Source organism: Lithobates pipiens, unplaced genomic scaffold (assembly GCF_037356315.1).
Source record: "Lithobates pipiens isolate NorthernLeopardFrog02 unplaced genomic scaffold, aLitPip1_a1.2 Scaffold_19, whole genome shotgun sequence".
Classification (NCBI taxonomy): Eukaryota; Metazoa; Chordata; class Amphibia; order Anura; family Ranidae; genus Lithobates; species Lithobates pipiens.
The window spans coordinates 487739429-487883607 of NW_027507764.1; the positions used below are offsets into that span (position 1 = coordinate 487739429).

At 43.7% G+C, this 144179-nt stretch overlaps 1 protein-coding gene across 1 annotated transcript; it reads left to right on the plus strand.

The window, feature by feature from the left end:
• The first annotated feature begins 24417 nt into the window (after window positions 1-24417).
• On the plus strand, window positions 24418-79107 carry LOC143997387 (carbonic anhydrase 2-like). Its single transcript, XM_077492976.1, has 8 exons — window positions 24418-24652; window positions 25002-25194; window positions 26365-26562; window positions 66437-66555; window positions 69448-69540; window positions 73523-73585; window positions 75489-75644; window positions 78370-79107. The coding sequence occupies exons 2-8, from the start codon at window positions 25161-25163 to the stop codon at window positions 78487-78489; spliced, it is 783 nt and encodes a 260-aa protein (XP_077349102.1). The 5' UTR covers window positions 24418-24652; window positions 25002-25160; the 3' UTR covers window positions 78490-79107.
• Window positions 79108-144179: the final 65072 nt, after the last annotated feature.

The following is a 144179-nucleotide window of genomic DNA, read 5'->3' on the forward strand; positions in this document are numbered from 1 at the left end:
TTAGGGAGGGACTACGTTCAGGCTAGTAGCCAATAGCTTTGGTTTAGGAATTTGATCTGAGCATGCGTGGCACTTTATCTGATCGAAATTCTCTACACATGATCGGACAAAGTCCGATCGGATCATGTTGTCGGAAAATTTTATAGACAAGTTGGAAAATTTGGTCCGTTGGATATTCCGACGGAAACAGTCCGATGGAGACCACACACAGTCGGTCAATCCGACAATACAGTCCGATCGGACACATTCCGTCCGAATCTCCGACCGCGTGTACAAGGGCTAACTGATCTCTTGGTTAAGCTCTGGTGAAGTCCTTGCTGGAAGCAGATAGCAGACTTCTGCTTGGCAGTAGCAACAAAATAGATTCAGGAGTGAGCAAAGTCCCTTAGTAGTAGTATTAGTAGTAGTAGCAGGGCAAAGCTCAAGAGCTAAAGGTCCCGGGAGCCACACATCAGAGCAAGACCTGCTGTGTGTAAACAAGTGGCAGTCTCAGCCTGGACCCCCACCAGGCCATGCCCCCAATGCGATTTGATCCGCCAACTGTAACTTACTTATTGGCAAAGCTCCTAGGGTACAAGCCAGTTATGGCAGACTGCTCCTGGATTTTTGAGTCCAAACGTAGCAGAAACTGAGCAAAGTCCTATGCAGTAGCAACAGTTGGACAAGCTCATCAGAACACCAGCTAGTCTTCCCTTGTTCAGACACTCAACTGACTATATAGAACACCAGAAGGGGTTAGAAGCAGTCTGTGGATCTTTTAGGTCAGGGGTCTCCAAAGTATGGCCCGCCAGGCCATTTCTTCTGGCTGGCAGCTGGAGTTCTCAATCCTCCTGTCATTTGTGGAACCTGCACTGCATATTCAGCCCCAGCAATATGCAGCGCAGGACCTGCAATCCCTCCCGGCATCTCACTATGTTGGCTGTTGGGACCATGGGCAGCCAATGAAGTGCTTTAGTGCAGACCTGTTGCCACCTTCCTGCTCCCACCCCCTGCCTTGCTGTTAACCAGTAACCAGTGTGTAATACCAGCAGGGGGTGTCGGGAGGTGCAGCATGTCTGCACAGGCAGTGTAATGTCTGAGACATGCTGGTAAAGTACACATGTGGGGGGCTGAAGTGAAATGGTTACAAATATGTGGGGGGTGGGTTGAATTGCTCTAATGACACAAACATGGGGGGGGGGGGCTGATGGCTCTGATGAGGATACAAATTTGGGGGGGCTATTGCTATGATGGGGATACAAACACATGGGGGGTTATGGCTCTGATGGGGACACAAACATATGGGGGGCTGATAGGGACACAAACATGTGTGGAGTGGGATGATGGCTCTGATAAGGACACAAACTTGGTGGGGGGGGGCTTATGGCTCGGATGGGAACACAAATATGCAAGCGGGGGGGTGGGCTATGATGGGGTGATGGGACACAAATGTGCAGGGAGACTCTGATGAATGATGGGGACACAAAAATGTGGGGGGTTCTAGCGGGAACACCAATTTGTCGGGATACTCCAATGAGTGATGGGGACACAGATGTATTGGGAGACTGATGGGGACACAGATATATGTGGAGAGTGATGGGGACACAGATGTATGGGGAGGCTGATGAGGACACAGGCATATGGGGAAAATGATAAGGACACAGATATATGGGCCGACTGATGGGTACACAGATTTATGGGGAGACTGATGGGGACACAGATGTATGGGGAGGCTGATGGGGACACAGACATATGGGGAGACTGATGGGGACACAGATGAATTGGGAGACTGCTGGGGACACAGATGAATGGGGAGAGTGATGGGGACACAGATGTAGGGTGAGACTGATGGAGACACAGATGTTTGGAAGTTTAGCAATGCTGCATGATGCTCCAGCATTTAGGTGCCAGCAAAGGACACATGTGCACCATCCAGCCCCTCTGTCAGCAGTAAGTCAAATTGTATTCCATTCTTCTGCTGTGGATTTATTTAGAAATTATATTTCCGGCCCACGAATATGTGTAGAATATTGAAGTAAAAAGTCTGGAGACCCCGGCTTTAGGTTATCTGTACTCACAAAATGTCCTGAAACAGCTGGTAGTCTCCTTCCAACATCCAAGCAACACTTTATACCAATGATCCCAGACCAGATCTTCAATAGGCAGCCCCTTCAGCCAGCTCTCTGTAGAACCAGGGTCACTCACTCCCACTAACTTCAGGCCCTGAGGCCACATGGCAGCAGGTGCCAGGGGAGGCAGCAGCCTTTCCCCTAGGTGGTGCAATCCTCTCCAGGAAAGATCTCATGGGCAGTGCATTAAAAGAATAAATATCCTCTCCCAGCATCCTCTAGGGCCACCCTCCCTGGGATTGGCTGAAGCAGCATTAATATTCATGCTGTGTCCAAAACCTGTCTACGTTGCTTGGGTACAGAAACTAAAGACGGAACTAAACAGCAGCTGTACACATTGAGCAGGCTACACTAGGCGGCTGAGGCTTTCTGTTAAGCAGAGAGCCAAACTGAATTTACCTAGCAGTTTCTCTGTTAAGCAGAGAAACACAACTGTACTATTCATTTCTTACTGTACAAATCCTAGTACCTACCTAGGAGGGTGCTACACCTATGATCATCCACTCCACCTAGTGTACCATAATGATGTATTTCCTGAATTACCTCAATCAGGAAATACCACATTATGGCCAATAGATGGAGCTAATAATCATAGGAAATAAACACTCTAGGAAAAATATGCTGAGAATTCAGGATGACTGGGAGAATACTAGGGACATTTGTCCAGGAATTTGAAATAAATAAACCTCCTAGTTTCACTCAACCCTGAAGAACGAGAAAAATCTGTGAATACAGGGAGTCATGGTCCCCCCTGAGTATTGTGGCAGAGAGCACAATGTGTCAACAGTGTTTACAGGGCCCTTAAACCATATGCATACAAGCTGTCCGTTGTAGGTAGCTTTGCAGTGCTATATGTTGTTTTTTTTTGTGGTTAATTATAAATTTAAGATTTACTAAAGGAAAACTTTCTCACCTACTCCAATGAACCTGTTTTCACTTAAAACAACAGCGGCGTAATATAATAACACAAAATAAAAATAAGAAAGATGGGGCAAACACATTTTTTGGATTAATTTTAAAAATGTACACCAAAATGCTAATATTTTGATTCTCCCTGGTTGGTATGGCCCCTAATATGTGGACAGTATAATAGTGTTGTCTGGGCGAGTTGGCCATTGCTTATATACACACTTGTGATGGGTGACTAGGATGGCGGCAGGTTAGAGGAGTGTGTCATTGTGTGTCTAATGCTGTACTTAGCTCCCATCTGCCTTCTGTAATGTAGGTCATTATTATCTTCCTTATATGGCAGTATTAGATGTGTTATAGAATTCATGCCAGACGTCTATCTTTATGATCTGGGTATTGGGGATTTATGCTGTATTGTCATTATGGACTGTCCAATCATAAATTAGGCTGTAATGAAGATCGGGAGGCCTGCTGGATCCTGTGATGATATGGATGTGAAGATAAATCAGGAGATGTCCAAGTAATACATTTTCAATATGTTGTCTTGTTTAAGTTGGCAGTACAGAGATCACAGCTATGCAATGGTGGTCTTTACTTACATTGACCATACTAAGACAACATTGATATGTACCCTTAAAGGAAACCTGTTCTAAATACTAATACCTGTGTGTAAAGTATCCTGCTGCATGGCCTCCTAGATTTAGGTTTATATTAGTCTGATGGCAGCATGACATTTTCATACACAAGTATGTGTAATCTAATCACTAAAATCTCATATAAGCTTTAACATGAAAGTATTTGTAAACCTTCCATTAAAACATTACCTGGTGATCTTATCACGGAGGTCATTGTACAGGCACTTCTTGGTATAGGGTGACGATGCTCTGTCACTGTGCCTCAATTGTTCTTTGTTATCATCACATCACACGATTGCATAATGGAGAAAACAAGAGACGATGGCAATGTATAAGCGGTGCCAACAGGCAGTGTTGTCACTATAAGAAAGCCTGCCGTGACAAATGTTGTGCACCAGCTTCTGGGCCAAGTATATGTAGACAGATAGAAGTTACAAAGAGGCTGCAGGAGATTGTAAGCACTGGGATGCATCAAAGGCCGCGTACACACGGGCGGATTGTCTGCCCAACTTAGTCCTTAGTTTTCAGCGGACAGTCTGACGGACTAAGTCTTTCGGAATTTCCGTAATTTTGTCCGTCCAAACTTGGTTTTGTCCGTCCAAACTTGGTTTCAGCGGACAGTCCGCTCGTGTGTAGGCAAGTTGGACGGACTAAGTATGGCGCATGCTCAGAAAGGATTTACACGGCCGAAGGTTGCATTGCAGTGTATTGGACGTCGTATTTCTAGTCCCGTCGTACGTGCTGTATATGTCATCGCGCAAGCTTTCAGCGGACTGTCTGTTCATCGTATGTGGTCAAGTCCGTTCATTCAAAAGTTGAACGGACTGTCTGACGAACTTAGTTGGGCAGACAATCCGCCCGTGTGTACGCGGCCAAAGAATAAAAAAAGTAAAATTTGTATTTTAATGTAAAAAAAATGGCAGTTCTCTATAATGAATTAAAGGTTCTGAAGGCTGAAAGTTTTTTTTTTTTTTACCTTCATGCATTACATACATTCTGTGTGCAGCTTCCCCAATACTTACCTGAGCCCGACCTCGATCCAATGTTGTGCCTGAGAACAGCTGCTCTCCTGCTCCTCTCACTCCTTATTGGCTCAGACACAGCAGCAGGAGCCATTGGCCACAGCCAGTGAGGAGGGAGCAGGGGGTGGGGCTGAGCCCTGTTCTGTGTGTCTATGGACATGTACAGGTGCCCCCATAGCAAGCCCAGAGGAGCCCAGAGCGCTGGAGGAGGACCAGAGAAGAGGAGGAACAGGGCTGCTCTGTGCAAAACTACTGCACAGAGCTGGTAAGTTTAACATCTTTGCTATTTTAAAATAGATAGATAGATTTTATTTTATAATGCATTTTATTTTAAAATAAATTTGATCTTATTTTATAATAAATTGTTATTTTATTTAAGAAGGGTTGAAGGAGCATTACTTTTGAAAGCGTATAAAAGGGGGGAAGGTCCACTTTAAAGAATAACATTAATAAGGAATAGCAATGATAATAACAATAAAGTTCACTGACATATAAGTCAACTTTATAAGCTTTTAGGAATCAACAGATTATTTTAGAATTCTATGTTGTGCAAAAGTTAATTATACTTGGGCTCTCCCTTTAAACTAGTAGACCATATAGAAATGGCTTGTTAAAACTTTTCTCTATTGTTTTATAGCCAAGGTGGGGTCAAACGTAACCTAAACGGTTCAATGTAATTAATTCCTCTACAATGAAACCAAGTTTAAATTAAAGAACATTTTAATGTATAAAATAAATCCAAGTGACGTTGGACTGATATAAAACATAAAATGCTAAGAAATAAAGCCTGTTGTCATCTGGGAATTAAACAGTTCAGCTGAAAACACTCGTAATTGTCCTCATCGCCACACCTTCTGTGCAGGAGCTGCCTAAATATTGGCTCATCTACAGCTCCTGGTTGTGAACTTTATTCAGAATCAGTCTTTAATAATCAGAACCACCTTGTAAGTATATACAAGGGATTACATTGTAACCAGATACAACACAGGAGCTGAAATTTCAGTTACAACCAACTGACCTTTGAAATCTGTTCACCAGTCTATAGCAAAATATATTAAAATGTTTATCCATATTTTACCTTGGAAAAACAGTGATATTCTGTTTAGCAAAGTATAAAGGATAACACTACTGAACTCAGAATACTAGTTGTCTGGCTGTGATTGGCTTCAATACTAACCTGCAACAGGCATTCCTATTAGGAAATAAGAGTTACAGCAGAAATATATGATGTTAAATTGGAACTAAACCCATCGATTTAATTGCTTCCAAAAACAGTTGTATTCAGTGAGAACTGTCACACTTGTGCTGTCAACTTGTAGATGAGGTGCAGAGCGGTGCGAGAGAATAACACACTCAGTCCCAGTCCAATGAAAGAACTTGTATTGAAATAATGCATAAACAGTTTACACTAACCAGATGGGAAGACAGCCCAACCAGAAACACTCCCATTTCCAACACTTTGTAGAGAGCACAGTGCAGCCAAACTGTCAGCGTCTGTAGTGAAGAGAAGAATGAGGTCTGGCCATCTTGAGCCCAACAGGCAGGTGTCCAGAGAAGTGCTTTCCTTCCTCATCAGGAATTTTACCTACCACTACTATTGTCCCTACCAGGCGGGGTACCTGTTCCTACTCTACCAACTCGTAAATGGTTCTCAAACCTGGGAGCCAGAGCCTTAAACATTCTTTGCCTGGCCCAAGATGGCTTCCAGAGTCACATGGGGTGGCAGCATCCAATTGGATGCTTCCATAGTGACCCAGTGTCAGGAGCGTGTGTATTCCTGCTCCATCATAGCTGTTGGATCCAGCATCCTGGTTTTGGCTGTGGCATTCTCCTTGTCTGTCTGTCCACCTCCAGGGTGATTGATTGTGGCCAAACTCTGGGTGGAAGCTAGCCAATATTGCAGTCTCATGCTTGTGATAGAGTTTGTTAGAGTGTGTAATGCCTGATCAAGCTGCTTGTTTTCTGCCCTGCTCTGCCAGATTGTATTTCTCTGTGTATAACCTCAGATCAGATATTGACTATTCTCTAAACTCTGCCTACCTTTTACCTGGAATGTCACTGAAGCACTCTGCCTGTCTGCCGACCACAGGTATCTGTCCACTTTGCTCAGTTCGCGCTTGCCCTGGCAGGGTGGCCAATCACTATAGCATTGTTCATAAGTCCTGGGGGCAACTGAGTACCAGTAGGCCTGCTTGCTTTATGGGAAAGGGAGCTGCTATAGTTAATTACTTGCCGAATGGCACGGCTGGGCATAACGATGTTATGTAATGTCGCTTCTCCCTGTGTCCACTAGGGGCGCCTGCTGCTCACCCCCCAAGCTGATGCTAGTGCATGGCAGTCGCAATCACTGCCGGGCTCCCACGATCATTGGTGACACACTGAGAACCAGGATCTGTGTGTGTAAACACACGGTTTGCGGTTCTCTGAGGGGAGAAGAGACTGATCGTCTGTTCATACATCTCCCCTAGACAGTCCACTCCCCCCCTCAGTTAGAACACAGAGAGGGAACACAATTAACCCCTTGATCGCCCCTAGTGGTAATCTCTTCCCTGCCAGGGACATTTTTACAGTAATTAGTGCATTTTTATAGCACTGATCGCTGTATAAATGCCAGTGGTTCCAAAAATGTGTCAAAAGGGTCCGATGTGTCCACCTTAATGTCGCAGTCCCAATAAAAATTGCAGCTCGCTGCCATTACTAGTAAAAAAATATAATAATAAAAATGCTATCTATCCCCTATATTGTAGACGCTATAACTTTTGTGCAAACCAATCAATATACGCTTATTGCGATTTTTATTACCAAAAACATGTAGAAGAATACATATCGGCCTAAACTGAGAAAAAAATAGTTTTTTTTTTAAAAAAAGGGGATATTTATTATAGCAAAAAGTACAAAATATTGCGTCAAAATTGTCTTTCTTTTTTTTGTTTATAGCGCAAAAAATAAAAACCGCAGAGTCGATCAAATACCACCAAAAGAAAGCTCTATTTGTGGGGAAAAAAGGATATCAATTTTGTCCACTAACCGCAAGTATAAGGGAACCTTCCTTCCACTGACTACCAATCCAAGGGATCCTTCTTCCATTGATCACCAATGTAAAAAGGCCCCAAAACCCCCCACATCTAGGGGAGCAGGGGAGTGTAATTATCTGCTTCTGGTGTCAAATATGCTAAGTATGCAACATTTTGTATTCATTTATTATCTATAAATATTCTTATCTACAACTTACTTGCAGTGTTGCCAACATACCAGATTGAAATTTACTGACACCACACCCAAAATTTTCTGTCACAGTTAAAGAGGAAGTAAACCCGCCCAAAAAATTTCCATTTTACTAATCTTACTCTGATACTGTACATCAGCCTTCATTCTATTTATGTTATATCGCAAAACGAGCGCTGTAAATACCTTTTTTTCTCTTTTACAAAATATCCTCCTTCCGGGTATCTCCCGCGCCATTTCAAATTCGGGCTTTGACGTCCTTTCCGGACGTCATTTCCGCCCTTAGTTCGATTTCACTCCGGAAATCTCGCGCATGCGCCGTAGCGTCAATAGAAATCCTAACCAAGCCTCGATCTCGGTTGCCGTTACTAAGGCAACAAAGCATTCATTCCCCTGCGTGACGTCTTCAGTCACAAGGGGGAGTGTCAGGAAGAGCAGGGATAGGATTACAACGCGAGACTTCTCCTCTGCCGCAATGAGGAGAATGCCTCGTATTAAAAAAAGGCAGAGAGGCAGGAAGATGAAAGTCGGCAATACAGTATACGCCGCATTCGCACGACCACACAGCGCAAGCGCGGCTGACGTCACGGAAATGTAAACGGCGGTTTTTACGAAAATGTGACAAGTAAGTTCACTTTCTCAGGCAGCGATCAGCTGCCTGAGAAAAGTATTATCTAAGAAGCTAAACATGTTTAGGAGGGTTTACTTCCTCTTTAAGTTTTTACTGGCATTTTCAAAAGTTACAAAATTTTAAGTGCAAATTTCAGTATTTAGGCTACAAACAAGGATAATATGCAAATAGCAATATGATTTAAGGTAGATATTAAGACAAAAAACATTCTTTTTATTTTCCCGACATATTAAGTAAGCAGCTCAGGGACAGGATTTATGGGGCAAGCAATTACAATGGGAAGGCATACATACATGAAACTTTCTCTCACAGTGACACTGCCAGCAGTGTGCAGCAGCACAGATGATGAATCCTCACCAACATGACACGTCCCCTTCTGAGTCACAGTGACAGTCTCTCTCCACTCCAAGTGGTCCGTTCAGTCCACTTTAGTCCAAACAGCACTGACAGTCCTGCTCCTGTTTTCCTCTTATCCCGCAGATTCGCACACGAGGCTCTGGCCATTTCACTCAGGTCCCTTGCACCATGACATTACATGACATGCCAAGCTAGAGGCACTTGGATGATCTTGGGTGGCTCCAGACCAAAACTGAACATGCGCAGTTCCGAGCTGAGCGTCACAGACATTTTTTTACTTGCAACCTATTGCTGTCGCTGGCATTTACTGGCAGGAGAAAAGTGCCCATTTTTTACTGGCTGCCAGTAAAAATACTGAATACGGTTGGCATCACTGCTTACTTGTCACACTAATGTACCATAAGCTGTAGATATGATTATTTATTCCATGAGATCTTGAAATTATTTGTAGGGTTCCACTGCGATAAAAAGTTTGAGAAAGGCTGCTGTAAACAATCTAATGTACTTGGTATATCACCCATACAGTGTAGCATGACCGCGTAATTGTCATTGAAAGTGCGAGAGAGATGAAAGCTGAAAATTGGTCTGGGAAGGGGGCGAAAGTGCCCTGTATTGATGTGGTTAATGACCAGAATAAATGAGTATTCTGGCCAATAAAATGATTTCCCAAAATGTTGACGTGCCTGAACGTGTCTAAAAAAACACGGCTTTAGGAGCACTTTTAACGCTGCGTTTCATCTTCAGGAAAAAAGCATTAAGAAGAGCCTAGTGTGCATGGGGCATCAGAGAAGTCTCTCCTGCGCCTACCCAACAACTGAACTTTTATTTTTTCCATCAACTCCTCCCCACAAAGTTATTACCTTTTGTATCACTTGACCCTTCCTTTTATATTGTAAGCTTTAATGAGCAGGAGCCTCCCATACCTCCCAACTTTTTGAGATGGAAAGGAGGGATATCTATTAGTAAAAGTATGTAAGCATAGAACACACCCCCTGCCACCCCCTCTTGAAAGAGAATTAAACACAAAAAAAAAATGAATTAAACCCATCAGGGCTTTTTTTAACCAATACTATTCCTTTATACCGCCTTTTGAAATGTACAGATGCAGAAATTTAGAAACACTTATTGAAAGAAAAATAGTGCATTTTATATACAAATATATACACTCAGTGGCAGCCTGTCCATATGGGGCGCAGGGGCGCTGCCCCCCTAGACCCTGTGCCCAGCCCGTAATTTGCATGCATGGTGTCAGGCGCATGGATTCCAATGGGAGTTTTTTTTTTCAGCATGTGATTAGAGCCTGAGGCTCTAACTGGCTTAAAAAAAGGGTGGGCTCTGAGCACAGAGCACTGCAACGAGAGCACACCCAGTTTTATGATAATATCAAATTAATATTCGCTATTGTCTTCCTGATTCTCCTTCTGGCCAATCAGCAAGCAGTTTCTGTGACCCAATTAGGCTGGGAGTCTTAGGACTCCCTGCTCAATCGGTTCTCAGGACACACTTCCTGTTTGCCCAGGAGGAGAATCAATGGCCCGGCTCTTCATTCCCCCTGATCACAGGAAGGGGCCATCTCCAAACTGTGCTCACAAAGTTCAAAGCATGAAATTGTCCAAAATGTCTTGGTTTGCTGACACCTTAAACATTTCCTTTGCTGGAACTGAGGAGCCAAGCCCAACCCCTGAAAAAACAACCCCACACCATAATCCATTCTCCACCAAATGATTTGGACCAGTGCACAAAGCAAGGTCCATAAAGACATGGATGAGCGAGTTTGGGGTGGAGGAACTTGACTGGCCTGCTCAGAGTCCTGACCTCAACCCAATAGAACACCTTTGGGATGAATTAGAGCAGTGACTATGAGCCAGGCCTTCTCATACACATCAGTGCCTGACCTCACAAATGGGCTTCTTCTGTAAGAATGGTCAAATATTCTCATAGACACACTCCTAAACCTTGTGGACAGCCTTCCCAGAAGAGTTGAAATTGTTATAGCTGCAAAGGGTGGGCCAACTAAAAATTTAACCCTACAGACTAAAGCCTCGTACACTTGATTGGATTTTGCGCAGACAAAACCATGGACTTTTGTCCGAAGGGCTTTGGCCCCAAACTTTTCTTGTATACAAATGGCACACAATTGACGTACTATGTGGTTTTTCTTTTTTTTCAAATTTTTTATTTAATACAAGAAGACCAGGATACAGGGATCAGTACAACCAACAGTATAGATAACAGTACAACTGTAGGAAAACAAACGGCAACATATCTATACCAACTCAGACATAACGCTCGTCGTTAAGGTTTCACCACTAGGTAAGTCTAGAGTGTAGGGTCATTTAGACACATATAATTCCCACGGCCGACACCGTCTCCTCCAGGGAGATGTATGGCCTGTCTAGGTGCGGGGAGCAGCAACGCGTCTGTCCCTGTAAATGTGGTCCTTCCTTTTTTCTTTTTTTGTAATCTTAAATCTTAAATTCTCCCTACAGTGTTTCTCCTAGAGTTACTAAAGGACCGGAAGAGGTCCGCAGGGGAGGGGTGTAACATGGCAAGAGGGACAGGCCAGTAAAAGAGGGGGGGGGGAAAGGGGGGGGGGGGAGGGTGGGTAAGAAGGGTACAGTATCAATATCCTGAAAAGGTCGTCAGTCGGCTCTCCTGAGAGCCCGGCCTTCAGTGGAAAACCTGAAGGCATTCCATGCCTGCCACGTTTTAGAGTACGTTTCCTGTCGGTGCTGGCTGGTGAGGATCAAGTCCTCCAGTCGGCTGATGTCATCCACTTTGTGTAGCCATTGAGCGATAGTTGGCGGGTTCGGGGATTTCCAGTTAAGAGGTATGCACGTCTTAGCTGCATCCAGAAGGTGCCGTATCACGGATCTGCCATATTTCCGGGAAGGAATATCCGTCACATGAAAAAGAAAATAGGCTGGTGAAAACGGCACCTCTCTGTCAGTGAATGTCTGGGTAATACGCCACACCTCTCTCCAGAAATTGTGCAACCGGGGACAGGACCAGAATATATGCAGGAGGGTGCCCTCGTCTAAGTGGCACCTCCAGCATCTGTCTGAGGTCGTCGGGAAAATCTTATGTAAGAGAGCGGGAGTTCTATACCAGCGGGAGAGAATTTTAAAGTTTGTTTTCTGTTGCCTGGTGCATAGTGAGGACTTGTGGGTGAAATTAAGTATTTGTTGCTTCTGATTGTCCGTGAAGGTAACCGCTAGGTCACCTTCCCACTTAGCAAGATACGGGGGCTGGAAATCTTTTGGGGGTTCAATCAACATCGCATATGCTATAGACAATGCGTGGGCGAGGGTCCCGGTCTCTGTGCAGAGCTTCTCCAGGCTAGTAAGGGGTCTCTGTGAGTCATTGGGTGGTGGCGGCATGCTCTTGAGGAAATGGGATAGCTGGGAAGCCCGCAGGAAGTCTAGGTGGTATGGGCCCCCCGGGTCCGTCAGTTCCGCGTATGTCTTCCACCTACCCATTCGACTAAAATGGGATGCTTGGAAGAGACCTTGCCTACCAAGGTCCCGGAAACATTTGTCTCTAAGTCCTGGGGTGAAATTCGGATGGCCAATTACAGGTCGCACCGGCGCGTCAGGTGTCGACAGTTCCGGGTCAGTCAAAAGGAGTGAGCAAATCTTTGCAGTATTGCCTATCAGGGGGTGACATCTAAGCTCAATAGGTAAGTCTCCATAGCACCACGGACTGCCTGCCAATGATATTTCAAATTGGTCCTGTTCTAACTGCGTCCATAATTTGGTGTCTTTATGGCGACACCAGTCTAGGAGTCTACTGAGGTGGGCGGCATAATAGTACTTCCGAATCTCCGGGAGTGCTAAACCCCCCCCGATGTTTGGGGTTGGAAAGCATGTTCCTGGGTAGGCGTGGATGTTTGCCCGCCCACAAAAAGCGGGTGAAAAGTGAGTGAACCTGCCCAAAAAAGGCTCTGGGGATGTGGATCGGGAGGGCCTGGAATAGATAGAGAAATTTTGGCAGGATCGACATTTTAAGAATATTACACCGGCCTAGCCAGGAGTGCATACCACCCACCCAACTATCCAGAAGCTTCTGTATCGATTTCAGTAAGGGGGGAAAATTAAGTTTATAGAGATGCGATATGAAAGGGGGAATAAAGGTGCCCAGATATTTCAGGGCAGTATCTGACCATTTCAGCGTAAAAGAGTTCTTTAGACGTTGTAATCGTGCGTGTGGTATCCCCACGCCCATTGCTTCGGACTTCGAAAAATTAATCCGCAGGTTAGAAAGCTGGCCATAAACATGAAATTCCTGCATAAGGGTCTTAAGAGAAGTCTCAGGTTCTGCCAATGAGAACATAAGGTCATCGGCATATGCAGACACCTTATGCCTAGCCTCCTTGGTCCCTATTCCCTTAATTGCAACGTTATCACGGACATGGCACAAAAAGGGCTCCAAGGTCAGTGGGAACAGCAAGGGGGACAGGGGGCAACCCTGACGAGTACCATTCGCAATAGGGAACACATCAGAGAGTATCCCATTCACTCGTACCCTTGCTGATAGCATTTTGTCTCCGAGGCCAACATATTTTAGTGTAGCAAACATAAATGACCACTCAACCCGATCGAATGCCTTCTCGGCATCTGTGCCAAGGAACACACTTGGGGTCTGGGTCTTGGAAGCTATGTGGAGCAGGTTAAGGACTTTCGTAGTGTTGTCCCGTGCCTCTCTAGATGGAACAAAACCCACCTGATCCATGTGGATCAACTGAGGGAGATGTTATTGCAGCCTCGTGCCCAGAACCTTAGTAAAAAGTTTCAGGTCCGAGTTCAGGAGGGAGATCGGGCGATAGCTCCCGCATTGGGACAGATCCTTGCCCTCTTTGGGGATAACCGAGATATGCGCCTGCAGAGTGGTGTCATGAAGTCTGGTCTCCGTCCCCAGCCCATTAAAGAGATCCACTAGGGGGCCCCCCAGGGTTGGAAGCAGGGTTTTATAGTAGGCGAGGGTCAACCCGTCTGGGCCTGGCGCTTTACCCGGTTTCGCACACTTCAAGGCTTCCGTCAACGTAATGAGCCCCTCCAGGGTGTCACGCACCTCCGGAGGCAGGGATGGTATTTTGGAGTCGGCAAGATACTGTGAGACAACGGAGGGGGACGGTGGCGACCCGGACAGGTTGTACAGAGAGCTGTAATAGTTCTTGAACTCCTGGTAGATCTGTAGGGGTAGCGACCGTTTTTGTCCCGACGGGGCCACGACCTCTGAGACATAGGAGGCCAAACGTTGCGCTTTCAAGGTCTGAGCGAGATGTCGCCCGCATTTGTTGCCCAACTCGTACACCGTCCGCCTACATCTCTGTAGCGCAGCTTTAGCTCTATATTGAAGGAGGTCGTTGATTTGTGAGGGGAGAACGTCCAATTCCACGCTAAGGGCTCGCGACGGAGCTGTTTTATGCGTCTGTTCCGTGGCATGGAACTTCGCAAGTAGGGAGTCCAATTTTTCAGTCCTCTGTCTCTTCAGTCTGGCCCCGTGTTTTATAAGGACCCCCTTGATTACCGCCTTATGGGCTTCCCATACCACGCCCATGTCACTGCCTGAGGTGCTATTTGCGACAAAGTAATGACCTATTTCCTTGATCACGTCCGCCAGAACTACAGGGTCCTGTAGCAAACTCTCATTAAGGCGCCATTGTGTTTGAGGGTGCGTATGATTGTCTGACAAATTATACTGCATGCTGATCGGGGCGTGGTCAGACCACGTAATCGACCCGATGGAAGTGTGTGCCACTGCATGCAGCTGTCTGTGTGGTATCAGAAAGTAGTCCAGGCGTGAGTAAGTCTGGTGTGGTTTTGAAAAGAACGTGTAGTCACGTTCCCCCGGATGGAGAAGTCGCCAGACGTCTATAACTTGTGCCGAATGTAAAGATAGGCCTATACGTTTGCGCATGTCTCTCGTGGTAGTAGATGTACCGGAAGAGGTGTCTTCCAAAGGGTCGAGGGGGATGTTCAAGTCGCCCCCAACTATTAACTGGCCTTCCGCAAAACGCTGGAGGTGATCCAGACGTTTGCGAAGGAATACATCCTGATGGTCGTTCGGGGCATAAAGATTTGCTAGCGTGACCTTCCTACCCCCAATCATACCCTTTAAATACAGGAAGCGTCCCTCCTCATCAGCCTGGGAGTCTATCAATGTCCACGGCACCCTCGCCGAGATCAAGATCGTCACCCCTCTAGATTTGGCTGCAGTATATTTGGAGTGGCATGCCAAAGGAAAATGTCGACTTTTAAGTAATGGCAGACTACTGTCCCTGAAATGAGTTTCCTGAATAAACACCACGTCCGCTTTGGCACGTCGCATGTCGTGTATGAGAATCCTACGTTTTTCAGGTATATTGAGACCTTTCGTCTTGACTGAGAGTATGTGGATAGTATCCATCGCTATAAGCGAAAGAATACCAAGTCAGGGGATGTGAATGGGGGAGGGAGGGAGGGAAAAAGGAGAAATAAAAACAAAACAAGGGGGGGGATGGAAGTAGGTTATAATAATTGGGGAGTATCAGGGAAGGAGGGGGGGCGTAATTAAAATAAGCGAGGGGAATGGGGCCGTCACAAACCTAAGCGGCCAAGTGAACAAAACTAAAGTAGCCTAGTCGGCTGCAACGCTCTCCAGAACTACCTCTGGTAACTGAGCGAAAACCTAAGTGGGAGCTGGGGTGAACCAAATTGTAGAGGTGAACTCCCGGTCCTGTATGGTATCTCACCCCCGGCAACCAACAATCTCATGCTAAAAGAAATAAAAACAGACATAATAAACCGGCATAACAAGAAAAAGCAAAAAGTAAAGACATCAGGTTAGCATTGGCATATATTGGCCTATGCGTCAGCAAGTACAGCAAGGGGGGAGGGAAACTACCAAAGGCAGGGGGCCATACGGACCATGAGGGTCCGCCATGTGGAAGCGGAGGCCGCAGAGGGCCACCAGCACCCATCACCGAACACTAAGTCCAGCAGGATGCGCTTCGCCGCGGCCACCCGCCCCCCCAAACAACCCCCCAGGGTGCATGCTCCAGTGCTGAGGCATAGGTCAACATAAAGGAGAACCCCCCTCCCCAATACCTCCCGGTAATGTGCCCGAGCAGGCGCAAAAGGCCCTCAAAGGCTCTCTGGCAGACCCGTGGGTCCCCCCCCCCATGCATAAGAGGGAACAGGTCAACTCACAACCCGGTGCTCCCCCCCACAAACAACCAGCGCGCCATATACAGGCAGCAAGTCCCCCATAATAGAAATCCCATCTGCTTCTCCTGTACTGGGGTGCAAAAAGCTCCTGCAGATGGAGGACCAGCTGACAAACCTAAAAATGGTTGGTCCGTGGCGGTGAGTCTCAGTCCGACCACCCTCACCAGCCAAACATTAGTCAGGGCCGGCAATGTGTTCCTCCAGACCGCGGCTTGAGAAAGGAAAGGGGCCATATAGTCAGCGAAGCGCTTCCCAGCTCAGTACAAAATGGGTGACAATGGTGGCATCTGGGAATGGTCCACCTTTAACAGCACGGGGCAGACTGTGCTGGCCGGGGTCCCGGGGCGTAGGAAGCAGAGGGCACCGTCAAAAAATAAAAAACAAAAAAGACCTGTCCGGAAAGTGGCCCAAAAGTCCGTGACATCCGCCCACGCCAGAATGGTCACTGTGGGCCCCTGGGGGGGAATCCCACGGAACTAACGGGGGGTTTGACTGGCAAGGGGGGAGGTGGGGGGGGTGTCTACGAAAAGGCAAGTTGGCAAAGGAGGCAAGGGGGTACGTAAAACTATAGCAAAGTGTTCTCACCACCTATGCCAGTGCTGTTCCTGCCGTATGGAAGTGGGATGAATATCTGGAGAGGGTGGCCCAAGGCCTACTCACGTGGAGCGCCTCCTGAAGCTGATCGGTGCCGCCGACGTCCTCGTTGCTGGCGGGGGGGCTGGGGGCCCCGGTTAACCGATGCACCCGATCTACCCAGCTGCCGCGGAAGCAGCTGTAGCCAGTCCGGGATCGGGATAGGCTCTGTTCCCAGAAACCGAAAAAGAGCCGGCAGGTCGGCGGCCGCCTGTAGGGTGAAACTTCCAACGTCTTTGCGGAACATGACGGACAGGGGATACCCCCAGCGATATGTGCAACCGAGCTGTTTGGCCAGGTCAAGGAGTGGTCTAAGAAGGGCCCTCCATCGCAACGTAGAGCGGGACAGGTCCTGCAGAATACAGACGGTCGCGCCATTCACCTCCACATCACCGAGCTCCCAAGCACGTCTCAAGATGGATTCCTTCTGCGTGTAGCGGTGTAGTCTGCACACAATGTCTCGCGGTCTGTCCGGGTAGGCCGGTCTCGGGCCGAGGGCTCTGTGCGCCCTGTCCAAGGCCACCACCACATCCGAGTCCCCGAGCACCGCGCGGAAGATATCGCCAACCACTGCACTCACGTCCTCCGGGCCCGCTGTCTCCGGGAGCCCCCGGAGCCGCAGGTTGTTGCGGCGGCTCTGGTCTTCCAGGTCCTCCACGTGCAGTTGGAGGGAGATGGCGGCATCTCTGTGCTGGTCCCTCGACTGCTCCAGCGCGGTAACCCTGGCCTCCAAGGACGTCAGAGATGACTCCCCCGTGGACACTCGTTCCGCAATACTGGAGACCTCTCCCCGGACCTCCTGGATGTCCCTCCTGTGCGTTTCCTCCAAACGCAGAATCAGCGCCTCAATGGCAGACTGTGTTGGGAGGGCCTGGAGCACTATGTGGTTTTTCATCTCTTTAGCGCCATCCTTTGGGCAGAGGCATACCTAGGATCTCCAGTGCCCTTGGTGAGAATCTGTATTGGTGTGCCCCCCCCCCCTTCATTAAAGAGTTAGAATTTTAGTTGTTTGTTTTTTTACATCAATTTCTGTTAATTTTTAATTGTCTGCATATCCATTAAAGATAATGTTTAGGCTATACAGTCCCTTTTCAATGGTTTTGTTTTCTGAAAAAAGATATTGCATATAAACATAGTAGTCAGATGAGATTTAGGATAAACACGTGGTATCACATTCAGAAGAAATATAAAACCTTATAAACCTTAATAGGTTTTATATTTTTTCTAATATAACTCATTTTACATTTTTAAAGGTGCTAAATATAATAAAATATATGAATCTGTATACATATTATGCTTATGCATATTGTGCTTAGCTTGGCTATCTAAAGTTTCAATGTGACCTCATATCAGAAGAGGTCTCTGGTGTGCGCTGGGAAGGGACCAGAGCGATGTGCTTATTACAATACATCACACTATTCAACTTTTTATTTTTTTCATTTTGCAACTTTTTAAAATGCCACAAACTGACATATCATTCCTGTTTATGCACCGCTGTACACAGTGTTGTAGTACACCAAAAACAGTATAGTAATAAAGAACATCCTACTTGCTTTCACTTCAGTGGTGTGAACTGAACAGTGGCACACAAAGCAAATTGCCCCATTTATCCACTATACATCACAGCTCAACATAGGGTGGTGTGAATGGGCTTGGTTGGCACTATTGCTTGAGTGGGTGTCTCTCTACATGCTCTTGTGCATAGGACAGCCCATTCATTTTAATGCACTTCCCTACATGTGGAAAACATGGAAAAGAAGTCCCCGGCTCTTTTCTAAAAAACATGCTACATAGAACCGCATTCTGCTGCAGTACCATTCAGTTTAGGATGTGTGTTTGCAGATGCATAGGGGGTGCCACTGACAATTAGTGACACCCCCACTCAAGTGCAGTGCATTTCCCTGTGTGTTGGGAAAGCATGCAATTTTGTGGGCTTTCCCAGCACTCGTTCATGTCGATCTAGAATGAATGTTCTATGTAAACCAATAGGTTCCTGGGAATGTCCTGTGTTCTATACAATCAGCAGCACCATAAAACCTGCCACTGTTATTGACCCATCACCTGTTCATTTTCACCTGACAGGGTGTGAGTATTAGTGTCATGGTTGCCAAACAATCCAGAATAGGCTGTCGGTAAAAAAGAGAAAAAAAAACTGTAAAAAAAAATCTAAAAAATTGTATTTACCCAAATTAAATAAAAAGTGGAATGCTTTTAGATTGTAAGCTCTTCTGAGCAGGACTCTCCTAATCCTCTTGTATGTTATTGTATTATAACTGTATTGTCTCCCTTTTATTTTCTAAAGTGCTGCGTAAACTATTGGTGCTATATAAATTCTGTATAATAATAATAATAATAATAATAATAAATGTTCTAGTGCAGGGGTAGGCAAAGTTTTCAGCACAGTGTGCCCGAAAAATGTTTTCAAAGAAATTGAGAGTGTCGATTTTATAACAAAAAAATGTCAACTTCACATTCTCAATCACTAAAAGGATTTTTTATAAAGTAAATGCTGTAAACTACTTTAGTAGTGAGAAATTAACATCCTGCACTCTCACGCCTCCGATCAGCCCCAATTCATGCATCTCCACACCTCGGATCACTGTCCTCCCTACTCATCTGCCCCACCACTGTAACCCCCTGTACATCTGCCCCACCACTGTAATCCCCTGCTCATCTGCCCCACCACTGTAACCCCCTGTACATCTGCCCCATCACTGTAACCCCCTGTACATCTGCCCCACCACTGTAACCCCCTGTACATCTGCCCCACCACTGTAACCCCCTGCTCATCTGCCCCACCACTGTACCCCAAAACAGAGAAATACCATGCTAGATAAGAGCAAACTAAACTAAAAATAAAAATAAAGAGTTCCATCAAAATATCACAATGGTAAAAGTAAATTAAAAATTAAAATTAATTTCTGCGCTGCAAAAGATACATTTCATATAGTCAAATGATACAGTGATAATGTGATCAAATGATACAGTGTATAAATATTAAACTGTCCCAATTGAAATGAATCATGTTTTGCTCACTGAATTAAATATGGACACTTTTTTGTTTCATTTCAATTTTGAAATTTTTATATTTATAACTGTATCATTTGATCACATGTATCACTGTATCATTTGACTATATGAAATGTATCTTTTGCAGTGCAGCAATTTATTTTTAATCCACCACTGTACCCCCCTGCCCATCTGCCCCACCACTGTAACCCCCTGCTCATCTGCCCCACCACTTACCCCCCTGCTCATCTGCCCCACCACTGTAACCCCCCTGCTCATGCATTCCACGATGTACCTCCTTTCTCCTCTGCTCCACCGCTGGTCTTCAGCCCCACCTCTGTACCCCCCTGGTCCTCAGGCCCACTTCTGTACCCCCCTGGTCCTCAGCCCCACCTCTATACCCCCCTGGTCCTCAGGCCCCCTTCTGCACCACCCTGGTCCTCAGGCCCACCTCTGTACCCCCCTGGTCTTCAGCCCCACCTCTGTACCCCCCCTGGTATTCTGCCCCACCTCTGTACCCCCCTGGTCTTCTGCCCCACCACTGCAAAGCATGCTGGGACTTGTAGCCCTATCACAGGCTGTAATGCTCCTGCAGAGCATAGTGGGACTTTTAGTTCTATCATAGGCTGCAATGAAAGTGCAGAGCATGCTGACACTTGTAGTTCTATCGCAGGCTTCAAGAGAGGTGCAGAGCATGCTGGGGCATGTGGTTCTATCATAGGCTGCAAGAGAGGTGCACAGCATGATGTGACTTGTAGTTCTAGCCCAGTCACATGGGAATCTAGGCTACAATGAAAGTGCAGAGCACATGATGTGACTTGTAGTTCTAGCCCAGTCACATGGGAATCTAGGCTACAATGAAAGTGCAGAGCATTCATGCTGGGACCTGTAGCTCTATCACAGGCTGCAATAGAGGAGCAAGGCATGCTGAAACTTCTAGTCCTATCACAGGCTGCAATGGAGGTGCACAACATGCTGGGACCTGTAGTTATATCCCAGGCTGCATTGTATGTACAGGCTGTACATTGTTTTAGTTTCCTCCTTCCCAATCCAAGCCACTCTCCTTCCTGTCTATCTATAAAGCATTGAAAGGGTTGTACAGACCTGAAGTCAGCGCATGTACCTGCTTCCCCCTCATCTTGTGTGTATACAGAGCTGAATAAGAAGGGGGAGGTGGAGGAGACAGCTTTGTTTTACTGTTTGTGTGAGACATGCTACAGGGACGGGTGACATGCATCTGCATCTGAAGCGTGTGCGGTGATTTGAAGGCGGTGTGAGAACAAGTTAGAAGAGCAGTAAAACACTGTCAATATGCGCCCCCCCCCCCCTTGGCCTGCGCCAGTCTGGCCAGCCCCTTGGTATGCCCCTGCCTTTGGGCTCCTTCTGCTAATTTTGTGTTAGTAGAAGTTTGGTGAGTGTTGATTCGTGCTTTTCATTTTGCCCTTTTCAGTTTGCGCTTTTCAGTTAGTTTCTGAACGGCCGTTTGTCAACCAGACATGTTTCGGAATTGGAGGAGATAATGTGTTATTTATTATTGGCCTTGGAGTTATTGCTTTTATCAAAGTCCAGTCCAAGAACAGGAGGAGGAGGAGTTCTTGGACCAAAAATTTATTTCTTAAATATTCACGACCAATTATGTCTTATGCCTTTGCTGCAGGAGCTCCAGGAGAATAATTCAGATGATTTTCGGAATTATCTCCAGATGACGGACCCCTGCTTTCACCAACTCTTGGTACTGGTGAACCCCTATATTAAGAAGCAGGACACATGCATGAGGCTTTTATTTTATATTTTGGTTGAATAATAATGATTTGATTTGGTATATTTTTTATAATGTAAAATTGACAAGGGACACCAACATAGTTGTATCTTTGATCTTAAAAACTACAGGATAATGGTGTTGTGGTAACTTGCCCAAATAACAAATTAAAAAAGCATAATAATATTATTCTTGATATCATTAAAAAAAAAAAGCCTTTGAAAATTTGTTTGCAATAACTCCATCAGTATCACCAGCAAAGCAGCTTCATTATTATCCCATTAACCTCATGCCGACCAGCATCCCATTAACCGCATGACTCAGCTGCACAAATCGCTGTTATGCTACATCAGTAGCATAAACGGCCACTAGGGCGCCCCCGCTCACTCCCCGAGCCGGTGCGAGTGCCCAGCGGTCTCAATCGCCTCCAGGCTCCTGCAATCGCTCGGGGCACACGGAGAACCAGGAGCTGTGTGTGTAAACACACAGTTTGCAGTTCTCTGAGAAGGGAACTGACAGATCGTCTGTTCATACAGAGTATGAACAGCGATCTGTTAGTTTTCCTGCATAGTCCCATCAGCCCTTTCAGTTAGAACACTCCCTAGGATACATATTAACCCCTTCACTGCCCCCTAGTGTTAACCCCTTCACTGCCAGTGACATTTTTACAGTAATCAATGCAATTTTAATCGCACCGATCGCTAAATTAATGCCAATGGTCCCAAAAATGTGTCAAAATTGTCCGACGTGTCCTCCATAATGTCACAGTCACGATAAAAATTGCTGATCACCGCTATTACTAGTAAACAAAATGTCATAAAACTATCCCCTATTTTGTATAACTTTTGCGCAAACCAATCAATATACACTTATTGCAATTTTATTGGCCTAAACTGAGAAAAAAACATGTTTTTTATATATATATTTTTGGGGGATATTTATTATATCAAAAAGTGTTTTTTTCAAAATTGTCGCTCTGTTTTTGTTTATAGCGCAAAAAATAAAAATCACAGAGGTGATCAAATACCACCAAAAGAAAGCTCTATTTGTGGGAAAAAAAGGACATAGATTTTGTTTGGGAGCCACGTCGCACGACCACGCAATTGTCAGTTAAAACAATGCAGTGCCAAATCACAAAAAGTGGTCTGGTCTTTTGGCCAGCCAAATGGTCCAGGGCTTAAAGAAGAAGAGAATTGTGCGCTGCATTTCGAGATTTCATAATTTGCCATGTCACGAATGTTAATTCTCCATCACGAGCGCTAGATTACAAGACCGACCGCTGGACTTTGAACATGCAGTTTGGACTTTTGTCTGATGGAGTTATGTACACACGCTCGGAAAATCAGACAACAGACATTTGTCCATGGAAAATTTTAAAACCTGCTATCCAACATTTGTCTGTGGAAAATATGACAATTGTCCGATGGAGCATACAAGCGGTTGGATTTTCTGCCAACAGCCTGTCATCACACATTTCCCGTTGGAAAGTCGGATCGTGTGTACGAGGCTTTAGACTGGGATGCAATTAAAGTTCACATGCGTGTAAAGGCAGGCGTCCCAATACTTTTAGTAATATAATGTAGATCAGACCAAAATAAGGGGCAAATGAGGAGGAATGAGGGACTTATTCCCAAATCAGGGACAGTCCCTCGAAATCAGGGACAGGTGGGAGCCATGGATTCCTCTTGTATTGAATTGTATTGTACCTATACTGTCTGCTTTCATTTTGTAATGCACTGCACAAACTGTTGGCACTAAATAAATCCTGTATTATTATAATAATAATAATAATAATAATGAATGAATATTGTGACAAAAAAAAACAAAAAACAAAGACAACCGTGAAAAAAAATGACTATCTCATTTTAGTAAAGCGTTCTGTTATATCAGTCCAAGTGAATACACAGAACCTGTGATCAGAGCTTATTGAAACTAATGAGCTGTGTAAAGTGTAGCACCCATGAAGTGACTCTCTATAGATATAGATGTCGGGCTACATACAGATGACATCTCAGAACACAACCAGGGGCCGCTATTCTACAATTTTCCCAGCAGGGGGCAGAAGACGACCAGCGATGGAATGTAATCCCATCCTAATTAATAAAACAGATCACACAAACGCAGTTCCACGTCTCAGAATAGCAAGGTCAATGTATGATTTATGGCAATGTGTGAGATTTCGGATTATTTTTGGATCATGCCAAGCCAAGGGAGTAAAGGTAGGTGCATGGGAGAAGCTGGAGGTGGTTAGGAGCTGGGGGGTGAATTATTTTGTTGTCTGTGGTTGAGGGTTTCATGCAAGTGTCTGAATGATTTCCCAATCCTAATGTGATCCGATTTTACACGTTCTTGCAGTTACTGTGTGATGGAGAGAGGAGAGGAGGAGCGCAGGTTTACACAGTGGGTGAGACATGAGCTGTCAGATGCCATTGCTGTGTTAATTCTAGTGCTTATATGTAGCATGAATTTGTGTTGCTTCTAGGATGTCTTACAACTCGTTGCTTTTTGGATGCAATGCATAGGACACCTTGTAAACCCTGCTCACTGGATGCAATGCTTAGGATACTTTATTGCCCCCTCTTCTTTGGATGCAGTGCCTAGGACACCTCATACCCCCTGCTTTTTGGACAGTAATGCTTAGGATACTTTATAACCCCCTCTTATTTTGATGGAATGCTTAGGATGCCTTATAACCCCTTTCTTATTTTCATGGAATGCTTAGGATACCTTCTACCCCTCTGCTGATTCGATACAATGCTTAGGATACCTTACACCCCCTTTTCTTTCCTTGGATTCCTGCAAGTGTCCTTCAAAAACAGACTTCTATAGCTCTTGAAGCCCACAAGGTGACCCTTGAGATCCGCTGCAGATTTTCTTTTTTTTTTTTGGTGATCATACAAAGTTGGTTGAGTATTCAAGAAGACCACATTAAATTACAAGGGACATCATCATGATAAAACTACACTTGACCTTGAACATTCTATTTTATCTTGTGAAGAGGGGAAGAAGTGTTTCTGCATCTCCCATTGGAGTAGTCAGCTCTAGATGCATGGAGGACTGAACAGTGCCAAGGTGAATCAGACCAAAGGACCAAGTTTAGGATAATGTTTTGAATGGAGATTTGAATCTGGATCTCCCATCCTTCTCTAATGTATAGTAAGTACTCTGTGTGCAAGGTTTGGATTTGGAATTGCTGATAGTTTTCTTGCCTTGCAGTGTGCAAGTTGAAAGCATTATCCTTAGTGATTTAGCTCGGCCATTTGTAGTTTTATGTGTCACTGTTGACAGGGTAAACTTGCCAGGTCTGGAGGAAGCTCAGTTTGTTATGGGTGCACGTGAATGGCCTCGCTGACTTTGTGTGGCGTGCATGTGTACTCTGTATACAGAAGTTAAAGATCAAAAAATGGGAGGAGTGCAGAAGAAGGGACAGTCATTAGAGAATATCATCATCCTCACCCTAAGGGAGAAGAAGGGGTTATTTTTTGTTCTCTCCGCCCTTTAACAGGCTGATCTCTGAGAGCCAAACCCACCTGCTATGGTGTATGTGAGATGGAGCTGGTGGGACCCTATAAAAGCCCGCAAGAAGAAGCCTGGTGGCTGACACTGACTAACTGGCATCCAGAAGAAGAACTTGACCAGCAGGAGCAGCAGAGAGCCTTTGATCATGGCACACGCTTGGGGATATGGTCCTGACAATGGTGAGTGATGGGGACAGGTGGCCCCCCCTAGCCTTGACATCTACTTACAAGCCCTTCTTGAATGGTCTTAGTATGCTAACTGGTGTCACGGGCACTTATTTAAACTAAACTATTTATACATAAACTAAAACAATAAATAGCCCAAGAGCATTGGTGATTCCTGAAGAGATCACCCATGGCTCTATTTTTGAATGTTGTACCTTCAATATGGAATAGATGATAGTAGTATCAGTTTCTCAGGCAGCCTCCTCGACAGAAATAGAGTGCCCTGTTTTATTCATTATGCTGTATTGCCTTTTCATTAACTTGTAGAGTCCCCTCTGGACTGCAGCAATAAGAAATTAAACTAATTGCATCTGGAACTCTTTCAATGTAAAGATCAGTTTATATGACACTTAGGCTGGTAATTTGTTCTCCTACAAATAACAAGACACCAGACAGAATTTCTCATTACTTCCCTATATTGTAGCATTAAGTGGAAAATATTTATCTTTCACGTAGAGTATTTTTCCATGTTTTCTAAATATATAAATCACCATTAAACTAAAGAAAGAAAAAAAAAATGCAGTGTTTCATCATGCTTGACCTTGACATCTCATCACAGGCATAATTTGAAATTATTTTATAAATAAAAATTATTAACAAAATGTCCCATCTGCAGCATGATTCTGACCAATTTTGGAACATTAATTGGTATTAATACTTGTGATCTTAGGCTTTCCCATTGAGGATTTTTTTTTCCCATGCCACAAAGTGCAGCAATGTCCTTTGAGTGAGTTAATATTAGTGTGGACTGTCCGGTGTAAACTCTTACAAATACAATATTAACTAAAAAGGTACTGATTAAACTTTGAATCCTATTGCAACATGCTAACGTTTTCATTTAATTTTGACCTTGAAAAACCTTGTCAGTTTTTATAGTACATTCCTGATCTCTCATGTCCATTCAATCCCCCATGCCCTGACAGGCAGAGAACCATTTCTAGATAAATTGTATAAAATAAAGCTATTTAAAGTAGTATGATACAAATATGAGTTTATATTGTAAATCTTCCATTACCTGCTTTGCTTGGTTTGTACACTATGAAAGAATGACGAGTTTGAAGATCTGAACATGAAATAATATCATCGTAATTTACTTTTTTTCTTCCTTTTTTTTTTCCAATGTAGGACCCGACACTTGGCATCAGTCCTTCCCTATCGCTCTGGGTGATACCCAGTCCCCTATTGACATTGTCACAAGTGAAGCCAAACATGACCATTCACTTCATCCTTTGACCATTAACTATGATCCATCAACTGCCAAACTCATCATAAATAATGGCCATTCCTTCAACGTGGAGTTTGAGGATTCCGACGACAGATCAGGTCAGTTTTATTAGCATTTAATGGAAATGTTATGGATCATTGACCTTTCTTGAGATTATAATGGTTAGCAGGAAATTGTAATGATGGTAGTGCTGACGTTCTACATATGATAATTAGGTTTTTAGCATGTACTAAATCCACACAAATAAAGAGATTTATGTACCGCTAAGTTCCAGGTAGATTTGAAAATTTAACTTTCACTCAGTTATGTTTTATTACATAGAACTAGCATAATTATCATCATTTATATTAATCTTCTGCAATCCACTGCACTGCAGAACTCACAATAGGAGAAGAAGAGGCAGCACTCCGAGCCAGTCAGGGCTCTACAGCTTTACACATTCTTATGCCCTGTACACACGGTTGGACTTTCCGATGAAAAATGTGCGATCGGATCTTGTTGTCGGAAAATTCAATCGTGTGTGGGCTCCATCTGACTTTTTCCGGCGGAATTTCCGACACACAAAGTTTGAGAGCTGGATCTAAAAATATTCCGACAACCGATCGTTTAAATTCTGATCATGTGTAGACAATTCTGACGGACAAAGTGGCACACATACTCAGAATAAATTACGAGACAAAGCTATTGGCTATTGCCCTCTTTGTAGTCCCGTCTTACGTGTTCTACGTCACCGCGTTCTGAACGATCGGATTTTCTGACAACTTTGTGCGACTGTGTGTATGCAAGACAAGTTTGGCCAAAATCTGTTGGAAAAAATCCAAGGGATTTTGTCGTCGGAATGTCCAACTGTGTGTACAGGGCATTACAGTCAACTCTAGGAATATGCTGACTGCAAGAGAGAACAGAGTGATGACCTTATCAGTGTGCTGCATCTACTTCTTTGCCCATTCACAAAATCTAAAGAAGAAACATAATACTTACCTCCCCTTTGCTAAAGCTTTTAATCATGGGACAGGTGTTTTTTTTTTTTGTTTTTTTAATCAGCCAAAATCAAAATCAAAATCAAAATCAGCCATGTTGAAAAAGTTTGTACAGGTTTAACATGGAGTAGACATGTGCATGATCAAAACAATTGTTTAGTTTAGATTCATTTATTTTGTTAAATTCGGTTTGTTTCATTCAATTCGTATTAGGGATTCGTATTCGGAATTCGTTTTGTCTTTTTTTTTTTTTGAATTTTATTCAAACTTACTGTCTTATTTCAATTCAAAATGTTTAAATGTTCATCAATTTTGAATCTGTCCCTGCAGCGTCTTCTCCCCCATGCTCCAGGGTCCTGATGTCATCAAGACCAAAGCAGGGTCTATAGCCCTGCACTGGATGTGATGATACTGAAGGACAGTCCAATACCAAAGTGTGGGGGAGTATCATCTTCTTTGCAGTTGGGCTTTAAAGAAGAGCTCCATGGAAACAATTGTATTTTCCCATGAAGTAGGGCTATGCATCTAGGGGATTGTGGAACAGAGATATACTTACCTAATCTGCTGTCCACAAGACCGGTCCCTGCCATTTATGCCCCCGCATGCTAGTGGTCTTGTGAATGGACTGTTCCTGACGTCATCACAGCCATAGACTGGCTATGGACATGACGACGGCAGGAACAGTCCACAGATGGATGTGGGGGGTCCGGAGGATTGAAGGATTGGGCAAGTACATCTTTCCCTTCTACACAAAATGAGCAGCTATCCCATGTGGTGCAGGCAGAGCCCCACTGCATTGCAGAATAAAAAATTTTCATGGAGTTCTTACTTAATGATCTGATGTTCTGTGACCTGTGGCAAGCAATTAGATGTCAGTTTTCAGAGGCATGAAGTGATCAGACTATTGAAATCTATTCTCTGATAGGCTGCTGTGAACTATTACATACCGCTTGTTCATTGAACTATTATTGTTAAGCACCTCTTGCAGGCTCGCGTGATAAGTCAGTGAAAATACATTGCAAATAGCAATAACCTATAGCAGCAAATCAGATTTAATATTTCACTATCCTCATATCAAATTGAAAGGAATGGTTGCTAATACCATCAGTTGCTGCACTTGACTTAGAGTCATTGCACCTTGCACTACCCTAAAGGGTGAGTCCATAACAATCTGATAATTTGGTTAGTAGTCATTAGAGAGCTGAATCACCCACTGTGTTACCACATCTATCATGGATTCTGCCAGTATGATCTCTATGATCCCATTTACCTTGGCACAGTCCTGTCTTGAATGCCATGGTGTGTAGATGTGCCTGAGTAATATTGGCCCTTATACACACGGTCGGACATTCTGACAACAAAATCCGTCGGATTTTGTCCGACGGATTTTGTTCGAAACTGGTGTTGCATACACACGGTCGGACAAAGTTGTCAGAAAATCCGATCGTTCGTAACGTGATGACGTTATTTCGTTACAATGGGACTACGTTCAGGCTAGTAGCCAATAGCTTTGGTCTCGTAACTTGATCTGAGCATGCGTGGCACTTTGTCCGATCAGAATTCTCTACAAACTTTGTCCGATCGGATCATGTTGTCGGAAAATTTTATAGCCCAGTTCTAAAATTTTGTCGGTCGGATATTCCGACGGAAACAGTGCGATGGAGCCCACACACGGTCGGATTATCCGACAACGCGGTCCTGTCGGACATTTTCCTTCAGAATGTCCGACCATGTGTACAAGGGCTTAGAGAGACTTCTTGTCATCCCTGTTGGATTATGTTTTGGTTTTATGCTGGAAAGATTGCAGCTTGGATAGTGAGACTCCCCATGTGGCAGAAGAAAGAGCTAGACATTGAGGTGGAACATGCAAAGCAGGGAAATACTACCACAGCTAATAAAGTGGTTGTAAATCTCAGACATGAAATATTAAAAGAACTCACAGGGGGTGCAAACACCTGGTGCATTACCCAAGGTGTATTAAAGAAAACCAAACAGCCAAATGAATACTCACAAACGACAGAAGCAATTATATATGAGCTCCCACCCCCCCCCCAAAACGCGCCAGTTGACGACATTGCCAACTGCTCGGTCCTCCGTTGCCACGTTGATTGACCATCAAAGAGTGTCATGTGGAATTTCTTCTGTCGTTTGTGAGCATTTATTTGGATGTTTGGTTTCCTTTAATAAGCCTTGGGTAATGCACCAGGCGTTTGTGCCCCCTGTGAGTCGTTTTGCAGTTTCTAGTTGGATTCTCCTTTCTGAGGAGGGCTGCACCGCTGAAGAATTTGTCTTTGAGATTGTATAGATCATGCATCTGTTCCTGACTGGTGACTGGTCTTTTGAGCGCTAGAGAAATTGTTTGTTCAGACATGAAATATGAACAAAGCATATCTCTCTATAATGTGTACTTGTCTCTGTTCAACGTCCAACTCTGTCCAATGGTGTCACTTCTGTCTGTTGCCTGGTCCCTCCGCTATTTGCATGAGTAACTTCTGACAAGTTTTCCTGACACCAAGAGAAAAAAAGGTGACGGGGAGAGAGCTCCAGCACACAGCCTGTGATTAACAGCCTTAGCTCTGTTCTTGCTTGCTGTGTGGAGGAGGGTGCGTCCCTTCCATTCCCTTCAATCAGCTCTCAGAGTTCTCCTCACTGAGCTCTGCAGAGTGTAAGTTCAGCTCTCTGCCCCCTGCTTTATGAAAGCTCAGATAACCTGTATAAAGTCTGGACTTTGAATCCATGTAGAGAAGAGAGGGCTGCCGGTAAACAGGTACAACTTATGTAGGAGGATTTGTTTAATTTCTGCATAGAACCTGAGGCTAGTCACTTTACTGGGTATATGTAATAGTTTACAACCACTTTAAAAAAAAAATGCCACTGAGGAATTTGACTCTTTAGTGCCAGGGTCTCACACTGGCAGCTCTCCAGCTGTTTTCGGAACTACAAGTCCCATCATGCGTTTGCCTGTGGGAGTCATGCTTGTAACTGTCAACCTTGCAATGCCTCATGGCACTTGTAGTTCTGCAACAGCTGGAGGGCCGCCAGTTTGAGACCTGTGCTTTAGTGTCTAGCAAGTAGTAATATATTTGGGTGGACTGATGCATTAAAGAGCCTGACACCTTGCTGTATATGCAGCAAAAAAATAAAATAAAACATGCAGGGTCTGTGTTGTATCATCCATGTAAGCTATCCAGAAAATTGTGAATGATTCTTGCTCTGTACCTTCTATACCTGTCAAGTCCGGATCGTGAAGTTACAGGTGCACACCTTTTCAAGGTTACTGCTGGCTTATCTGTAATAGATATGGTGTGTACACAAAAGTCATTGAAATCTGTAGCCTGCTACCGTAATATTACCTGCAGTTTACACTACCTGTAGGGAAGCAAAACCTCGACACTGCAAATGACTTTCCATACTGCTTTGCCCTACAATGCAAGTTCTCACAGAGATAATTGTTAAAGCGTACCTGTCAAACATATTGTAGGGAGCTGTTTTAGGGTTTTTACTGATGATTTAATGAATACATGCCATTCATTTACTGTGTGTTTCTAGTACCCAGGGAATTTACAGTCTGAACAATGATTAAGCTAGATGCTCATAAAGTGTATTTGGACAGGAACTTCATTTGTGGGTGGATACAGTCACACTGAATCACATATTGACAATGGAGGCCTGGGCCAGTACTAATAAGGTGTGTTGGGCTGGTGGCCCTTTGTGGAGATACTTCACCATTTAGAAATGGACCAGAGTAGGACCCACAGTCAATAACGTCTGCTGAATGTTATAGATACCTGCCCTATTTTTTAAATCTGATAACAACTTCTGGTATAGGGAAGTCTTCCTGTGCCAGCCTCCTTCACAGCTCTGAGATGTCATGTGACTGAAGGACGAACGTAGTAAAGAAATCTGATGTTGGAAGATATAAAATGGTGTGTCACAATTAGGGATGAGTTTGGGTTTGGTTCAAGCCTTGTAGGAAGCTGTCAGTGCTGGGTCAGTCAGATAAAGGTGGGGATTCCTCACACCCTCAGCTGACTCATGGACATGTTGGGTCAACGACACTGATCAAATATGGTCATATTAGGTCAATAATATCGACTTAATATGGCCATTTAGGTCAGGGATGTCACGAGCATCCACACGCCTTTGTGCAGGTTCAGCTGAGGGGTGGTGAATCCCTTACTCACAAATGATAAGGGCTGCACTGACTGCTTTCTTCCAGGTTCATCCAACCATAGGTTCAGATTAAGTGCAAGCTCAACCCTAGTCGCAATAATTCCCACCAAGCATTGCATGGAACATTTTCTTTAGCCCACACAAATCTATCCCTAGGATTAAAGAGTTAGTTGTGTTTGCTCTCTAAGCCAAAGGTTCCCATTCCATCCCTCTCTTCTATCTGTCAGAGATCTCTGTATCGGTGTTGCTTGGGTCTGCCATCCTCACTCCCCTAATGTAAAATAAATAACGAGAGAATGATACCCCCGAACTTATGTGCACTTTTGTTTCCAAGTCGCCAGAGTAATGTAGCAATGTATGATTATAGTAATTCAGTGAGCATGCAGCCAGTGTCAATAGGCAAAAGTGTTAAAACCCTTGTCCCGGGGAGATTCCTCCTCCCAGCTTAAAAACAAGGTTATGAGAAATGTAACATTTTACGGTTGTCACCAGAACAGGAGTTGAAGTGAAACCTGTTTCTATGAAAACTGTCTAAAAGAGGGAATTTTCCTTACTTATTCACACTTGGTATTTCCAAAATGTGCAACAAAGCATACAGAAAACGTGCGTTTTGATGCACATTTTGGAAATGCACAGCAAATGCACGTTGTGCTTGCAGTGGCATTGATTGTTAGAAGCACCCTAAGCGTGGGTAGCAGGCACACATATGTCACACGTTTTGTCACACAGCACACATGCTACAAATTCAACAAAACTTGTACTGCAAAAACTTGCCATGCTGCACTCCAAAAAAGGTTTTGGTGCTTCTTTGGGGTGTTTGTCACGCAAAGAGCAGCCCATTTGACTGAAAAAACTCAAGCGGAAATGTGAGCTCCTGCCTATGCTCAGATGTGAACCCAGCCTTAGAGAGACTTCTTTTCACTTCCTGTGACAAAAATGACAGGTGCAGCTCAAGGCTCCACCAGGTCCTCCTGTAAACCACTAGGTGTGCCGACAAAGGCAGAGCTTGTCCCAGATCAAAACATCCAGTAGGGAAAGGAAGTCCTAAAAGTCGCACATCAAAGAAAGCCAAGTGTAACAGCCTCAGCCCAAGCGCCAACCAGATCACGCCCCCAAGGTGTTTCACTCCGCACCCGGAGCTTCCTGTTGTGTATCCTTGAGAGGAAGTTATTGGGATACTTTCCAAAAAAGAAAAATGGCAGCAGTTTTACTATTCCCTATTGTATTCAGAACTTTAAATATTTTGGCTAGAGATACTATCAGCCTATATAATAATTTTTATGGAAGGTTTTTTTTTTTTATACACTCTGATATATGCAAATTGTGCTGTTTGTATGTGTCTATTATATGTGTTGTGCATCTATCATTGTTCAGCAGAAGGGAGTGACAGGTAGGGCCTTTTCTGGCTACAGTGTCATTCTTGATAAGTTGGCTAAGGGTGAAGTTACTAAGTCTATGTAGTCTTTGTTATTATATATTTACCTTTGTCAGCTCGGTAGATTAGAGTCATGGACTCTTTGATGGACTGTTTTGGAAGGGTGTGTGAATAACAACTCAGGCATCATTTACATTGTCTAAAGTACATTAGGTTGAACTTGAAGATCATATCTTTTATCACTCCCGTTCACTACATAGCATTAGAGTTATTATATCTATGGATATCAGAAAATAGTTCTGCAGTACTTTTTTACAGTATGAGATGAAATTCAGTTTGTTGGATTCAAGAGAGGGAAGGACATTCCCAGCGGGCCTTACCAATGGGCATAACGTCTGTCTCTAGGATTGGAGCTGATAGAGTTTTATTCTCCAAGGTACACATAGTAAATACTGTGCTGCAGGTTATATCATTGATTGCCAGGGCATAGGACATAGCTAACCTTCCCTGGCCTCTGGAGAAAAATGTAGGCGCAATGCCTAACTCAAGATAGAACTCTTAAGCACTAGAAACCCTTTATATTATGTGTGAAAGTGCTAGATCTAATAAACATTTAATTTACAGGGTGGCAGCAGGCCAGAACCTTTGTACAGCTACTTTGGGCTGAAGTAGTGAAGCTGGACTCCCCAGCACACAAATTGAATTGTACTGTTCCTGGGAAACTCAGCCTCCTTCCTTTGATTAATTATTTCATTGGCATTATGTCACCTCCACTGCTAAGGATTTGTGTGCAGGGCCAGAGTTCAGGGCCATGAAACTAGTTGCAGCTTCCACCTGTACCGCCTCTATTGGTACATTACAAATGTAATTATATAACACTAGAGTGCTTGTTTGTTGAGACCAGATTAAATAGCAACAGCAAAATAAACTTGGAAACCAGCTAAAATGTGCCACACAATATGCTGGAATCATATGCTGATTGCTAAAATTCTATTCATGTCCATAACCAATTGTCCCCAAACCCTATGGGCCAGAAGCAGCCCTCTGCTCACCTTTAACTGGCCCTTGGGGCACTATTTTTCCCACTGACACTAACAATGGGACACTATTCCTCCTTTGACACCAAGCATGGGGCACTATTTATCTGCCTTGGCATGAAGTATTGGGCACTATTGCTCTCACTGACACCAACAATGGGGCACTATTTCTCCTACTGACACCAAGTATGGGGCATTGTTGCTCCCAATATCACCAACAATGGGGCACTATTCCTCCTACTGTCACCAGTGAGGGGACACTATTCCTCCCACTGACACCAATTATAGAGCACTATTCGTCCTACTGTCACCAACAGTGGGGCACTATTCCTCCTACTGTCACCAACAATGGGGCACTATTCCTCCTACTGTCACCAACAACGGGCCACTATCCCTTACCGACAATAACAATGGGGCAGTATTCCTCCTATCTTCACAACATTGGGGCACTTTTCCTTCCACCGACAACACCAATGGGGCACCATTCCTCCTACTGACATTAACAATGGGACAATATTCCTCCCACTGACACAAACAATGGGGGACATTGTTGCTCTTTCCACTGACAACAGGGTCATTTTTTTTTTTGTTTGAAGGTCAGTGAACAGGTACTTTGTTTACAAAGTTTGATATAGCAGTGATCATTGCAATTATTATTGGAGATTGTTTGATTGTCTTTCTTGCTTTAAGAAATATTTTCAGATAACAATTCTTACTTTTCATATATCTTAACATAAGTACAACAGAACTTTGAATCCCTATCCCAACCCAACTAACTCTTATCAAAATCCATCAGTAATAAGGAACTTCCATACCCATTTTTCCTTGATCTCCCTTTTGGCGACTAAACATTGAAAAACTCCTTCCAAGATACGTGGTCTGGGACTTAAGTTATGTTTCCTTCTGGCAGAGAAAAAAATAATGTAGTTAGATTGGTAAACGTGTATCTCAGAAAATCGCAGAGCTTTACACATCAGTGATAGACAAAACTGTATTTATAATAGAAACAGTATATTTCTGGCTGAACGCGATTTGTATGTGAAGCTTTTGTAATGCGGCTTTCATAACAGCTTGATAGTTCCCCAGATACATTCATGGCTCATAGTGGATGCAATAAAGCGAGCAGTAAATGATTGTGCTAATTGATTTCCCTACGGTGGAGAGGAATTTAAACCTGAGCAAGTGTAAAAAAAAGTGAGCGTATAGGAAACCCCCTTGTGTCAGATCACAGTGCCCCCCACACAAGCTTCTGGATGGTAAGCAATGGTACTGCAATGAAACCAACTATCAGAGTGTTTCATTGCAAAGCTTATTACAGTTAGTTATGTTCGCTGTACAGAGTATGCTCCTGCTGAGAGATTCATAAAAAACATGTCAAAAGAATAGTTTACCATGAGTGATGTTACCTATGTTAGTTAATGAGCGATCTTGCCAATGTAAAGTTTGTTTTATCTGAAATGTTCATTTTATGGGTCCATGTAGTTGTTTGTCAAGCACTGCCTTTTGCATTCAAATGCAACGCTGTTCAAATGTATGCGTTCAAATGTAGTTTGTAGCCAAAAGTTGCATTTGACCTTCTTTTAAGGGCATTTAAGCGCAATGCAAAGCAGGTCTAATGTAGAATTTTCCCTGTCTAATGAACTTTCATCCACGCTACACCATTTAAGTATATGGATTACTGCTTACCTGCATTTGACATGCTTGGAAACGCACAAGACATGATCTGCAATAGATCTCTTCAAGCCCAGCAAAGGTCAGATCTTAAGATGGTCATAGAGGGGCCAGAGGGTTGATTGAAGAAAAAAATGAACAGATTTCCCCATCCACACAAGCCAGGTGCTCTTGTAGAATACACTGATTGAATGAAATATCCCAACATCCCGTTCAACAAAAGTTGATTGTTAGATTGATCCATCTAGTAAATCCCTTTATGGGCAGCTTCACTGATATGAGAGGTCTTGGTGGGTGCTAATGGCTCATATTCAAGAAACAATGGGATAATTGGTTTAGTGATTCCCTTTTTTGATGGGCTTAGGACTTGATGACATCAGTTTGACATGAATTTGAGATCATTCACTATTCATTGAAAGGTTCATTAACCTGTAACAGGTGTCAGTGGGAGGAATAGTGTCCCCTCATTGGTGACAGTAGGAGGAATAGTGCCCCATTGTTGGTGATATTGGGAGCAACAATGCCCCAAACTTGGTGTCAGTAGGAGAAATAGTGCCCCATTGTTGGTGTCAGTGAGAGCAATAGTGCCCAATACTTCATGCCAAGGCAGATAAATAGTGCCCCATGCTTGGTGTCAAAGGAGGAATAGTGTCCCATTCTTCGACAGCCGTAGAAACATAGCACCCAGCCTAGGAAGTCTCTGGAAACCTCCATACTCAGCCAATGCAAAAAGGGAAAGGCTGGCACCATGAAAATCATATAAAACATTATTCTTTATTAATACAGGTGAAAAACAGTCATAAAAATCCAACGCATTTCTGCCATAAGTTAAGGCCTGAAAAATGAAACACAGTGTTTTATGGCTGTTTCTCACCTGTATTGATAAAGAATAATGTTTTAGCTGATTTTCATGGTGCCAGCCTTTCCCTTTTTTCATTTACTCGTAGTTGACCAGTTTCAAGCAGATTTTGAATTCTCATAGACCTGTATTAGAATGCAGAACCCGTTTGATGTGAACTAAATAGCCTGTTGGCACATGCCTTCAAACAAGTGTATCTGCTGGAACAAAATGTGAAAAAAAATATATATATCAGTGAAGTTTGTAAGTTTGTATTCATGGAAGACAACCTTCACTGCAGGTGTTAGAGAATCCAGAACAGAGAGAATATTGAGGCTGTTATTTCAGTTTTTCTTAAACTGCTAGTTCTTAGGTTGTCCTGCTGATTCAGAGCCTACAGGGCTTTCTGTGACACAGTCCTGGAATGAATATGCAGATATGGAGTTCTGACTTTATATTCTGCATGATTGTTCTGGGTCAAAGACTTAGAAAGCCCCTGAGCTAGAGTGGGAGGCTAGCAACTGCAGCTCCCCGTGTTTATCTATAGGTCCCCTTCGATAGTTGGATAGGTCCCCTTCGATAGGATGTGATGGTGAGAATTCACCAGAGCGAAGACTTTTTGCTTTGATAATTGGGGTATATATATGTTGTGAATTCTGTATACCTATTTGTTGGATACCTAAAAAATGACAGCTTCTTATCACTAATGTTGCTTGCTTGCCTTTCCATAATAGGCTCCTCGTGCGTCACCTACCTGTAAGATTTATTTCACATTGAAGTAGCTTCTTCAATAAATCAAAGCAATACTCATCCCTCTCTTTGTTTGCATTTCCCAGGTTGGCTAATTTGTCATAGGAACTATATTACATGATGGATTATGATGAGCATTGTGGATAGTGTGGCCAAACTATGTGGAAACTGTAAATGAGTAGCTAGGCTGTGATGTCTGCCAGGGGCGTGTGCGTTTTATAGTGATATTAGTGAATTATCTGGGTTAAACGGATAAGATATCAAAGTAAGGAGCGTGTATTTAATGAATTTAGCTAAAATGGAATTGAAAATTAATATTGTGTATAAAGCTATTAAATATCTGGCTTGGTCTGTGTAAGGCGCCATGTGTTTTGTAATCAGTTTGTATGCAACTGAATTATTTATTGCATGCACATTTAGATTAATGAATATGAAAGTAAAATCAAATAAAGAGTAAAGGCTGAACTTCAGGCAGATATGAAGAAGAATGAAAATATGTATTTTCTTTAAAAATAGTTAGTTGTGTTTTTCTAGAATGCTATCACCAACATAGTGTCTTGTTCTGTCATTGACTAGTCAGCAGGATGGCGTAAGAAGGTGACCGTGACACCACTCTATTCTTTCTGTCCCAGATAAAAAGCTGCCAGACTCCTGATAGAGATGTATTGATTACAAGTAGTTGGAGTGAATTACACATTAATTTGCAAACTAGAAAGCTTTCACATTTTATATTTCAACTGTATATTTAGTTTGCATTGAGCTATACATTTTCTGTAATGATAGAGTTGAAACGATGTGCTGAACTTATAAGAGTTGGTATAAATACTTTAGCTGGGTCTTGACACATTTTATTCAAGAAGCCACATAGATAAATGATTTAATTGTGCCGCAGTGCCAGTTATCTAAAGGTGAAGCTGCATTATGAATCCCTTCACACAGCGCCCCCTACAGTCCCATTACCCTGCACAACCTAAAGAACCTCCTAATACAGCACCTCCTTTGCACTTCATTGGGTTGTAGAATCCCGTGGTTCTAGTTTAGGTATTTGACTTTGACCTGTGGCGACTCATGCCCTCTTTTAGAGGGCAAGAGTTGAGATTCCTGATTTAATTACTAAAGCAGAACTAAAGGAAAAGCTTTTTTTTGCATTTTGGACAGAGTAAGGGAGTGTTATAACCTTTGTCAAGTTTTCTACCTGCTTAGTCTTATTATGCCGCGTACACACTGTCGGAATGTCAGCCAACAAAAGACCGATGAGAGCTTTCGTCGGAAAATGCGACCATGTGTATGCTCCATCGGAATTTGCTGGCCAAATTTCCAAATAAAAAAATGCAGCCGTCGCATCTAATGATTGGAAAGCTGCAATGTATTAAATTTTTTATGTTTAACACGATTTTAACCACCTCCAGCCTGCCGTATTGTTCATTTACAGGCTGGCAGCGGCTCTCACGTTCTGGGACAACGTCATATGTTGTCGCCACACTCTTGCCATATTTGTGCGCCTGCAGGGGGTCGGGGACGCACGGTGATCAGTAGTGACCTGTCCCTGGGATATGGCGCATCACTGATCCCGGTAAAGAGGCAATGACGAGGCTCTCTACCCATGTGATCAGCTGTGTACAATCACAGCTGAGGGAAATCATGGTTATCGGCATTCCTTTCCTCAAATTGCCAGCGTGTGAGGAGAGGAGAGCCAATCAGCAGCCTTTTATCTCACTGAGGAGATATGCATAGACAATCAGGGCACTGATTATCAGTGCAGCCCCAACAGTGCCTAGCAGTGATGCCAATCAATGCCCATCAGTGATACCAATCAGTGCCCATCAGTGCTGCCTTTAATGCCCATCAATGTCTGTTCATCAGTGCCACCCATCAGTGCCCATGAGTGCTGCCAATCAATGCCCATCAGTGCTGCCAATCAGGGCTCATAAGTGCCTATCCATGCTGCCTGTCAGTGACCATAAGTGGGCCTATCAGTGCCCATCAGTCCCCATTAGTGCTGCTTATCAATGCTCATCAGTGCCCATCAGTGCTGCATATTAGTACCTGCTCATCAGTGCCACCTCATTGCCCTTTAGTGCCGTCTCATCAGTGCACCCTCTGAGTGCCCATCAGTGAAGGAGAAAAATTACTTATTTACAACATTTTATAACAGAAACGATCTGTCTTTGTTTCATTTTTTTTTAGCAAAAAATAAAAAACCCAGTGGTGATTAAATACCACCTACAAAAGAAAGCTCCATGAGGTTGATTTACTAAAGGCAAATAGACTGTACACTTTGCAAAGTGCAGTTGCTCCAGAGTTTAGTAAATGAGGTAAAGCTTCACTTTGCAAAGAGTACCCAATCACATGGAAGGAAAATAAAAAAACAGAATTTTTGCTTGCACGTGATTGGATGATGGAAGGCAGCAGAGCTTCTGCTCATTTACTAAGCTCTGAAGCAATTACACTTTCAGAGTGCAATTTCACTTTGCAAAGTGCACAGTCTATTTGCCTTTAGTAAATCGACCTCTATCTGTCTCAAAAAAATTATAAAAATGTTGTTTGGGTACAGTGTTGAATGACTGCGCAATTGTCATTCACAGTGGGACAGAGCTGAAATCTGAAAATTAGCCTGGGCAGGGAGGGGTAAACGTGCCCGGTAGGCTGGAGGCAAGCACTTTGCTAGCTAGAGGTGTTGCAGGCAGTTCTTTTTGTTTTTCACTTGCTCATAATATTTTATTTTTGACAACTTTTCATGAAAGTTCACCTAGTGTTCTCATTTCCTAATGTATAGAAAAACAAAAATAAAATGGGTGCGTGGCTTCCACAGTTTAGCTCCCTCTGATTTCCTCCTCTTTTATATTTGCCTGTGACTTTTTCATAACAATGATGGCCTTGTCTGTGTTTATTTAACCATCCATTGTGTCTCTTTACATGTAGAACATTGTTAATCAGCTGTCAGAACTCGATTTGTCAAGTCACTAGGCTAGAACAAATGTCTGTGAATAATTCATAGAGCTTGATGTATGACATTTTGCTATTTTTTGCTGATGATATATTGTATCTTTTTTTTATTTCATTAGTTGCCTTGTTGATGCTCTGAGCATATCCGAGTGACGTCATGTACTGTACAACATACATTTCAGGGCTGTCTGCTTGTGATCATATGACAAAACCCTAATCCTTATTTTATTGGTTTTTTTTGGTTTGGTATTAGTTTTTATTGGTTATTGTTTTTTTTTTTATTTTTTTTTATTTGATTGACTTGGGCTGAGCAAACCGATTAAAGCAGAGATCTGCAATTAGCGGACCTCCAGCTGTTGCAAAACTACAAGTCCCATCATGCCTCTGTTGCTGGGTGTCATGCTTGTGGCTGACAGAGTCCTGCTATGCCTCTTGGGACTTGTAGTTCTGCAACAGCTGGAGGTCTGCTAATTGCATATTCTTGGATTAAAGGAAAGAAATAAAAAGAACGTAACTGCACTTTTGTAATTGAATGCCTGAATTAGAGTAATATTCTAGTATCAAGGAAATTGTGGGCATTCCTTCTGCCCTCATTTAGTGATAACTTGTAGGTGCTGAGCTTTTATATTTTTCTACTCAGAGAGTTAATTGGGGTTTATATGTTTTTATGGTTAGGGGAGCAGTGCACCCTCTAAAAACAAAATCAATGTTTTTTTGTTTGTTTTGTTTTTTAATGGTAGAAGGCCATTCATTCCTGATATTTTGTCTCAGAGTTATTTTAGAACCTTAGCAAAGCATCTTCAGTACTGCTGCTAGATTTACCCAAAGGCACCCAAAGGTTTGATGGCATTTGCATAATACACAGTGATTTGTCTAAGTGATTATTGAAGCTACTGAATAGTGCTCCTGGAAACGAGGGACTGCAAAGTTTTGCCTACTATTCGTTTGACTGGAGTCTTTGAATATGATTTTTATTTTATTTATTTATTTATTTTTTGTTTGATTTGATTTTGAATTTGATTGAAGTCTTTGAATTTGAGTGGAGTCTTTTAAGATGGTGGAATAGAACAAAAATTTAAAAAAAGGCAAAAGTGGACATCACAACCTAATAGAAGTAAATTGATTGCCTCCTGATTCACCAAAACTACAGGTGGTGTTCCTGGAAACTAAATTCAATATGAAAACTAGAATTATTTGAACTTAAGATGAGTCCACATCAAAAAAATAGGCTCCATATAGGAACAAGCTTTTTCCTATACGGAGCCTCTTTTTTGATGTGGACTCGTCTTGAATTTTAAGATGGTGGACAAGCGCATTTCTAGATAGCAGGGTTACATAGTAGGTCAGGTCGAACAAAAGCTGGTGACCACGTATTTTATAACAACAGGCTTCCATATTCCATTACTGACCCTTGATGTACAATTTACTTTGGAGAAACCCATTTCTGAAGGGCTTATTAGTAATTCCAGGTCTGTCATGTAAAAATGGCAAATAGTTACATAGTTACATACAGTGAGGTCGAAAAAAAACACACAAGTCCATCAAGTCCAACATATGTGTGTGATTATATGTCAGTATCACATTGTATATCCCTGTATGTTGCGGTCGTTCAGGTGCTTATCTAATCGTTTTTTGAAACTATTGATGCTCCCTGCTGAAACCACTGCCTGTGGAAGGGAATTCCACATCCTTGCCGCTCTTACGGTAAAGAACCCTCTACGTAGTTTGCATACTCTAGGTGCGGCTGGACCAGAGTCTTGTAGAGCGGGAGAATTATCGTTTTATCTCTGGAATTAATCACCTTTTTAATGCATGCCAATATTGTGTTTGCTTTGTTAGCAGCAGCTTGGCATTGCATGTCATTGCTGAGCCTGTTATCTACTAGGACCCCCAGGTCCTTTTCCATCCTAGATTGCCCCAGAGGTTCTAGCCGCCAGTGTATAGATTGCATTCATATTTTTGCAACCCAAATGCATTATTTTACATTTTTCTACAACCTCATTTACCATGTAGTTGCCCACCCCATTAATTTGTTCAGATCTTTTTGTAAGGTTTCCACCTCCTGCAGAGAAGTTATTGCCCTGCTTATCTTAGTATCATCCACAAATGCAGAGATTGAACTGTTTACCCCATCCTCCAGGTTGTTTATGAACAAATAAAACAGGATTGGTCCCAGCACAGAACCCAGGGGGGACCCCACTACCCACCCCTGACCATTCTGAGTACTCCCCATTTATCACTCTGAACTCGCCCTTGTAGCCAGTTTTCAGTCCATGTACTCACCCTATGGACCATGCCAACGGTTCTTATTTTGTACAGTAAACAATTGCACACAGATTTTTTATTTTCTTAAATGGTTCATAATACTTTATTGAATAATGAAGAGCTGACATGGCAGCATGCTTTGCTGAGATTATGGGCTAATCACATCAGTTTCAGACTGTCACCATTGACCTCCAGAAGAGCTAACAATCTAATGTCCTTTGTACAGCCATACAAGGCCTAAGGCCAGTCTTGAGTGGAAGGCAGTTAACTCACTGGTATGGTTTTGGGCAGTGGCAAAAAATGGAACACATAATATAATTTTACCTCAACTCAGCTTAACTGAAACTAGAAAATTGAATTATTGTTCCTTGGTACTATTATTGAACAGACTAATGGGATCTATAGAGAGACAGGGTTCTTGCTGCTTGTAATGGAAAATAATATTATAGATGTAGTATTACACCAATTAGACTATATTTATTGTGTTTGTTTAACTGTTTTCTTACTGCCTTATTGTTTGCATGATATTTAATATCAATTATTGTGATAGTTCTTATGTTTCCCAGTGGGGTATATTACAATCACTCATTGGTCGATGGTGTGGCTGACTTTGCATCTGTTGAGTTTCATTCAAGTGAGACCGTATAATAGTCACTCATCTAACCATTCTATGGTGCCTTCAAAGACTCAACAATTTGTTTGACCTTTTATTTGAGGACCGTGTACCAATTTCTCGATGTTCGTAGAATGTTTTGTTTCTGGATAACCCTTGAAAAATGCATGTGCAGACGACTATTTATGATTTTTATTTTTTTTTGGCAGGAGCAAATTCAATAATTAGAATTGTCTTCATTTCCGCTACATTCAGAAAAAACTTTCCATTCTTGTCCTTCAATTTTATTTTTTACTCACTCTGGTCAAAACTGATTTTGAAATGAACCCTTTAAAGAGGTAGTAAAATCTGTTACACTACTTGTACCTACAGGTAAGCTTAAGGCCGCGTACACACGCGGGGACTGTTCGCCCAACTTTGTCCGTCAAACAGTTTCAGCAAACAGTCCGCTCAAAATTAGCATGGACGGACTTGCCCACACACGACGAACGAACAGTTTGCTGAAACCGTGCGCGATGACGTGAACGGCACGTACGACGGGACGGAAAATACAACGTCCTATACACTGCATTATAACTTTCGGCGTGTAAATCCTTTCTGAGCATGCGCGGAACTTAGCTTGACGAACAAGCCTACACACGAGGGGACTGTTCGCTGAAACAAAGTTTCAGCGGACAGTTTTTCGGAATTTCCGAAAAACCTTGTTCAGCGGACTGTTCGCTGAAACTGTCCGCTGAAAGCCCACACACGAGCGGACTGTCCGCCGAAACACTGTTCAGCGGACAAAGTTGGGCGAACAGTCCCCGCGTGTGTACGCGGCCTAAGGCTTACCTGAATGTAGTGTGAATATCTCCTAAAATACAGAGTTTAGGAGATATTCAGAGTGCATGCAGTCGGTGGCATCATCAGCGCATGCGCTCTGAAGATCCGGCTTACAGTGCCAGACCTTCAGAGCCCGTGCCAGGAACGGTGGCTCCCGCGCACATACACATGAGTGATGGCATTGCGCCCCTGGCCACTCATGTAGCCAGAGGCCGCAAATCCGGAAAGAAGACAGGGAAAGATGTCAGCCCTCTCAGCGGTGACATTGTGGTGCTGGAGGGCTTCGTTCTAAGGCAAGTTTCTCATAATGTGCTAGTATACGTTGCATACTACCACAATATGCAATTGACCTGCAGGGAATTTTTTTTTCTTTCCCAGCGTCTGCGGGTTTACTACTGCTTTAACTCTTAATTGAACAAATGTTCTGAAAATTGCATCTTTCAAATGAAGTTCTACCGTTGTAAGGCTAGCTTTAGAGATCCCTAAGTGAGTGAGTGAGTTGTGTTAAAGGGTATCTTTGCTTTGGAATCTGGGTAGACTTCCTCTGCTGGTCTCTTTATAGTGACCTAGAAAAAGATTAGCATGATCCTTTTCCATGGACAGTCTCCACCTTTAGTTGTCCCTGGAAAACATATGTCCCTGACACAGTCCCTGGCTGCCAGCGTTGTAGCATAATGAAGCCGTTGGAGCCATTAGCACTTTTTTCCTAAGGCTCCATGCACACTGGACGTTAAAATAATGTTATAAAAACGCCAGGTGCTTTGCAGTGAGTCTTTCAAAGTTGTTTTTAAATTTTTTGCAATAGCGCCTATTAGCGTTTTGTAGTGTTAGCGTTTTTTTGTGCTTTTATTTATTTATTTATTTCCAATGGATCAAAAACATAAAAAAAAAAAAAAAATGCTGGTAAGCCACGTTTTGAGTGTTTATCAACGTTTATCAGCATTTGGCATTTTTTGTGGTCAGAAAAATTACTCCTGAACGTGATTTTATGGCGTTCAGAAAACAGCCCCATAAACTCCACTGCCGATAAACATTCATAAACGTCCATGTGTGCATGGACACATAGGATAACATAGAGGGGAGTTTATGGGCTGTAAAAAAAAAAAACACCCAAACTCCCAAAAACGGTCGTTTATGAGCTTCACTGTGCATGGAGCCTAATACCGTCAATACATTTCTCATAAATGTGCATGCATATTTTGGTGCCTCTGTCTTTACACCTTGAGACCCCTTTCACGCTGTGCCGCCCATAGCGTAGGCGGTAAGCGGGGTGCTTTTAACCCCCGCAATCGGCCGAGAAAGGGTTAAAACTGCCCACAATGCACTACAATGGCGCCGTTTTGCCAGTGGTGTAGCCACGCTGCCCCATTGATTTCAATGGGGAGCAGCGGTGGAGGAGCGGTAATCGCACCGTTCCTTCACTGCTCCAAAGAAGCTGCTGGCAGGACTTTTCCTAACGTCCTGCCAGTGCACCGCTCCAGACAATGGAGCAGCTGTTTGAAGGGGGATTGCAGGCACTATTTTTAATGCTATAGCGCCTGCAAAACGCCCTCGGTGTGAAAGGGGTCTGAATGTCTGCTCCTTGTTCCACATGTCGCAGGCCAATTGTCTGAAGAAATTAAAAATTAGGGTGTGCTTATATGGGTGTGGCTACAAAGGAGGTGTGTGTTATATAGGGTGTCCTTGGATTTCATTTTGAAAATCTGGTAACCTTTCCTAATGTTTGGCTTAGTACATTTTCAATTTAAAAAGTGACCAGTCTCTAACCCTTAGCAAATGATATTCATACCTCTATTAGAGCCCTTTCACACCGAGGGTGTTTTGCAGGCGCTATAGCATTAGAAATAGCGCCTGAAATCCGCCCTCAAACTGCTGCACCATTGTCTGTAGTGTGAAGGCCCCCTGTGCTTTCATACCGGAGCGGTGCGCTGGCAGGACGTCAGGAAAAGTCCTGCCAGCAGCTTCTTTGGAGTGGTGAAGGAGAGGTGTGATTACCGCTCCTCCACCGCTGCTCCCTATTGAAATCAATGGGGCAGCGCTGCAATACCGCTGGCAAACTGCCACTATTGCGGCGTATTGCGGGAGGTTTTAACCTTTTCTTGGCCACTAGTGGGGGGTAAAAGCGCCTCGCTAGTGGCTGAAATGTGCTGCAAATCCGACGGTAAAAAGAATAGCAGCGTTTTATCGCTGATGCTATGGGCGTGGCAGTGTGAAAGGGGTATATACACATCCAACCATCTACTATGCGCCCATTACTTATACAATATGACATCCAGGGTTGGTGAACAAACATGAATAGGAAGGTCCAAAAAACACTAGGGTGTGGAATCCATAGCAACCCAGAACAGCCAATCAGAATTCAGTTAGTAGTAATTATTAAATTAGTTTTGATTATTTGGAACAAGTATAACACTTTGTGCTCTTTAGATTTTGAAATAGGCCATACAGGGAGGCGTGTGCCTGGGTGGACAGAAGTACTCGGTGCTCTCTAACAATATCAGTGCATTATCCTGTTGCATAACCCGTTTAACCTCTATTTTGTCAGATGGCAAAAACATTGTTCTTCAAAGTCCTGCTGTAATATTAGGTAGATATTCATTAAGAATAATCCTGGCTGCTGCCTGCATTCTACATTGTCACTGTGAAGGAAGGACAATGAAAAGGATGGCTTATTTATCTGCCGTGGAATTCATTCCCTTGCTGCATCTGCTCCTATAAACTATCACTGTTATGCCTCTATAAGGTGAGCCATCAGTGATCACATTTAGTTAGTCAAGGACTCATTTTTAGTTAGTCATAGTTAAGTAATAACACTACTTGAATAAAAAAATAAAAAAATAAAAAAAAAACATTTTTAGTAGTATTAAACCAATTGCCTGTTCTCTGCAATTATATTGCAGCTTACAAATTCTTTAATGTGGTGGCTGCATTCATTTTCTTTTTTTATGCTTTCTTTTCTATTTTCATTGAGTAATCCAGCCAGTAGTAGTTTTGGGTTTAAAGTGATAGTAAACTTTCTTTTTTTAAAATAAAATAACAAACATGTCATACTTACCTGTTCTCTGCAATGCTTTGAACAGAGCAGGCTTAGCAGGCTTAGGTTTAGGAGTGTGTCTATAGGACGGTTTGACCATTTTTCCAGAAGTGTATTTGTGAGGTCAGGCACCGATGTTGGACGAGAAGACCTGGCTCGCAGTCTCTGCGCTAATTCATCCAAAAGGTGTTCTATCGTGTTGAAGTCAGGACTCTGTGCAGAACAGTCAAGTTCCCCCACCCCAAACTCACTCGTCTATGTCTTTATGGACATTGCTTTGTGCACTGGTGCGCAGTCATGTTGGAACAGGCAAGGGTCATCCCCAAACTGTTCCCACAAAGTTGAGAGCATAAAATTGTCCAAAATGTTCTTGATATGCTGATGCCTTAAGAGTTCCCTTCATTGGAACTAAGGGGCCAAGCCCAACCCCTGAAAAACAACTCCACATCATAATGCCCCCTCCACCAAATAATTTGGACCAGAGCACAAAGCAAGGTCCATAAAGACATGGATGAGCGAGTTTGGGGTGGAGGAACTTGACTGGCCTACACAGAGTCCTGACCTCAACCCGATAGAACACCTTTGGGATGAATTAGAGAAGAGACTGCAAGCCAGGCCTTCTCGCCCAACATCAGTGCCTGACCTCACAAATGCGCTTTTGGAAGAATGGTCAAACATTCCCATAGACACACTCCTAAACCTTGTTGACAGCCTTCCCAGAAGAGTTGAAGTTGTTATAGCTGCAAAGGGGGGGCCAACTCAATATTGAACCCTACCGACTAGGACTGGCCATACATTATACAATTTTCTTATTCAATTTTCTTTAGATTTACCTTCAACAATGTAGTGAAAGGGCCTGCCTGACTGCATACAAATTGAAAGGGTTTAGGTTTGACCTCATATTATATTTATATTATATAGAAAAGTTGAACAAGAAAATTGTATAGTGTGTGGCCAGCCTTAGACTGGGATGCCCAATTCCCATTCCCAATACTTTTGGTAATATAATGTATCTTTTAATGCATATGATGCATTAAGATAAAAAAAAAACCCTAAGACCCCTTTCCAACTGCACACTGGGGCTATGAGTAAGCGCTAATTTTACGGTGAGAAAAGTCCCGCTAGCAGCATCTTTGGAGCATTGAAGGAGCGATGTGTATACCGCTCCTTCACCACTCCTGCCCATTGAAATGAATGGGCAGCGCAGCTATATCGCCGGCATAGCGCTGCTGCAGCAGTGCTTTGCGGTGTTTTTTTTTTTTAACAGATAAAACTTTGCAGTGGTTTTAACCCTTTCTCGGGAGCTAGCGGGGGGTAAAAGCACCCCGCTAGCGGGCGAACAGCGGCGCAAAATTGGCGGTAAAATGCCTCTAAAAATAGTGGCACTTTACTGCTGACGCACACCACCGCCTCAGTGTGAAAGGCTTCATGTACACGGGACATTGTTCAACCTCTCCTGAAAGATTTAACTTAACAGCTAGAAACTGGCATCTAAAATGGGCGTTTACGTCTAGAAGCGTTTTTTAAAAAAAAAAATTTTTTTTTATTTGTTCAAAATAGGCAAAAATGAAAACCGCCTGTAAACGAAACGCGGCTAAAAACGAGTTACCGTCTTTAGCCACCTTTAGCCGCGTTTGAAATGCCTGGGTTCCAAAAAAAGCCTATAAACTCAACTGCCTAGAAAGGACTATAAATGACCCTGTGTACATGTACTGATAAGATAACATAGAGGAGAGTTCAGGGGCAGTTGAAAAGAACGCCCAACTGTTCCTAAACATCCATTTATCAACAGCAGTGTACATGAGGCCTTAGGCCCCTTTCACACAGGACAGATCCGTAATCAACCGATCCGTGAATATCCGTTTGCTCATCGGGGATCGCTCTGTTGATCCCCGCTGAGCCGGCGGATGACAGGGCCCTGTCAGATCTACGCTCTCCCCTATGGGGGGGATCAGATGAACATGGCCCGTCTGTCCGTGGTCATCCGATCCGCTCTGCAGATGCATAGAAATCTAGGATTTTCCTCCGTCTGCAGAATGGAACCATAGCGGAGACGGGCGATATCGGGTGTCAGTGGATGTTCATCCGCTGACATCCGCTATCCCATAAGAATGCATGTATGTCCATATTTCATCTGCAAACGGATGGATGAAATACGGACATACTATTCGCATGTGTGAAAGGGGCCTTAGGCTTTACACTTTAATATTGCTTTAATTATGTATTATTAAATAAAATCCTGCATTCATTTGTGCTGCGTATATCTGCTTGTAGATCAGCTTTAAACACAAATACAAAAAATATGGATTGCAGGCTGCACAGGAAAATTCGATTTTTCTTTATAAGAGCACTTGTCCGATAATTGAAAGTTCAAAGTGTATTATCCCTAAGCTACTTCGCAGATGAATAGTATCCTTGGAGAACCTTTGGTGGGCTCAAGAGTATGTTGTCAATACTAGAGTCTTAATTTTCATTCCGTGTGCAGAGAAACCATTGGAATACTAATTACCATAATGCTATTTATATATATTTTTTGTTCCTTATTTTTTTTTAAATGCCTTATTTTATCAAAAAAATAAAAAAAAAAAATAAATATGTAATTTAAAATTATAGATTTTAAAACTTAGATAGGCCATATTTGATTTTAGAAGAACATTATTTTCACCTGGTTTGTTTTGCATTACAAGGAACAATAGGTACAAGCTTGTACGTGACTGCCAGTATCGGAGAAAGCTTATTCAAACAATAAGGTGTTATCTGCTGGTACAGGCGGTGCTCTGACACACATAATAGTTCGGTTGTTGGGCTATCACCAGACAGACACATTTATGCCAAACCTATTTTAGAGCTTTACATAAGCTGGGGTAAAAAAATAAAAAATCATTTAACATTTAAAATAGATAATTTCCACTATAATAAAGCTGTCATAGAATATATGGTACATAATAAATCACAGCTACACACAGCTTAGGGGCAAGAAAATAAAATGACAAAGCATAGCATGTTATTTGTGGTTGCCAGTCATCTGTAGGCGAAGGCTTTTGGTCACAGCTTTTGCTTTAGATTATGGCTTTTACACCAAGGAGACATCTTTCTATATTTGGGTCTTCTTTTGACACCAACTTTTCCAAATACTAATGATATTTAATTATAGAAAACCATTATTAAAAGTGAGAGATTGCTTTAAATATGTAATTGACATGTATATTCACCCAGGGATGGGCATAAATGGGCAAATGTCTCACCATGCTAACAGACAGGGCCGCTGTTAGAAATCATGGGGCCCCATACAGCCTACCTGACGGGGCCCCATTGACCCCGCCCACAACCCATCCTGGCTCCGCCCATAACCCCACCCCTGCCTCCACGCTGTCAGGGCAGGAGGCAGGAGCAGGAACATTTAACATTTACAGCGCCCCACCAATCATAACTGCATCTGAATGGGAGAGATGTCAGTGTTTTGACATCTGTGCCCATTCAGTTTGTGTCTTCATACGGAGCTTTCAATCAGGTCTGCATGAAAAAGGACCTAATTGCAAAGCTTGGGTGAAAGGTTATGAAAGGAGAGTGGTTTGGGGGTGGTAAAAATGCAGCTTGGCTATGTATTTTTACTGTCCCTTCCCCCATCACATGTGTAAAAGTAGCATCTCACTATGTGCTCATGGTCATTATCATTATGATGATCAGAGCACAGCAGGTGCTGTGTGGCTCTGTCAGTGTAACATGACTGTGTGATGCTGACTTTGTTATGGCTGTGCTGAGTTATAGTCTGTAACACACAGTACAGTCATATATCAGGAAAGTCAGCACCACACAGTCATGTTACACTGACAGAGCCATACAGCACCTACTGTGCCCTGATCATCATAATGATAATAACCATGAGCACACAGAGTCTAGGGACTGCACATGCTACAATAGTGTGACCTGTCAGTGTGTGTGTGTGTGTGCAGGGGACTGCTTGCCTGTGCACCACTGCCATTGTGCAGATTACTCCTGCTGCTCTGTCTGTCTCAGCCGTCCCAGTGATAAGTCCCTCAAGCTGCAGCACTTACTGGATGAAGGGAGCCGTATAACAGTAATATCCATCCGCCGGAGAGGCATACAGTGAGCAGGAAGAACTTTAGTTTGTGCAGGTATACTGAGAACAGCATGCGGCACAGCATTGTATCCCTGCACCCGAAAATAGAAAAAAAGTCCCTCTTCTGCTTTCACCTCCTGGGCCCCTCTGGTAACCTGATGGGGCCCAGGAAATGAATATATATTCCTTATATATGTTAGTAATCAAGTGGGTGCAGGTTAATATAGTTATTTCGTTTTTTTTTTGTTTTTTTTTTTTAGCTAGAAGTTAAAAGCTGCTCGGGCCCCCCCTGCTGGCCAGGCCCGGTACAACAGGGCTGGTTGTACTGCCCTATCAGCGGCCCTGCTAACAGATATTACTTACCACGAGCAGCCAAAACCAACACTAGTATTTTGTGGTGCAGACAATGATACCCCGACCTCAGCTCCCCTTCATTATTCTTTTAAATAACCTTAAAGTGTAAAGAAACTTTCCAAATAGTACTTTTTGAAAGTTTCTCTATTTTTTGTACTTCCCTTGTCCCAGGGGCGTACCTAGACTATTTGGCACCCGGGGCGGATCCTATATCTGGCACCCCCCCAGGTGGGCAGTCGGCACACCGCACATTGACATAAAATTACGTCATGTGTAGCGCCTCCATGCTCTGTGGCCTGTGCTGCTGCCAGTGGCGTTACTAGAGCTGGTGTCACCTGGTGCAGTAAAACATGGTGTCACCCCCCCAAAAAATATATATTTTCCTGTTTTCTGAAAATGCGCCAAAGATGCAGACTTTTGGTGCATTTTTAGAAAATGCAGAAAAAAATATGCAACCTAAGAGAAATCTACAGCGCTGCATCCATAACTGCTGGTAAAATGTAGGAAGACCCCCTATACATTACATAGCCCGTACCTCTGGACCCCTTCACATTACACAGCCCCCACACCTCTGGACCCGTTTAGGGCCCTTTCACACTGGGGCAGAGGGTGCGTCGGCAGTAAAATGCCGATATTTTTAGCGGTGCTTTTCGGCCACTAGCGGGGTGCTTTTACCCCCCACTAGCAGCCGAGAAAGGGTTAAAACCACTGCAAAACGCTGCTGCAGCAGCGCTATGCCGGTGGTATAGCCGCGCTGCCCCATTGATTTCTATGGGCAGGAGTGGTGTATACATCATTCCAAAGATGCTGCTAGCAGGACTGCCCTGCCAGCGCACCGCTCCAGTGTGAAAGCCCTCGGGACTTTCACATTGGAGACGCAGAAGTGGCTCTTTCAGTGCGAAAGGGGTCTTACATTGCATAGCCCCCATTGACACCAATGCTGTGGGGGTAATTATAACATCCACTGACATCATTGCTTGGGGTTATTAACAAATGGGCTTATTTTACTCCTGCTCTGCCTTGCTGCAAAAAAAAAAAAAATTACGTTTACAGCCTATTATGCATCTGTAGATCAGAAATAAAATAAAATTATGGGAGCATAGGAACTACTAAAATAAATACTGTTAAAATTTGTGAGTGATATCTGATTTGAAATATTTAAAGGGGTTTTAAACCTTTGCGGTTTTTCCCCTTAATGCATCCTATGCATTAAGGTGAAAAAAAAAAAACACCTGGCAGTCACCGGCCCCCCAATCCCCCTTTTACTTACCTGAGCCCCTTCATCTGCTCGGCGGGGACGTGCTGTCCTCCTCTCCACGGAGTCCGGCTTTGATTGGATAGATTGATAGCAGCACAGCCATTGTCTCCCACTGCTGTCAATCAAATCCAATGATGTGGGTGCTGGGGAGCGGGGACAAGTCATAAACTTGGCGTATGTGGACGCCAAATGAATGAATCAGGAGTGAGTCAGTAAAATAACCCCCACGTGAGAGCGCTTCTCCTAGGGTGTTATCTAATTCAGGGAGGAGCCACGAGAGCCACTGAGGGACCCCAGAAGACGAGGTTCAGGGTCACTCTGTGCAACAAACCTTTAGTACCACTTTAAGAGCTCGTTTATACCAGAAGGTGGTGCAGGAAATCAATGTTACAATGTTCTGTATGCGCTTCCCACACTGCGTTCAAAACGCACTGGGTACGTGATCTCCTGCAGGTGTATATATATTTTTCTAAGGACACCTTTAACACAGATCACAATGGCAGTGCTTTTGCCTGCTCCAGATTTCATGGCACCATAGTATCATGCAATTTGGTGCAGTACGCTTTTGAAAAAGTAGTGTGTGCATTACATTTTTGTGCGATTCAATGTGATTTCATCCCAGTTAAATGAATGAGTTGAAAATTGCACCGCATGGAGTTGCACAGGAATCCAGAAGGCATTTCTAAAGCCGCATTGGAAAAACAACAAGCAAAATATGGAACAGCATGCAAGTAAAGTCCAATCAAAAAATGACACTCAGGTAAAAATTTATTGAAAATGATTGCACTCCAATCACTGAATCACCCTTTAAACTAAAAGCAGTGAGTTAGCACATTAGTCAGTGGTGGACACAGCAGCCTCCCCCCTTCCCCCTTATTAGACCAGGTCAGGGAGGCAGAAACAAACACCCCACCCCCTTCTCACAGCACAGCAGCTGAGGGAAGCGACCACCATGCCAACCCCCTTATCACAAGCTCACCTCGGAGGACACTGGCAGGGAGGGCAGCTGGCTCAGCCTCAAGTACACCAGGGCAGCAGCTAGCAAGGTCTGGAAAACACAGTGTGTGGTAGCAGCTGCGCCGCTCGGGTGGAGAATAGTAACAGGCCTGGTTGGAAAGAGGGCGCATGAGTTAGATTTCATCGTGGGGGTGTATAGAGAAACTTTTTCCAAAGCTACTTTTTGGCCTCTTGCACACGGTACAGGCATACCCCACTTTTAGGTACACAATAAGGTTTATTTACTAAAGCTGGAAAGTGCAAAATCAGGCTCACTTCGCAAGGAAACCAATGGGCTTCTAACCCTGGCTTGTTCAATTAAGCTTTGGTAATAAAACCTGGAAGCTCATTGGTTTCTATGCAGAAGTGAGAATGATTTTGCACTTTCCAGCTTTAGTAAATAGACCCCATTGTGTACTTAAAAGTGGGGTATGCCTGCACTGATGTTTGAGCATCTGCTTTTTTGGGCATAAATTTCAGGCATTTGTTATGCACATATTTATGCACGTTCATGCATTAGCACGCGCAATACATTCCTGGTTAAAACCGACCGCAAAATGCCACTGCAGCGACGCTTTGCCGCCGGTACGGTGGCGCTGGACATTGATTTCAATGGGCAGGGGCGCTTTAGGAGCGTTATATACACCGCTCCTGCAGCGCTGCAAAGAAGCATCTGTAAAGATGCTGCTTGCGGGACTTTTTGTGACGTCCTGCCAGCGCAGTGCCCCAGTGTGAAAGCACTCGGACGTTCATACTGGGATTGCAGCTGAGGCTTTTTTCAGGCGCTTTACAGGTTTACAGAATTTACAGGCTTTACAGAATATTTTTAGCACTAAAGCTCCCGAAAAATGCCTCCAGTGTAAAAGGAGTCTTAAAAAAATGTTTGGGGCAATAAGGGAGCAGTGTATACTCCACTCCTGCCCATTGAAATGAATGGGCACCACTGCCAAAGTGCCTGAAAAGTGCTACATGGGCGCATTTAACCCCTTTTTCGACCGCTAGCGGTGGTTAAAAATGCCCCACTAGTGGCTAAATAGCACCACTAAAACAACGGTAAAGCGACACTAAAACTAGCAGCGTTTTACCGTCAACACCCGCCCCAGTGTGAAATCAGTCTTAGCCCTTGTACACACGGTCGGAGATTCTGACGGAATGTGTCCGGTCGGACCATTTTGTCGGATACTCCGACTGTGTGTGGTCTGCATCGGACTGTTTCCGTCTGAGTACCCGACGGACCAACTTTTCCAACTTGCCGGTAAAATTTTCTGCCAAAATGCTCCGATCGGACATACTCCGATCATGTGTAGAGAATTCCAATCGGACAAAGTGCCACGCATGCTCAGATCAAATTCCTACACCAAAGCTATTGGCTACTAGCCTGAACGTAGTCCCGTCGTAACGAAATAACGTAATCACGTCGGATTTTCCGTCCGTGTGTATGCAACAGTTTCGGACAAAATCCGACGGATTTGGTTGTCAGAATCTCCAACCGTGTGTACAAGGGCTTACTCTCTCTGTAACCTAAAAGCTATCCTATTCTGTAACCATAAAACTACCCCTCCCTTTGACCCTAATGCTATTCCTCCCTGTAACCCCAACCCTTACATTAACTCTTCCTGAAATCCCAGGTCTAGCACTAATCTTTCCTGTAACCCTCCAAGTTACTCTACTTGTAATCCCTACTCTAACACTAATGCCCTGTACACACGGTCGGACATTCCGACCACAAAATCCGTCGGATTTTTTCCAACAGATTTTGTCTGAATCTTGTGTTGCATACACATGGTCGCACAAAATCCGCTCATTCCCAGTGAGATGACGTACAAAACGTACGATGGGTCTACGTAGAGGCCAGTAGCCAATAGCTTTCGTCCCCAAATTTATTCTGAGCATGCGTGGCACTTTGTGCGTCGGAATTCTATACACACCATCCGAAAAAGTCCAATTGGATTTTGTTGTCGGAAAATTTTAGGTCCTGCTCCCAAATTTTTTCAGACGGAAAAAGCCCACTAGAGCCCACACATGATCGGATTTTCCAACAACATAATCCGATCAGACTTTTCCCGTCTGAATTTCCGACCGTGTGTACAGGGCATAAGGCTGATCTCGTATGGACAACTCTGAGGCTAGCAATCCTGTCGCTGGCAATTTGTTGAAATCTCCAGCAGCAGAATTGATAAGAGGCTGCCTATTTGTTCCTAAGGCGTCGCTCCCTCTATATCTTAGTCAGCAAGATGTCAGTCCCAATGGTATTGACTGAGATTAGGCAGCATTTGGGCCAGTGACCGAGCGTCATCTTGCTGTATGGGGATACAGAGGGAGCAATTCCACAGGAGTAAACAGACAGCCTTTTTAGTGATTGTGCCCCTGGAAATCTATCATTGGCCCATTTAACATCTCCCTGTAAAGCGTGCTTTCCCGATTTCATCCATAGATTCTATTCCATAGTGGATGGACCACTCTCCTGCTGCTGGCTATTTTTTGCTGACATCTGGTACCCTAGGCTGCCAGAATACCTGAATAGTATTTGCAGCTGATTGGCTTGGATTAGTCACCGGCGCAAAAATTAAAAATAATAATAGTGAAATTTTAATAATAAAATTTGATGTGCTGCAGTTAAAAGGCCCTATACCATAGGTTAGGCAAAAAATGTATTCAAAGAAGTGTAACTGCACTGATCCAAAAAGTGCTATTGCAATATTACCACTGATACTGTGTTTAAACCTTGTGTACCAACCTTAACAGTAAATCTATAAACTATAAAGTACAACGTGACAATAAGTCAATATAAAGTTCAAAATATCATAAAGTGTAAACTATCACAACCTAGAACATAGGTATTTTATAATAATTCCCAAAGTCCACTTCCATTTATCATATATATTCAGTGTACATATTATGTGCTCCAATTTCCATCCGTGCTTTATAACAGGAACTTATCACCACTTCATGTGCCACCACCACCTTCCAAAATGGGCACTCACAAGAGCCGATGATGGATGATTAATTTTTATGTGATACCAACACTAGCATGGAGTAGGGATGAGCATACGTTCGACTCGAACGTCGGCTGTTCGCCCGTTCGGCGAGTTCCGAACGTTATGGGCCGTTCGTGCCAAATTCGCATCCTGCCTGTGGCCAATCATAGCTCAGGCTGTGTAGTACACGCCCCACACTATATAAGGCCACCAGCGCGGCGGCCTTGTGTAGTGTGTTGGTGTCTGTAGCAGTTAGTGAGTGTTCTGTGTACCTTCAACACAGTATACACCGATCGTTATCGGCCGATTTTTCGTTCTTGCTCTTCTGTAGTGGTTGTTGTCTGCGTGCCCTGACCGCAGTATACACCGCTATATTCACCTATATAGCTAGCGATATATCTATGTTTTATAATAGAGCTTGCAGTCAGTGTTAGGAGATTGTGCGTGCTGTCTGCATGCTCTGAACCCAGTATACACCGCTATATCCACCTATATAGCTAACTATCTTGCTCGTTTTAAATAGAGCTTGCAGTCAGTGTGAGGAGATTGTGCGTGTTGTCTGCGTGCTCTGAACCCAGTATACACCGCTATATCCACCTATATAGCTAACTATCTTGCTCGTTTTAAATAGAGCTTGCAGTCAGTGGTAGGAGCTTGTGTGTGCTGTCTGCGTGCTCTGAACCCAGTATACACTGCTATATCCACCTCTATAGCTAACTATCTTGCTCGTTTTAAATCGAGCCTTTCAGTCAGTGTGAGGAGATTGTGCGTGCTGTCTGCGTGCTCTGAACCCAGTATACACCGCTATATCCACCTATATAGCTAACTATCTTGCTCGTTTTAAATAGAGCTTGCTGTCAGCGGTAGGAGATTGTGCGTGCTGTCTGCGTGCTCTGAAAAAGACTGACGGCAAAACAAATTATACAGGGGTGATAACCCTTCCCTATGTTTTCCAAAAAGCTTAAAAATAGTTTTTTTGACTGGAGCTACACTTTAAAAATGTACCAGTTGAAAATTACAAACAGATTCAACTTAACACAACAAACCTACACAGTCCCTGTCTTGTTTGCACCGCCTGTATACTGCTGTTCTGAGTATATAGGGCCTGGGGGTCACACGTATTTCCTTTTTTTAATATGGGTACGGGGTTCCCCTTAATATGCGTACAAGACCCAAAGGGGCTGGTAATGGGCAGGGAGGGCTGCCCATGCCATTTTTCTCAATGATTTTCAACCATATTGCAGGAACCATATATAACATTAAAACCGCAAGCAGTTTTAAATGACGTTATTTACATTAAATGTCATTTTGTGCAGGGACTTTTCTAAACACGGGAAACACGTGGCACTTCACAGGCATACTACAGACACCTCCCAGGCACGATATTTAAAGGAATATTTCACTTTTTTTTTTTCACTTTAATCGTCATTAAAATCAGTGCTCCCGCTAAAACGGCCATTTTTAAAACTTTTTTTTGCATTGACTCATGTCCCCTGGGGCAGGAGCCAGGTCCCCAAACCCTTTTTAGGACAGTATCTTGCATATTAGCCATTAAAATTAGCACTTTTCATTTCGAACGTTCTAGTCCCATAGACTTCAATGGGGTTCTAACGTTCGTACGAATTTGGGGTCCGTTCGAAAGTTCTGGAGCGAACCGAACCGGGGGGTGTTCGGCTCATCCCTAGCAAGGAGATATGAGGGGCATCTAGTGGTTAACTAGCCATCAAAATGCATGGAAAGTAGTTTATTTGGCTTTCAATGGTATAGTTCACACCAGTGATTGCAGTGCCAGTGCTGTAAAACGCATTAAAACGCACTGGAATGCACCAAAACGCACCTAAATGCACCAAAAATGCACTGCAACACACTTGTCCTTATTTAAGGTTAAGACAAAAGAGGGGGGTAAAAAGCACTGGACTGTATCAAAAAGTACCAAAAAGCATCAAAAATTCACTGGAACGCATCAATCCGTACAAGCAGAAAAGCACCTGGAACGCATCCAGACTGCGTTTCTATGGTGTGAACTGGCCCTAAATAAGAACACGGGTGTTCCAGTGCGTTTTTGGTGCATTTAGGTGCGTTCCGATGAGTTTCTGATGCTTTTTTCAGCCTTTCCAGTACAGTCCAGTGCAGGAAAAATGCAACATGTTCTTTTTTTTCTGGAACTGGAACGCACTGGAACTGCAAGCACTGGTGTGAACTATGCCATTGGAAACCATATAAATTACTTTCTGTGCGTTTTTGATGCAGAAGAACTGGACTGCATGTGGTGTGAACTGGCCCTTACCGTTAAGGTTGGTATACAAGGTTAAAAACCATATCAGTGGTAATATTGCACTAGCACTTTTTGGATCAGTGCAGTTACACTTCTTTGAATGCAGTCACTGTTTGGCTGGCCTCTTTCTGCCAGGCTGTTTCTCAATGGTTTGAAGCCGGGTGGTGTCAGCAGGGTCTGACACGGTTTGAATTACCTGTGAATTTTTTTCCTTGCTTGTGATTGGGTACTATTTGCAAAGTGAAGCCCTACCACATTTACTCAGCTCTGGAGTAACTGCACTTTGCAAAGTGCACAGTCTATTTGCTTTTAGTAAATCAAGCCTCTTTGTACCGCTACATTCATCTCTGTGACGGGATTCTTTGCACCAAAACTAGTCTTCCTGTGCCACAAGATACCATCACGGGTTATAAAAGTAAAGGTCTACTGTTATGTCTCACCCATGACATCTCAATTTTTTGGCGAGACAATAAACCTGTGGCACAGCTGAACCTGGCATTGCAGTTCATACATGCATATTTAATGGTGTTTATTCTGCTAAGTCAACCTAGGCGGTAGCAAAACAGTAATCCTGCTATTATGCACCAGTGGTGTGCAGCATTGGTGGGAACATTTATTTTATACTCTCATAGATTTTAGGACAAACTAAAGTGGTGGGTCTACCTTTAGAAATAAACATGTTATGTTTATTTTACTACAACGCATAGCTTAATATGTTAAAGTGGTATTAAACCCAGAAACAAACATTTCTTATATTGTAGCTTACCAATTCTTCAATGCAGTTTCTGCATTAGTTTTCTTTTTTTATGCTTTTTTTCCCTTGTATTTTTATTTGGTGATTCAGCCAGTAAATCGTTTTTTCAAAAGAAGAAATTCTCATGCAAATGTATCAGTTACATGCATGAGACAAACCATTTAACGCCGATGGGTGCTTACAATGCTCAGCTTTTATTTCTGTAAAACCTTTTCCAAAAAGGAAAAAAAGAACTGTTTCTATAACTGATTATAAAATGTGAGCTGGAGTTTGATTTCAATATGTTAGTGTATTTAAATCTGCTAGAACATCTAACACTACCCGCCCCCCACACTGAAAATGGTGCTGTCCAAATGTGCCTCAAGTGCTCCTTCATTCAGAGCGAGAACACTCAAATACAAGGGATGTGTCACTAGCCAGATCACCAGGTGAAAATATAGGGGAAAAGGCTAATATAAGAAAACGAATGCCGCCTCCTCATGTCTGGTAAGCTCAGATATATAGCATTTTTGGCTTTGGGTATAATATCCAAAAAATAAATAAAAAGAAAATACAAGTGGTACAGTTGTCAAAAACAATGCAAACTATTTTTTTTTAAACGCCAGAAAAAAAAAAATTTGTACAGGAGTTTAGGAGAGTTTAGGAGCTTTTAGACGAGTTTAGGACCATTCAGCGTTTTTTTCTGCCAGAAAAACACTCTTAAAAACGCAAAAAATATGTTTTTTTTTTCTGTGATGAGCTTAAAATATGCCTCTAAATGCCCTAATGTGCATGGACACCAAGGGGTTGATTTACTAAAGTCGAATAGACTGTGCATTTTGTAAGTGCAGTTGCCCCAGAGCTTAGTAAATGAGCAAAAACTCTGCTGACTTCGATCATCCAAACATGTGCAAGCAAAAAAAGTTTTATTTTAATTTTTCCTTGCATGTAATTGGGTATTCTTTGCAAAGTGAAGATTTGCTTCATTTACTAAGCTCTGGAGCAAAGTGCACAGTCTATTTTCCTTTAGTAAATCAACCCCATAGGATAACACCGAGCTGCTTCTACAGGTCAAACCAAATCTCCTGTAGAAGCAGTGTTTTTTTAAGCCCGGTGTGGGTTGACCCTTAAAATAAATTGACGAGATCCTGAAATGTGTGTTCTCTACCGATATGCTGTTTTCTTGGTGTGGCTGGGTAGGACTTGTGTCTGTCATGTTCGTGCGCTACATAGATAATTTTTAAAATATTCACTACTCATTGCTGGGAGTAGCAACCTATGTCATAAACAAGCAGCTTACTACTCTGTAGAACACACGAGGCTCAATGTATTATTGTGTGATTGTCCTATTCATTTTTGTTGTGTGTAAGTATTCAGTAGCGACCAGTCATCACTCACCTAACCTGACTTTAATAAACGAAAGGAACCTTGTGAATCATGGCAGTTTGCTGCACATTATTGCGGCACTTCGTTCTGGCTTACTATACTATACAACCAAATATTTGGGGACAACTGACCATCAAACTTATATGAGCTTGTAAGACATCCCATTCCCATGGACATTAATCAGGATTTGGCCTGCACCTGTAACAATCTCCACTCTAGTGGGAAGGCTTTACGTTACATTTTTGAGTGTGTCTGTGAGAATTTGTGCTTATTTAGCCAAAAGTGCATTTGGGAGGTCAGGTACGGATGTTGGATGAGAACACCTGGATTAAAATTAGTGTTACAATTCATCCCAAAGTTGACGGTTCTGTACAGGCCATTGAGTTCTATTTCACCAAACTGGTAAAACCATGTCTTTATAGAGCTGGCTAAGTACACTGTAGAATATCATGCTGGACCATACATCGGGTCTTCTCCAAACTGCCTCTACAAAGTTGAAAGCATGCAGAAGGAGGATACTTTGTATGCTGTGACATTGAAAGTACCCGTCATTAAAAACACCTAAACTCAACAAAAAGGGTGGTTCACATTCATTTTGGCATACTTTAGTATAAATAAAACTGAGGCCGCGTACACACGGGCGGACTGTTCGCCCAACTTTGTCCACTGAACAGTGTTTGGGCGGACAGTCCGCTCGTGTGTGGGCTTTCAGCGGACAGTTTCAGCGGACAGTTTGACGGACAAGGTTTTCGGAATTTCCGAAAAACTGTCCGCTGAAACCTTGTTTCAGCGAACAGTCCGCTCGTGTGTAGGCTTGTTCGTCAAACAAAGTTGCGCGCATGCTCAGAAAGGATTTTCACGCCGAAAGTTATAATGCAGTGTATAGGACGTTGTATTTTTCGTCCCGTCGTACGTGCCGTTCACGTCATCACGCACGGTTTCAGCAAACTGTTCGTCCGTCGTGTGTGGCCATGTCCGTCCATGCTAATTTTGAGCGGACTGTTTGCCGAAACTGTTTGACGGACAAAGTTGGGCGAACAGTCCCCGCGTGTGTACGCGGCCTGAATGTTTTCATCTCAGTGCTTCCAAGCAGTAAATCCATTTTTATAACACACAATATTTTGTGAGACAATATTTAAAAATCTAAAATCTATTAGGCCCCTTTCATGCAGGTGATCTGATCAGGTCCACCTGTCAGTTTTAGGCGCCCGAGTGAAAGGCGCCTTACCGGTCCCAGTTCTCTTTAAAGTGGAGGTAAACCCATTCATAAAACAGATTCATTTCTGGCACTTTTCGGAAATGTAACACTCCTATTGGTTGTGCTCTCAATCAGTCAAACTATCCAATGGCTGGGGTCATAACTGATCGCATGTGCAGCATCCTGGCAGTTGTTGATTAAACAGAGGCCAAGATGGCAGCTTCCTTGGCTGAAAACGATAGGGGAGGGGGTTTACTTACAATGATGTAATCATTTATTTATCTATTATAGATAGTCAGATCAATACTGTGAATTTTCCCGAATACCTGAGAAATTTATTATAGCCTATTCTTTGAAGTGCTGATTGTGTCATTTAAATTGGTTTTATAGTGTAAATGATATAGACACGCTTCATTCAAAAAGTTTCTGTATGGTTTCACATAGATGAAATGTCTTTTAAGCCATGTACACATGATCCGAACATCGTATGAAAAATGCCTCTTCCGAACGATCGTATGGTAATCAAATCATTAGTACAGAGCTTTCGAGAGCCAATCAGGACAGTTCATCCGATATTATTCTATCGGACATGCACGGAAATTTTGTTCGCACCGTGCCAGATCGTACGATTTTCGTTTAATCAGTACAGCTGTCGTTCGAAAATGCAATACAAATGCATTACAACACATGACATCACTTTCGATTTTCTATTCTGTCATACGAGAATTTTCGTGACTTTAGTAAACTCATCAGATTTGACGTGAGATTAGCATGCAAAAAAAAAATGGACGATCGTTCCTCCGATAATCAGATTGTGTGTTAGGCTGGTGACCACCTATATTATTCCCCTACTGACACTTGATGCACAATTTTCTTTGGAGAAACCCATTTCTGAAGGATTTATTAGTAATTCCAGGTCTGTCATGTGAAAACGGCAAACAAATTCCTGTTTACATTAAACAGCATATACTGGCACACATATCCATCAGTGTTCACAAAAACCTTATACGGTACTTTACTGGAGAGTTAGCGCATTTGTTTAAAATCACAGATCCGTAAGAAAAGCTCTGTAAATTGCAGAATAAAACAGTTGTCAGGGTAGAATGTGCATATGGTATATGTGTAGGATAGTTATATATAGAAATGTTATATATGGATAGGTTTATCTTAAGAGGTACAACTATTTATTGGAGCTCAAGAAGCACAAACGCACTATTTCTGAAATTCTGGACAATATTTCTCCTAACTTTTACATGTAATGAATGGACCAGAATGTCCATTCATTACTGTGTGTGGACAGCTGTGAATACACACTGGAAACAGTTGTATAGGCGCTGCAACTTTCCTACAAAAAAGCTCCGCCCGGTGCTCAGACCTCGAGGCTGCTGACATCTCCAATGTACCAGAATAAGGAAAGGGATGGTTGTCACTCAGGATGACATCAAAAATGGTATTTCTTTATTAAATACATAAAGAAAGATGTTTTAAGCTGTATTACAGCGTTCTTCATGTATTTAATAAAGAAATACCATTTTGGATGTCATCCTGAGTGCCAGCCATCCCTTTCCTTATTCGAATACACAATGGGGTCCATTCAATAATGCTTTTGCAACACATTTCCGATGGTGTGTAGTCAGAAAATTTGCAGCAAATTCTTGAAAACCCTGCAACATTGCAATTGTTAGTATCAATGTGTGTGAAAAAATCACAAATATCTTATTTGCAACACTTCGATTATTATAAATAAATTATTAAAGAAATATTGCCATATCAGTTATATGGAAGATGGAGGTAAATAAGACCTCTTCCATGTTAAATGTGTCACATGTGTAAGAATGGTGTCACATCTTTTTGTTATGCAACATAATGGGTTTTGACGTCTTCTAGAACTGATATTTAATATGGTTCCATTACTCGCCCAACTTCTCCAAATAGCTGTGGAGATATAGATGAAGTTTTGATTATAATATCTTTTTAGATTACAGTGGTCCATTCACACGGGCCATAAGAACATCCCAAGATTTCCAGCACCAAGAACCTGCAGGCTCCTGCTTCTAGAATGACAGGCGCGTGTGAATAATCACTCAGCCTATATGATGCAATGACAGGCTGACTGTGGCAGCAGCCAGCATCTACCTTTAGTGAATATAGAATATATTCTGTCTCTGTCCAGCCAAGGTTAGTGCAGGTATTCACTGGCCAAGCAAACAGTCATGAATAGCTGCTGTGGTCAGCCTGTCATTGCATTGTATGGGCTGAGAGGCTATTCACATAAACACACCTACATATTTACATAGTTACATAGTAGGTGAGGTCGAAAAAAAGACACAAGTCCATCAAGTCCAACCTATGTGTGTGATTATATGTCAGTATTACATTGTATATCCCTGTTTATTGCGATCGTTCATGTGCTTATCTAATAGTTTCTTGAAACTATTGATGCTCCCCGCTGAGACCACCACCTGTGGAAGGGAATTCCACTTCCTTACAGTAAAGAACCCTAGATGTAGTTTAAGGTTAAACCTAATTTCTTCTAATTTTAATGAGTGGCCACGAGTCTTGTTAAACTCTGTTTAATTTATTCATAAATGATATAGAGGATGGGATAAAAGCTGGAGCAACTAAAGCCGGCAGAATTTTAGCATGCATAAAAAAGGGGATATACTCCAGAGATAGAAATATAATCCTTTTTCCGTTCCGCAACGATCAGGAGTCTATCTCTTTTATAGCCCGGTTTCCTTAACTTGAGGCCAGAATACCAATTCATACCGATAACTACCCCTATAGTTGGTCCCCTCCACCCCAGGCAATCCCCTTCGAGTTATACATGTGAAATCGCATTTTGTTAAACTATAACAGATCTGTGGCGATGTACTATCTCTGATACATTGTATATGTTGTTGATCTCTGTTTAGATTTTCAAACCGATCTGTATGAACATGTGTATGTTACCCTAATTGTTCCAATAAAATCTTTGAAAAAAAAAAGAAATATAATCCTGCCACTTTATAAAACTCTGGTTAGGCCATATCTGGAGTATTCTGTCCAGTTCTGGCCACCAGTCCAAGGGATGTGCCGGAGAAGGGAGAGTCCAGAGAAGGGCAACACAATGAATAAGGGGACTGGCGGACCTCAATTATGAGGATCGACTACAAGCACTAAATTTATTCTCGCTGGAGAAGAGACACTTGACAGACGACATGATAGCGATTTACAAATACCTCAATGGTGATCCCAGTGTGGGAAAAAAACGATTCAGTCTCAGGGAGTGTGAGAAGACACGGGGCCACATAATGAGATTGGAGGAGAAGCGGTTTAACCTTAGACTGCGCAGGGGGGTTTTCACTGTCAGGCCAGTAAGGATGTGGAACTCTCTTCCACAATTAGTGGTGTCAGTGGGCAGTATTCATATTTTTAAAAGACTCTTGGACGTGCATCTTAAGGAACACAACATACAGGGATATTATAGACTGACATCATTATAGACTGATTATAGACTGACACACATATACCTACACAGGTTGAACTGGATGGACTATTGTCTTTATTCAACCTTACCAACTATGTAACTAGATGTAACTATGTAACTATGTCATGGTGCATGGCTTTTTATACACATCCCACGTGCATTTCCAGCCATTTTGATCTCAGGAGCTAGACTCACCTATGTTGACCACTTGTCAACTGTGTGTTATAATGGCTTTTTAATAGGAATAGCGTGGTATGCTAATGCATGGCAAAGCAGTAAAAAAAAAACTCAGGTAAATGCAGATGTATACAGTAGATGTGAACCAAGCATTGAATCCCTGCTTTAGGCAGTTTGATCATTTTTGAGACACACCCAGGGGGGCATTTGGGCTTCATGTTCATAGCTGCTTATAACTCCAGTCTGACCCACCTATAATATACAGTATGTATAGGGAAATGTTCTGGGTATTGCTGGGTATGTGAATTTGCAAGCAAGGCTGACTCTTCACCTCCTCATCAATGTAAAACCCTAACAATGTCTTTAAGAAGCTTGCCTAAAGACTCATGTCACAATTCATTTGACTAATTGGGAATGACTCATTAGCAAGCAGTAAACTAGGAAGCTATAGAAGCTTAATGGGTCAATGGTCTCTTAAGTGTTTATTAAAAGAACTTGAGGATATGGATTTCCTTTGGCACAGATGAGTAGGCACTAATCTGTTGTTTGTTCTGGAATTACAGTGCTGAGGGGTGGGGCGCTGCATGGCACCTACAGACTGAAACAATTCCACTTTCACTGGGGATCCTGCAATGGGCACGGCTCCGAGCACACTGTGGATGGAGTGAAATATGAGGCAGAGGTAAGCTAGCATTTTCATTTCTCAGCTGACTGCAAACTGTCGATGAATGATGGGAATGCTTTAACATTAATGTGATAAAACACACACTATGTATATTCTTTTAAAGCTGAAGTATGGCCAGTATACAGCTTACAGAATACAGATCAAAATGCAAATTGAGATAATTGGGTGACTCCATACAAAGGTTTTAGTTTTGGACAATATGGGCATCAGATTTATTTTTCTTTTGTAGCGATTAAAACGATTTTCCCTCACTTCCTGTGTGGTCACTGAAACGGGAAGTTTAACAAATGTTTCCAACTGGGCACAGACAGTAATAAAGCATTATTAAAGGTACGGTCTACCTTTAAGACCACGTTTCTTTTTACATCTCAGGATATAACAAGGATATAATGTCAATGTCACATTCCCCAACCCCTTACCCCCCACATGCCTGAATTGCGAGATGCTTCTCCCTGGCACATCCGTACAGATCTGGGGCAGTTTGCAGGAGCCCGAGCCCTGCTCCCATGAAACACTGATTAACGTTACAGTGCTCTGCAGGCTTCATTTTAAAGTTTTAATAAATGCATGTTTTATTAACATGTATACAAAAGAGAAAGGTCTGGTGTCACCAGTGACACACCTCCATCTCCGGAATATGCAACAAAAGAGAAATTCGCCCTGGGACTTTGAGAGAGGTGAGCACAGTTGGGCCAATAAGCATAACAGCAGTAAATATAGTATAAAGGTTTATTCAAATAGAGATAATACATGCATGAATAGCATACACAAATTCAAAGCTGTAAAGGATACATATAAATAGTAGTACATGGATAAAATAGCAGTCATAAAACACAAAGGCATCTGGTGTACCCAACGTGTTTCGCGAGACACAGCTCGCTTTTTCAGGGGTGGATGTGTGTGAAATGTACCTACAATGGAAAAATACAAGTTAGGTGTATGGCATAATATTGATTGCATAAACACATGGTAAGAGGGGCCTTGGTACAAGGGACCCCATACTCACCACTAGGCAAGGCCAGAACACTGAGACCCCTTTCACACCAGGGCGTTTTGCAGGCGCTATAGCGTTAGAAATAGCGCCTGCAATCCACCCTAAAAAAGCTGCACCATTGCTTGTAGTGTGAAAGCCCGAGGGCTTTTACACTACAGCGGTGCGCTGGCAGGACGTCAGGGAAAAGTCCTGCGAGCAGCTTCTTTGGAGCGGTGAAGGAGCGGCGTGTTTACCGCTCCTCCACCGCTGCTCTCCATTGAAATCAATGGGGCAGCGCTGTAATACCGCCGGCAAAACGCCGCCATTTTAAACCTTTCTCGGCTGCTAGCGGGGGGTAAAAGCGCCCCCCTTAGTGGGCGAAATGTGCCGCAAATCCGGCGGTAAAACGGCGCTAAAAACCGCCCCCACGCTATGGGCGGTGTGGTGTGAAAGGGATCTAAATGAGCAATTCCAATAGGGCGGCAGCGACAAGTGTCTCATCCGGGAGCTAAGGAGGCGAAGCCAAGCAAGACTCCACTAAGGGCCAACTGGAGGATGAGCATGGCACAGATGAAAAATATGTGTCCCTAGAGGTCTCACATGATGTCGATAGGGGATATCAGCTGTAAACATAAGTATGTGTATCAGAATTGTCTAAAGTAACAGAGTAAGCATAAGTATATAATAACATGTATGCATATGTATACATTAAACAACCTAAGCTAATGATGACACCAGATGCCTGTGTGTTATATGACTGCTATTTTATCCATGTACTACTATTTATATGTATCTTTTACGGCTTTGAATTTGTGTATTCTATGCATGTGTTATCTCTATTTGAATCAACCTTTATTATTATTATTATTATTATTATTATTATTATTATTATTATAATACAGGATTTTTATAGCGCCAACAGTTTGCACAGTGCTTTATAACATGAGGGCAGACAGTACACTTACAATAAAAATCAATACAGGAGGGATCAGAGGGCCCTGCTCGTTAGAGCTTACAATCTAGAACCTTACTATACTATACTATATTTACTGCTGTTATGCTTTATTGGCCCAATTGTGCTCACTTCACTGAAAGTCCCAGGGTGAATTTCTCTTTTGTTTTATTAACATGGATGCATTTGTCACATGTTTGACTACGCCTTAAAAGTAGCATGGGGAAATGTTAGGTTCCTTTGCTCTGTGTGACCCCATTGTGGAAATCTCCTTATTTCCTGTTTGGGCACCAGGACAAGAAGTAGGAGGTAAAATCTTCCAATGAAGGGTATAGATGGCAATGAAAACCTGAAAAGCATTTAAAACCATTCACTACTCTAACCAAAACCAGAAAAATATGTTTTGGCTGGAGTTGTGATTTAAGACTAAAGTCCAACTTAACCTAAAAAGTGCACCCAAACTTGGGATAGGTATAAATAGAAAATTCCACAGAATTGTATTTGAATTTTTATTGCCAAGCCCACTTCATCCCAAACTGATATTTCTGGACTAAGAAGGCAACAGTTATCTCACCACTCCGATCCAAGAGAAATCAGGAGCCATCACTCAATTCAGCTTTTCGGTTATGTAGTCCGGTGGGCCTTTGCCTTGTTTTTGTAGCTTGCAAATACTTCATCATAACAAAAAAAACTTATAAATTTTATGTCCATGATGTGAAATAAAGGACTAGGGAATCATTTCTGCAAACTGCCCAGTGCCGTTTTAGCAATGTGAGATTCAGGATTTTGGGTGCTAATGAACTAGAGCTCCCAGGAGGCCCTCTAGCTATTATGTGTGAGGCTAGGACACATGGTTTGTTAGCAGTCTACAGGTTGCCAATACACGTTTTAATGTTTCTTTTATCTGTATTAGTGCTAATGGTTTTCTAAAATGGTGTCTCATTTATTTATTCCTTGTTGGCAGCTTCACTTGGTGCACTGGAATACTAAATATGGCAGTTTTGGTGAAGCCGTAAAGCATTGCGATGGTCTTGCAGTAGTTGGTGTCTTTCTACGGGTAAGTAATCAATTGGGGTTTATTTGACTTACTTGAAGAGGAGCCCATGGCTTCCTCTTGCCCCACTATACTTCTTAAACTGGCCATACATATATAGATGTATGTATTTTTAGTCCCAGCTTTACACTGTATGCATACTTTGTGTTAATGTAACAGAATGTCCCTCCACTGTGATATCTGGGAGGAATGTAAGGAATGTGGTTGTATTTCCGACCCATTTCTGCCATGATAACATCAAGCTGAGTTTGTGTAATATATATACGGTTTGCGTATTGTAAATATAGTAGTGGAGGAAATCATAATTGTATGAAGCAGTTCTATGCCAATTCACTGCTGCATAACAGTTTACAGTACACTCCAGTTAATGTAGGTATACACAGTAGTTGTATTGTAAATATATCATTGCAGAAATACATACATCAGTGTCAGGGGTCGGGCTTGGAGACCAGTAGCTATAGCAGTAGATGGGCTTCCACCAACCAACTGAATAAGCACGCAAGAAGGTCACCATGGTGGATGACACAGGCTCATCCGGGGTGCAGGCTACTAACCGGTATTCATCAGAGCTCCTGATGGTGGAGATTGGTTTTGCTGCATGTTAGTACCAGGTTGAAGTCCTCATGATCACCCCACCAGGAGGTCAGCATGCTGGGTCTAGTAATAGAAAAAACAGGTAGGGATCAAGCAGAAGCGTAGTCAGTATACAAACCAGAGGTCGGTAACAAGTGGTTGCAGATTGGAATCAAGCGGAAGCATAGTGGAGGAATAGGCCAAAGGTGGTAGTGGAGATAAGGACAGCTGCAAGTTCGCAAAGGATCAAGATATTGGCTGTTGAGAGCACAATATTCTGCCAAACAGGAAGTGCAGAACCATGGCTTAAATTAGAAGGTTCATGGGAAGATCAAAGAGTTCACCAGAAACAGGAGACAAGGCAAGATTGCCCTAAGAAGTCAGATAGAAATGTTGCACATACATTTTACTCAATGTGGCAAGCTTGGCTGGATGTTCCGGGATTGCCACCACACCAGGTAATTAGAGATAGGCTCCTACAGGGGTAAATGTTTCAGGAGATCCAGAATAGTTGCTGACTAGGTCCTATAACACACAAGATCCCTTATAGTATTAGTGACTTGGGTAGGTCGTGTTTGTTCGTTTTTGGTTAACCCTCAGGGCTCTGAGCGTTTAGATAGGTTGAACTGTTAGGTTTTTCATTTACTCCATGCTTCCGTATATATGTCAATCTTTGTAATTCTGGTTTACGTATTTTTGTATGGATTATATTGGCCAGCAGCATATCATTGTATAACAATTATACCTTATTTTCTTATGTTTTAATTTGTAATGCTATGCTCCTTTTTTCTACTGTATACTGAATGGCATACAACACAATTACAGTACAGTTCAATACAAATGGTACAGGAGGGCCCTGCTCGTAGAGCTTACATTCTAAAGCAAGGGGGTGGTGGTACAAAAGGTAATAGCTGCAGAGAATGATTTGATGAGGGTGGCTCGGGGACAGTAGTTAGGTGGGCTTCCCTGAATAAATGAGTTTTCAGGGATCTCCTAAAGATGGACAGGATAGGGGCTGATCGGACATATTGGGGCAGGGAGTTCCAGAGGATGGGAGAGGCTCTGGAGAAATCCTGAAGGTGAGCACGGGAGGAGGTAACAAGGGAGCTAGAGAGCAGGAGGTCCTGGGAAGAGCGGAGAGGACAAATCTTGCTTTTTATTAAATAGAGGTAAAAAGGGTTATTACTTAAATATATATACATTTTTTTATAATGGCCATAGCCAAATGTCTTTTTCAAAGTAAAATTGTCACAGACATAGGCAATGCAAACTGGGCATATGATGTCAAAAATGCAAAACTAGAGTTTACATTCAGTAAATACTGCCTGATTGGCAGCTCCATTGCCAAAGGTAGTTGAAGTTATATTCAGTTCCTAACTTTTCCTGTATTACCACCTATCCTTTTGCTCCTTTATTAGTTAGTGGATCTGTTCCTCATATTAAAGGAGCAGTAGATTTGCTTGGAAGGGGCTGTTGTGACCTTTAAAGAAAAATTTAAGATTTGCTTATGTTTGGCTTTTTAGATCTCTGGATCTAATGATCACTTTTATATACAGTTTATACTGAAGGTAACCTCTGTTTTAGTCTTTTTATATGCTATGCTCAGATTGAATTGCCCAGGTTTGAGACAGGTTAATTTAAAATACAAATGCCATATTATCAGGGGAAAGGTACAATGCCAATCCAATGAAAATCTAACATTTATTCTTAAAGTACCACTTGTCACATTTCACCTGTTTGTCTCTTATGAACTACCGGTATGTGTAATAATAATGCAGCTGTACTGTATCTGCTGACATAAAGCCTACAGAGAGCCCCCATTTGCTTTTACATTGACCTTCCCCTCTCATTGTACACTATGTGTACAGTGTACGCAGTAAGCAATGCTACTGAGGTGTGTGTAAGCAGATCTTGGTTTTTCTCGTGTAGTATAAATTGCTGTCACCTTCTCTGGTGTTTGTAGACTAAACACTCCAGCAAACCTGCCACTCCCTATCTGTACCTGCCATGGGAGAAACACATTAACTTTCTATGAATGCTTAAGAAGCTATTTATACCTTTTTACATTCTGCTTCTTAATGTTAGTGATACATTATACAATTCATTACTGCGGAGATACCGGGAAAATATGTAGAATGTCGAGCCATAGATCTACAGATCACTTCAAAAGAATGCTGGCTAGGGAGAGATCTCTCCATTGTTGGTAGTAGTGCATGCACACCCTCTGTATAGCAGGTGTTGGTAGTGCATGTACACCCTCTGTATAGCAGGTGTTGGTAGTGCATGTACACCCGGTGTTGCTATTGTTGGTTGTACATGAGTGTACAGCAGGTGTTGATGGTGGCTGTATACTTTCTGCATAGAAAGCATTGGTGGTGCATGTACAATCTATTCATTGTGGGTGTTAGTGATACATGTACACCCTAGACATAGTAGGTGCCAGTGGTGCTTGTTAAACACCCTTTTGACAGGTATTGGTGGGGCATGCATGCCCTCTGTATAGCAGGTGCTTGTGGTGCATGTTTAATCTCTTTTTAGCAGGCATTGGTGGCGCATGTACATACTCTATATAGCAGCTGATGTTTGTGCATGTACACCCTTGTTATAGCAATTGTTGGTGTTGAATGTATGCTCTCACTATAACAGATGTTGGTGGTACACGCACACCCTCAGTATAGCAGGCGCTGGTGGTACACGTGCAACCACTATAGTACGTGTGTTGGTGAAGCAGTGAAACTTTTACAGCTTCTGAACAGCAGGTTTTAGTGGTGCATGTACAACTGCTATAAGGCATGTGTTGGTATAGTAGTAGAGAGCAGGTTTTAGTGGTGCATGTACAACTGCTATAAGGCATGTGTTGGTATAGTAGTAGAGAGCAGGTTTTAGTGGTGCATGTACAACTGCTATAGGGCATGTGTTGGTATAGTAGAAAAGAGCAGGTTTTGGTAGTGCATGTACGGCCTCTGTATAATTGCTATGATTGTGGTTGTTCTACTTCTATAGTATTTGCACAGCAAGTATGTCTCTCATTGTGCACAGATACTCATTCTGCTATGTGTATTCTTGTGACCAAAAGAAGTCTAAAGACAAAAAAAGTGGCCATTCATCATCGGTGCAGAACAGTGCACATAGTGGGGGGCTGATGGACATTCAGGGTCCTTTATTCCCATAGCACATTCAGTTTATATTAACATTTACAATAAAAAAATAACAAGGGTGCCAATGAGTTTGTCCACTTAAATATGTCTTAATCTGTTGATCAAATTAATATTATTTAGAAAAAAATGCGAACCTACCCCCCTTGTGCAAGCAGCGACATTATAATTATTAAAGTACTTTATTGAACAGTTCATAACTATGTACAGTATCAGCTTTTATTACCATAGTCCTCATTTGTCTCTTCTTTATTCAGGTGGGAGAGGCCAGGCCAGAGTTGCAAGCAGTGATTGATGCCTTAACATTAATTCAAACAAAGGTAACATCTACTGAGCTTTTCAAATATTGTTTGAGACAACAAGCCACCTGAATTCACATAGCTCCATAGTGACTTATATAATCTTATCTCACAATGCTATAGGAACTATATGCATAGTCACTGGAAATGGAATGACAGTAAAGGTTTCATGTCTATTGACAGTTTCTAAACAAAGTCAGTGTTTTCCAGTCTGTAATTATGCATCTAGATTTCCTGACTCACTAGTGCAGTGATGGCGAACCTTGGCACCCAGATGTTTTGGAACTACATTTCCCATGATGCTCATGCACTCTGCAGTGTAATTGATCATCATGGGAAATGTAGTTCCAAAACATCTGGGGTGCCAAGGTTCGCCATCACTGCACTAGTGTATTAAGAGTCACCTGTGTTAAGCTACCAGTATAACAGCCCAATCATTAAGAAACTCCCATTAAGCTGATCCATAATTTGATTCAATTAGGAAGGGTCCTTTCTTGCCTCTGTTGACAGAAACAACATGTTCATACCTTGCCTGCCCCTTTCCCCCCAATGGGGGTGTACAGTTGTAGGCACCAGCCACATCACACTTACCACAAGGGTTGGAGCTTAGCCTTAAATTGTTACTAAACCCAGGACCCTGCATTCACTATATCTGGTCTCCTACACCACAGTACACAGATCATGAAAAGGAAATAATTTTAGCAAATATAAATTTCTAAATACCTTTTCTTATCAGCAGTAGATAGCAGTCTTGTGACTTCTACCAGTATCTGGCCTGAGCACTGGTTAAAGCTTGTAGGAGGAGTTTTCATTCTTCTCTGACTGTCCTATGAGGCCGCACAACCCCTGGCTTTCTGTCTGGACAGCGCTGATTTGGCCCTGTGCTGATCACATGCACCCTCCCAAAAAAAATTCTCTAGCAATACACACCAGACTGAGCATGAGCAAAGTGCCTCCAAGTCTCTGTACTATCAGCAGATGGATTAGGGACAGAAAAATAAGGGGAGGATCAGAGAAGACAGGATCAAACAGCCTTTTTACATAAGGCAGAGGATTATCTCCTTAGGTTCCTCAGTGAGTGTACCAAGCATACTTTACTGCATATACAGATTGATTTTACTGGTGTGGGTTTAGTAACACTTTAACATCACTAACTACAGCACATATATGAAATGTCTGGTTATATTTCATATTTTCTTGGGATGTGCTTCCACTACATCAACCAGGGATTTTGTGATCATTGTGTGAATAAAGTTTCACAAGCAGCCCTGTTTTGGTGAACACTCATGTTGAAAAGGGTTTAATGTATTTATGTGCTTGATAACAAATAAGTAGGAAAACATATTTTTAGCAAATCAACTTCTGTGTTTTCTCTGTCTTGCTTTTATTATAAACACTTCTAAAAAGGACCTGTGGTGCCCTGGAAATACAGCTCAAAGCAAGGCAAGCCAAACACAGTCTCAGTCAAATATCTACACGGCAGATGTGGGCTTGACACGTGCTTCAAATGCACATCCAACATAGGTTCACCAATGTGAACCCTAAGGAGAGCAATACCTAAAATAAAAGCAGTGAAGGATGTCTGTTTACATAATCAATGCCAATCTCATCTGCAAAATGAAAGATGCCCAGTGCCCAATCCCGCCATGGTGGTGCCTTCAGAATAAAGACTATTGTTTACCGCCCAACTCAAACTTCTGGCAGGCCACCAAACCAGTATTCTGATCTTCAAAGAGGAATTTATGCATGAATATCATCGTTATCTGCTCCAGTTATATTGTGTTTGGGTTCCCTCATGGGAAAATAACTTATATCATGCAGACATGGCTTCCACCTCTAGACTATATCGGTATGATACCAATTCAATGTTTATGTTAAAAAAAAAAAACAACAGAAAAATGCCAATAAACTTATTTTATTTCAGGGAAAAGAGGCTCCTTTCCACAACTTTGATCCTTCAGGGTTGCTTCCAAATTCTCTGGATTTTTGGACTTATCAAGGATCTCTGACGACTCCGCCACTGCTGCAGTGTGTAGTCTGGACCGTCCTAAAGGAGCCAATCACTGTGAGCAGTGAGCAGGTATGTCTAGACCAGAATTTCAAAGTTTAAAGCTATCACAATGCAAAAAAATTATCAGAGAATGTCAAATGCATCCAGGAACATTTTGTTGTCCAGATTTGATGTTTTGCAGCTGTTTGTACAGCATATTTAACTTAAATTGTGGTGGGTTGGAAAATCAAAATTTCTTACCTGTCCAAACCGAGGCAATACAGACAGGACATATACAGAAAATACAGAAAATATATAAGCATTGTGGTTACATCCTAGTGAGGTCTATCCACTATAATAAGGATTACCTGTGAACTCCGCAAGCCTTTGGAAAAAGACAAAAGTGATCTGTCTCTGCCTTACCCCCTTACCGAGTACAGTTACTTAAGCTGGTGTTTATCCGTTAAAAGTTCAGAAACCACTGATATACTACTGTGTAAGTTTAGATTTTGATATATGCTATGACTGTCAGTTTTCATGCAGAAGGGCATCTTTATCTTATAGCAACATCAGTATTTTTTAACCACCAGCATAGTCTTATTACAGTGTACATTTTTCTCTTACATCAATACAGAGTAGACAGCTTTCATAACATTTTAAAGTGAACCTGTCACATTTGTCAGTGCCCATGCTTTACAGCCTGTTAAATCAGCTGGATTCTCTACCATTTATATCCAACATCAGTGTTAACTTGAAGTCCTTTAATACAGGGAAACGAAAAGGATTCTGCTTGCACATGATCAGGCCACAGCAGCTTTCCGTGTCCCCTCTGTGACCATCTGTTAGGCCGTCCAGAACGGGGAAACCTCCAAGACCTCCTGGTAGTCTCGATGCTTTTCCACTCCCTCCCCCCATACATTGCTATTGGCCAACACTATGACAGACTGCCTTCTTGGATAATAAGAATTTATGGGAAAGGACATTCACGCTTTGACAACACCAAAAAGTGCCAAATCTTTGCCTAACTTTGACTGTTCTGCAAGTCCCAGGCGTTAAATCCAGAATAGAGCAGGAAAACTTCCAAAAGATTCTGATGATGAATGCACATTGACTACTACAGTGGACTCTGATGTAAGTGGGACTCTGATGGGAACCCTGATGTAAGGGGGACTCCTAAAAGGGACCCTGATGTAAGAGGGGAATCTGATGGGGACCCTGATATGAGGGGACTCTGATGGGGTCCCTGATGTAAAGGGGCACTGATCGGGACCCTGATCTAAGGGAGACTCCAAAAATGGACTTTGAGGTTAGGGGGCCACTGATGGGTACCCTGCTATAAGGGGGGTTCTGATGTAAGGAGCAGCTTCTAAAGAAGGGGCTCTGATGGGGACCCTCATGTGGGGAGGTTCCTTATGCCGCATACACACGACCGGACTTTCCGGCAGAAAATGTCCGACGGTCTTCCTGACGGACTTTTGAACAAACAGACTTGCCCACACACGAACGGACTAAAGTCCGTTCATTTTGAATATGATGATGTATGACGGGACTAGAAAAGGAAGTTCAATCGCCATTAGCCAATAGCTGCCCTTGCATCGTATTTGGTCCAACCAGCATACAGATGAACGGGTTTCTCGATAGGAATTGAGTTCATCGGACAGATTTGAAACATGTTCTATTTCTAGGTCCGTCTGAATTTTTTAAAGAAAAATTCTTGGACTATACCACACATGATTGGACTATATGACGGGATGATTCCGTTGGACCTATTCTGCTGGAAAGTCTGGTCGTGTGTACGCGGTATAAGGCTGATTTTGCTGTTAAAGGGGTCCTGATGGGGACCCTGGTGCATGGGGGGGGGGGGGTGGTTCTGATGCAGATCCTGTTGTATGAGAGTTCTGCTGGGGACACTGATGTTGGATGTAATGGGGGGGTAGGGGTGCGTTTCTTTTACTGAAGTTCTTTCTCTTTTTGTTCTGAATAATATCATGCTGATTGCTGAACAGATTAAACATAATTCATTTATTCTGCTTTGCTTTCTAAATCTGATTTATTTCAACCTGTAAATATTTGTAAACTATACAATGTGGCCCCTCATAGTGAAACGTTTGGAGACCCCTTAGCCTTTTTATATTGTAGTACCAACTGTCAGTCTACTGTCCTTAATTATGAGGAACGACTGCAAGTGCTAAATGTATTCTCCCTGGAGAAGAGACGCTTGAGAGGATATTCGATAGCGATATATAAATATCTCAACTGTGATACCAGCGTAAGTATGAAACTTTTCAGTCCCAGGGAGTGTAAGAAGACACGGGGCCACACGATGAGACTGGAAGAAAAGAGGTTTAACCTGCGCAGGGGTTTTTTCACTATCAGGGCAGTACAGATGTGGAACTTCCTTCCATAATCGGTGCTGTCGGTAGGATGTATGGATAGTTTTAAAAGACTGTTGGATGGACATCTTAGCGAAAACAATATTCAGGGATATGGGAAATTAAACTACACAGGTTGAACTGGATGAACTGTAACTATGTCTGTGAGGACAACAGCTGTCATTATGCTGTTTTGTTAGAAACATTTAACAGAATTACATTTAAATTATTACTACTAATATAGGGGTCCCAATAATCTTTTATTATTTAATGTTGTTTTGGGGTCATAAACCTCAGAATTGGATAATCCTTTGAAACTCCAGAATTTGTTTTGCTTTGTATATATGTGGCAACTATTAATAGCATGATATTATGTTCACAATAAATGTTGCAGGTTTCCTATAACATCTCATTGCATTTCATCTTCTTCTTGCTCCGTCTAGCTGTCAGCGCTCCGAGGCCTTTACTTTAACGATGAGCATGAGAGTTCCTGCCACATGGTTGACAACTATCGCCCACCACAGCCACTGAAGGATCGTCATGTTCGAGCATCATTCCATTAGGAGGAGAACCGCCCATCTGTAGTGCAAATCTGCTTGCTAATGTTCAATTATCTCTCACTGTGTGCAAACTGGAAGCCCTTTCTTGCTCTATGCTGAAACTCTAATCCTCTGGCAAGTATTAGGATCTGATTAATGAAATGTGAAAGTCGAATGACATAGGCAAATCTTTTCTAATGTGAGGCGTTGCTTACAGCTTCACAGAGCCTAGCTTCTGCTTGTTTTCTTCTGAACAATGCTGCAATTACTAGGGGAGAGGGGAACTAGTGTTCTGCAGATTCTTCTAGAATTATGTCTTAAAATGCAGATAAAAACTTGAATGAAGTACCTACATACACTGATATGTATTTTATAATGTGCACTAATGTGTGTTTCAGATTTTACCTATTCCAGAGGAAAATATATTGCTTTTAATAGAGTGTAAATATTTTAAATAAATAAATATATATATAAATAAATATATATATATATATATATATATATATATGACAGATATATATAGGAGAGAGTCTTATTGGTGCTAATTTTGCACAATTTTGTCTTAAATTTCCAAAATGAACAGAAATAAACATGAAATTATAATTGTATTTTGGATACCATAATAAATACTAAAACTGCAAACTTGTGTAAAGTGGCTTTATTTTCCTAAAGTGATTGTAAATCAAATTTAAAAATAAATAAATAAATATGTTATACTTACCTGTGATTTTGCACAGATGTACAAAGAGGCACAAGGGCCTATTGCGTTACCAGATAAAAGTTTATTAAAGAACAATTTATCCGTACATACAATGGCCAAAGGCTAAGCCCTTGTACACACGGTCGGACATTCTGACAACCAAATCCGTTGGTCTGACGGATTTTGTCCGAAACTGTTGCATACACATGGTCGGACAAAGTTGTCGGAAAATCCGATTGTACATAACGTGATGACGTTATTTTGTTATGACGGGACTACGTTCAGGCTAGTAGCCAATAGCTTTGGTCTAGGAATTTGATCTGAGCATGCGTGGCACTTTGTCCGTCGGAGTAGGCTACACATGATTGGAGTATGTCCGATCGGAGCATTTTGTCGGAAAATTTTACCGGCAAGTTGGAAAAGTTGGTCCGTCGATTATTCAGACGGAAACAGTCCGATGGAGACCACACACAGTCAGAATATCCGACAAAATGGTTCGATAGGACACATTCCGTCGGAATCTCCGACCGTGTGTACAAGGGCTTAGACTGCAGAATAGACCAGGCTTAGGTGTTTTTTTCTACTCAAACCCCTAAGACCCTTCTCACACTGGGGCGTTTTTCATGCGCTTTAGATTTTAAAAAAGCGCCTGTAAAGCGCTTGAAAGAAGCCTCATCTGCAATGCCAATGTGAAAGCCCCAGTGCTTTAAGAGCACTTTCACACTGCCAGTGCCCAAAAAACGCTCGTAAAGCGCCACTTAAACTAGCGGCGATTTACCAGCGTTTCTAGAGTGCTAGTGGAGCGCTTTTAACCCTTGCTAGTGGCCAAATAAAGGGTTAAAAGCGCCCACAAAACGCTGCTGCCAAAAGCGCTTTGCAAGTGCTTTTCAGGCGCTTTTCAGTCGCTTTTCAGACGCTTTTCAAGCGCTTTCCATTGATTCACCGCTCCAAAAGTGCTGCAAAGAAGCTGCTTGCAGGACTTTTTTTGACGCCCTGCCAGCGTAGCGCCTCAGTGTGAACGCACTCGGGCTTTCACATTGGGATTGTAGTTGCGCTTCTTTCAGGCGCTTTTTTTAATGCTAAAGCGCCTGAAAAACGCCCCAGTGGGAAAGGGGTCTAAGTGTCACTGTTTAATCAGCACAGTGTTTCCTACTATTTATTATAGTAGGGAGAAGCCCATAACCAATTAGATATCATTTCCTTTGGTCTTCATGACTATGCTCTTCCCTGGTTTACATTCTACTCATCCCACCACACCTCCAGCGTCAGTTACAATTTTACTTCCTCCTCTCCTCTTCCCTTCTCTGTCGGGGGGTCTCCCAAGGTTCTATTCTTGGACCTCTCCTATTCCCCATCTACATCTCCTCCCTGGGTCAGTTGATAGCCTCCTATGGCTTCCAATACCATTTCTATGCTGATGACACCCACATGTTATTCTGGATTCTAAACTCTCCTTTTGGCCCCACATCCAATCACTATCCAAAACTTGCCTCCTCAACCTATGCAACATCTCCAAAATATAGCCCTTCCTAACCAGTGGCACTACAAAGCTTCTAATTCACATCCTGGTCATCTTTAGCCTTAACTACTACAACTCCCTCCTCATTGGCTTACCTTTACATAGGCTATCCCCTTATTCATTCCATTATAAATACTGCTGCCAGACTCATCCACCTTACCAACCATTTAGTGTCTGCTGCTCCTCTTTGCCAATCCCTCCACTGGCTTTTGCTCACCCAACAAATTCAATTCAAATCTTACAAAGCCACCCACAACTCAGCCCCCAGTTATATCACTAACCTAGTCTTAAAATACCAACCAAATCATTCTCTTCATTCCTCCCAAGACCTCCTGCTCTCTAGCTCCCTTGTCACCTGTACCCATGCTCATCTCCGGGACTTTTTCTGAGCCTCTCCCATCCTACAGAACTCCCTACCCCAATTTGTTTGACTATCTCCTACTCTGTTCACTTTTAGACGATACCTGAAAAACTTTCTCTTAAGAGAAGCCTATCCTGCCTCAATCTAACAACTGTATTTCAACTTTCTCCATCAGCTCATCCCCCACAGTTATTACCTTTTGTAACACTTGACCCTCCCTTTTAGATTGTAGCTCTAACTAGTAGACATGTGCATTCGTTTTCGTCCGAATGCATTTTCGTCCGAATTTCAGCTATTTTCGTTTTCGTTTTGACAAACGATAACGAAAGCTCAAAATCCGCAAAAACGAAAGATCCGACATAAATAAATGCTTTATTTTCGTTTTCATTGTTACAACAGTTCGATATAGAATAGGAGATTCGACATGACTCTGACAATAACAATCTGTCTATAGAGCCTGTGGTCGAATGTGCCTAACCTTACTTCTATTAGTCCAAGATTATATAGAGAAAATATTCGACAGAGAAAAAAGATTTGACAGAGAGAAAAGATTCTGCAAGTTACTGTCCTAAAAAGTGTTTGGGGACCCGGGTCCTGCCCCAGGGGACATGGATCAATGCAAAAAAAAGTTTTAAAAACGGCCGTTTTTTCGGGAGCAGTGATTTTAATAATGATTAAAGTGAAACAATAAAAGTGTAATATTCCTATAAATTTCGTAGGGGGGGTTGTCTATAGTATGCCTGTGAAGGGGCTCATGTTTCTGGTGCTTAGAACTGTCCCTGCACAAAGTGTCATTTATGCAGGAAAAAAAGTCCTTTAAAATCACTCGCAGCTATTATGAATTGTCGGCTCCCGTAATACAGAGAACACTCATTGAAAGTCATTGATAAAAAAATAAATAAATAAAAAAGCGTGGGGGTCCCCCAAATTCAATTAACAGGCCCTTCAGGTCTGGTATGGATATTAAGGGGAACCCTGCCTCAAATTTAAGAAAAAATTTGACGTGGGGTTCCCCCTAAATATCCATAACCAGACCCTTCAGGTCTGGTATGGATATTAAGGGGAACCCCGCATCAAATTAAAAAAAAAATTGACGTGGGGTCCCCCTAAAAATCCATACCAGACCCTTTATCCGAGCACGCAACCTGGCAGGCCGCAGGAAAAGAGGGGGGGGACGAGAGAGCGGCCCCCCCTCCCTCCTGAACCGTACCAGGCTACATGCCCTCAACATTGGGAGGATGCTTTGGGGGTCTGTGACCCCTCAAAGCACCTTGTCCCCATGTTGATGAGGACAAGGGCCTCATCCCCACAACCGTGGCCGGTGGTTGTGGAGGTCTGCGGGTGGGGGGCTTATCAGAATCTGGAAGCCCCCTTTAACAAGGGGACCCCCAGATCCCGCCCCCCCCCCCTGTTTGAAATGGTAAGGGGGTAAAAAAGTACCCCTACCATTTCACAAAGAAAGTGTAAAAAATAGTTAAATAAGACAAACACACTTTTGAAAAATATCTTTATTAAAAATAAAAAAAATAAAGATTCCAGCGGTGGTAATCCACTCTTGCTATCCAGCGACGGACGGTCATCTCCCCAGCGATGTCTCATCTCATCCAGCGCAGCGAATACATCCTTCTTCTGTCTCCGCTGTGGAGACACTGCAAGGATTCCGGCGGCCTGACGTTTCTTATATACGGAGGGCGGGGCCACCCATCACCTGACCCCGCCCCCCTCTGACGCAAGGGGAAACCCGGGGTTCCCTGTGACGTATGGGTGACCCCGCACCCCTCTGATGTAACACAGGCAGGTTTCCGTTACATCAGAGGGGGGCGGGGTCACCCATACGTCACAGGGAACCCCGGGTTTCCCCTTGCGTCAGAGGGGGGCGGGGTCAGGTGACGGGTGGCCCCGCCCTCCGTATATAAGAAACGTCAGGCCGCCGGAATCCTTGCAGTGTCTCCTCTGCGGAGACAGAAGAAGGATGGATTCGCTGCGCTGGATGAGATGAGACATCGCTGGAGAGATGACCGTCCGTCGCTGGATAGCAAGAGTGAATTACCGCCGCTGGAATCTTTTTTTTTTTTTTTTTATTTTTTTAATAAAGATATTTTTCAAAAGTGTGTTTGTCTTATTTAACTATTTTTTACACTTTCTTTGTGAAATGGTAGGGGTACTTTTGTACCCCCTTACCATTTCAAACAGGGGGGGGGGATCTGGGGGTCCCCTTGTTAAAGGGGGCTTCCAGATTCTGATAAGCCCCCCGCCCGCAGACCTCCACAACCACCTGCCACGGTTGTGGGGATGAGGCCCTTGTCCTCATCAACATTGGGAGGTGCATCCTCCCAATGTTGAGGGCATGTGGCCTGGTACGGTTCAGGAGGGAGGGGGGCCGCTCTCTCGTCCCCCCCTCTTTTCCTGCGGCCTGCCAGGTTGCATGCTCGGATAAAGGGTCTGGTATGGATTTTTACGTCAATTTTTTTTTTAATTTGACGCGGGGTTCCCCTTAATATCCATACCAGACCTGAAGGGTCTGGTTATGGATATTTAGGGGGAACCCCACGTCAAATTTTTTCTTAAATTTGAGGCAGGGTTCCCCTTAATATCCATACCAGACCTGAAGGGCCTGTTAATTGAATTTGGGGGACCCCCACGCTTTTTTATTTATTTATTTATTTATTTATTTTATCAATGACTTTCAATGGGTGTGCTCTGTATTACGGAGCCGACAATTCATAATAGCTGCGAGTGATTTTAAAGGACTTTTTTTCCTGCATAAATGACACTTTGTGCAGGGACAGTTTTAAGCACCAGAAACATGAGCCCCTTCACAGGCATACTATAGACAACCCCCCCCCCCCCCCCTACGAAATTTAAAGGAATATTACACTTTTATTGTTTCACTTTAATCATTATTAAAATCACTGCTCCTGAAAAAACGGCAGTTTTTAAAACTTTTTTTTGCATTGATACATGTCCCCTGGGGCAGGACCCGGGTCCCCAAACACTTTTTAGGACAGTAACTTGCAAATTAGTCTTTAAAATTAGCACTTTAGATTTTGAATGTTGGAGTCCCATAGACTTTAACAGGGGTTCTAAAGTATGCTATATACTAGCTCCGTCGAATCTTCTTTATACATTCGACAGACACCATAAGCCTTCAAAGACAGATTCGACCGTAATTCATGTGGATTTTCGGACGAATGCAATTTTTGAACGAAAAACGAAATAAATAAAAACGAATTTCGGTAGTAACTAAATAAATTAAGTTTTTGGACGAAAACGAAATTCCGAAACGAAATATTTTACTCTGCACATGTCTACTAACTAGCAGGACCCTCTGATCCCTCCTGTATTCAATTATATTGTAAATATACTGTCTGTTTAGAAGTGAAGTATCTTCGCTACCCTAAAAATAAATGTACATATACCCGTTAATATGTATTGGAATAACACCTAAATACAAACTGTGACTCAAATCGGTGATATGATTGTTATTATAAAACAAAAAAAAAGATGCTGCAATAAAAAAAACGAAATATTCGGCTTGTGCATGTGTGTAAAGAAACTTCAATTATGCATGCTAAATGTATTAAATAAATAAGTGAATGATCACGGTTCCCATACCCTGAATAAATGAACACGCTACTAATAAATTATTTCCAATAGCTGGAGTAACACACTACCCAATTAACTTACTCGGTGGGAATTGGAACAATAAATCAATAAATTAATTAATAAAAAAATCAGTGAAAAATCAATCAGTTACTTATCAATGTAATCTTATATCACAGCTCAAATTAATGTCCGTAGCAAAATCCCAGTATCCATAGATCATATATGTTGGGATATTATGAATAATTTAGCAAAAGAATAAAGTATTATAGCAACATGGTTAAGAATCCTTTTCAATGTAGCAAAAATAGCAAAGTGACACAAGATGTAGCAGAGGTTCCTTTTTCACACGTAAGCACCACACATTGGATCAATCCAGCAGACATCAGCCAGAGAAGTAACAACAGACCAAGTGGTCACTTACCAGATCCATAGGATCTCAGATGATAGAGATCATATGGACATGTATGACGGTAGATCTTCAGCATTGAGCAATGTATTCATCCGATCCCTTGATATGGATCATCCACTCTCCTGATGTGAAAAAAAAGGATGTCTCCTCCACAACGCACTCCTCTGGTTATGGTAATATTCCTGTTCCTTGGAACCCTGAGCAGGCTGGAATCACTCACACGTAATCATATAAGGAAGAAGAAAGACTTTATGGTACAGTACTTTTAAACAAGGCTTCTTTATTCCAGTTTAAAAACAGTGGTTTAACCCCCCTGGCGGTATTCCCGAGTCTGGCTCGGGGTGGAAGTTTTATACCAAAAGCGGTAACCCCGAGCCAGACTCGAGACCGCATCGCTGAATGCAGGAGGAGGTTTACTTGTCCTGCCGCTGTACGAGCGGCTCGTCCTCCGCTCGATTCATCACGGAGTCGATCTCCGTTCCCTGCGAGCGTTGTGACGCACGGGGACGGAGATCGGCGCCAAATTCAAAAAGTGAAACACACAGTATACATACAGTATAATGTAATCTTACAGATTACATTGCTGTATGTAATAATTTCACATCCCCTTTGTCTGCTCAGTGCCCTGCATGCAGTTTTATATTATAATAACTGTTCTTTATGCCTGGAAACTGGAGATTGTCCATAGCAACCAAAACTGTCCCTTTACATTAAAAATGATTTTAGATCAGCTAGAAAACAGCGATAATAAATTGGAATCACTCGCAGAATTGATCGATAGCGATTTGTGGGGAGATCCGTCATCAAATATTGAAAAGTAATGACAGTGACAATTCTGCAACAGAGCAAATTTCAGTGTTTTTGATTTGATTACATTATTGAATAATTTTTATTATGGTTATATTATTATTTGGAATAATTATTTATAGTTATTTATTATATTATAATTTATGATTTAATTTTTCAAACTTTGTCATACCCGGGATGTCTGCTAGACTCTGGTTTGGACAAATTTAAGTGAGTTATTCCTAAGAATTACAGGACTACAATATAGAACGCCAAATGTTCAATCAAAATAATTGTACCGCTTTCAGCACCTAAAATCTGAAATAATGATACCGCCAGGGAGGTTAATACACAACTGACATCCAATTCTATGAACAAGCTTTATACCGATATAAAACTGCAGCTGTGGCTCAAGCCAGCCAGCTGCTACGTACTGGCATCTGGTCCTACAGCTCCACCCAGCGCGTTTCTTCCGTAAGAGGCTTCAACTGGGAAGGAGGCTAGTGGTTTAACAGGACAGGTTCCACTCAGAACAGGCCTTGCCATGGTGGACCAAAGAAGTTAAGTGCACATGCTCAGCGCCATATCCAGAGGTTGTCTTTGGGAAAAAAATATAAGGTGCACTCACTTTTGTGGGATACTGTATATTTATAAATTAAATTTAAAAAATACTAATAGTGGACATAAAAATAGAGGCCGTAAAGAATTTCTTTATTTGAATATTGAATATATTGTAAAATGATGGTTAAAAAGGAAAAACTGAATTAATGGAGTTAATAGCACACATAGGGGAGATTATTATATGATATTATCATATTATCGCATATTATGGGAGAAAAGTGGGGAGTGCAAAACCTGGTGCAGCTGTGCATGGTAGCAATCAGCTTCTAACTTCAGCTTGCTCCCTTAAAGCGGGAGACATGCAAATTTTAATTTTTTTTTAAAGTCAGCAGCTACAAATACTGTAGCTGCTGACTTTTAAAATAAGGACACTCACCTGTCACAGGGTCCAGCGATGTCGGCACCCGAGACCGAACTGTCCCTTGGATGCTGCCGCCGCCATCTTTGCTATGGAAATCAGGAAATCAAGCCTTCTCAGGTTCACTTCCCGGTTCCCTATTGTGAGTTGTGCAGGGCAATCTATGGCCCGTGCTGTCTCTGGGACCCGTGTGTGTCCCAGCAGACAGTGCGGTGGGACGGGCAGAGGCATAGACTCCTGTGGGAGTCTATGCCTGGAAGTGGGTGCAAATACCTCTCTTAGGCAGGTATCTACACCCCCCTCCCCCCTGAAAAGTGTCAAATGTGACACCGGAGGGGGGGGGGGGGGGGGTTCAGAAAAGCGGAGGTTTAATTTTTGTCTGAACCTTTGCTTTAAGCCTTTACAATAAAAAGGAAGTTGACTGGTTGACTGGTTTCTATGTAGAGTTGCACCAGATTTAGCACATTTTAGTAAATAAACCCCATAGTGTGCTATGCTGAAACATGGGGAGAATACCAGTTATGTAAAGATAATAGTTATCCTCTAAACATGGGGGGCTAGACAAAAATAAATTGCAAACCTTACAAAACCAAAAATGTTTAACTGTAACAATTGACAGTTTGTTGCCTGTGCATTGTATACAATATTCATGCAGCAAAGGGCCAGTTATGATAATACTTGGGCAATAAATGGGTAAATATGGCAATATGTGGATGATATGATCTTGACACTATATAGCCCAAAATTCCTCCTGTTACGTCATAATTTCACCAGGTATACAGAGCAATGGATGCGTTATTGTGCAGAATTCATGCACAGAAAATGAGAAACCATTTGTATGAATTGTATCCAGTATATAGAACAAGAGATCTGTTTCTGTGCAGGGACCATACATCAAGAATAATTACTGGCAAAGAGAATTACACCAGTAGAAGGGTCCCCGGTGTCTGGGTTGTTCAGTTACTGTAGTTTGCAGAGCTGCAGTGGCCTCTTAGCAGTTTTAGCAGCTTTGCAGGCAGGTGTGCCAAACCACCAGCATGTCCCACTGGTTTCCTGTAAAGTGTTGGCTCAGTTTGTAGGCCCTAGACCTGGATAGCAGCATTACACACTTTCTACAGACGCCTTTTACTATGGTTGTCCAGACGTAATTAAAATGCGGTCACGACTACAGCTTGGGGAAGTGCCTCACAGGTGCGCAGGCATTTTAGCTGGTGCATTGGGGAACCGATCTCCCCTTCCAACTGACTTATGTTATTGATCACCACCATTTCTACCCACAAATCAGCTGCTCACAGGACACCCCCAGATATAGAACAAGCCTGAGTGTCAGTGAATCATCATGGGGCTTTACTATTACAACCAACCGCCTATGGTCTTCAAGCAATTGAACCCATTCTGTTGTATTTGATTACACTTAGTACTATGCGGAGGCAAAATATCTTTCTTCAACTCATTGATTGTGCAGAATGCTCAACACAACAGTAAACACAGTAGGTCACTTCAGGTGACTATTCTGTTCAACTAGTAAAGCACCGTCCTAAAATCTCTAAACCCTTGTACACACAGTTGGACATTCCGACAACAAAATCCGTCGGAAAGTTGTCGGAAAATCCGATCATTCGTAACGTGATGACGTTATTTAGTTCCAACGGGACTACGTTCAGGCTAGTAGTCAATAGCTTTGGTCTAGGAATTTGATCTGAGCATGCGTGGCACTTTGTCCGATCGGAATTCTCTACAAACGGTCGGACAAAGTTCGATCGAATCACGTTGTTGGAAAAATTATATATCCAGCTCTCAAACTTTGTTGGTCAGACATTCCAATGAAAAAAGACCAATGAAGACCACACACGGTCGGATTATCCGACAACACGGTCCGATCGGACATTTTCCGGCGGAATGTCGGCGTGTGTACAAGGGTTAATAGTGTTGAGCACAGCTATAGAAGAAAAACTCACAGTTTGTAACTGGGCCCATCTAAGGATAGCCATTGAAAGAGGGGGTTTGCTGTGTGCCCACAATTATGGTCTCCATCCCTCCAAGGCCAAAGGTCTACCATGTGCACACTTCACTAGAGGTCTGCGCTCTCCTCCATCTTGCCTTCTCCTTCACCTTCGAACTTCAGACTCTGCTTCTGCATGGAACAAGGAAAATACTCTTGGCCATATCCTACTCTTGCATTCCCATCGTATAGAACCAGAAAAATCTTCCATACATACAGAAGAAAATAAGAACAGACATAAGGAAATGACCCCTCTTGCATGGAACAAGAAAAGTGATATGATTCTAGCACCATAAACGTAAAGTATGAACTGATTCTGGGAATTACAAATAACAAAAGAAGCATACCGTATGCTGAATAGTGAAAGAAGTATGCTTTGAATAGTGAAATCAACATATTTTGAATAGCAAACCAATGATTCCAGTTATGTATAACAAGAAAAAGGGAACTAAACATTAACAGGAAGAAGAAAAAGGGGGTGTTAAACCAAAAACAAAAATGTAATATATTGCAATTTAAGAATCCTTAGCCCTTGTACACACGGTCGGAGATTCCGACAACCAAATCCGTCAGATTTTGTCCATCGGATTTTGTCAGACGGATCTTGTCCGAAACCGTTCCATACACACGGACGGACAAAGTTGTCGGAAAATCCGATCTTTCAGATCGTGATGACGTAATTTCGTTACGATGGGACTACGTTCAGGCTAGTAGCCAATAGCTTTGATGTAGGCATTTGATCTGAGCATGCGTGGCACTTTGTCCGATCGGAATTCTCTACACATGATCGGAGTATGTCCGATCGGAGCATTTTGTCGGAAAATATTTCCGGCAAGTTGGAAAATTTGGTCCGACGGATATTCCGACGGAAACAGTCCAATGCAGACCACACACAGTCGGAATATCCGACAAAACGCTCCGATCGGACACATTCCGTCGGAATCTCCGATTGTGTGTACAAGGGCTTAGATGTGGTGGCTGCATTTGTTTTCTTTTTTTGTCTTTTTTCCTTTTTTTTTATCTGGTGATATGGCCAGTAGTGCACCTCCTGTCTTAAGGTGTCCCCTTTTTTTGGACAGCAGCATTGTCAGTCTGGGGGGAGGGTAGTGCTAATTTAGAAGGACTTGATAAATTGACGTTGAACTCCAGTTAATACTTTATAAGCAGTTACAGCAAACAGTTTTGTTTTCCTTTTGGGATAAAGGTTTTACATAAATTAATACAATCTGACCATTCTAAGCACCATTGTCAGTGATAAATGGTTTTTCTCAACCCTCTAACTGACACTTTTGCTGGACAGAATGAATGATTTGTTTAAGGAAGCTGAAAAATAACAAACTTACCAGATCACCAAGTGCAAATAAAGGAAAAAAGCCTGAAAGAAAAAAATGAATGCAGACACCACATCTTAGAATTAGTAACTTAGAATACAGTATATTACATTATGTTTTGGGGGTTTAATATTTGGCTTTAATGTAACACATTCCCCACTTTTGAAAATGTAAAGTAAAAGATGTATATAAAGGAGACATCGCAATGAGTCCATATATTTCAGTTGTTGATCGTACTTCATCTTTTATGCTTAAGGGACCCATGGTCTATTATTAGCCCAGTCTTGCCCTTTGAGGGCTCAACTGGTCACGTCTTTAATCTTACTCTGATAGGGTTCTGTCCTTGTATTTGGCTGACCTTATCTGGATAATTATTACTAATCCACATACATAGATTCCCCATGTAACACACTTTGTATGAAATACATGTACCAAGGAAATAGCTATCGGTACAATGAAGCCTGTCTGCACACAGACTGTGCTGGGTCCATGGCTCAGTGTGACCTGCGAGAAATGCTGGTGAGTCTATAGAGACTGATAAAGTGCTGCAATTGCAAAGGAATGAGAATTCGGATGGAATCCTGATTGGTGCTGGGCGATTGGCACAGCTGCATGTATATTTTTAAAAAGCAGTAACATGGGTCAAATTCATTTGCAAAGGACCTGTAAAATGGTATTTGTATTTAACTGTTCACAAAATTAAACCCAACTCCAGGAACTTACCCCCACCCTTTCCCATTCCCCTCAATCCACTGATATGAAGAAAAAAAAACCTATCCAAATGTCCACTTTTCTTACCTGATGGTCAAGTGACATTCCTCTCTTCTTTTCTTTGCTTCCTGGAGTCCTTCCGGGCATGATGTGGATACCTCCTATCAGTGGCGGCAACACTTCCAGTGACCAGATCCTCTCTCATAGGCTGCAGAGGTAGCAGTTCACAGAGGCAATTGGGGGACCAGTGCCCAAGAAGTAACAAGCAGGGAAAAATGCCCAGTCTCCAGGGCAGGAAATTAGCTTGGCTCATTACACTGAGGGATGGCTTAGGAAGAGTGTATGGAATCAATATACAAGAAAAAGAACCGCTGCTCCAGGTGTATAAAGATAAGGCTGATTGGAGTATCTTGCAGAGTGCTAGCCCCGGTCTGCCTCCGTGGGAAACTTGGAAATAAGAAGAAAATGACTGCACATCCAGAACTTCCGAGTGCCTTTTATTTGCTTCACAAAGATAACACCAAAGACACCAAACTGTGGTCACGTAGACACATTTTCACACATACATCTTGTGCTTAATCATATGATTAAGCACAAGATGTATTTGAAAAACGTGTCTTTGGTGTTATCTTTGTGAAGCAAATAAAAGGCAATCGGAAATTCTGGATGGGCAGCCATTTCTTTCTTCTTTCCGTGTATAGAATCAAGATGGAGAAGTAAGGTAATTAATGCACAATTCACTATTAAATTCCAATTTTGGAGTTGGGCTTTTAACATGGCAGTATAATGCAGCTATAATTCACATGGTAACAACACCAAGTTATTTTAAGTAACTGGGTGTTGTTACCATGTGAATTTGTTGTTTGACTGCTCAAGTACATTACGGGCAGGTCATCTATTTCACCCTGGATTTCTGCCATAGATGTGACCCAACCTCTGTCCGACCACCGTCTGTTTGTTGGGGGTTCATTTTCAGTGTGACTTCTCGTAAGCCATATGGCTGGATTATCACCCCGACTCGGTTTTTGGGACTGCGGGGTGCTCTGGGACCACCTGTGGAGAGGAAAAAAGTTTCTAAAGGATCTCCATGTAGGAAGTCTTTTCCTTGTTGAACATACACTATTGGGTAACTATATTACATGTCTGCACTGTATGACATTTATTGTTCTTCCATTGTGCGTATATCATTTTGACATGTATACCTACAATATATATATATATATTTTTTTTTTTCTTAGCAGACTGATCCTCTGAAGAAGACCCTTGGTATATGGGTTGAAACACGTCAGGCCAATCTTTCATACTGTCGACATTTTATTATTAATGTTGCTATGAAACTTCTGTCTGCAAGTGTATATTTGGTTTAGTTTTAATTTTCCTACTGGAGCTCATTTTTTAAGCATCATGTTATGCCCTTTAGTACTACTAATAAACAACTCTTTTTTCATACAATATTGACTAATCTTTTCACTTTGCTGCCTAAAAACCCCACTTTGGGGGAACCTTTCTCCCTTGAAATGCATTGACAGTAGAAAATCTATTATCTTCAGCAGGGCCTGTTTACACCTACTGCATGCATTGTGAATGTAAAGCCATACTGCTGCTACTGAAAGCATTGAACTGCAGTTTGCCATTTAACTAAATTCAAATGGATAAAAAGCATAATGCAGCACACGTCAACACATGACAAGGCAAGTCAATTTAACACCATACTGCAAATAAAAACTCATCACACTCAGGGCCAGATTAAGAACATCATGGGCCTGGTGCTGAGGGTTTTGGTGGGGCTTTTTATAAAAAAATTATTAAATATGCAAACAATTTTTTGTTATAACAAATTAAATTAAATAAAGAGAGGGAGGATGAGAGAGAGAGAGGGGATGAGAGAGGGGTGAGGGGTAAAGGAGGGGGGTGAGAGAGAGAGGGAGGATGAGAGAGCTAGAGAGAGAGAGAGGATGCGCATGAGCATGCGTGGGAGTGACAGCAATGCAGCCCGGCCAAGCCAAGTGACCGAAGGCACAGAACCTGGAAGGAAGACCGGGTAAAGGTGGAAGCACCCGGGACCCACCGGATTGAGCACAGCACAGTGCTGGAGGGCTCAGTCTGACAGGTAAGGGTACCGTAAGGTGCTAATATGCTGTGCATACTAGTACATTATGGCATAACCTACCTCAGGGCCTCTAAAAAGTAGTAACGTTACTACCGCTTTAATATCACAGGATCCCAGGAGCCTCTCATGGAGACCCCTAATGACCTGGTGGAGTGACCAGGTGCATAGTTGCCAACATTTCAAAAATATTTTCAGGGATACCAGTGGTATATTTAGAGTAGCTGATATCCCCTATGTTCCTTCATACATCACAAAATTAATTGAGTACTAATAATGGGCAGAACAAATATGAGAACAAATATGAGGACTGAGTACTGAGAAGAACTAACAGAAGTGTGCCCATTCTAGAGCTTAAAGAACTGTTTTTGTGGGTAAGAGGCATAGGGGAGGAGTATGGATGGTATAACGGTGGGCATTATGTACAGGAGATGAGTGTGCAGGGTATGACAGTAGGCAGTATGCACAGCAGAAGGGTGTGGAGGGTATGACAGTGGGCAGTATGTACAGAAGAGGAGTGTGGAGGGTATGGCAGTGGGCATTATGTGCAGGAGAGGAGTGTGGAGGGTATGTCAGTTGGCAGTATGTACAGGAGAGAAGTGTGGAAGGTATTAGGGGTGCAGTATGTACAGGAGAGCAGTGTATGACAGTGGGCAGTATGTACAGAAGAGGATTCTGGGGGGTATGACAGGGGGCACTATGTGTAGTTGAGGAGTGTGGAGGGTATGGCAGTGAGCAGTATGTAAAGGAGAGGAGTGTGGAGGGTAAGGCAGTGGGCAGTATGTACAGGAGAAGAGTGTGGATGGTATGACAGTGGGCAGTATGTACAGGAGAGGAATGTGGCAGGTATGACAGTGGGCAGGAGAGGATTGTGAGGGGTATAACAGGGGGTACTATGTATAGGAGAGGAGTGTGGAAGGTATGACAGGGGGCACTATGTACAAGAGAGAAGTGTATGACAGTGGGCAGTATGTACAGGAGAGGATTGTGGAGGGTATGACAAGGGGCACTATGTATAGAAGAGGAGTGTGGAGGGTATGACAGTGGACAGTATGTACAGATGAGGAGTGTGGAGGGTATGACAGCTGGCACTATGTACAGGTGAGGAGGATGAAGGAAACTGGGAAGGGAAAATTTAAAGAGTTGTGGAAGGATGTTTAGGGGCTGTGTAGTGGTTAAGCGGGCCATATATGGATTGAAATTAAGCCAATTAAGCAGAAACCAGCCATGTATGGGCTAGCTGGTTGTACACAAGTCAATCTATTAAATGACTTGAGTACAACCAGCCTGTCAGGTTTTTCCCAAAACAATCAGTGCTGCCAGCTATAGTTAGCAAGACTGATCATTGTATTCTGTGGGTAGGGAAGGCTCCCCACTGGCAGAACACAATAACACTGCAGGAGTATTTCCCCCATCCACAGGTCAGCAGGTGAGAAGGTGTGTGGGGACAGGCTGGAGAGAGGTCTGTCAGCAGGGAGGTGTGAGGTGATCATGGAGGGATATCAATTAGCGGGTGGGGGGAGTAACTGGGAGGTGGCTAACATGGGAAGTGGCTGAGGAGTGACCTGGTTGGTGGGGAGTGTGAAATGGATGATGTGTTTCAAGTTTCTTTCACATTTGCGGTAATGCTTACTGCCCTCTGAAAAGTGGTGGTCTGTGGTGGATTGCTTTTCAATGAGTGTTATAGCAGCAGCTGACAGGCATTCATGAGGTGCTACTGCCACCTCCTTGTTTTTTTTTTTTTACATTACTGAATGGTAGTTTTACATTGTTGGACTATGCTGCTACTGCAAGCGAATTTAGCCTGCAGTTGCAAAGTGCCCCCATGGAAATCAATAGGCCATTTTAATAGGCGGTGCTGCCTGTCAAACTCTGCAGGCTCCAAGCTGTCCAATGAGCTCAGTGCCTCTGACAAGAAGTGAGGAGAGGCACTGTGAGTTCATCCTCTCATTCTGCTGCAAACAGAGTGTGCCAGCTGGTATTTAAACTGGCCGCCCTGTATCTAGCTTCTGACAGGCTGCGTAAGGAGCTCCGGAACCATAGGTAATAGGAACCCCAAATTTTCATCATTGGTGGGGTAGGTCTACAGCTACCCCTGTGACCCCTGGTCGCTGAGCCCTGACCCTCGAAGTCGATCTTTTTTTTTTTTTGTGATTTTTTTTTTAGCAAATGGGCCTATCTTAAGGTAAGGGGCCTGGAGCTGCAGCTCCAATAGCCCCTATGTTAATCCGGCCCTGATCACACTGCAACAAAAATGCATGTACGTCGATGTGCATTTAGGGCTCATTCACACTATCTGTGGTGGCCAGCATTTTTCTGCACTGGTTAATATACCGTATATACTCGAGTATAAGCCGAGATTTTCAGCCTCTTTTTTGAGGCTGAAAGTGCCCCCCTCGGCTTATACTCGAGTCACCGCTGTCTGACTGCCCGAACAGCGTGTCGAGCAGACAGACAGCGGCCATTCTACCTTTCAAAAGCCGCGCCTCCGGCTCCGCCTCCGCCTGTGATAGGCGGAACACTCAATTTCCCAGCAGTCAGTGTTCCGCCTATCACGGACATCGGCTCATCCTCGTACTACGGACGAGGATGAGACGATGTCTGTGATAGGCGGAACACAGACTGCTGGGAAATTGAGTGTTCCGCCTATCACAGGCGGAGGCGGGAGGCGCGGCTTTTGAACAGGGGAATGGCCGCCAGGGCGCCGACGAAGAGCGGCGATCCTGGCATGGGACGACACGGAGGCTCGGGACGGGACGACACGGAGGCTCGGGACGGGACGACACGGAGGCTCGGGACGGGACGACACGGAGGCTCGGGACGGGACGACACGGAGGCTCGGGACGGGACCGGACGGAGGCTTGGGACACAGGTAGGCTGGACACACAAGGCTGCACGGACACACACACACACACACACACACACACACACACAGGGAGGGATGGATGGATGGACACACACACACACACACACACACAGGGATGGATGGATGGATGGACACACACACACACAGGGATGGATGGATGGATGGACACACACACACACACACACACACACACAGGGATGGATGGATGGATGGACGCACACACACACACACAGGGATGGATGGATGGACACACACACACAGGGATGGACGGACACACAGGGATGGACGGACACACAGGGATGGACGGACACACACAGGGATGGACAGGCATATCTCACCCTCGGCTTATACACGAGTCAATAGGTTTCCCAGTTTTTTGGGGGTAAATTGGGGGCCTCGGCTTATACTCGGGTCGGCCTATACTCGAGTATATACGGTAGGTCATCTCTAGAACACATAGAAAGCAATTATTTTCAATTTATAATGTTCACACCACAACCCTAGAGTGATGTGCAGTGCAGAAAAAAATAATGTCTGCATTTTTCTGCAGAGCACTGGATGGCATTGCATGTCACTGCACAGCAGCACAACATACCACACTGCTATGCAGTGACATGAATGAAGTGTCACTATATGACTTAAAATAATGTTGAAAGAAAGAAAAAAAAGCCAAGTGTGATGTGCTGAAACAAGCATTGCTCCTTTGCCTACAGCAGCTGACACTGACCCTAGCCTGCACAGTAAAATGCTGTATTTTGGGGACATGTCCAAGATGGCCAATGGAGTCAATGCTTAACCTTGAGCTCTGACACTCACCAGCAATTAACACTGTCACATAATCTGGCCATACGTGGATCACAAATTTGCAGATTTTGATTCAGGTAAAGGCAAGGCACCCTGGTTGTACACAAGTCGATCTATCAATATAGCTTGTGTACGTCCAGCCTGTGTGTTTTTTCCCCAAATATGGTCTAAATCCACTTAGTTCCCCATCAACAAACAGGTGCCACAATTAACAGGCTCCTCTCCCCTGCAACTGGGTACAGCAAATATTTAGGCATTAATATCTCTCTTGACCTCAAGTCCTTCCTGAATTTCAATATTGCTCCTCTTCTCACTTCCAACTTAACACTAGAGTGGTCGGCACTTCCCCTTTCTGTGGTAGGAAGGGCTTACTTAATAAAAATAATTTTTCTTTTTGAAATCACTTAGATTTTTTTGACAGCCCCCAATGTGGATCTCTCTCAATTGTTTCGTAAGACTGATGCCATAATTTCAATGTTTTTGTGGGTGGGCAAAGCTCCCAGAATAGCACTCATCACCCTGCAACTCCCTACTGATGATGCTGCCCTTGCCCTACAAAATGAATATGTTTTATACCTGGTACCTTACATTTATGGGTTATGCCTCCCCTTGGAAACTACACACTAGATTTAGAGTCGACTATAATTGGTTCCCCACAAACCCTTCAGTTCTTAGTATACAGAGGTCCTCTTTTTTTTCTCCAGGGATATTACTTCCAATGAAAACAACTATACAACTAAAAAAAGTGGTCTGCAATTATGAGATGGTATGGTAGCCCTGGAACTTGATACATCCATACCCCTCTCTGGAATAGTCCTCTTCTCCCTCGTTTCAATAGTAGCCCTGATAAAGTCATTTGGACCAGAGCTGCTATACAGGTTTCCAACCACCTTTTTCAAGCTTGAACACTATGTTCTTTTCATGTTCTAAAGGCTAAATATGCTCTTTCTAACTGTCACTACTTAATATATCTCCAAATTTGGCGTGTCATTAGGGCACAATAACTTCTTCTGCCTACTCACCAGCAGGGCCGTTTTTATGGCAGGGCAAAAGGGGCAGCTGCCCTGGGCCCTGTCACTGTTGTGGGACCCAAAGCAACTACCTCATACTTACCAACTGTCCTGGTTTAAATTCCCTCGTCCTTTGAGGTTTTGGTCCTGTGCGGTGCCCCAATATCTCAGTGTGAAATGCTGCTACTAATGCAGCCCAGCCCTATTGTTGTGTACAGATGACTCACCTGCAAACCCTGTATTTACATGTACATTACCGTCATTCATATGTAAATAGTGGTGGCCGGTGGCATTGATATGTATATCATGCCCCCCTGAGGTCATATCCACAGTAATCTCTAGCAATCAATCAACAAGCAGAAATCATGTACTGTAACCTCTTGCAACTAATCAGTGAGCCGTAATGTGTGCTGTAATCTCTAGCAACCAGTCAGTGAGCAGTAATGATACACTGTAACCTTTGGCAACTAATCGCAATAGCTGCCTGATCTGATTCAGTAAACTGATTTTGAGTCTAGCTGCTATTTATTGTATGTCTCAGAGCAGGTGGAGAGCAAAACTGCATGAGGGGGGCCCCAAGAAAAGTTTTGCCCAGGGTTCAATCACTATTAAAGACGGTGCTGCTCACCAGCAATATAGACTTGAATCCCTCCAAAATACTGACTGACTGACTTTGATAAACCGCTCTCCTTGGTGTATGGTTATCTCATTATCTGTCATGGTGCCAAAACCTCTTTATTGTATCAAAAGTTGAAATCTTACATACCGGCTCTCTCAGAGGAAGAGTGGGAGTGGGAGGATGTGGTGGCTCACTACACGAAATTGATGACCTCAAAAACACTCAGAAAATACTCATCCCGTTGAAATTACACAGGCTATACTATACCCCTCAGAGACTGCATGGCATGAACCCGTCCCTCTCTTCACATTATAATAAATGTCAAAATGCTACTGGGTCCTTCTACCACGTGGTTGCCCTCGGGTCCTTGACTACTGGATGCAGGTAGCAAATAGGATAGCCAAGATGAAAATGATATGCAAATAGAACAATAATAATATTGATCATGATCAGAAAAGACAGACTTTATCGGCACATGAGGCAGCACATGTTACAAACAATAATATTTTATTCCTAACATCCTCAAATATAAAATAATGCAACACATTTATATAAGCATATGACAGATACCAGTGAATACCCAACCCAGATATGAAGAGATATACAGCCAACATGAAATATTACTGTAAGTACATATATCACTTTTCTTGCTAATGCAGTAATTGTCGACATTACTGTTCAGGAATAAGTGTCCGCATTTCCTCCATACTGGAAAGTCAACACGTTTTGCAGGAACATTTCTTGCTTCCTCAGGACCAGTTGGGTGGGTGTTGCTGATCACAATGGCTGTAGGGAGTAGATAGTAAAAAAGTCATGGGGTCGGACACAAGGACCCATATCATGAAGGGGAGAAAGCCACAACCCCCCAACAAAAATTAGAGCCCAGACAAAGGTGGGAGGCGGGTTAAGAACAGAACAATTTGTACCGCATCAGCCTTATTCCCTTTTGATACAGGTCAGACAGATCCAAGGATTGCAAGATGACCTACGTGCCGTGTACTCATATATAACCTTAGAGGAGAGGAAGATAGATTTGGTTTGATAGAAGCCTACTACTATTTGTATAATGAAAACCTTAGTCCATATGTTCATCTACTGAACAACTCCACTATGGGTCACTGCAGATGTATCATCCTGGATTTTATATTGAAAATTTGAATGATGTTAGAAATAAAATATTATAGTTTTTACAATGTGCTGCCTCATGTTGTGCCAATAAAGTCAGTCTTTTCTGATCAATAGACTCTCTATTGTTCTATTTGCAATTAAAAGGAGACAGAAAAATGTATTAACATTAGAAAAGCCAAAGAGCTCATTGTGCTTGGAGCATTTCAGTGTGCATGCACAGATACACCTTATGCCATTATATACATGGGCCTGCTTTATTAAAGCGGCACAGTGGTGTAGTGGTTAGCACTCTCACCTAGCAGTAAGAGGGGTCGCTGGTTTGAATCCTAACCATGACACTACCTGCCTGGAGTTTGCATGTTCTCCCTGTGCCTGCGTGGGTTTCCTCCGGGTACTCCGGTTTCCTCCCACAATCCAAAGACATGCAGGTAGGTTAATTGGCTTCTGGCTTCTGTCTAAAATTGGCCCTAGTATAGGAATGGGGACCTTGGATTGTGGGCTCCTTGAGGATAGGGACTGATGTGAGTGTGCAATGTACAGGGATAGGGACAATTGTAGACACTCACTCGGGTTGAACTGGATGGACTGGTGTCTTTATTCAACCTAACTAACTATGAACTAAAGTAAATTAACAGAAGCAGGGACTAATTGTTAAGCTACTCTTCTATTGTGGGGAATGTGCAGAAGAGAGCGTTCATAGTAAATCCTGATCCTTGAACCTAAGTATGAAATTGAAGGCCAATGTCCCATGCAAATGGTGCGATCTTATTAGGCCTTGCACATTGAACATCCAAAAAATGTTGCTTTTGTACCTTCTGTTTTGATAATGTGCAGTAAGGAATGCGCTTGTCACCCATTTACCTAAGAATAGGAAAAAATCTGACTTGGCCTATATTGAAATGCACTCGTCTAGACAGATAATTGCAAAAAAAAAACCTGTTGGCCCTGCCAGTGAGCACTCTGTGCTGCACTTATCAGGCACATCAGTTATCAGCCCTGCCTAATTCACTTCTGTGGACTACGGAACCACCCCTATGTTATGAAGATGGTGAGAGGGGGAGTTGTTCTGTAGTCCTAAAACACATTCTGTCCAAAGGGAGACATCATTGTTCCTCAATAAATACAGCATATTGAGTAACCATTGTCACTTTAGGAGAAAATGTGTTAGGCAGGCCATACTCGGTTCGAATTGTATATGGGCAGGCTGAATGTACCAAGAGGATTGATCGATCAACTTGGGTACAACCAGCAGGCCAGGTTTTACCTGCAATTATCGCTAGCTGCTAGCAATAATCACTCTCTTCTCCCCTCAGTGAGGGCAGCTTCCTCTGCACCCCCACCGGGAGAAGACAATGGCTGAGCAGGAGGGATTCCTGCATCAACACTGTCTGTGGTTGCAGGAAAGAAATTTGATCAGTGTATGGGTGCCTTAGTCTCAGGAAGAACACTAATGCAGCCACCAAATCTAAGGACTGGTAAACTGCAAATGTTTGTTCTTAGACTTGGATGCAGAGGTGTATTTATAAAAAAATTCACAGAGCTATATCTCCTGTGAAACTGCATATACATTTGTTCTGTGCGAATGCCAACAAAATCAAATGTTACTAGGCTACTTTCTCACAAGGTCAGATGTTCTTTATTCATGGGAATAGCGGGAATCAGGAAAATACCACATTATGGCCACTAGATATAGCTGATGATCATAAGAAATAGAGCTGTTGGAGAGAATCTACACTCAACATGGTATCTCCATAAATGCCTCTGCAGTTAGTGCCGGGACAGGTGTCACTGACAAGTGAATAGATGTTATCCCTCCAGTATGGATCCCAGGGAAGTAATTTAGCCTCTGACCATGAGGAGTGCTTACTCACACAATAAAGTAATTATATAAAATTTACAGCATGCAGTTCAGGGGCGGATCCGGGGGGGGGGGGCAATTGCTCCCCTCGAGAAAATAATTAGCGGGTGACTGAGCTTCCGGTGGATGAGCGAGCAGACAGGCAGGCTGGTGAGTGAGCAATCGGGAACCCACTCCCCTTCTGAATATGCGACTGAAGGGACGTTGCGTCGTGGCCATCCTGGTACTACCGCAGTCGTCCACAGTAAGCCTAGTGTTATAAGTTGGCAAGCGACAGAGTTATGCTTTTCACAGTTATTTTTAACAGTAAACTCAACTTATATTTTACTAAATAAGCTGAGTTTACTGTTAAAAATAACTGTGAAAAGCAAGACTCCGGGTGTATAAAGATGTCTGCTTTCTGACTTCTAACTCTAAGCTCACTGCTGACAAGTGGGGGTGTACCAAGATGGCCGCAATGCAACATCACTTTGGTTGCAGATTCTGATGAGTAGTGGCTTTCTAACATCATCTCTCACCCTGCATCACCACAGCTCAGCTTCTGACAGAACACCGCCGTCACTGTGCAGGTGTGGGCAATATGTGTATATTGAGTTCAGCAATGGCCTCCCCCATATTGTATACATCATCTGGCCGCTAAAAGTAATTGCCGCCTTGTGATAGCTTTTATCAGAAAATTCAACATGTGATATTTGATGTTATGGTATGACAGTTTATGCATGTGTAGCGGGGTCTCTTTAAGAACTATAAAACTACTGTTCCCAGAACCCCGCTGGTTCCCAGGATGCTTTGAGTTATGCCCCAGAGACTTATGGGGGAGGAAATATAAGGAGGGGGAGAGGCCTAGTTCGCTCTCTTTGGAACCCCCCTCTCTCCTAGCAAGAGGAGGTCTGTGCTGAACTGCTGAAAGCACAAGGCCTGAAGCCTGGGCCTTGTGCTCTTTTCCAAAGAGCTCTCTGCCAGCTTAGTTGCACCTGAGAGACATTTTCTCATCTTTGCTGCAGTACACCAGAAGGATTGAAGACTGGGAGGTCGGTGGATTCCTGTTCCTAGACGAAAAGGCAGAGAAACCGGACTTGGACTTGTCCGAGTGGTGAGAGCTGTTTAAAGACAGATGCTTTATCTTTATTATTCGTTTGGATTACAAAGTTGTTCTTCAAGTGCACCACCGAAAGATTGCTAGCGAATATTGTTTTACTGGACTTCCATTTAGATCAGTCAGGCCTGACTGCATAGGTAGATAGTGCTGGATGTTAGTTTACCCATGTGGGGAAGTAGCTGAAAAAGGGCAGTGTTAGAGTTGCATAGCAATACTTTATTATGCTGATTACTCTGTTCATCTTTATTACTGGTTACTGCAGGGACCTGCTTATGTGTTGCAATCCAAATGTTTGATTCATGTTATTCCTTTTATAAAACACACCAAGTAAAGTCAGTTATATACTTTCAAAGATTGTCTATGAGCTTGAGTTATCCACCCACGCACACACACATATTTAGAGTATAAGTGATTTAATGTGTATTGCTAGTTACTAACTGTGCCAAAGTGGGTAGAGCAGATTGCCGGGGGGTTGGCGGAGCTGTGCTCAGGACCCAAACCAAACTTGCGGCCCTCTTAAGTGAGGGTATCGCTATACGTGGGGGCTCGTAAATCCGGGATTTCTGAGACAGCGGTAAACACTCCAGAGGTACCGGCATGGACCCACAGGGAGTCAGAGCGTGGTGTGAAGCGGCTAAGGCCGACCCAAGTCAGTCAGTGGTCATTAGCCTCCCAGGGGAGGAGCCATCGCCAACGGGATCACCGCAGGCTGGGGCCCGTACCTCACCCGAGAGTCTCAGATCAGCACCGGCCACCCTTAGCGCAGAACTGTGTGCTGTCCTGGGGGAGATTGTGGCCCAGTGCAAGAAGGATCCCACAGATTACCCGATGTCGGGGTACAGAAAACTCCGGATGTTTTCAGGGAGGAAACCTGTACCTTCAGAAGAAGAGGGATTTGAAGAGTGGTTAGATAGCGCAACTCAGGCACTAGAGGAATGGGAAGTTCCAGAGCGCAGAAAGAAGCAGAGGATTGTGGAAAGTCTAAAGGGGCCTGCTCTAGAGGCCGTACGCAACCTGAAGATGAGCAGGACAGACTGTAATGCGCAGGAGTACCTAGATGTACTACAGATTGTGTTTGGTGGGACAGAGAAAATCTCTGAGCTTGCTTATCAGTTAGAGCATTGCTACCAGAAGAAAGGTGAAAAACTATCAGACTACATGGGACGTTTAGATAAAATCCTGCATAGGATGATCCTAAAGAAGGGGATCAGCCCAGGAAAAGTAGATGAGGCCTGTGCTCAACAGGTACTGAGGGGAGCTCAACCCATGGATCCTATTGCATGGACACTGCGTGCCCGACTGGATGGGAAGAATCTGGAGTACACTGACCTCATCCGAATGATCAGAGAGGAAGAGGCCCTACTGAAAGAGAAAAGGGAAGAAGATCTCACCGAGCCCGTCAACCAACCGGTAGCAATAGTTACACCGGCCATGACTCCCGCTAGAGATAAGGAGCTGGACACTTTGAAGTTACAGATGTCCCAGGTGATGGAGATGTTGACTGCTATGATGGCGAAAGGTCAAGGGGGAGCCGAGAAACCAAGTCCTAGGAGGGAGTTGTTTCCAGATACACCAACACCAAGCCCCACTCGAGACCGAGAAGAGATGCTATGCTACAACTGCGGGGGCAGTGGCCACTTCGCCAGTAGATGTTCCAGTGCCAAGAAGAAGAAGAAGAAGAAGATAGATAACCGCCAGCTGGCGGGAAACTTCAGAGGGCCCCGGTGAGGGAGTCAACCGGGTGCCCATGCCTTTCAGTGAACTCCAAACTGAATAGAAGGAAGAGAGAGAGAGAAAACCAGACCCTTCAGAAGGAATGTCTACAAATAAGAGACAATAACATCCCTCAGCGGGTTTGTACTCCCTTTACTGTGGGGAGGGTCAATGCATACCAGGTTCGAAAAAGAATAAAGTCTAAAACCAACTGGATGAAGACGGGTCCCCAGAAGAGGGTGGCCTCAACCCGGCCCTACCCAGAAGAATTGGTCGGCCCGTCCCCCACTGTCTCCATCCAGGTGGAAGGAGTCTACACGAAGGCCCTCCTGGACACTGGAGCTCAAGTGACTTTGTTGTACAGAGACTTCTATGATAGGCACTTGAGCCATTTGCCTATACAGAAGATAGAAGAGCTGGAGATATGGGGCCTGGGAACTCAGAGTTTCCCCTACGATGGTTACCTGCCCATAAAGCTGACCTTCGATCCATCTGTGGCGGGGAAAACAGAGGTGTTTGACACCCTGGCAGTTGTGTGTCCTAGACCGCCCGGGGCCAGCAAGATGTCCCTTATCATAGGGACCAATACGGATCTGGTGCGAAGACTTCTGACCCCTCTAGTGGAGACGAGTAACCATCAAGATCCCAATATCCATCCCATGCTGAAGACAGCCTACCAACGGTTGGTCCTAGAGCAGAAGACCCCAGGAGAGGGGATAGGGAAGGTGTGGAGACTTGGGAGAGAGGGAGTGGTGCTGCAGCCCGGAGAGGTAGCCTGCCTCAGGGCCACGGTGAAGCTTACCTGGGAGCAGCCTGGCCCCTTTGTCATGCTGGAATCCGATCCAAGGGAGGATCACTCCGGCCTGGAAGTGATACCGGAAGTGATTTCAATCAAGGCCCTGAAGAAGGCTCGAGGAAGAGTCCCAGTGAGTGTGAGAAACCCTACGGAGAGACCCATAGAGATCCCTGCCAGAATTCTGTTGGGGCAGGTGAGTCCTGCGGCCCCAGTCAGCTGGTCAGAAGTAAAAGGAACGGGTGCAGGAGGAGATGTTTGGGAAAAACTTTCCATGGAGAACCCGGACCTACCTGGAGCCTGGAAGGAGAGAGCCAAGGCCCAGCTGACTAGATGGGAGAGGATTTTCTCAAAGGATGAGTTTGATGTGGGATGTGCCAGGAGTGCCACCCACCGAATCCGCCTCCAAGAAGACAAACCCTTCAGGGAAAGGGTTAGGCGGGCCCCTCTAGCTGACCTGGAGGATCTGAGGGAGCAGCTTGCGGAGTTGAAGAAGACTGGTGTGATTCGGGAGTCTAGAAGTCCCTATGCCTCCCCCATAGTGGTGGTCAGAAAGAAGAATGGGTCGTTGAGGCTTTGTATCGACTACAGGACTCTCAACAGGAGGACCATCCCTGACCAGTATACCACACCGAGAATAGAGGATGCCCTACAGAGTTTGTCTGGTGCCAAGTGGTTCAGTGTAATGGACCTCAAGAGTGGGTACTACCAAATCCCCATGCACCAGGAAGACCGAGAGAAGACCAGGACTACACCTTATCATCCACAAGGAGATGCCCAACCTGAGAGGTTTAATCGGACCTTACTAAACATGCTTGGAACTCTAGAGACAGAGAAGAAGCAACACTGGAGCCAACACATATCAGCTCTGGTGCACGCTTACAACTGCACCACAAGTGATGTGACGGGTTACTCCCCCTACCGGCTCATGTTTGGGAGAGAAGCAAGATTGCCGGTGGATCTGGCCTTTGGCATTTCCCTAGACCATGCCTCTGCTACCTCCCACAAGGGATATGTGGACCGACTTAGACACAATTTGAAAGTGGCCCATGAACGAGCTCAGGCGGCCTCGGACCAAAGGGGAGCTCGCAACAAGAGGAACTTCGATCTGAAGGTTCGAGTGCAAGACCTGCAGCCTGGGGACCGTGTACTGCTACGCAATCTGGGGATCCCTGGGAAGCACAAGCTTGCTGATAGATGGAGATCGGAGCCCTATGTCATTTGCAGAAAGCTACCTGGATTGCCTGTGTATAAGCTAAAACCAGAGGGGAAAGTGGGGCCCTTGAAGACTTGGCACAGGAATCATTTGCTCCCGCTTACTGAAGCAGTCAGAATACCTCCAGTGAGAAGTCCACCTGAATCTGTTTCCATTCTGGATACCCCGGGACCTAGCACTCGGTCTCAGACATCCCGGGTTAGAGATGGACAAGATTCCCAACGAGGTGAAGGTGGAAGAGGAGAGCTTGAGTGGCTGTGGCCTTCATCAACTCCAGGAAATTCTGCCATAGATCTCCCACCTACTGAGGATACACAGGATGGGACACTGAACCCAGAAGCTACAGAGTTCATTCCATCTAGTGGTGTGCCTGAAGGCTGGGAAGATATCCCTAGCATTTACTCAGAAGAGGAAGGAACCAATGTTCCAGAACCAGTGATGCTGTCAGAATGTGTTCCTGAAGTAGAGCCTGTAGCACCAGAGCCTGAAGTCCCAAGAGAACAGAGAGCTCACCGAGTTGTGAGACCCCCCAAAAAGCTAACCTACTCTCAAATGGGGGAGAGCTCTGAGGACTCGGTTGTGACTGCTAGAAGAAGTGCTGAACGCTCTAATCCTTCCACTGACCATTTGGTGGAGGGCAACCCCAGCTCACTCTCTGGCACAGTTAGGCAGGCCACTCATGTCAGTGTGACCTGTGGGACAGGGAATCCCACCTCTGAGTTCTGGTGGAAATTCCCTGTACCAACATCATACTCAGCACTTTCAAAATTGGTACAGGATATGTGTTAAAAGTTTATCTTTGGGGACCAAAGAGTTTAAGTGGGGGGAGTGTGTAGCGGGGTCTCTTTAAGAACTATAAAACTACTGTTCCCAGAACCCCGCTGGTTCCCAGGATGCTTTGAGTTATGCCCCAGAGACTTATGGGGGAGGAAATATAAGGAGGGGGAGAGGCCTAGTTCGCTCTCTTTGGACACCCCCCTCTCTCCTAGCAAGAGGAGGTCTGTGCTGAACTGCTGAAAGCACAAGGCCTGAAGCCTGGGCCTTGTGCTCTTTTCCAAAGAGCTCTCTGCCAGCTTAGTTGCACCTGAGAGACATTTTCTCATCTTTGCTGCAGTACACCAGAAGGATTGAAGACTGGGAGGTCGGTGGATTCCTGTTCCTAGACGAAAAGGCAGAGAAACCGGACTTGGACTTGTCCGAGTGGTGAGAGCTGTTTAAAGACAGATGCTTTATCTTTATTATTCGTTTGGATTACAAAGTTGTTCTTCAAGTGCACCACCGAAAGATTGCTAGCGAATATTGTTTTACTGGACTTCCATTTAGATCAGTCAGGCCTGACTGCATAGGTAGATAGTGCTGGATGTTAATTTACCCATGTGGGGAAGTAGCTGAAAAAGGGCAGCGTTAGAGTTGCATAGCAATACTTTATTATGCTGATTACTCTGTTCATCTTTATTACTGGTTACTGCAGGGACCTGCTTATGTGTTGCAATCCAAATGTTTGATTCATGTTATTCCTTTTATAAAACACACCAAGTAAAGTCAGTTATATACTTTCAAAGATTGTCTATGAGCTTGAGTTATCCACCCATGCACACACACATATTTAGAGTATAAGTGATTTAATGTGTATTGCTAGTTACTAACTGTGCCAAAGTGGGTAGAGCAGATTGCCGGGGGGTTGGCGGAGCTGTGCTCAGGACCCAAACCAAACTTGCGGCCCTCTTAAGTGAGGGTATAGCTATACATGTAGCACATTTTAATTGAATTTATTATTCTCTGAAGGGACTGCTGAGGGTACTTGCTGAAAAAAACCTACCTCAGTGACTGATCTTTATGGTTTGAAGTCTCGGGACGTCAGGCTTCACACAAGTGCTATGAAAACTAGACTTGATGTGTTAGCCATGCGTGCTGAAAAACTGTCAGTTCAGACTTCGAGCAGACAGCTGTGATGAGCAAAAACCACTAAAAGGCAGTGTTTATTTATGGAAATTCCACGTGTCCATTACTGTCCATAGCTGATAAGCCCCGGCTGTCTGCATAGGTTAACGACTTACTCATTGTTTTTGCCCATGGCACACAGTCATCTCATGTATATAATGAACTCATTACTGTGCATACAGTATAGATCTGCAATATACAGGGAATAAAGGAAATCTATATCAATGCTCGTAGAAAGTGGGGCAGATTTCTGAAATTTGGAGCATGAAAACTCTATATGAATTAACGTGGTATTAAATTCAAAAGCAAACATTCATTTTATTGCAGCTTACCAATTCTTAGATATGATGGTTCCATTAATTTCCTTTTTTAGGTTTCTTGTACACCCTCCTACATTTACCACGGCCGTGGGAAAAAGCAAAACGCAGCAAAATCACTCTGCAATTCAGTCATGGTTTTTCTGCATATAGCAAGGTCCCAGGGCCCCAGAGGCCTAATGGTGACCTCAAGGGTTAGGGAGAGCTGACATCCTTCCTTGTAGAGTGGGTTACCAGACATGGTGGGTGTGATGCAAGAAGAAATGGTGGGCACCAGTCACTTTTGGATGCGAACAAGAGATTTATTGTCTCTTAACAGAACTGAGGGGGGGGGAGAGGGTCAGGGCCAGGGCACCCTTCAGTAGATGAAATGGTAATTGGCAGACTCCAAGACTTCTATAGGTAGACAGATATACAATGGAAGGCATCCAGCCGGGTGACACTTCTGTATAGGTAGGACCACTGTCTCCTATATCAACTATTCTTGTAATGCCCCGTACACACGAGCGGAATTTCTGACAGAAAAAGTCAAACGGGAGCTTTTCATCGTATATTCCGACCGTGTGTATGCCCCAAAAGTGTTTTACATCAAAAATTCTGACAGACCTAGAAAGAGAACATGTTCCGATGGAACCAATTCCTATCAGAAAACCGCTCGTCTGTATGCTGTTCCTACGTACCAAACACGGCGCATGCTCTGAAGCAAGTACGAGACGGAAGCTATTGGCTATTGAACTTCCATTTTATAGTCCCGCCGTACGTGTTGTACATCACCGCATTCTTGACGGTCAGACTTTGGTGTGACCGTGTGTATGCAAGACAGCTTGAGAAGAATTCCGTCGGAAACTCTTAGAAAAACCTTCAGAGTTTATTCCGACAGGAAAAGCGGTAACTTGGTAACACAGAACCGTTCTTATCTCACAGTATACCACTGTAGATCTTCACTCACTGAGCTCCCAATCTCTCACTAGACTTCCATATCCCAGTCGTCACTGGATCCCCTAAGCTCTTCCACAGCAATCCCGCTGTATACTCTTCAACGTCACGCAAGATATCCTGCTGGGTGATGTTTCTGGCTGGTGAGAAGATTGCTCAGGTACTTGCTTCTGCTTACTCACATTAGTCTCCAGTAACAAGGTGGATGTTCCCTTAGTGGAGACAGCTTCTCCTCTACCTCTGACCACAACAGGTTTCCCGTCCAGCTGAACCTTCTCAAAACGGTTGGACTCCAATCCTGCAGTCCCAACCCTACGCTGCTTCTCCTGCTCCTGGATAGGCCTCAGGCAGCCTAGCAGCCATGTGTCCACGGGATAGGCCTCTGGTTTCTGGCCTAGCAGCAACATGACACACATCCACCCAGACAGCCGTCCATGTGCCACAGAACCCCGATCACCTGACTCCACTCAAATAAATAGGCTCTCCTAGCAGGCCAAGGGACTTAACAAAACCCTTGCCTATTGGCTGATACACCCCATCCAATTTATGATCTGTCCTTGCTATGTCCTTCTCTTGTCTAATGTCACCAGCTACAATGCCACCTAGTGACAGAAAAGAGAAGTGCAGCAATTCCAGAATTCAGTGGGTTGCCTAACAATTAGCCAGGACAATTACTACCTGGCAAACTAAATTGGTTAGTAACCTTGCCTAAACACCAGGGTGCTACAAGCGCTTTGTGTTTTTCATCCCGCGGTCAAAGCATACAGTACCTATCCAGAATGACCATGATTCTTCCTCATTCAAGAGAGGGAGGTTGAGGGAGGTTGAGGGAGGTTGAACTCACCTAACCGTAGCAGCCCCAAAACTCTGCTAGAAGTCTATACAGTACATGGACACAAAGGCTTTTATGGAGTTGAGTTTAGGAGCTTTGGCAAAAAAAAGCTCCTAAACTCAAGTTTAGAAGCTGTAGTGTATATGAGCCCCAAATCTGCATTCACACCTGAACGTTTTCAGCTCATATAATGCTTGTAAAATGCCCGAAAACACGCCCAACAAGCAAAATCCCATTAATTTCAATGGCATCAGTTCATATCTGAGCGTTTTGTCACCTGAAGCAAAATGCCTGAAAAATGTCCTTAGCTTAAAAAAGAACATGAGCTTCGTTGGGGCAGATTACAGGCGTTTTACTGCCTTCTACATTGGTGACCTGAACAAAATTGCAACAAAAAAGCGACCCCATCTCCCACAAGTGGGGAACGGTACCTGTCAAAAACAGGTACCCATTCCCCCATCCCCCCTGAAAGGTGCCAAATGTGGCACCAGAGGGGGGAGGAGACCGATAAGTGGAAGACTTTTGAGTGGATCTCTGTTTTAATATATATATATATATATATATATATATATATATATATATATATTTATTGTGAGGGGGTTAGCTCGGCAGCGGGTGTGTGTGACCCCCTGGATGAGTTCACAACACAAAATTAGGCACAGCAGACAGCGTTGTAGGTGCAAAAAAACAAAAGATGTGGTTTATTTATGCTACATGCAGTGAAACATATAACAGCCAAACAAAAATAAAACATGAAAATAAATCCTGGTCAGCTTGACCTCTAATTACACACTTAGATTCCCTGTCTACCAACTGAGTGCAGCCTTGTGCTGCACCAGTCCCTGTCTCTGTTGTAGAGGTTTGCCACACAGGCGTTAACTCACCGCACAGAACAGGTGTCACACTCCCCAGTCTATACAAACACAAAACTGGTTCCAGGATGGAGCATCTCCCTAAGCATGCTGGGGTTGTTTGTAGAGGTCTTAATGAGCCCACTTACTTCAGCTGGGCTCATTAACTCTTCCCCTCTAATTGTAAAAGTCTGCATAAAGCCTGAATCTAGGGCACACATATTTCCCATCCTGGATACAACCAGGTGACTTTACCTGCGTGCTGCCACATACCCCCCCCTCTTGTTTCAACCTTGGGGTTGTAACACAAGCAGTCAGACACGCATGTATCCGAGACAAAGCATCCACATTCCCCATTTTAACACCAGGGCGATGCTTAACTGTAAAGTTAAATTCTTGTAGGGCCAGGAACCACCTATTTACCCTTCTATTGGTCTCCTTGTTCTGAGCCATCCACTTTAAAGGAGCGTGATCAGTCACCAGGTCAAAGTGCCTACCTAGCAGATAGTACCGAAGGGAATCTAGAGCCCACTTTACTGCTAAACATTCCTTCTCAATCGTGGAGTAATTTACCTCATGGGACTTCAACTTCCTGCTGAGGTAAATGACTGGGTGCTCTTCCCCGTTCCAGACCTGGGATAACACTGCTCCTAACCCAACGTCTGATGCATCAGTTTGTACAACGAAATCCTTAGAGAAGTCTGGTGAGTACAACACTGGCTGGCTACATAAGGCTGTTTTTAAGGACTGAAATGCTTCTTCAGCCTCTGGGGACCATTTAACCATAACAGACTCTTTCCCTTTTGTCAGGTTGGTGAGGGGCACAGCCTGAGAATCAAAATGGGGAATGAATTGCCGATAATAGCCAGCGATTCCCAGAAAGGCTCGTACCTGTTTCTTGCTGTTGGGACGTGGCCAACTCTGTATGGCCTCGACTTTATTGACTTGGGGTTTTATCACCCCCCTCCCAATAGTGTACCCAAGATGTTTGGCCTCCTCCTGTCCAATGGTACACTTCTTTGGATTGGCCGTAAACCCAGCTTCCCGGATAGAGTCTAGGACTGCTTGTACTTTTGGCAAATGTGAGACCCAGTCTGTGCTATGGATAATCACATCATCCAAGTAAGCTGCAGCATATTTCTGATGGGGCCTCAGAATCTTGTCCATGTTGCCGGTGCATTCTGTAACCCAAACGGCATTCTCTTATATTGGAATGCCCCATCTGGGGTTACAAACGCAGTTTTCTCCTTGGCCGACTCGGCCAGGGGAATTTGCCAATACCCTTTGGTGAGATCAAGAGTTGTCATATATCGGGCTGTTCCCAGCCGGTCAATCAACTCATTTATACGGGGCATGGGGTAGGTGTCAAATTTTGTAACTTTATTCAATTGTCGAAAATCTTTACAAAACCGCCAGCTCCCATCAGGTTTGGGCACTAGTACAATGGGACTGGACCAGTCACTCTGGGACTCCTCTATCACACCCAATTCCAGCATCCTTTGAACCTCCCCACATATTGCCTCCCGTCGGGCCTCTGGTATTCTATAAGGTTTTAGTTTTACCCTTTCTCCTGGCGGGGTGATAATGTCATGCTCTACGCCAGATGTTTGTCCCAGCAGCTCAGAGAAAATCTCTTTGTTACGAAGTACAAACTCTTTAACCTCCTGTTGTTGGGGTTTCGATAAGGTGTCTGCTATTCCAACCTCAGGAACTAAGTAATCAGGCTGTGCTTGTGACAAAGTCTCTGCGACTAGGGATTCCCTATCCCTCCAGGCTTTCAGCAGATTGACGTGATAGATCTGCTCCGGCTTTTGCCTTCCTGGCTGTCTAACCCTGTAGTTCACCTCACTAATTTTTTCAATTACTTCATATGGACCTTGCCATTTGGCCAGAAATTTGCTTTCAACCGTAGGGACTAGCACCAAGACCCTATCCCCGGGGAAAAAGTACGGGTCTTGGCCCCACGGTTGTACACCCTCTGCTGTGCTAACTGTGCTTGGGTTAAATGTTCCTTTACAATTGGCATTACCTGTGCAATCCTATCTTGCATCAGGGCAACATGCTCAATCACACTCCTGTGAGGAGAACTCTCATTTTCCCAAGTTTCCTTGGCGATATCCAGCAGCCCTCTTGGGTGTCTCCCATAGAGCAACTCGAAGGGTGAGAAACCCGTAGAGGATTGGGGTACCTCCCTAATGGCAAACATCAGATAGGGTATTAGACAGTCCCAATTCTTTCCATCTCTATCCACCACCTTCTTTAACATTTTTTTTAGGGTTTTGTTGAATCTTTCAACCAACCCATCTGTTTGGGGGTGATACACAGATGTACGCATTTGTGTTACTTTGTACAACTTGCATAGTTCTTTCATAACCCGGGACATAAAGGGTGTACCTTGGTCCGTAAGCAGTTCCTTACAAATACCCACGCGGCTAAAAACAAGAGATAGCTCTTTGGCTATGGTTTTTGCCGAGGTATTTCGAAGAGGAATTGCTTCCGGATAACGGGTGGCATAGTCCAATATAACCAAAATGTACTGATGCCCCCTAGCAGACTTCATTATCTGACCTACCAAATCCATTGCGATCCTCTCAAAGGGGACCTTAATGATAGGAAGAGGTACCAGCGGGTTACGGAAATGTGGCATAGGTGCCGACTTCTGACACACAGGGCAGGAGGAACAATAATTTTCTGTTTCCTTCATGACCCCAGGCCAATAGAATCTCTGCAGTACCCTCTCTCTGGTTTTCTCGGTCCCCAGATGACCTCCCAGAATGTGCCCATGGGCCAATTCTAACACCAACTTCCTGTAAGGTTTGGGCACCACAAGTTGCTCAATGGTTTCTTCTGCCCTTTGAGCCACTCGATACAGCAGGTCCCTTTCCATAGTGAAGTACAGGTAAGTGCAAATCTTATCTGGGTTCACTAACTCGCCATCTATTTTCACCACATTTTCCCGTGCCTTTATTAGGGTGGGGTCTTTTAACTGTTCTGTGGCAAAATTTTCCCTGTGAACCTCAAGATCCGAAAACTCCACAGACGGCATGTTTTCATCTGAGGATGTTGACTCCTCCCCAGTTTCTCGAGTTTCCCCCGCCAATACCGACAAGGGAAATTCAGGAGAGTCCTCACCACTCCCAGAGGAATTCTGGTCATCTTCCTGGTCTATAGGGGCACCAGTGGGGAGCTCAGGACAATCCCAGAGTTCCCAGAATTTTGGAAAATCCCTTCCCACAATAGCATCATGTGGTAAGTGAGACACTAACCCCACCTGATGAGAGAGGTTACCTTTGGGGGTCTCAAAAAACACTGAATTTACAGGATACTCTCGGGTGTCCCCATGCACACAAATAACAGCCACCTTGTTCTTCCCAGAGACCTTTGTAGTAACTAATTCAGCTTTTATCAATGTTACCAGGCTACCTGAATCCAGCAACACATCAACATTTCTACCATTAATACGCATTTTACATAAATGTTTCTCAGGTCCCCGAATGGCAGTGCATGCAACTGTCGCAAACAGCGACTGACGTCTCTCCCTTATAAAGTCACATTGCATAGGCTCATCCACAACGGGGCAATTGGCTGCAATATGTCCCTCTCGCCGGCAGCGGTAGCAAATCTTTTTCGCTGCCTCTTGCAGCCTGGGCTTCCTGGGCTGCTCCCGCCAGACCTTAGGTAGAACTCCCACCCTCTCACTCTCTCCACCCTCACCCCTTGGAGTCATCTTACCCGCCACTGGGGATGATCTGGTCTTAGGGTGGAAAGTCCGTGAGTCCCTGGAAGAGGTGGTCAGGCTCTCTGTAGCCAAGTACCTCTCAACCAGATCCACAAGTTTATCTGCATTTTCTGGGTCTCCATGGCTTACCCATTTTTGGATGGCAGTAGGAAGAGCTCTCAGGAAACGATCCATAACCACACGTTCCACAATGTTTGGTGCGGTCAAAGTGTCTGGCTGCAGCCACTTCCTGCTCAGGTGAATGAGATCATACATTTGAGACCTGGGGGGTTTTCCAACCTGAAAAGTCCAATTATGCACACGCTGAGCCCGGACGGCCAGGGTAACACCCAGCCGTGCCAATATTTCTGTTTTTAGCACCACATAGTCTTTTGCTTGGTCAGGCTCTAGGTCATAATAAGCTTTCTGCGATTCCCCAGTTAACAGAGGGGCCACCAGTCCAGCCCATTGCTCCTTAGGCCACTTTTCCCTTTCAGCAGTCCTTTCAAATGTGGTCAAAAACACCTCCAGGTCATCCTCTCCAGTCATTTTTGTCAGTAAACGGCTCACACCAAAGGATGCAGTATTATTGTAACCACTTGCCTCATTGGTCTGCGGACGTTGCTGTATTAATGTCTCTATTTGCTGTTGAAAACACTGCTCTTGCTTCTGCAACAGGTCTATGAAGCGGGCTTCAGATTGCTGCTGGGCTTGTTGCTGAGCTTCCAGACTCTGCAGGTGAGCTTTCTGCTGAGCTTCCAGGCTCTGCTGGTGAGCTTTCTGCTGAGCTTCCAGGCTCTGCTGGTGAGCTTTCTGCTGAGCTTCCAGACTCTGCTGCAAAGTTGCATTTGTCTGCTGCTGGGCTGCAAGGCTCTGTTGTTGAGCTGCAAGGCTCTTTTGTAAACCTGCATTTGTTTGCTGCTGATTTGCATTTGCTTGCTGCTGGTTTGCATTTGCTAGAGCCAGCTGTCTCAGTATCTCCTCCATGCTGGCCTTAAAAAATAAATAAAAAAAAAACTGCCAAAATTCTCCACCAACTGTGAGGGGGTTAGCTCGGCAGCGGGTGTGTGTGACCCCCTGGATGGGTTCACAACACAAAATTAGGCACAGCAGACAGCGTTGTAGGTGCAAAAAACAAAAGATGCGGTTTATTTATGCTACATGCAGTGAAACATATAACAGCCAAACAAAAATAAAACATGAAAATAAATCCTGGTCAGCTTGACCTCTAATTACACACTTAGATTCCCTGTCTACCAACTGAGTGCAGCCTTGTGCTGCACCAGTCCCTGTCTCTGTTGTAGAGGTTTGCCACACAGGCGTTAACTCACCGCACAGAACAGGTGTCACACTCCCCAGTCTATACAAACACAAAACTGGTTCCAGGATGGAGCATCTCCCTAAGCATGCTGGGATTTTTTGTAGAGGTCTTAATGAGCCCACTTACTTCAGCTGGGCTCATTAACTCTTCCCCTCTAATTGTAAAAGTCTGCATAAAGCCTGAATCTAGGGCACACATATTTCCCATGCTGGATACAACCAGGTGACTTTACCTGCGTGCTGCCACAATATATATATATATATATATATAAAGTGTATTTTATCATGTATTACTGCAAAACAGGGGAGCACATTGCTCTTGGTGTTGTGGGTTTTGGTGACATTCATTTTTAAAAGCAACAGAATGCACAAGCACAATAGGTATCAACTATGCACATGTAAAAAATGCAACATATATCGTTTCTTTTTCTTTTTTGTGCCATGCATAGGGAGTCTGTTCAAAATGTGCTGTCTTAAGGATTGATGGCGGAGGAATTGGGCATTAGCAAGGTCATGGTATGCACCTTTGTCCACGAAGATTTGGGTAAGCAGAAGATCTGTTCCCGGTTTGTGCCTCACAAGCTGATAGATGAACTAAGAGTAAAACAGACCTCTGGAGATTTCATTACCATGTGTGACCAGGATGCAGACTTTCAAAGAGCCATCATCACAGGGGATGAAATCTGGTGCTACCAGTTCGATCCGGATTCCAAGCGGCAATCAGAATGGCGTTCACCATCTTTCCCGTCACCCTGCTGACATCTTTCTATTTCCTTGCCTAAAGAGCATCATGAAAGACGCAAGTTTTGCGTATGTGACGGCAATCCAAGAATGTGTGACAGCGGTTCTGCAATCGATTCCTAAGGGCCGGTTCACACAGCGAGGCGTGGCGAGGCGTCTCCGACTTGCCTCGCCGCGACCTGCGGGGACCTCAGCGGCGACTTGCAGAGGACTTCTGTATAGAAGTCAATGCAAGTCGCCCCCGAAGTCGCCCAGAAGTAGTACAGGAACCTTTTTTCTGAGTCGGAGCGACTCGAGTCGCTCCTCTCAGAACGGTTCCATTGTACAGAACGGGGGCGACTTGCGAGAGCGAGGCGAGGCGAGTTGTGTCGCCTCGCATCGCCCGCTGTGTGAACCGGCTCTAAAGAGGCCTTTAGTGACAGTTTCCACTAGCTTTATGAACAATGTCAACAGTGTATTGTGAGAGATGGCGATTATTTTAAAGGTCAATAAAGGTAATTTGTTTGTATCTTCTGTTTTCTTTGTTTTCTCATACCATTCACTGAACTTTTTTTGGACACACCTCGTATTCAGATATATCTGACAACGTTCTCCTGTTATAATAAACCTCAGTGATGGTGCAAGGATTTTCGAATACCCTAGGCCAGTGATGGCAAACCTTGGCACCCCAGATGTTTTTCGAACTACATTTCTCATTATGCTCATGCACTCTGTGTTGTGAGCATCATGGGAAATGTAGTTCCAAAACATCTGGGGTGCTAAGGTTCACCATCACTGCCCTAGGCAAATCTTAATTTTGCATCCTCCACCTTGGCTCTGCCCCTGACTCCACCCCCTTTGCCCTGCCCATGTATACAGTGGAGGTGGTGACCTGACATCATGCAGCGCATGTTAATGAGCAAAAAATAATGCATATCAACGTGGATAGGTTACAGCAGTACACAGTGTGAAGAGAGAGCTCCTATGACTACGGATCCCGGTATGCCGGGCTGCTATGACATTTTCAGCCATGGTCACCCCAGAATAGTGCTGGAAATTAATGGAAGGAAGGTTTCCCGGTGGTCATGTGCTGTACAGGGAGGGGGAGGCTCACCTTGTCCCATTCCTCAGCAGCCTGGTAAGGCTCAGCATCCTCCTGCCTCGCCTTGTCATCCTTCCGCCTGTCTCTGCCAACACCGACCACTGCTGCTGGGAACACCAAGCACAGCCAGGGAGGCATCAGAGGACCGGCGACATGTAAGGGGCTCACCTCTGTCTACTTACGCACAGCGCTGCCACCTGGTGGTGTAATAGGAGAAGGCATGGAGGGTGCAGTGATAGTGAGGGAGTTCTATCACTAAACAGTGCAATGACCGAGCATCCTGTACATTACGACGTCCAGGTGCCGCGGCTGTGTGGAAAATCGTTGTGTCAGGCAGCTCCCTTTCACTGAGCCTGCACTCAGTGTGGGTTGCACTGCACAGTTTACAGGTGGCGTCGCAGTGGTACCCCTGACTGATGTGTGCTTTAGGCTGGTGCCTACCTCGCCTATTAATAGCGCCGGTACCGATGAATCTCATTACCTCTGATCATTTGGAACCAAATATCTGTGCTGAGCCATGGAAAAAAAACAGCAAATTTCTCGACGTTTGACTTTGATTGGTGGCTGGGGTGAATAACAGGAGATTCATGAAAAATAGCATGGGGGTACAGGGTCATCATATACAACGTTTACTGCACTCCTTTCATTTGTTAATATATGGATTTCTCAAGAAGTTAGCTGGTAATTGAATAAGAGGAAGTTTCTCAGAAAGTGTGAGTTCTAAATCAAGATAAAATTTCATCAGTTCGTCATTAAGGTATTTATTATAACAAAGTTAGTATGAAGGCATTTTAAATAGAAACTGCACTCTCCCCTACAAAACTGCATTTAAGGTTCATTTACATCGCACTGCCTTTCATAGGTCATTTGAGGAGAAGATATATGTAAGGTGAGGGCACTGATGTGGACAAGAAGGCCTGGCTTACAGTCTCTGCTCTAATTCACCCGAAAGGTGTTCTATTGGGTTGAGGTCAGGACTGGTGCACAGTCATGTACGAACAGGAAGGGGCCATTCCCACATGGATGAGTGAGTTTGGGGTGGAAGAACTTAACTGGCCTGCACAGAGTCCTGACCTCAACCCGATAGAACACCTTTGGGATGAATTAGAGCAGAGACTGTAAGCCAGGCCTTCTCATCCAACATCATTGCCTGACCTCACAAAGCGCTTCTGGAAGAATGGTCAAACATTCCCATAGACACACTCCTAAACCTTGTGGACAGCCTTTCCAGAAGAGTTGAAGCTGTTATAGCTACAAAGGGTGGGTCAACTCAATATTGAACATTGCGGACTAAGACTGGAATACCATTAAAGTTCAACTGCATATAAAGGTGTCCCAATACTTTTGACAATATAGTGTGTATCACCTTCTCACTGTCTTTTTCAACCTCTAATAGCCTGCACCACCCAGCTGCAACTGCATGCATTGCATTTGCATAAATGAGTTGTGTTTGCTAGGCAGAACTGCCTACCAAACACAACAGGAGGTATATTCTTTGCAGTGCCGCCAAGAAGGCATGCAGTGAGTATACAACCCTATCCAGCTGCCTTCTTAAGTGGGGGATGGGATGGGGGGGGGCGGATGTGTTGCGCTAAAAATGTGGTTCATCCTGTTTTTACCTCCCCCCAACCCCAAGTGTAAATTTAACCTCAATGTGCCACTTAACTCTTGTCTTCTTTCTATGCTACATAAACATACTTGCAAGTCCAGTGGACCTAGCGCTGTCCTCTTCTCCTACAGTGCTTTCCTCCCACAGGTCCCATCCTGCATCACCATCTTCTTATTGCACCTCATCAGGGAGCCAGTTATGTCTTCCAGGTTCTTGCAGCTACCCCCCTGACGATACAACCTGTGCATGCAAATCTGTTCTAGATTGGCCAAAGCCCGGTTGGAAGCCTGAAATAAGAAGGGTGGAAGAACTGACTTCTTCTTTATCAAAAAGGTATTTAGGGAAAAAAAGGAAGGGAGTGGTAAAAACTTGGAAAAGAGTAAAGGTCCACTTTAACCACTTGACCTCTGGAAGGTTTAACCCCCTTCATGACCAGAACCTTTTTTGCTTTTCAGCACTGCGAAATTGCTAGGTCATGCAACACTGTACCCAAATGTAAAAAAAGAAAGTACATAAAATAAAGTACATTTCTTTTGCATGATCACCACTGTTTTTTTTATTTTTTATTATATAAATGAAAAAAAGACCGAAAAGTTTGATAAAAATATATATTTTTTCTATTTTCTGTTATAAAACATATCCAATAAAATACCAATATCCAATAAAATCTAATTTCTTTATAAATTTAAGCCAAAATTTATCCTGCTAACACTGCATTCTGACCATGACCAGGATATGGACCCAGAAAGACACTATACTAATAATGGCAGTGATCAGAGACTCAAAGTGTGAGTGTGATGGTGTGGCAGGCAATCGGGGACTGGTGCTAACTGACACTGGCTGGGAGGGACGCTAATGCCGCGTACACACGATCAAATTGTCCGGCGGACTTGGTCCGGCAAACAATCCGCCGGTACCCCTACCCATTCACCTGGGGAAGTCCACCGGATAATCCGATCATGTGTACGCGGCATTAATGAACAAAGTTGCTGCCCAGCAGTAATAGTTAAACTGCTGACTGGCAAGTGGTTAACCACTTGCCGACCGCCTCACGCCGATATATGTCGGCAGAATGGCTCTGCTGGGCAAAACCTTGCATGAGCACGTTGTCCTCTTTAAGAGCCGCTGCACGGCGAGGGAACTAATACCAGTCAATATTGGCACAAAACCTTCAGGCTTCTGCTAGAAAGCTGAACATGAAGAAGAACTTCATCTTTCAGCATGACAACGACCCAAAGCATACATCCAAATGAACAAAGGAATGGCTTCACCAGAAGAAGATTAAAGTTTTGGAATGGCCTGATCAGAGCCCAGACCTGAACTTGAAAATCTGTGGGGCGATCTGAAGAGGGCTGTGCATAGGAGATGCCCTCGTAATCTGACAGAGTGACAGAGTTGGAGTGTTTTTGTAAAGAAGAGTGGGCAAATATTGCCAAGTCAACATGTGCCATGCTGATAGACTCATACGCCAAAAGACTAAGGGTCCGTTCACACAGGGGGCGACACGAGGCGACACGACTTGCCGTGCCGCGACCTGACAAGTCGCCCCCGTTCTGTACTACGGAACCGTTCTAAGAGGAGCGACTCGAGTCGCTCCGACTTAGAAAAAAGGTTCCTGTACTACTTTTGGGCGACCTCGGGCGACTTGCATTGACTTCTATACAGAAGTCATTTGCAAGTCGCCGCTGAGGTCGCGGCAGGTCGCGGCGCGGCAAGTCGTGTTGCCTCGCATCGCCCCCTGTGTGAACCGAGCCTAAGTGCTGTAATAAAATCGAAAGGTGCTTCAACAAAGTATTCGTTTAAGGGCGTGCATACTTATGCAACTACATTATTTAATTTTATTTATTCTTCCCTCCACCTAAAAGATTTCAGTATTTTGTTCAACTGAGTTGTATAGTTTATGGGTCACATCAAAGGTGAAAAAAGTTCTGAAATTATTTATCTTTATGTCTAATTTTTTTACATCACAGAAACCTGACATTTTAACAGGGTGTGTAGACTTTTTATATCCACTGTATCTGTATACAAGTATACTGCTCACAAATACTGTATATTATCATATAGCAAATAGGGGTCAGGCTACTTAAAGAGGAAGTAAAGTCTTATTTTTAAATTTTACCTGCAGGTAAGCCTATAATAAGGCTTACCTGTAGGTACTATGAATACCTCCTAAACTTGCACAGTTTGGGAGCTATTCATAGTGCACGTAGCTGATGACATCATCGGTGCATGCGCTTTGAAGGTCCAGCTTACCGTGACAGACCTTCAGAGCCCGTGCCATAAACGGTGGCTCCCGCATGGCAATAACATCATCACGGCTCTGGCTGCTCACAGCGCCGGAGCCTGTGGACCCGGAAAAAACACCGGGGAAGATGTCAGCTGTCTTATGCCCCATACACATGACCAGACTTTCCGACAACAAAACCGTGAATTTTTGTTCGAAGGTTGTTGGTTCTAACTTGTCTTGTACACACACAGTCACACAACTGTTGGCCAACAATTACGAACATGGGAATGTGGTGACATACAAGATGTATGACGAGCTGAGAAGAAGGAAGTTCAATAGCCAGTGCGGCTCCTTCTGCTTGATTCCGAGCATGCACAAACTTTTATGCATCAGACTTCCGAAAGGTTTTGTTGGCGGAAAATTTGAGAACCTGCTAGCCAGCATTTGTTGGTGGAAAGTCCGACAACAAATGTACGATGGAGCATACACACGGTTGGACTTTCAGCCAACAAGCTCACATCCAACATTTGTTGTCGGAAAATCCGATCATGTGTATGGGGCATTAGTGTTGTGTGGGCACTGCTGGGAGACTTTGTTCTAAGGTAAGTATTTCATAATGAGCTAGTATGCAATGCATATTAGCTCATTATGCCTTTGTCTTACAGTTTTTTTTTTTGTTTGTTTGTTTTTTTCTCGAGGTTTACAACTTCTTTAATTGTAAATAAATAAAGTATATTGTCACAACAAAGCAAAGTAAATGCCAAGTCCAGTTGAATGTAGCTAACTACTACTACTGGCTATACCATGACCTTCACAGACATAAGGAAAGTAAGACTATACTTTAATCAGAATGGATCCAACACAAATATATTTTTACATCATGATAGTAATGAGAAATCTTCTAATGAAGACACTGACAGCATCAGCATCTTATACTGTTTCCCCAAAAATAAGACCTAGCGTGATAATCGGTGATGGCTGCAATATAAGCCCTACCTTCCAAATAAGCCCTACCCTGAAAATAAGACCTACAAGAACTTTAACCAGGACTTATTTGGGGGGTAGGGCTTATATTGCAGCCATCACAGACAATCACGATAGGTCTTATTTTTGGGGAAACAGGAAGGTTCTCACCCTCCCAAATCACACAAGTGTTTTTATTGCAGTGGTTGTCACTATTTTCACCTCTATACAAAACATTTGGCTTTAATTCCAATAGTGTTTAGGAGAGCCCAAAGGAACAGATATTGCAGTAGGATTCTGAAATAAGCTAATGTCACTGTCAGGAATATGAAGGCAATTAGAAAGTAGGAGCAAACAAAATATGACTAATAAGTATACATAATATAATTAATAATCTGTACAGGGCAATGGAACCCACAAAGGTTTCTCAGCAGCAAGAGAGCTCAAAGATGTTAATTATTCTGAAGAGTTCATCTGTAAACTACAAATGATCAATTAAATGATTTTGTCCAGTCCTGAACATTCTGTTCATTCAGCTCCAAAACCTGTCTGTGGGGACATTCAGAAGGCTGGTACGTTGCTTTCCGCTGCCAATTACTGTGTGAAGGGCTCATTCAAATTCCTAGAACTAAACTTTGTCCCAATTTGGCAGCCATGCTTATCTGCAGCTTGGCATAACGATTGCCAGTGATGGCATTGATAATTGTCTCCTTTATATTCCATTACTGTCCAGTACCCTGGATGACTTCCCCTTCTCCATTCTCACATACCATAGCACTATAATTTATGGAGACACGCCATCTTTTTTTCCAAATATTTGTTGACACAGGTAAAAACCAGAACCTTATTATGGACACAGATTCAGAAATCTTTTAAGAACTAAAAAATCGCACAGTAAAAAGCAAGAAAATTCTTTTGATTTTCTGATCTGTAATGTCATGGTTTACTACCTTTCAATAACATTAACCATTTAAAGCAGACGAATAGTCTATTTTTTAACTTTTACCTACAGATAAGCCTATAATAAGGCTTACCCGTAGGTATAAAAAAATCTCCTGTACGGTTTAGGAGATATTCCCCAAGCAACGAGCTGCTGACTGCAGCGGCGCATGCGCACAGGGGATTCTGGGCTGAAAGCCCGGCAGATGCCGGACCCTGCCAGAAAGAAATCTCCCACGCATGAGGACATCGCGGCTCCAGCCACTCACAGTGCGGGAGCCGCGATACCCAAAAGACACGCCAAGGCAACATGTCATCTCCCTCGGTGTGGACCAGGTGAGTTACCGATGTCTTGTTCTAAGGTGAGTTTTTCATAATGAGCTAGTATGCGGTGCATACTAGCGCCTTATGCCTTTTGCCATACAAGGGTATTAAAAAAAAAAGTGTCAGCGGGTATACAACCGCTTTAATTACTATTTGTTGTCTTCTGACCAAGACAATTTTCAAATTTATGTAATATATAGAGAGAGATTTCAAATTTTTCATTTTTTTTTAAATGTATTCCTTTTCTAATCATTCCTTCTGAAAATGTTTCTGTCGTGGTGTTCGGAGCATGCGTGATGACGGAGCACGCATGCTCCGAACGCGCACTCCTCCCCACTCCTTCTCCACCCGGAAGTGACGCGTACAGCCGTCCCAGAGAAGTTTCTGAGTGTGGAGAAATGCTAGGAGCCACCAGTGCGGCCAGGATCTTCAGCTGCCTCTACCGCCTTCACCCAGGAGTGGATGAACTTCTTAAATCATTCTACATGAGCTGTTATCTCCACGATCTTGTAAGTTCCCAATTGTCTGTCTTGGAATAAAAATGTTTTACCACTGCTGCACTTAGATGGCGCTGCTCTCCTTTGTGTTTTGCATTCTACAGAGCCCCTTCTTGCTTGTCAGGAGATGGCATCCACCCAAAGTCAGCCCACCTGAGACCACCATTACATCTTCTGCTGCATATGAACCTCCATACTGGACTCCCTGTTACAGAGAGTTTTTCGCCGCTCTCTTCATCTAGCTAATAGAGCACACATGAATATATACATTTTCCTGTACATTTCTATTCTTTGAAATGTTTTTTGCTCATGATCATGTGGGATGATGGGGATTTAGGGTAACCATTCACATACCTCCCAACATGATGGGAATGAGAGACACCTATTAGAAAAAGTATGTAGGCATAGGACACACCCCCTGAAGGAGAATTATACCAAAAAACAATACAGTAGTTAAACCAAGAAGTGTTTTTTTTTTTACCATTACTATTCCTTTATACTGAATTTTTGTATTTACAAATGCAGAAATTGGATGAAAGGAACTGGGGAACACTTTTTAACCACTTGCCGACCGCTGCACACCGATATACAATGGGCAAATGAGCGTACCTGTATGTCCCCTTTAATTGGCAGGGCTAGCGTGCACGCCCGCGGTCTCCCGGCGATCGTGTCACGGAGCCGCAGAACGGGAAGCGCCTATGTAAACAAGCCATTTCTCCATTCTGCCTTGTGACATGACAGAGATCACTGCTCCCTATCATCGGGAGTAGTGATCGCTGTCATGTGAGTTGAAGCCCCCCCCCCCACTGTTAGAATCACTCCCTAGGACACACTTAACCACTTCATCGCCCCGTAGTGGTTAACTCCTTCCCTGCCAGTGTCATTTACACAGTAATCAGTGCATTTTTATAGCACTGATCGCTGTATAAATGACCGATGTGTTCGTTATAATGTTGCAGTCCGATAAAAATCACAGATTGCTGCCATTACTAATATAAAAAAAAAATTATAATAAAAATGCTATAAAACTGTCCATTATTTTGTAGACGCTATAACTTTTGCGCAAACCAATCAATATATGCTTATTGTGATTTTTTTTTACCAAAAATATGTAGAAGAATACGTGTCAGTCTAAACTGAGGAAAAAAATTGTCTTTTTATGTATTTTTGGGGGATAATTATTATAGCAAAAAGTATAAAATATTGCGGATTTTTCAAAATTGTCGCTCTTTTTTTGTTTACAGAGCAAAAAATGAAAACCACAGAGGTGATCAAATACCACCAAAAGAAAGCTCTATTTGTGGGAAAAAAAGGACGTCAATTTTCTTTGGGTGCAACATTGCATGACCGTGCAATTGTCAGTTAAAACGGCACAGTGCTGAATCGCAAAAAGTGCTCTGTCAGGAAGGGGGTAAATTCTTCCGGGGGTGAAGCAGTTAACAGATGAAAAGGGAATTTCATATTCACTGTATAGATCAGACCGTCCCTCCCACACACACCTATATATATGTCAGCACCCCCCCCCACAAACTTGTATATATGTCAGCCCCCCTCACACACACACCTGTATATATGTCAGCGCCCCCTCACACACACACACCTATATATATGTCAGCCATCCCCCCACACACACCTGTATATATGTCAGCGCCCCCCCCCACACACCTGTATATATGCCAGTGCCCTCCCCCCCCCCCCCCACACACACACACACACACCTGTATATATGTCAGCCATCCCCCCACACACACCTGTATATATGTCAGCGCCCCCCCCACACACCTGTATATATGCCAGTGCCCTCCCCCCCCCCCCCACACACACACACACACACACCTGTATATATGTCAGCCATCCCCCCACACACACCTGTATATATGTCAGCGCCCCCCCCCACACACCTGTATATATGCCAGTGCCCTCCCCCCCCCCCCCCCCACACACACACACACACACCTGTATATATGTCAGCCATCCCCCCACACACACCTGTATATATGTCAGCGCCCCCCCCACACACCTGTATATATGCCAGTGCCCTCCCCCCCCCCCACACACACACACACACACCTGTATATATGTCAGCCATCCCCCCACACACACCTGTATATATGTCAGCCACACCTCCACACACACTTGTATATATTTCAGTGCCCCCCTACACACACCTGTATATATGTCAGAGCCCCCCACACACACCTGTATATATGTCAGGGCCCCCCCCCCCCACACACACACCTGTATACATGTCAGCCCCCGACACAAACTCAAACCTGTATATATTTCAGCCCCCCCCCACACACACCTGTATATATCAGCCCCCCCCACACACACACCTGTATATATGTCAGAGCCCCCCACACACACATCTGTATATATGTCAGCGCCCCCCCCCCCCCCACACACACCTGTATACATGTCAGCCCCCGACACAAACTCAAACCTGTATATATTTCAGCCCCCCCCACACACACCTGTATATATCAGCCCCCACACACACACACACACCTGTATATATGTCAGCCCCCCCACACACACCTGTATATATGTCAGCGCCGCCCCCCACACACACCTGAATATATGTCAGCCCCCACACACACCTGTATATATATGTTTGCCCCCCCCCCCCCCAAACCGGTATATTTGTCAGCCCCCTCACACCTGTATATATGGCAGTCCACCCCACACACTTGTATATATGGCTGCCCCCCCCACACACACCTGTATATATGTTAGCGCCCAACCCCCCCCCCACACACACCTGTATATATGTCAGCGCCCACCCCCCCACACACACCTGTATATATGTCAGCCACCCCCACCACACACACACCTCTATATATGTCAGCCCCCCCACACACACACCTGTATATATGTCAGCACCCCCCATACACACCTGTATATATGTCAGCCCCCCCACACACACACCTGTATATATGTCAGCACCCCCCATACACACCTGTATATATGTCAGCACCCCTCCACACACCTCTATACATGCCAGTGCCCTCCACACACACACACACACACACGCACACACACACACACCTGTATATATGTCAGCCCCCCCCCCCCACACACACACCTGAATATATGTCAGCCCCCACACACACCTGTATATATATATATGTTTCCCCCCCAAACCGGTACATTTGTCAGCCCCCTCACACCTGTATATATGGCAGTCCACCCCACACACTTGTATATATGGCTGCCCCCCCACACACCTGTATATATGTCAGCGCCCACCCCCCCACACACACCTGTATATATGTGAGCCACCCCCCCACACACACACCTGTATATATGTCAGCCCCCCCCACACACACACCTGTATATATGTCAGCATCCCTCCACACACCTCTATATATGACAGTGCCCTCCACACACACACACACACACACCTGTATATACGCCAGCCACCCCTCCACACACTTGTATATATGTCAGCCCCCCCCCCCACACACACACCTGTATATATGTCAGAGTCCCCACACACACGCCTGTATATATGTCAGAGCCCCCACACACACCTGTATATATGTCAGCACCCCCACACACACCTGTATATATGTCAGTGCCCCCCACACACACCTGTATATATGTCAGCGCCCCCCCACACACACACCTGTATATATGTCAGCGCTCCCCACACACACACACCTGTATATATATCAGCCAGCCCCCCCCCACCCACACACAACTGTATATATGTCAGCACCCCTCCACACACCTCTATATATGTCAGTGCCCTCCACCCACACGCACACACACACACACCTGTATATGCCAGCCACCCCTCCACACACTTGTATATATTTCAGCCTCCCCCCACACACATACACCTGTATATATGTCAGAGCCCCCACACACACCTGTATATATGTCAGCGCCCCCCCCACATACACACCTGTATATATGTCAGCCCCCCATATACACCTGTATATATGTCAGCCACCCCCACACAAACCCGTATATATGTCAGTGCCCCCACACACACCTGTATATATGTCAGCCCCCCCCCCACACACACCTGTATATATGTTAGCGCTCTCCACACACACACCTGTATATATGTCAGCCACCCCCTCACACACACACCTGTATATATGTCAGCACCCCTCCACACACCTCTATATATGCCAGTGCCTCCACACACACACACACACACACACACACCTGTATATATGCCAGCCACCCCTCCACACACTTGTATATATGTCAGCCCCCCCCCACACACACCTGTATGTATGTCAGAGTCCCCCACACACACCTGTATATATGTCAGCGCCCCCCCTCCCCCCACACACACACCTATATATATGTCAGAGCCCCCACACACACCTGTAAATATGTCAGCGCCCCCCCCCCCCCCACACACACCTGTATATATGTCAGCCCCCCCATATACACCTGTATATATGTCAGCCACCCCCCACACAAACCTGTATATATGTTAGTGCCCCCCACACACACCTGTATATATGTCAGTGCTCCCCCCCACACCTGTATATATCTCAGCCACCCCCCCCCCCCCCACACCTGTATATATGTCAGGGGCCTCCACACACCTGTATATATGCCAGTGCTCTCCCCCCCCACACACACACCTGTATATATGTCAGCCACCCCCCCCTCACACACACACACTTGTATATATATCAAAGCACCCCACACACACCTGTATATATGTCAGCCCCCCACTTACACCTGTATATATGTCAGAGCCTCCCATATACACCTATATATATGTCAGCCACCACCCACACAAACCTGTATATATGTCAGTGCTTCCCCTCCACACACACATACACCTGTATATATGTCAGAGCCCCCCCTCACACACACACCTGTATATATGTCAGCCCCACACACACACCTGTATATATGTCAGAGCCCGCCCCACACACACCTGTATATATGTCAGCCCCACACACACACACCTGTATATATGTCAGCCCCACTCACACACCTGTATATATGTCAGCCCCCCACACACACCTGTATATATGTCAGAGCCCCCCCCCCCACACACACCTGTATATATGTCAGAGCCCCCCCTCACACACACACCTGTATATATGTCAGAGCCTGCCCCACACACACACACACACACACACACACACACACACACACCTGTATATATGTCAGCGCCCCCCCTCCAAACACACACACCTGTATATATGTCAGAGCCCCCCCCCACACACACACACACACCTGTATATATGTAAGCCCCTCCACACACCTCTATATATGCCAGTGCCCTCCACCCACACACACACACACCTGTATATATGCCAGCCATCCCCTCCACACACTTGTATATATGTCAGCCCCCCCCCACACACACACCTGTATGTATGTCAGAGTCCCTCACACACACCTGTATATATGTCAGCGCCCCCCCTCCCCCCACACACACAACTATATATATGTCAGAGCCCCCACACACCTGTATATATGTCAGAGCCCCCACACACACCTGTAAATATGTCAGCACCCCCCACACACACACACCTGTATATATGTCAGCCCCCCACATACACCTGTATATATGTCAGCCACCCCCCACACAAACCTGTATATATGTCAGTGCCCCCCCCCACACACACCTGTATATATGTCAGCGCTCCCCCCCACACCTGTATATATGTCAGCCACCCCCCCCCCCACACCTGTATATATGTCAGGGGCCTCCACACACCTGTATATATGCCAGTGCTCTCCCCCCCCCCCCCACACACACACACACTTGTATATATGTCAGCGCCCCCACCCCCACACACACCTGTATATATATCAAAGCACCCCACACACACCTGTATATATGTCAGCCCCCCACTTACACCTGTATATATGTCAGAGCCTCTCATATACACCTATATATATGTCAGCCACCCCCCACACAAACCTGTATATATGTCAGCGCTTCCGCTCCACACACACACACACACCTGTATATATGTCAGAGCCCCCCCCCACACACACACCTGTATATATGTCAGAGCCCCCCCTCACACACACACCTGTATATATGTCAGCCCCACACACACACCTGTATATATGTCAGAGCCTGCCCCACACACACCCACACACCTGTATATATGTCAGCCTCACACACCCACACACCTATATATATGTCAGCGCCACCCACATGTCAGAGTCCCCACACACAGGCCTGTATATATGTCAGAGCCCCCACACACACCTGTATATATGTCAGCACCCCCACACACACCTGTATATATGTCAGTGCCCCCACACACACCTGTATATATGTCAGCGCGCCCCCACACACACACCTGTATATATGTCAGCGCTCCCCACACACACACACCTGTATATATATCAGCCAGCCCCCCCCCCCCCACACACACACACCTGTATATATGTCAGCCACCCCCCCCAACACACACCTGTATATATGTCAGCCCACCCACACACAACTGTATATATGTCAGCACCCCTCCACACACCTCTATATATGCCAGTGCCCTCCACCCACACGCACACACACCTGTATATGCCAGCCACCCCTCCACACACTTGTGTATATTTCAGCCTCCCCCAACACACATACACCTGTATATATGTCAGAGCCCCCACACACACCTGTATATATGTCAGCGCCCCCCCCCCCCACATACACACCTGTATATATGTCAGCCCCCCATATACACCTGTATATATGTCAGCCACCCCCACACAAACCCGTATATATGTCAGTGCCCCCACACACACCTGTATATATGTCAGCGCCCCCCCCCCACACACACACCTGCATATATGTTAGCGCTCTCCACACACACACCTGTATATATGTCAGCCACCCCCTCACACACACACCTGTATATATGTCAGCACCCCTCCACACACCTCTATATATGCCAGTGCCCTCCACCCACACACACACACACACACACCTCTATATATGCCAGCCACCCCTCCACACACTTGTATATATGTCAGCCCCCCCCCCCCCCCCACACACACACCTGTATGTATGTCAGAGTCCCCCACACACACCTGTATATATGTCAGCGCCCCCCCCTCCCCCCACACACACACCTATATATATGTCAGAGCCCCCACACACACCTGTATATATGTCAGAGCCCCCCCACACACCTGTAAATATGTCAGCCCCCCCCCACACACACACACCTGTATATATGTCAGCCCCCCACATACACCTGTACATATGTCAGCCACCCCCCACACAAACCTGTATATATGTTAGTGCCCCCCACACACACCTGTATATATGTCAGCGCTCCCCCCCACACCTGTATATATGTCAGCCACCCCCCCCCCCCCCCCCACACCTGTATATATGACAGGGGCCTCCACACACCTGTATATATGCCAGTGCTCTCCCCCCCCCCCCCCCCCACACACACACCTGTATATATGTCAGCCACCCCCCCCCCACACACACACACACTTGTATATATATCAAAGCATCCCACACACACCTGTATATATGTCAGCCCCCCACTTACACCTGTATATATGTCAGAGCCTCCCATATACACCTATATATATGTCAGCCACCACCCACACAAACCTGTATATATGTCAGCGCTTCCCCTCCACACACACATACACCTGTATATATGTCAGAGCCCCCCCCCCACACCTGTGTATATGTCAGAGCCCCCCCTCACACACACACCTGTATATATGTCAGCCCCACACACACACCTGTATATATGTCAGAGCCCGCCCCACACACACCTGTATATATGTCAGCCCCACACACACACACACCTGTATATATGTCAGCCCCCCACACACACCTGTATATATGTCAGAGCCCCCCCCACACACACCTGTATATATGTCAGAGCCTGCCCCACACACACACACACACACACACACACACACACACACACCTGTATATATGTCAGCGCCCCCCCTCCACACACACACACCTGTATATATGTCAGAGCCCCCCCACACACACACACACCTGTATATATGTAAGCCCCTCCACACACCTCTATATATGCCAGTGCCCTCCACACACACACACACACACACACACCTGTATATATGCCAGCCATCCCCTCCACACACTTGTATATATGTCAGTCCCCCCCACACACACACCTGTATGTATGTCAGAGTCCCTCACACACACACCTGTATATATGTCAGCGCCCCCCCTCCCCCACACACACAACTATATATATGTCAGAGCCCCCACACACCTGTATATATGTCAGAGCCCCCACACACACCTGTAAATATGTCAGCACCCCCCCCCCCCCCCCCCACACACACCTGTATATATGTCAGCCCCCCACATACACCTGTATATATGTCAGCCACCCCCCACACAAACCTGTATATATGTCAGTGCCCCCCACACACACCTGTATATATGTCAGCGCTCCCCCCCCACACCTGTATATATGTCAGCCCCCCCCCCCACACCTGTATATATGTCAGGGGCCTCCACACACCTGTATATATGCCAGTGCTCTCCTCCCCCCCCCCCCCCACACACACACACTTGTATATATGTCAGCGCCCCCACCCCCACACACACCAGTATATATATCAAAGCACCCCACACACACCTGTATATTTGTCAGCCCCCCACTTACACCTGTATACATGTCAGAGCCTCCCATATACACCTATATATATGTCAGCCACCCCCCACACAAACCTGTATATATGTCAGCGCTTCCCCTCCACACACACACACACCTGTATATATGTCAGAGCCCCCCCCCACACACACCTGTATATATATGTCAGAGCCCCCCCCTCACACACACACCTGTATATATGTCAGCCCCACACACACACCTGTATATATGTCAGAGCCTGCTCCACACACACCCACACACCTGTATATATGTCAGCCTCACACACCCACACACCTATATATATATGTCAGCGCCACCCACACACCTGTATATATGTCAGCCTCACACTCCCACACACCTATATATATGTCAGTGCCACCCACACACCTGTATATATGTCAGCCTCACACACACACCTGTATATATGTCAGCCCCCACACACACCTACACACCTGTATATATGTCAGTGCTGCCCCCACACACACACCTGTATATATGTCAGAGCCCGCCCCACACACACCTGTATATATGTCAGCCCCACACACACACACCTGTATATATGTCATCCCCCACACACACCTGTATATATGCCAGCACCCCACACACACCTGTATATATGTCAGACCCACCCCCCCACACACCCACACACCTGTATATATGTCAGCCCCACACATCTGTATATATGTCAACCTCACACACACACCTGTATATATGTCAGCCTCACACACCCACACACCTATATATATGTCAGCCTCACACACACACCTGTATATATGTCAGCCTCACACACCCACACACCTATATATATGTCAGTGCCACCCACACACTTGTAAATATGTCAGCCTCACACACACACCTGTATATATGTCAGCCCCACACACACACACCTGTATATATGTCAGCCCCACACACACACACACCTGTATATATGGCAGCCCCACATACACAAATCTGCACATGCACATAGTAGCCAGAGGTGGCAGTAAAGAGCTCGAGTCTGAGTCAATGACAGGAGAACTGCAGAAACTATGAGATTGTTTCTATACTGCACAGCACAGATCTCCTTCACCCGTCCTGCCTTCTTTTGGCCTAGGAAGGGCCCTTACAGCTGTAAGGGCTGTACCCCCCTGATGGCAGCCCTGCAGGAAGGTATTAGATGATAGCATTGTTCTAAAGAAAAAGCATACAATCAGATGATGGTATTTTTCAAGTATAGTTTAGAAAATGTCAGTAAAGAAACATATTTATCACTTATCAGACATTATAAAATGATACCTGGCAGAGAACAAAAAAATTATTGTTCTATGTGGCTCAAGTGATGTCAAATTTCTAGTATACTTCTAAAAATGTCAACAAATAAATATATTGCACTTTTTTCCACAAGTTTGCTTCCAGTCATTCAGTAATGCCGCGTACACAGGACCGGACTTTCCAGCAGAAAAGGTCTGCTGGTCTTCCCACCGGACTTTCGACGGAGTTATGACGGACTTCCGACCGAACGGACTTGCCCACACACGAACGGACCAAAGTCCGTTCATTTTTAATGTGATGACATACGTCGGGACTATAAAAGGAAGTTTAATAGCCAGTAGCCAATAGCTGTCCTTGTGTCGTATTTGGTCCGTCGGATCAGCATACAGACGAACGGTTTTCCCGATAGAAATGGATTCCGTCAGACAGATTTGAAACATGTTCTTTTTCTAGGTCTGTCTGAATTTTTGAAGAAAAAAGTCAGATGAAGCCCACACACGATTGGAATATCTGATGAAATGATTCCGTCCGACCTTTTCTGGCGGAAAGTTCGGTCGTCGCATTAGTTTGTCTTTTTTATGCTTATATAATGTGTCAAATATCTGTGTATCCCTGCCAATGATAAATTGCTTTGCTTGTTATACTGATGTGTTTCAATACCCCTACACTTTTCTTTTTATGTACTGTAGTTGCACCTTATTCTTTCTGGTATGCTCTCCTACGGGGAATTCTGTGCCGCTGCCATTAGAATGTAAATAGTTTTGTTCCTACTTTCTGCTGCTGTGCCACATCAATTTCCTCCACTCCATTTTCCTATCAATAGATGTGAATTCCCTGCCAGATAACAAACACACTAGGGCGTGCTAAGTATTGGCTTTTACAATGTAGTGTTCCCAACCTACACTTCATCCGCCAACACAGCGGCACAAAGCTAACCCTACTGAGCCATTATTTCTTAGTAATTATACTAACTCCGAGCTGGCTGAGATAGCTACATGAGATTGTTTTTCTCATTTTTTAATTGATGTTGTTTTCCTTTTAGTGGAACATTAAAAGTCAAATTCAGTTTTTAGGAAAAATACAAACTGTGTTGGTTCATAAAATAATTTATCTTCTCCCAATGTCGCATGGTTCAAAAGAAATCTTGTTTTGAGGCTACATGCAGCCATTCTTTCATGACCTTACTGTATTAGACCAGCTTTTCTTTCCGTTCTTTCAAATGACAAAATTGCTTTGTACAAATCTACAGTTTATTGTGAGTGTTTTGCAGAACAGAACAAATGCAAAGGTTAAAGAATATTCAGAAACCAGCTTTTGAAGTACATCATGTGCTGTCATGTAGCAACAGTAATAGTAGAGGTAGCAACGGATGCTATGGAGAAATCACAGGGCTCCCTGTAATTCGTCATGCTTCAGGCGCTTACCCACGGTTAAATTATGTTATATGGCAAGACCATATAGACTTTTTTGTTGTAGCAACTCAAGCTTTGTGACAATTTTGTTGACAATTTGTATTAAAATTAAAGGTGAAACCTGTTAATTGCAACATTAGCAATGGGTGGAAGAAATTCCAAATGGAGATCCTCTACACATTAGACATCTAGTGTCTGGCACCACATCCTGAGAAAAATATGTGCAAAACAATTACCCTAACTAAAGAATGAAGCAAGCACTTTGAAGGTACCACAAAAGATATATAAAAAAAGATCAACATTTTATTATACATATGTTAAAATACTTTTGTTAGGAGATTTAAAAAGACAAGCATCAGTGTATATAGTCATACAGGTACATGGGTTGTTATATCATCAAATAGTTCACTCAACATCCCCACCAAACTTGGATGATGAGTTGCTTGCTGTAACTTTGACGTGTTTCATGGATCGTTGCCCACTTCATCAGGAAGATAACTACAGTCAAGCTCTACAATAATGAAAAGTATATTTATCAGAATACCAATTTCAGAGAATGACATCCAATACAAGTCCCCCCTACATGGGTTGTTATATCATCAAATAGTTTACTCAACATCCCCAGCAAACTTGGATGATGAGTTGCTTGCTGTAACTTTGATGTGTTTCATGGGTCGCTGCCCACTTCATCAGGAAGATAACTACAGTCAAACTCTACAATAATGAAAAGTATATTTATCAGAACAACAATTTCAGAGAATTACATCCAATACAAGTGCCCCCCGCCCCCCTCCTGGGAACAGCAGTATTACATACCTGTGTTATATATGTGCAAAGGTTATAAACACACCAATACATATGTAGCACTGACATTTTTGCCTACTAATGCAATGATGATGTGAATGCAATGTAAACCTATGGACAATGTTATTCTTAAGTATTTGGCGCCATCTAGTGACCAAAACTGGAAATGGACTTTAGTTATTTTCTTTGCTGAATAATGTTGAAAAGATAACAGGAAGTGACTGTTGTTTACATTTTTGCTATGACCTTACCTACCCAGAAGGCCAGGGGACCTACCCATGATCACCCTGTACTGAACTGCATGCTGGGTAGGCTATATAAGCGCCCGCACGGCCATTTTCTTTCTCTTCTGGACGCATGGCCTGCCTGTAAGGACCTGTGAGGAGGTTCCAGAGAACTGAAGCCTGTGGAGCAGAAATCTGAAGCCAGAGGAGGACTTCACACCACAGTGTTCTGGGACAGCAGTGTGATCGGATCAGGAAGGATCCAGAGGCATCCTGATGGAGGTAACTGAGAGCTCCTGGTGACCCTGTGAAGTGGAACAGCGTGACGACGTGGCTGCAGCAAATGAACTGAGACCAACGGAGTGCAGCTCAACGAATAGAATAGTGCTGCGCTATATGGGAAAATAGGGTGTGGGAGTGGGTAAAGGAGGTATTGGACTATTTAACAAGAGGCAATAGTGCACATAAATTACATAAATAGAATTGACTGCAGTGTTTCATTAAATAAATATGAATAAAAGATGTGAAAGAACCTCTTCTAGGGCAAAAAAAGTTAAGCAAAGAAATGATCAGGTATTGCTCCAAAATATATAAAGTGCTAATAAATGTTATTAAAAATGTTTGATCTATATATAATAAATCATGAAAGAAAATCCATACGATAATTAACATAAATGTACCTGAAAAATGTTGCAAAAAATGATAAATAAAGTGCACACTTATAGTGCACCAATATAAAGCATATAAAGTGCTAGTGCAAATAGTTGCAATAATAATAATGACCATGCAAACAGTTGCAAAAAAATGTGCAAACTTAAGGTTGCCAAGAATATCACAAATAAAGTGCTGGTGCTGGTAAGTATTTCTGTAATGCAGTGCTGGTGATGGATTATTTTCTCCCCTTCTCTGTGATTAAATGGATGGGTGTCCCCTTACCTTACTGCTGTAAGGTTACAGTATAAAAAGAGGCTTTGCAATGGGACCCTTGTGTGTCCCCAGGAGGGGCGTCCACAGTGTGGTCTCACAGGTATCTGGTCATATGGTATTCCTTTAAATTATTATTATTATTATACAGGTGTTATATAGCGCCAACAGTTTGCTCAGCGCTTTACAACATGAGGGCAGACATTACATTTACATTACAATTTGGTACAAGAGGAATCAGAGGGCCCTGCTCGTTAGAGCTTACAATCTAAAAAGGAAGGGGCAATTGATACAAAAGGTAATAGCTGTGGGGGGTGAGCTGATGGAGGAAGTAAAACAGTGTTAGTTAGAAGCAGGATATGCTTCTTTGAAGAGAAGGGTTTTCAGGGATCGTCTAAAGATGGATAGATTAGGGGACAGTGGGACAGATTGGGGTAGTTCCAAAGGATGGCAGAAGCTCTGGAGAAATCCTGGAGGCGAGCATGGGAGGAGGTGACAAGGGAGCTAGAGAGCAGGAGGTCTTGAGATGACCGCAGAGGGCTATTTGGTTGGTATTTTGGGACTAGGTCAGTGATGTAGCTGGGGGCAGAGTTATGGATGGCTTTGTAAATTATTGTTAGTACTTTGAATTTTATTCGCTGGGTGAGTGGAAGCCAGTGCAGGGATTGGCAGAGAGGGGTGGAGGACACTAAATGGCTGGTAAGGTGGATGAGTCCTCCACAGATCAGATCTCTCACTAGAAGAATGCAGCAGCAGATCCTGTACTCTGACTTCCAGCTCTCACAGCATAGTGGAGCTGTTTTATTCTTCAGACCCAGTTTGGTGAGAGGGCTGTTGCCCACAGTTTATTATGCACTTTGTTACACACCTAGACTTTGACACAGTGTTGCTGGGACCTGTAGTCCCACGGAGGAGAACCTAACAAAGAGACTGAGTCTAAACAGGCCTCAAGCCTATTCAGCACAACACTATTAGCACTGTGTTATTCCAAAGCAATTACACCAAAGGGAATTACAATTGGATTACTGTTGGATTACAAATGGCCACAACACCAATAGCTAGCAGAAGACTGAAGACTAAAGAGACTGCATCTGCTATTGCAAGGCCTTGCATCCTATTAAAGTAGGGGGAGCTCCCTTGTAGTGGTGTTATTTCATTATTGACTTTGCATTTTTGGATTCACCAGAGTGTGCTGGAAGTGGGAAGGTGCCCAGAGTAAGGTGTAGTCACTCTGAGCCCCAGTCCCAATTGGAGCCACATTCTCAGGGATCACTTAAGACAACTGTACATGTGCAATCTGTTGTGTATACCTACTGTACTGTTATGTTATGTCTATGTGACAGTGGAAATGTTGTAATTACCATTTTACATTACTCAATACAAGTTCCAGTAAAAATAAGTTTCTGGTTAAGTACTTTGGTGTGGAGTATTGTTCCTTTTCCAGCAGGTGGAGCCATTGGCTACCCAGGTAATAACAAAGATATACTGTTATTATATTGTATATTGTGGGGTTATCTTTCACCATTAGCTCTACATCAATTTGGCACCACAGCTGTGTCAAGGGGACTGAGCCAAGTCAGAACAAATTCAGAAGCCACCTCGGGGGTCAGTGCTACACATACAACCACCAATTGCACTCTTCTGTAAGGAAATAAATCAGGAAGTGGACTATTTTCCCTTAGGGGTCCGGCACCAAAGACCAGGCTTCTGTCATTGCTGGTTGGGATTACTAAAAATGGGAAGGAAGGACATGATAGTAGTGGTGGATATATAGGTGAAAAACCATTTACATTTATAACATATGTATTCCCTGTCATCCCTGTAATTATATGTCAACTGCAGTATCGGGGGCACACCAATTCCCCACTACACCCCTACTCCACAAACTGAGACTTTTAATTGCAAAGCCCCCTTATAGAACTGTTCAATATTAGCCTCCCAATCTATATCCCCTGCCATAAAAGGTCAATGTAAGTAGCCCAGTAATCACTTCTATAGTTAAAGTGTCCTTGTAAAATAAAAACCCACCTATTAATGATGTGACTCAGAATGTATAAAGGCTGTAGGTGAACTGTAATGGGTACAATCCTAAAACACACAGCAGATTGATATCAATGGCAGACATCTGATGATTGATTTTCCATTCTGTGTAGATGGTAGGTGATTATTATGTGATACATAAAAATGTTTTATTTTTTCCCATGCTGAGCTGGCATTAGAGTCTTCTTTATAGGAGGCAAAGACTTCAGACAAACCTTTCATGACCTATCAGAGGTCTACCTGCTGTTTTTTTCTTTTCCTGCAAAGTACAAAATTGCTCTGTATAATTATAGTCTCTTTTCCTTCTCAGGAGGTGGGTGTTCTGAGCCGCAGACACATATATCATTGTTCTGAGCTGTATTTATAAACCAGCAGATCTGAACCCATTTGTATAAATGCTGATATGAAAAAACGTGCATATGCGTTTTAAAGAAATGTGACTGCAAAGATGAAACATAAGCAATTCTATGTCTGAGCAGGATAAATGGTTTTAGTTGCTGAAACTTGTCATCTTTTATTGTGGAGCTGTCACTTCAAAGTGGATGTAAATCTCAGACATGAACAAACATATCCCTCTATAGTGTGTACTTGTTTCAATCAAGAGCACTAAGTGTCATTTCTGTCTGCTGCTTTGTTCCTCCACTATCAGCATTAATCACTTCTGAAAAGTTTTCCTAACACCAAGGAAAAAAAGGTGGGGAAGGGTCTCCAGCTGATTGACAGCCTCAGCTCTGTTCCTGTGTGCTGTGTAAAGGGGGGTGTGTCCCTTCCCTCCAATCAGCTCCCAGGAGTGTAACTGCAGCTCTCCTCCCCTTTTTTCTGACAGCTCAGACAAGCTTTATAAATTCTGGATTTTGAACAGATGTGGAGAAGAGATGGCTGCCGATAAACAGTAACTTCACTGGGTATATGTATGGATTTATAACCACTTTAGGCTTAAAGAAAACATGTCACTGTACATGCCGATTGTCTATCAGAGTCCTTGATAATAACCTATACTTCCAGTTATGGAGAGAATGTGACCCTCTACCCTAGCCCACAGGATGCAAAGCATTAGGTTGAGTGGCCAATAGCCATGCTCGAATACTGTCATCAATGGAAAAGTTAAAGGTCATTAACCTATGTAAACATCAGTACAGACCAACATAGAGAATACACAAGTAGACTCCAACAGATGGCTGTTACATCTTAGTTTAGCAATTAGGATAGTGTTAGGAAAGAAAAGCTATCGTTTCCACCAGACACAAAATGCAAGGACATTAGAAAATCTAGTTTACAACAGTCTGTTCCTGTAACAGTAATAAAAATTTAGCCACTTTACTTATTCCAAAACATGGTTTATTTAGGACAGGAAAATCCTCCTGCAGAGAATATAATGTTCTGTAACTTTATTTGGTTGGCTTTAATATTGTATCTGCTTTTTTATTTAGGTAAAATAGTACAGATGAAGAAATGATGATTTTCACAGAACACAATTGGGGGTTGAACTTTTCTTTTTACCCAAAAGGAAAATGTAAATCAGCCTTTCTCAATCGTTTTATCACAAAAGAACCCTTAAAATGGATGTAAACCCTCTCCTATACCCATTGAAGTGAACAGCCTCAGATGATACACAGAGTCTCCCTACATACGTTTTACATGTATATCTGCTGTCTTCAGCTTTCTACATTCTTTAGAAAGTGCACATTACATTACAAATCTTTCTTCTTGTTTCAGCAGTGGGAGGGGAGCCTGGGCATACATTGTGTGAAAGGTAAGGAAGGTGTGATTGGAGGTAAGGCACACCCCTTCCACATAGGCAGAGGAACGAAGAAACTTGCAGAGCTGTGCTGTGTATAGACCAGCTCTCTGCTTATCTATCTCTAAGTTACCTCCCCAACACAAATTTCCAGCTGCTTTTATCCCCTGTGTCGGAGAACTTGTCAGAAATGATCATGCTAAAAACAGAGGAACGTAGCAGCAGAAAGACATGGGGCTTTGGAGAGAGAACACTACAGATATATGTGCTCAGGTCAGATTTCATGAGTGGGGTTTACATCCACTTTAAAACGCCTTACTAAACTACAGCCCATGGAACATTAGCACGAACAGTATGTTATGATATATAAAATAAATAAATAAGGAAAGTGGCGTACTTATCATATTTGATACCCAGAACTGTCATATAACACAAAGTGTTTTAAGTAATAATAATTAAATAAAACAATTGATAATATTGGACAGAATTTAAACACAGACATTGAAATTGTGGTGTTCCTTCATATTGGAGATCAGTGGAGAATTCCACCCTTACATCGGTGGTCAGAGGTAAAAAGACCCTCTTAAAATTGATGGTCAGTGGCAGAAGGACCCTGTTACATTTGTGGTCAGTGGCAGGAAGACCCCCTTACATTGGTGGGCAGTGGTAAAAGGATCCCCTTACATTGGTGGCCAGTGGGAGAAGAAACTTCCCATTGATCATCAATGCACCATACATTAGTACTTGGTGGAAAGAATACCCCTCCTTACAGGTTCTTAAAAAGATCAGTGGTTTCATATAAGAGAGGCAGAAATTGTTAATTGCTCCAGGAACCCCTAGCAACCTCTGAGGTTTCAGGGAACCTTGGTTAAGAAAGGTTGATTTAATTTTGTGTGTGTGACACGAAATTATATGCTTGTATATTGGCCAAAAGATTGAAGGAGAAGATGACCAAACTGGTCCATCCGGACCAGGTCGGATTCATATCCGGCAGAGAAGGAAGGGACAATGGAGTTTGAGCTCTATTGCTTTTGCAAGCTGCTAAGACCAGTGGGAACCCCAACCTACTACTGTCAATGGATGCTGAAAAGGCCTTCGACAGGGTAGACTGGGCTTACATGCTGAAAACTCTGGAGGCCATGGGAGTTGGCCCCAGGATGATCAGCTGGATAAAAGTACTATACAATGATCCTCAAACATCGGTAAAAGTGAATGGAGTTTCATCCCCCCTGTTCATAGTGAAAAATAGAACCAGACAGGGGTGCCCGCTTTCCCCTCTATTATTTATACTATCATTGGAGCCCTTATTGGCCTATATCAGAAATAATACCGATATTAAAGGGATAAGGGTGGGAGACGAAGAGCACAAAGTCACAGCATTTGCTGATGATGTGCTCTTCTTTATATCAAATGCCAGGATAACGATCCCAAACTTGTTAAATGTGTTAAAAAAATACAGAGAATTCTCAAATATTAAAATTAATCCAAATAAGTCAGAAATATTAAACATAAATATAAACAGATTAGAGGAAGAAAATCTCTCAAAGGAATTTCACTTATTATGGAGAAAAGATAAAATATTTAGGAGTGAGGCTGACTGACACCCTTAGGAAAACCTACCTGATAAACCATATACCCTTACTAGATGAGATAAAAAGGGAAACGAAAAAAAAATGACAACTAGCCCCCTTTCGTGGTTTGGGTGAATAAACGCAGTAAAAATTATGCTAACCCCCAAAATCCTCTACACATTTCAGATGCTCCCCTTAGCAGTCCCACAATACTTTTTTAGAACTTTAAAAGGTATAATATCTAGGTTTATATGGCATAATAAAAAAACCCTCGAAATTCTGCCTCGGGAATTGAATCGAGAGAAAAATCAGGGTGGCCTAGCGGTGCCGGATTACAAAAAATACTATAATGCATTGTCACTTTCACGATTAATAGAATAGACAAAAGAGAGTAATGATAAGAGATGGGTAAATATTGAATATACTATAAGTAATACACATTTAGGTCACAAAATATGGAATCCACTACAGTTTAGAACTCTGGGACAGAATACACATGATATAACACACACTACACTTAAAATATGGGATAGGATACACATACAAAAAAAATGGAAGTATAATTCCCCTTTTATTTAAAGGAAAATGATTATTTTGAGCCAGGAAGGACGGTAGTAGGGAGAAATTGGATAAAAAAAGAAAACGCTCAAGTGAAAGACATTGTAAAAATGCGCACTTTTCAAGAACTTCAATTAGACACGAGGTGATGAAAATTGACATGTGGAGGTACATCCAACTGAAACATTTTGTGGAGAAACTACCAATTCCAATTCGAACCGGAGAAGAGTACACTCAGACGGAGAGGTTAATTATGAAAGGAAACGCAAAAAATAATATTGCACGATTGTACAGGATACTCTCCGAGGGAGAGGGGTTGGATGTCCCTCTATATGTCAAGAAATGGGAAAGTGAAACAGGAGTAAGTTGCACTAAACACATGTTAGAAAAAATTTGGAAATTGACACATGGCTATAGTTATAAATGTCTGGCAAGATGGTATTATACACCCGATAGAACTAGTAATTTCCAGCGAGAGAGGTCCTCCGAGTGTTGGAGAGGGTGTAAGACCAAAGGTACAATGTTCCATATATGGTGGGAGTGCCACATTATTAAAGAGGATGAAGGATGAAGGAAGAGGATGAGAGAGAGGATGAAAAGGGGGAAGAAGAGGTAGAACAGAAGGATAAATGGAAAGAGTGGAATAAGTTTAAAAGTACCTGGAGATATGTAACTCAAT

What these genes read in the sequence shown, in the direction of transcription:
- LOC143997387 (XM_077492976.1), top strand. Translation starts at nt 25,161, where the DNA reads ATGGCACACGCTTGGGGATATGGTCCTGACAATG. An exon ending in GGGATATGGTCCTGACAATG is followed by an intron (nt 25,195 to 26,364) that starts GTGAGTGATGGG and finishes TTTCCAATGTAG; the next exon opens with GACCCGACACTTGGCATCAG. An exon ending in GAGTGAAATATGAGGCAGAG is followed by an intron (nt 66,556 to 69,447) that starts GTAAGCTAGCAT and finishes CCTTGTTGGCAG; the next exon opens with CTTCACTTGGTGCACTGGAA.